Genomic DNA, 138,522 nt, shown 5'->3' on the forward strand with positions numbered 1-138,522 from the left:
GGAGTCTTCCCGGGCTTTCCCCATTGAGACTAAGTCAAAACAGGTTCCCACGAGACTGGCACACACACCGTGTAAGGCTAGTGTCTTTGAAAAAGCCACCTGAGCTGATCTCTCCTGTTCTAAACGGCTGTGTCGTCAGCATGATGGGAGATCACCAGAGAGGGAACGATGTCATCCTGTTTGTCAGATATGATGACCAAGTGGGCAATTAAAAAAAAAACAAAACTGCAAGGACTTAAAAAGAAGAGCGAGGGGATTCCCAGGGCATCCAATTTTTACCTATTTTCCCTTTTTCTTATGTTCGCTTGATGCAGACTTTCTAGAGGAAAAGAGCCTTGATCTTTTCAAGTTTACAGAAGGCAGCACCCAACTGTTCAGAATCAAATGACACAGTTGCTCAGGAGAAAAAAAGCCAGCCTGACTCACTTGCACCCTGCCCAGGTCCCCGCTCTGTCATGGGGTGTCAACCACCCATTCAACAAGCGTGTCTCCATCCCCTGTTCTGTGCCAGGCTCTGGCTCTGTGCTGGGAACCCAAGCCCTGACCAGGCCCAGAGCCGGCAGTAAGTGGCCTCACAGTGCAGGAGGCAAAGGCGTCAACAAACAGAAATACCGGATAAGGCAATGGGCTTTCATTAGGCCATATCCAAGGAAGTGAGGAGGGGGCTCTGGATTGCACACCAAATGTGCACCAAGTACACGTCCGTCCTAAACCCTAGCGCAGGAGACAGGACCTGCCCTCATGAAGCTACAGTGTAGTGTGTGAATGCCAATACCGGTGTAAACGCAAATTCATACCATGGACCCACTGACCACGGACCCCAGAGGTTACTGAGGGCTGTTGCAGGCCTCTCCACCTAGACCAGGCATGCACGCCTTTCTGTCCGCCGCACAGCTCCCACCATGAGCACGGGACCACTGCCCACCCTCCCATTCTGGCTCCCGGGAATGAAGGGCTGGGCGCAGGCCGAACTCCGGGGTGGGGAAGCACTCCCACCCACCCAGGGAATCTCAGCACGAAGGATGAGCCAGCAGCATCCCGGCGGCCCTGCTCCGCGCTCCCGGCCTGGGGGCTGCAAGGCTGTGGTGGGCGGCTGCCCCGAGCGCCTGCCTGCCGGACGAACGCCAAAGGGTCCACCCTCCCGGCTCTGTACAAAGGGTGCCGCGGCGCATCCAGCTCCGGGGTTCGCCGAGGAAGCCGCCCGCGGGGAGGGGGACACGCCCAGAAGCTCGGCAGAAGGGGAAGCCTGAGTCAGGGCGGCCTGGCGCTGCGGCCCCGCGAGGTGCACCTGCCGGGCGGGGCCGCGCGCGGCCGCGGAGGTGGGGGGTCCGGGGCGGGCCGGCCAAGCAGGGTGCGGCCGAGGGGGCAGGCCGGCCGGGCGGAGGGCGGCCCGGAGCCGCGAGCCCCGGGAGCAAGTGAGCGCGCGCGGCGGGTCCCGGCGGCACTCACCGACCCTCGGCGCCAGGGCGGCGGCGGCCGGCGCGCTGCCCTCTTGCGGGGTCCCCTGCCTCGGGCCCGGCTGCGCTCGGCCTTGCGGCGGCGGCGACAGCGACGGCCGGTGCTGACAGCGGCTGGGACGCCCGGCGGGGAGGGGGCGCCTGCAACCTGCGGCAGGCGCTGACCGGGAGACTCGGGCTCCTGCAGGGGGCGCGCCGGCCGGCTCGCGCGTGCGCAATGGGGCAGCCCTGCGGGTGCCCGGCCAGCCCGACGCCCCGCCCCGCCCGCGCCTGCGCGCTGCCCGCCGAACTCGGGGCGGGACGTGGTGGCATCCACATGCGCTTGGGAGCGGCTGGAGCAGTCGCCTTCTGAACCTCCTCGACCTTCGCTGGCGGTCCAGCCATTCCCCCCAGCACTGTCCTTCTTCGGGCGCGGGTCCCTGTGTTGCGGAGGGAGGGCGACTGGCCCCCTTGGGCCTGGTGCAGACTGCCGGGGGGGCGGGGGCCCCAGGGGGTGCTGGATGGAGGATGAGGAACCTTCTAGAAAACGGCTAGGCGTGTTGGAAAGCCCAGCAGCCTGGTGTGTCCAGGGCCATGGGGCAGAGTTGAGAAGGGCGGGGAGACCTGGGGGTCATGAGGCCAGGTTGGGGTCACCTTAGCTGGAAGGTCGTGGCTTAGGGTTGTTAAAGTCAGAAACAAACGGAGACGAGCCTGGCGGGGGGCCCTGAGCAGAGAGAGCCAGTTTAGTCCTGGGGGCAGAGCTTAGTGTCGCCCCTTTTTGGCAGGGCGAACTTGACCCCGGGTCATTTCTTGCTTGTGCCTATGGAAATGATAAGCAAAACGTGAACCATTTGCCAAGGTTGTTGGGAGACGAGCCCTGAAAAGTGCAATATTGTCACCACGCACTGGGAAGAACAGTCCGCTGCCCTGCAGTGTGAGCGACTTTAACAACACCGCTCCCCCACAGCCCCCTTCCATGTTTCTGCTCGGCAAACTGTCGTTTGGTGTGTGCACAATCAATGTTTACTGATTACGACTTCAGGGACTCATTGGTTTTACTTTGGCTATTTTGAAACTTTGACAGGGTCGGGGCCACCTCAGACAGGAGGAACACAGGTCAGGCTGGGGGCACCTGGAGCTGAGAGGGTCCTGAGGCTGGGTTGGGGCCACCGTGGAGGGGCAGAGTCACCTGGTACAGAGAGGTCACGAGGCCAGGCAGGCATCACCTGGGACCGCAGGGTCCCAAGGCCGGGTTGGGGTTACCTGGGGGGTGGTGAGGTCGCGTGGCCGGGGCGGGGGGGGGGGCGGGGATTGGGTCAGGGGCCTGGGCCGGAGTCTCGTGAGCGGCGGTGGCGTGGGGCCAACAGTCGTCGCAGGCCGGCCCACTCGGGTCCCCACGCCCGGACTGAGCGCCGCCCGGGGCCTACGACTCAGGATCCTCCGCGGCACAGGCGCACCTGCCGCTCGGCTGCGTCAGCGCTTCCCGGCATTGGTCCCAGGGGCGCACCTGGGGCGGCCGCACCTGGGGCGCCGCCTGCTGCCGGCCTGGCCCCGGCCGCGCCCAGCGCACCTCCGCGACCCGGAAGCGGCCGATCAAACCATAAAGTAATGACCCGAGTTGGGAAGCTTCTGTCCCCTCCATCCCAAGGCTCCTCTGGATTAGCGATAGAGGATTTCCCTGTCTTTCACTGTCTGAAGTGGTGCTGTTGACTTACGCGTTTGTTGGCTTCTCTTCTGTCTGTCTCTCTCGCCAGAAGGTGGGCTCCATGGGAAAGGGACTTAGTCTAGTTCGTGGCTACATCTCAGGGTCCTGGACTGCCTGGCAGAGGGGAGGCACCCGGTAAATGTTGGTTGAATGAAGGAGTCAGAAGACCTGGCTTCGCATCTGGACCCGGACCTTGGAGGTGCAGGCATGTCATTTGACCCCTCTGAGCCTCAATCTCCTGTCCCTAAAATCAGAATGATAATAGGACTAGTAATAACACCAAACTCAGAAGTATTTTGTTTTCGGGTCAAATGGGAAAACACATAAACACCAAAGAAGTGGTAGTCCTGTGTGAGCATAGCGGGACTTACTAGCCCAGTCTCTATAGCGAGCAGACAACAATGAAACAAACAAAACACCCAAAGAGAAAAACAGAAAAACCAGAAAAACCAACTGAACACAATTACAATTCAGGTGGAGGAGTGGGTTATTAATGTGTTGCGAGCATCTTAAAAACTGTCTCTCCCCATCCTTGCTCAAAGCCTGCATCCCCTCCCTCCCAGCCCAGGTGTCTGCCCCGAGACTCTAGAAACCTGGCTGACCAGCGTTTTCCTCAATCTTTCTTCTTTCAAGAACAAATCCTTGCCATTTCCAACTTATATTGGTTACACCTTGCAATTTTCCCCCAGCCCTTCCTAAACTTGAAAGGGTTCTGCATAACCCAATCCAGGAACAGAGCAGGCTGAGTCGGACTTCTCTCAGATGGAAGGTGAAGGTGGGGGGGGGCGGTGGTGGACAGGAGGAAGGACCATGCAGACCAAGAGAGACACCTGCAGATTACTGATTGATACCTTTGTTCTTGATCCTGTTAGGGTGCCTGTGTGGTAATTACGATTAGGCACCACAGTCATGAACTGAAGAGGGTATAAGGCCACTGTCTAAGGAGGACGTTCTGTGGGAAGATTCCAGGCTCCAGACACCTGTTCACAAACAACTGCCCACGGGGTGGGCCCTTTTAATGGATCCTCAACAATCACTTTTATGCTCAGGGCTCACTAAACCTGGATGCTCCACCTGGTATTTTTCCAAGTGGAGGCCCAGATAAGGGTCATAATTTGTTCAAAATCACAAAGTAGAGGTGATACTGGAGCCCAGGTGTTCCGGTGTTCAGGCTCCTGGACTCCTTGACAGTCTCTGGTAGGTAAATTACTCACACTCATGTAGTGTGAAAACATGCCAGGTCATTAATTTACAGGGGATACTCCTTGGGGTTCCCGTGGCTCAGACATTTCTCAAGATTGATAGCAAAAACTAAGGTGCATGGTGACACTCAGAAACAAAACTTATGGCTTTATAGAAGGCAGTAAACCTTGTCATTGCAAAAGTTGGCTGACATATCTAGATATATACTTACCCACACTCTATGCATTTTAAAAATGGAACCAATATGTCAGCTCCTATTTCTTTTTGCAGGGACACAAATACTACCTCCCTATCCATCTGTATCTATCTTTGTTTATATATGTACTTTCTTGTACAGCAGTGCCCACATTGGTGGTATTCAATGCAGAATTTTAGAGTACAGTTTCTCTGATTGTTCCCATAGGAACAATGTTATAATTGGAGGCTTCGTTCCAGACCAAGGGCTGCACAATATACTCCTTCGTTCAGCGGTTGAAAGGCATTAATATGGTAGTGGTTAAAACTGGTTATGGACTCTGGCCATGCAGCCTCGAATTGAATCCCAGCTCTTAATGCCTTACGTAACCTCTTTGTGCCTTGATTCCCTTGCATGAAATAGGGAGCACATAGTACTCACTTCATAGGATTGCTGTGAGGATTCGAAGCAACAAGACATATGCAACACTTCAGAAATGCTTGGCACTTAGCAAGGGCTCAGTTCCTAGTTTGGGGGAGATTTTGAGTAAAGCCTTCTATAATAATGTGTATATAGGTTCTTGTGTAAAAATTTTTGGTGTGTGTTTGAAAACAAAAATTCTCATTTTGCTTGGGTAAAAACTTAGGAATAGGATCGTTGAATTGTATGGAAGTGTATGTTTAGCTTTATAAGAAAACATAAGAGACTGCCAAAATATTTCCCCACATGGCTGTACCATTTTGCATTGCCCTGTTGGTATATAAGAGTTCCAGGCACTCTATAACTTTGCCATCACTTAAAAAACTTTTTTTCCAGCCATTCTAGTAGTTGGTAGTGGTATTTTATTGTGGTTTGAATTTGCTTTTCCTAATGACATAATGCTGAGCATCTTTTCATGGGCTTATTTGCCATACATATATCCTCTTTGGTGCAATTTAAAAATTGGGTGTTAATTTTCTTACTGTTGAGTTTTGAGAGTCTTATATATTCTGGATATAGCTCCTTTGTCAGATAAGCAATTTGCAAATATTTTTTCCTAGTCTGTGCCTTGTTTTCTCACCCTGTTAATCTTTTGCCGAGAAAAAGATTTTAATTTTAATGAAGCCCAACTTATCAATTTTTCTTTTATGCTTTTCGTGTCATATCTCAGGAAACTTTGCTTAATCCAAGGTCACAGGGATGTTCTCCTGTAGAGTTTTTTTTATTCCTAGAAGTTTTAGAGTTTTAGGTTTTGCACTTAGGTCTATGCTGTATTTTGAACTGATTTTGTATAATGGATTGAGGTATCGATCAAAGTGGATTTTTCCCCATCCATGATTCCATTTGTCCCACCAACCTCTGATAAAAAGATAATTCTTTTTTCCATTGAATTGCACCTTTGTCGAAAATTGACCATATTTGTGAAGGTCTATTTTTTAACTCTTCTGTTCCATCGGTCCGTATGTGTATCTTTGATCTTTTAGTCTGGGCTTTGGCACGCTTTTTCCATAAAGGGCTGGATAGCAAATGTTTTAGGCTTTGCACGCCAAGAGGCAAAATTCAGGGTATCATACACATACTTGTTATATGAGACGCATTTCCAAAAAAAATTTTATTAGCAACATTCAATATAATAATTGAATGTAATTTTTTTTTGCAATATATATCTACTCATGAGAACAATGGAGTTCTTTTTTTTATGGGATAACATATTGCTTTGCCAGGGTTCAAAGACAGTGTTCCAGGGGCACCCGGGTGGCTCAGATCGTCGGGCGTCTGCCTTCGGCTCAGGTTGTGATCCCAGTTTGGGAGAACTGATGTCTTAATACAGACTTCTCCAGTCCATGAGTATGGTATATCTTTCCACTTATTTCATTTTTTAAAAAGAAAACTTTCATTTTTCATTAGTGTTCTTTTGTCTAGATTCTGCACATATTTTGTTGGATTTATTTCTAAGTATTTCATTTTATCGGGATTATCACAAATGCTACCTTGAAAAAACTTTGGGTTTCCACGTGTTCCTTACTAGTATATAGAAATACAACTGATTTGTGTATATTGACCTCAACTTCTGGGACCCTGCTAAACTCACTTATCAACTGTAGAATTATTTTTTTAGGATTATTATTTCTTGGGGAAATCATGACATCTGAGAGTAGAAACACTTTTCTTCTTGCCTTATTATTATTTTTTATATGTCTTCCTTGAAATGTTTTTGTCTAGCTTTGATATCAAGGTAACCCTGACCTCATAATATGGGAGTTGGGAAAGTAGCCCACCTCTTCTATTTTGTGGAAGAGATTGTGTAGAATTAGTATTATTTCTTCCTTAAACGTTTGTTAGAATTTGCCAATAAAACCATCTGAGTCATGGTTTTCTGTCTTGGAATGTTTTTGACTATGAATATAATTTCTTTAGTAGGTATAGGACTATTCAGGTTATTTCTTCTTGAGTGAGTTTTGGTAGCTTATGTCTTTCAAAGAATTGGTTTCACCCAGGTTTTTGAACATACAGACATCAGTACTGTTACTGATAATATTCAGTTAATTTGAAATGTTTTCTTTATCCCGTACTAAATTCCCATGTATACTTTGGTATATATATAAATTCTTTTTTTATTGAGCTGTGACTGTCCTAGTATGATATTTTTTTAATTAATGAAGTTATACAACAACAAATTTAAAAATTTGTATAGTTTCTGGGGCGCCTAGGTGGCTCAGTCGTTGGGCTACTGCCTTCAGCTCAGATCATGATCCCAGGGTCCTGGGATCGAGCCCCGCATCAGGCTCCCCGCTCCACGGGAAGCCTGCTTCTCCCTCTCCCACTCCCCCTGCTTGTGTTCCCTCTCTCTCAAATAAATAAATAAAATCTTTAAAAAAAATTTGGATAGTTTCTGGTTGTTATCTCTTTCAGAATTTTCTTGCCTTATTTCACACCGTTGTGCTTCATGTGGACTTCTGAATCAGTTTTTTAAAAATCTTGTTGAAATCTTTATTGGTGCTATGTAAAATTTGTAGATTTATTTAGGAGAATTAAAATCTTTGTATTGACTCTTCCTATGCAAAGATATGTCTCCCCAGGGACACTTTGATGGCTCAGTCGGTAAGTGTCTGACTCTTGATTTTGGCTCAGGTCATGATCTCAGGGTTGTGAGATCAAGCCCCATGTTGGGCTGGGCGTGGAGCCTGCTTTAAGATTCTCCCTCTGCCTCTGCCCCTCCACCCCTCCACCCCTCCACTGCTTGCTTTCTCTTTTTTAAGATTTATTTATTTATTTGAAAGGGAGAGAGAGAGAGAGAGTGTGTGTGTGTGCAGGTGAATGGGGGGAGGGACAGAGGGAGTGAGAGAATCTCAAGCAGACTCCCTGCTGAGCACAGAGCCCTACATGGTAATACACACACACACACACACACACACACATACATACATACATACATACATACATACATACATACATATATATATACAGTTTTAGTATGTTATAGGCAAGTCTTTTTCTAAGGTTAAAAAAAAGAGATCTGAGAATACATGGTGGATTTTATCAAATGCCTTTTGGGAATTTATTGACACAATAATATGTTTTGAATCTTTCAATCAATAAATATGGTGAATTACAACAACAGATCTTATGATAGTGAAAACAATGAATCATTCCTATACTTCTGGGGTGGATTTCCTGTTTGTTCATGGTGTGTTATTCCTTTCGTGTACCTCTGGATTCATCAAGGGCTGATCTGTCTTTTCAGTGAGAATGAGTTGTTTTTTTGTTTGGTTGGTGGGTTGGTTGGTTTTAAATGCTAGCCTTCTCAGAGTTTGGGATCATTGTTATGCTAATAGGTTTTTAAATACTGGACATTTTCTGTCTTTACGTTTATGGATCAGTTCAAATAGCATCAGAAAGATCTGTTCCTTGCAGTTGAAAACAATTCACCCATTTGCATTATTTGCGCTTGTCCTGCTTTGTAGGCTCTTGGACAACTTTCTGGATTTCTTCACAGTTTATTTGCAGAAACATTTAGGTTTTTAAAAATCTCTTCCTGGGGGTGCCTGGGTGGCTGTCAGTTAAGCATCTGCCTTTGGCTCAGGTCATGATCTCAGGGTCCTGGGATCGAGCCCTGTGTCAGGCTCCCTGCTTAGCGGGGAGTCTGCTTCTCCCGCTTCCTCTGCCGCTCACCCCCCCGCCTCACTCGTGTTCTCTCACTCTGTCTTACTCTATCTCAAATAAATAAAAAAAATAAAATTTTAAAAAATAAAAATAAAAATCTCTTCCTGTATTGGATTGATTTGGTGATTTCTATTTTCCTAGGTAATCAATCCACCCCAGGCAGGTGTACAATTGATTAGCAAAGAGTTATTTGTAGAAAACAGCTAAATTTCGGTGCATGATTGGTTACTTTCCTTTTTAATTCTTGATTAATGCATCTGTATGTTGGCTCCCCTTTTGTGTTGGCTCAGTGTGCTAGTGGGTTATGTGTTTTCAGTGTTTTATTTGCTTACCTATTAGTACTTCGCTCTTTTCTAATCCAAACTCTCTGCTAAAAAACAGTATCTGTGTTTCTGAGAAATTCAGAGTTCAGAAAACACATTACAGAATCTGTTCTTTCAGTGGAAAAGGCTCTCTACCAATCATCCTTCTCTGGCCAGAACCTCAGCTGTAGCATTTTAAAAAAATACCTGTAATTGCATCAGTGCATAGACCAAGCATATGACAACATCTGGCTTTCCTGTATAGGATGGATTTGGTGATTTCTATTTTCCTAGGTAATCAGGAAAGGAGGTCCTGCCTCTCCTCCCTTTGTCAACAGCAGGGCCATTAAGCTAAGAGCCTCACACATGCCCTTGACATCCCTAACATGGGTGACAAAGATGCTAATGTCCTATAAGAAGCTTGCCCAACCGCATCACTGCACACACCTCGTTCTGTGAACAAGTTTAACCCATCGTGTTCTGTGTAATTAAAAAAAAATTACACAGGGGCACCTGGGTGGCTCAGTTGGCTAAGAATCTGGCTCTGGATTTCAGCTCGGATCATGATTTCAGGGTCGTGAGATGGACCCCGGATTCAGGCTCTGTGCTCAGTGGGGAGTCTGCTTGAGATTCTCTCCCCCTCTGCCCCTCCTCCCTGCTCATGTGCTCTCTCTCAAATAAATAAATCTTTTTTATAAATCACACATATTCCTAATGGATTTTTTAATTTTTGTGGGCTTTAAAATTTCTGATTTAATAATGCAGGGAGGCTTAGGGTTATGGATTTTCCTGTTGATGCAGTTTTGTCAAAACAGTTTTTTTTAAAATAGATTTTAGGGGCACCTGGCCAGCTCAGTCGGTAGAGCATGTGACTCTTGATCTCAGGGTTGTGGGTTTGAGCCCCACGTGGGGTATAGAGATTACTTAAAAATAAAATCCTTTAAAAATTATTTAAAAAATAGATTTTATTTTTTAAGAGCAGTTTAGGCTCACAGCAAAACTGAGAAGGTACAGAGATTTCCCACACTCCCCCTGCCCCCTTACACACACAGCCCTGTGCAGACTGACATACCATTCTCTATTTCAGCTCAGGCTGCATAACAAGTACCACAGATTGAGTGGTCCAAACAACAGGAATTTATTGTCTCACATTCATCCTACAGATTCCAGAAGGCAGTCAGGACATAGAGCTCTTCCTTTTTTTTTCTATGATGCATATTACTTCGTTGTCTAGATATGTAATGGTTTATATAACGAATCCCCTGTGGTGGGTACCAGGCTGCTTACACTCCTTTGCTATTATAAACAGTGATGTGCTGCATTAACTTGCAGTGTGTCAGCTCATGCTTGCACAGGTGCACCTGAGGATCAGACTCCTAGAAGTGGGGGCGTCGGCTCAAAGGGCCAGCAGTGACACTCTCATAGAAATTCTGAAGAGTTGCTGGGTTGCTTATGTTCAGGCCCCCCCCCCCTTTTTTTCCTCTCTTTTTCTATCCTGGTCATTTGTTTTCCCAAATACAGCATAAATGGAGTGTCCTGCTTACCTGGGACCTGTCTGCCTGCTGTCCTCATGCCTGAGCTTGAGGTGGACGGTTTGTAGTCTGCCTGTTGTGCCTGTGGGAACGGCCAGGGTGTCCACCCCTTCAGCCTGCTGGCCTCCTCCGCTCTGCAGAAGGTGTGGAGACTGCCCTCCAGTGACCGTCCTGTGCAGAAATCTCTGTCTCAGTGTGACGGTGAGGCATTACAATGCATTTCCCCAACAACCATTTAGGTCGAGCACTTTGTCATGTGTTATCAGCGATTTGGGAAACTGAGAGTCTCTTCCTATTTTTCTTTTGGGAAGTCTGTCTTTTTCTTAGTGACTTATAGATAGCTTTGCTCATTCTGGGTTGCATTTGCTCTCTTACTGGGCCTTTTGCGGAACAGATTTCCTTAATTTTGACCTAGTTCAGTTTACCCAAGTTTTCTTTATGTTTAGCGGTTTGGAGTCGTGTTTAAGAAATCTCTGCCTAGGGCATCTAGGTGGCTCGGTCAGCTGGGCGTCTGCCTTTGACTCAGGTCATGATCCCGGAATCCCAGGATCGAGCCCCGCATTGGGCTCCCTGCTCAATGGGGAGCCTGCTTCTCCCTCTCCCTCTGCCACTTCCTCTGCTTGTGCTCTCTGCCTGTCAAATAAATAAATAAAATCTTAAAAAAAAAAAAAAGAAAGCTTTGCCTAGTTCAAGGTCACGGGTAAAGGAAATAGGAAAAATATGTTTTCCTATTTCCTTTACCCTTCACATTCAGATCAATCATCTGAAGTTGGAATTTTGTATGTGGTGGGAGGCAGGAGTCAGGACACGTGGTCTCGCATAGTGACGGCCAGCTGGCCCCCGAGCCATCCACCCCTTGGGAAGACCCTGCTTCCCTGTCCTGCCTGTCGGCTTTGTTGTAAATCAGGTGATCGTGTACCTGTGGTCTCTTCCTGGACTTGTGTTTCATCAGTCAGTTTGGCCACCCTTAAGTGTAGTGCTTCTTTTTTTTTTTAAGATTTTATTTATTTATTTGACAGAGAGATAGAGAGCAAGGGTAGGCAGAGGGGCAGGTGGAGGGAGAGGGAGAAGCAGGCTCCCCGCCAAGCAGGGAGCCCGATGCAGGACTCGATTCCAGGACCCTGGGATCATGACCTGAGCTGAAGGCAGATGCTTAACTGACTGAGCCACCCAGGCACCCCTTTTTAAAGATTTTATTTATTTATTTGAGAGAGAGAGAGAAAGCACAGAGGGAGAGTGTGAGGGAGAAGCAGGCTCCCCGCTGAGCAGAGAGCCCAATGTGGGACTTGATCCCAGGACCCTGGGATCATGACCTGAGCTGAAGGCAGCCGCTTAACCGACTGAGGCACCCAGCCTCCCCAAGTGTACTGCTGCTGATTCATGCTTTCTACCTGATACTATCCTGTTTTCTTCGTACATCTTATTTCCCTTACTAGGCTTGTTTGAAGCCACTGAATTCCAAGAAGACAAGCTCTATGACTGACTGGTCTTTAAAAAAAATTTTTTTTATGAAGTAATCTCCATACCCAACATGGGACTTGAACTCACGACCCCGAGACCAAGAGTTGCACGCTCCACCGATGGACCCAGCCAGGTGCCCCTATTACGGACGGATCTTTTGATGATGGCATTGTGGCTGGACACAGTGCCTTTTTTTTTTTTAAAGATTTTATTTATTTATTTGAGAGAGAGAATGAGATAGAGAGAGAGCATGAGAGGGGGGAGGGTCCGAGGGAGAAGCAGACTCCCTGCTGAGCAGGGAGTCCGATGCAGGACTCAATCCCGGGACTCCAGGATCATGACCCGAGCCGAAGGCAGTCGCTTAACCAACTGAGCCACTCAGGTGCCCTGGACACAGTGCCTTCAACGCATAGTTGCTGGTTGTCGTACATCACAAACACTGAAATAAACTTTCTTTTAAGAGAAACAGCCTACCTGTGTTATCACAAATTCTAAAAGATGCTCAGTATGAAAACCTCCATCTCCTCTGTTTTCCTGTCCCATTCCACTGAACCATAAGTGTGGTTGGAGAAAACCATTGTGTTCTCATGGTCTGGGCGCTTTTTCTTTTAATCTGTGGTGGGCCAGTAAGGAGCCAAAATACCTCCTCATCTGCATGGCGTGGGTTAAGGCTGGAAGATTCTAACACCGGCTTCTGAAGAACTCACTGTTGGGTGTTTTGGCACATGGGTATTGTTTCTCCCCCTGTATTAAATGTTATGCCCACACTCCTTGCCATGTGAGTCAGCAGTGCCCCCCATTAGAGCACGCAGAGTTTTCTTCCCTGTTGTATTCATATTGGAATGGTTAGCAAGCGTGTGTGGGAAGATGCTTGAAATGCGTTTGTGTGGTTTGGCTTGGCCACTTGCTGTGAGAACAGCATGTTCCTGCTGGGAGGAGACATGCAGAACAGGCCTGTATGCGTCCAAGCCAGCTGCGCTAACAAAATACCACGGACTGGGCGCCCGGAACAACAGAAATTTATTTCTGGAGGCTGGAAGTCCAAGATCCAGGTGCCGGCAAGGTTGGTTTTTCCTGCCATTTCAATTCCTCCCCTGGGTTTGCAGGTGGCTGCCCCTGGCTCGTCCTCACCTGGTCTTTCCTCTGTGCCCGGCACCCCTGCTGCCTCTGGGCACCCACATCTCTAACAATAAGGGCACAGTCAGGCCACCCTCACGGGCTCGTTTTGCCTTCACTGCCTCTGGAAAGGCCCTGCCTGTAAAAGCAGTCCCAGGCTGAGGTCCTGGGCATTAGGACTTCACCACAGCAGTTGGGGAGGAGGGGCACAATTCAGCCCATAACTAGACCTAAAGACCAGTCCAGCCAATCCCAGGAGGCAGCAGAGCCGTGAGCAGGAAATAAACGTCCGTGGTTGGGGTGGTTTGTCGGGTAAGGAGCCTACAGCAAAGGCTGACTAATATAAACGTGTCTTGTATTCACTCTTCTTTTTTTTATGGAGGTGAAATTCACATCACACAAGAGGCACTTTAAAGTGTACCTTCAGGGGCGCCTGGGTGGCTCCGTCCATCCGTTAAGATCCCACTCTTGGTTTTCGCTCAGGTCACGGGCCCAGAGGCCTTGGATCGAGCCCCGCGGGTAGTCGGCTTCTCCCTCCACCCCGCCCCCCCCCTCTCTCCCGCTCTCTCTCAAATTAATAAATCTTAAAAAAAATAATGACATGTACCTTCAGTGTGCTCACAACACTGTTCCTTTAGTTCCTAATGGGCAATGTCAGAGAGGCTTTCGCCAGAGGAAAATGCATCCATCCATTCTTTCACTGACGGGAAAACGTCTTTGTGGAAGTGCAAATCTTATGGTGGTGGGAGCTAAAAGCCGAAGCCTGTGATACCGGGAAGCGTGTCCTTCCTCACAGGTGCGACCCGACACTTGCTGCGGGCCCCGTAAATGCCTTGATTTATGGGGCCCACATTTACAGAGTGGTCAGCACCTGCTGGTCCTGCTCTTGAGTCCAGGGTCTTGGTGGTGAAACAAAAACAAAAAACAGGCAAAAAAAAAAAAATCTGCTTTCATGGGGCATGCATTCTAGAGGAAATCAGATTCAATGAGTAAGTAATCAATAGCATGTTCAGTGGTTTAAAAGGGCTAAGAAGGAAAATGAACAGGGAAGATTGCAAGAAAGGCCTCACTGCAACAGGTGTTCTCCGTGGGGATGATGCTCCAGGGAGGTGAGCACGGCTGTGAGCAGAAGCCAGTTCTGTCCCCTGCGGGTCACAACCAGGCCTGTCCCAGCAGAGGTGGGAGCCAGGAGGAGCCGGGGAGGGCTTCTTTGCACGTGCTCACCCTCCTGAGGCTGGGCCCCTGCTCCCAGCACCAGCCCTGCCGCCGCTGCAGACCCGGCAGGTGCACCAGGCAGTTGCAGGCTGTAGACAGAGATGCAGAAGTCATCCGCGTGTCCGTGCATTTCAACCCAGCGAGGTCACCTGCAGGGGAGGGTCAGCGCTGCTGTGGCACAGGGGTGTGTAGAGGTGGGCAGGTGAGGCGGAGTCAGCCACAAGGAAGGAAGAGTGCTCTGAAAGTTCCCGGAGGACCCAGGAGCAGTTTTGTGCGACATGTGACATTCGCCCCATTTGCTTCCCAGCCAGGGCTGGTAACGCCTTCCTCAGTGGGAAACATGACGATGGGTGGGAATCTGAAACTTCTTCTGTGGAAGAATTCCATCTTGAAGGTGGGTAAGGCGCTCAGGGGCGGGGGGGGGCGGTGGCGTCTCGTGGGGAGGGACTGGATGTTGAAGTTAGGTTGGGTTCTAGTAACAAATTAAAGAAAAAATCAACTTTACTTGGAATGGGGCCCCTCTCTGCAAATACGGCCAGTTCCCATTGGAACTCTGCAGACTGTCATCACTGAAGCCTGCACCGTTGTTACTGGTTTCTCGCCGCTTATGCGTGGAAAAGTCGGACAGGGTGGCATCTAGCTCATTCTCTATTGCGCAGGGAGGCTGCGGGAGGGAAAGGGCTTTTCACAAGGAAGACTTGCCACCTGGCAACTCAACACGAGGGATCTACTTTGGATTACCACCCGCTTTCCTTTCCATTGCAGAAGCGGAAGACCCTGGCCACCGTGCTGGAGATCCTGGCGCCACTGCTGTTCTCCACGATCGTCATGTATCTTCGCCTGAACAGTCTGCCCAAAAAAAGGCCTCCTTTGAATTACCTTGTGATCAACATCAGTTTGCTGCCAGACTTCTTCTATTTCCCCATGCAGACTAGATACCAGCTAGTGTACATCCCTTCCAAGAGCAGGACATTAAAGGCTATCATGGAAATGGTGGAGAAATCCTTTGACGTTGAGTTTGAAGGTGGGACACAGAGATGGGGTACGGGTATGGAGGGAGGGCATTTCTCCAAAGTTGGAGGCCTTTGCCAGAGGGTGCTTATGGTTGTGATTCCAAATGTGGGGTCTCCAAATCCTAAAAAGTCTGCAGAGGTGGTCGCTGGGGGAGAGCAGCCCATTCTGATCCTGCAGCCACACCCCCCGGAGACGAGAGATTCTGAATTAGCGCTCCGACTGGTCTCGCTTTTCTTCTTGACCCCTTCTAGTCCAGTCTCTGTGTGGATCCAGGAAGATCTCTCAAAGGTCAGTGGGGTCTGGCCAGCTAGTGCCTCAGCCCCTCCTGGGCTTCCACTGCATGGGGAGCCAGGCAGGCCCTTCTCTGGGCTCCCCTGCACCCCATGAGCCAGGCAGGCCCCTCTCTGGGCTCCCCTGCACCCCACATGCCTCCCGAGGGCTGTGCCTTCCTAGCCCTGCAATGGTGCTGAGCAGAGCAGGCAGCTTGGGTTTAGGTCTCTCACCTGTGCCTCTGTATCTCGTGGAGCCCTGCTGGCTCCGCTCACAGCATTTTGATTCACGTTTCATCACATGGCCACAAACAGCTCTCTGTGCCGCACCTGCTGGGCACAGAGGGCGGAGGCCCGTGTCTGTCTCTTCTGGGCCTACTCTGTACCTGGCACACACTCGCTGTTCAATACGTATTTATTGGATGGAGTAATGCACTTAGGGAGATACAGCTTTTCAAGACATGGAGTCCACAAAATGTGGAGTGATTTTCCAAAGTTATACTATGTGTTTTTGTAAAAGTATTCCAGTAACACAGAAGGTACAAAGTGGAAAGAAAGGGCAGTCCTCTCCTAGCTCAGAGTGCTACTCAGTGCAGACAATTCTTTCAAAGGCCCTCTGTGGCCACGTGTGTGGGGACCGCTGTTTTGCGCTTCATGCTTGCCTAGCGCCCTGAAATACCATTCCAATTCAGTTGTATCTTTCACAAATGTGAGGTTATGAAACAAACAACGGAGAAATCTTCTCTGGGGAGGTGATATGGTAGTAAAGCTGTGAGGGTGAGGGACAAGCCATGCGGGGTGGGAGGGTGACCTCAGGACTCGAGGCGGCCAGCAGGGGGGTCGCCGAAGGGTCGGGGAGCTGGCAGCCGTGGGCGAGGAGGAAGGAAGTGGGGAGAGTGGTCCCAGTGAGGTCGGAGTGTCTGCGGGAGCCTCGAAGGCCTTGTCCAAGTCCTGGATTTCCTTCTCCCGCCCAAGCCCGCCCGCCGTGGGAGGGTTTTTAAGAAGAGAAGTTACATGATTTGTTTTAGAAGAGCCGTCTCTGGCTGTTCTCTGGAAGAGAGACTGGAGCCCCTGGTATTCGCAGACATTTAGGAGAAAGTGGATGGGCAGAGGGGAGACACGCAGGCAGACGGAGCTGCGTGGATGAATTCAAGATCAGTCTGCACCGGGAGGAGCGCCTGGGTGGCTCAGTCGTTAAGCGTCTGCCTTTGGCTCAGGTCACGATCCCAGGGTCCTGGGATCGAGCCCCGCGTCGGGCTCCCTGCTCGCTGGGGAGTCTGCTTCTCCCTCTGCTTGTGCTTTCTCTCTCTCTAAAACAAAATATATTTTTTTAAAAAGCTGCAGCAGGACATCGCGGGTCAGAAGCCCTCCTGCCTGCTTTGGGCCTTTCTTGGTAGGTTGCCCTCCTACTCCCGAAACATTTTCTTTGCATCTGGGCTGAGTTTCCACCCCATTTCCAGGGACCCCTCAGTGGCCTCCGCAGAAAAGAAAACATTTCTATTCTGTCTTCCCTTAAGATCCCACCTCAGGCAGTTTATCTTTTCTTTGGGATCGAGGTCTTGAACGTTTATTTCTTTTTTTTTTAAAGATTTTATTTATTTATTTGACAGAAAGACACAGCGAGAGAGGGAACACAAGCGGGGGGAGAGGGAGAGGGAGAAGCAGACTCCCCGCTGAGAAGGGGCCCGATGCGGGGCTCGATCCCAGGACCCTGGGATCATGATGTGAGCCGAAGGCAGACGCTTAACGACCTAGCCACTCAAGCGCCCCTTGAACGTTTATTTCCGCCTTATTGCTTCCGACTCACGTCTTGCCTCGTCACAGTGTGTGTTCTGCCCTCGGGCCCATGATGACTCCTGCTAAGAGGAGTGTGGCGCTGACTGTGGGTTCCAGTGCTTTCCTTCCTCGCGTGGCTTGCGGCCACCCGCCATGTGCTCGCATGTTTGCAAAACGGCCGAGGGAGTGAGTGAGGCTTGTGGCCCCTCAGCCGAGAAGCGGGCGCCCCTGCACCTGCTCAGGGAGGATGGCGATGGGTGGGCAGCGGAGGCCTTCCCGCCAGCCCCTGGCCGACTGGATTTTCTCTCTGCAGTTCTAGGCTATTCTTCGGTGCTTGTCTTTGAAAGTTACATAATCCAGGACCCCAAAGCCTTCTACATGTGGGCCGGAATTGTCTTGGATCACCACTTCAATGACAGCAAGCAGCCCCTGCCGCTGGAGGTAAGGACGGCCCTTCTGGAACAGCCTGATGGCGCTGCCCAGCCCCAGGGGCGAGTCCGCGAGGGAGTCTTTTCACCTGAGCTGCCCCTCTGTTGTCCTGTGTTACTGCCCTGTCTTACTTCCGGAGGAGGTAAGCAAACGCTCCGGGCTTCACCTCTTACAACCTGGCCCCGGGGGCCCCTTCCAGTTCTCCAATTCCTTACAAGGGAAGCCTTGTGCAGGGGAGCCTCCTGCCGAGGGCAGAGGGCTACGTGAGCAAGCTGCTTGATTACGGACTGGGTGCCCGCTCCACAGCCACTGGCTGTCTAGCCGTGGGAAGGGCGCTAGCCTTTCTGGGCCTCAGTTTCTTGACCAGTGTAATGGGACTAATAGTAGTTCCTAACTTGGAGCATTAAATGAGTCTGTGCCCAGGAGAGAGCCGGGAAGAGAGGCGTTTTCCAGAAGGACTGGTCCTAGTTGCCACCATGACTAGCATGGACTCAAACGTGGTAGGGCTTTCTGGCAGTGGTTCCCGTCTGGGGGTGGGAAAGCTTTGGTGTGGTGCTGTACCATCGCGTAAAGATTAATTGTCAGAACTTGCTTGGGGCGTTAGAAGCCGGAGGCAGACTTGTTTATAAACAACCAGCAACACTTGGCAAGCACGTAGGAATGCCAGGCACACCCAGGGATCATCCGACTGGATCCTGCAGTATGTCTGGGATGGGCGCTGTTAACATTCTCCCCACTTTACTGACGAGGAAACCAAGACAAGAAGGTCAAGTGACTTGCCCAAACGCTGCCTTCCTCGAGGGGGCTCTCCCAGGATGGTGGTGGCAGACCAGCGTGTGCTCCCCAGAGGGGACAGCCATCCCTGCCGTCCCAGCTGGCCTCGGGCGCGGGTCTGCTCTGTCCTGGGTCCTCTCTGAGCGTTAGGATCTTATGACCGAGGTTGTCCTCCCTTTATCCTCCACAGATCAAATACCACCTGCGCTTGAGCTGCATTCAGAGGAACTCCTTAACCTTGAAGGTGACGACATACCATGATAAGCTGGAAGGCTGGGGCACATCCTTCCTTTATCCTCCAAACCCGAGCCAAGTGCCCCTGGCCTTTGGACATTTCGACGGGGGACTCCCTGGTGAGGAAGCCCGTGTGCGTGGCCCTGTGTGCGCCCACCTGGTCCCGAACTTTTCAGAAGAGGTTGAGGGAGTTACGTTTAGAAATGTGTCACTGGGTAAAATGCTTTCCTTCTAGAGGAAGTTAAAGCAGCAATTAAGCGTTTGATTTGTACTGATACTGAACTGCTTGAAGGAAGGATGGAAGTATTTTACAGGAACCAGGAGGGTATGTTCCTTTTCATGCGCCTGTGTGTACTAACGTTTGCTTTAGCTTCCCGCAGGCTGGGGGAGCAGCCGCGGGACAGCAGGGGCACCCGTTCTCCTCTCCTGAAGGACGCACGCTCCCTACATCCCTATAGAGTTTGGGGCTCCTTCTTTGTCGGGGGTTCAGGGAGGCCTCCCTGCAGGGAACGAGCTGCTCGTAGGAAACTGAGCTGCCAAGCTGCACCTCACTGTGGGATGAGTGCACAGCTGACGTGGAGCCTTGGGCCTGCAAGTCCAGCGAGGGGGAATGTAAACCGAGGGCTCATAGATACGTGTGATTTTAGAAAGGGTACCAGCCGCTCTGCAGAGGAAACTCTCTTACCCGCAGTCAACACCACATGACAGTTCCCGGGATTTTAGTGTCAACGTGTTCCTCTCGTGTTCATCCTCACGGATCTGGGGGTCCGTATAGGGGTGGGCCATTGGGAGACCTTGGTCACCTCCACTTCACTGCTGCGTGCCCCACCCTGGCTCTGCCCACAAGGAGGGCCAGGAACCCGCGCTTGAAGGTGGGGCCATTATCTCTCTCTCTTTTTTTAAAATTTTTACAATTTATTTGTTTGACCGAGAGAGACACAGCGAGAGAGGGAACACCAGCAGGGGGAGCAGGAGAGGGAGAAGCAGGCTCCCTGCGGAGCAGGGAGACCGATGCGGGGGCTCCATCCCAGGACCCTGGGACCATGACCTGAGCCGAAGGCAGACGCTTAACGACTGAGCCACCCAGGCGCTCCTGGGGCCATTATCTCTTAAAAGATCCCGGGGCCTGGCGTCTTTGCCCTTCAACCTATTTTTCCCAAAAGCTGACCTCAGCCCACCGGCTATGCTGTATCAAAACAAGGGCTGCTTAGGGTCAAGATGGTTTTTGAGGTTTGGCAGCAAAATCTGATGCCCATAACCCTTGGGTCACAGCGGTGACAGTTCAGAGACAGTCACAGTCAGGGAGGGGGGCTGTGGTCTCCCAAGTGCTTTGAATTTAACCATCTCATATGTCCTGGATAATTAGAAGTGCAGAGCGGGCACCCTTTCCCTGGAGCCTGAGTGCTTAGTGGAGGAGATGTGGCCCCACCACGCAAGAGTGTTGTATGGGACATCCCTTGTTTTGTGCGTTCAGGACACCTTTGCCCTGTTCTCTGATAAAAGACGCCATCACAGCCACGGGGGGCCCGTGGCGACTCTGCTCCTTATTCCACATGGCAACAGGTGGACTCGAGAGAGCCCGTCCTACTACTGTTGGTGCGTCTTCACAAATCGCTAGCCACAAGCATCTGATTCATCAGGTGTCCTGCTGTGTCAGTCTTTCTGGGTCTCTCACACCTGGTGTCCGCTGTGTTCTCATGCAGGATACAGCAAGGCAGGCTTCCTGACCTTACAGCATGCTCTGGACAAGGCCATCGTGCAGCATTGCGTCCACAATGTGATGACCCAACTGTTCGAGGACCTCGCTGTGCTTGTGAAGAGGTTCCCGCATGGAGCCCACATCCAGGACACGTTCTTGCTGATCCTTCAGAACGAGTTCCCTCTTCTGTTCATGCTCAGCTTCATCTGCATCCAGCTCATCATCATCAATTCTGTTGTCCTGGAGAAAGAGAAAAAGCTGAAGGTAGCCCCACTGGCATGGGATGCATGCCTCTCCCGGGACCCGGGATGTGCGGGAGCACTAATGAAAAATGACCAGAGTGGGAGTGAGGCGAAGGCAGGGGAGAGGTGCGTAGTTGTCAGAGGGACATCCAAGGTGAGTTGGAAGGTGGATGTTCTTCCATCATTTGACCTGCTTGCCACTCAGGCAACCCCATCTGTTGTGATGACATGAGTCCTTGCTTTGGGGCTCGCCCATGGTGGCTGTTCAGGAGATGCTTGTGGAATGACTCCCTGAGAAACGCACAAGGAGGGGAATGACCCCCAGGAGTAGCTCGCTGTCTTGCTGCTGCAGCCGGGAGCACTGTCCAGGGAGCCCCAGCAGAACATAAGGCTGATCCCACGAGTTTCTCTGCCTTCTGTGCTCCGGGGCCCTGCCCGCTCTCTCTCGTGACTTCTCTCTTCACCTTTTGCTAATTTCTTCCCTTTTGATTGATTGTTATGACTGTGTCTAGAAAATAGCCTGCCGGTGGCTCCTTGGCCTTGCTTGGCCTCACCCACCGTGTCCGGTTTGCTCCGTGGTCTTGCACGCACAACGTGCTCCGCCGGAGGCAGTCTGCGAGGCTGCCACGGGTGTCTGCACCCAACGTGGTAAGACAGCTGGCTCTTCTGCTTTCCCTAGGAGTATGTGCATGATGGGAGTGAACAACTGGCAACACTCGGCTGCCTGGTTCACCATGTTCTTCATCTCCACCCTCATGGTCGTCTCTTTCATGACTGTCCTCTTCACGCAGGTACGTGTCTCGGGCCCTCAAGATGTGCTTGGCTGTGCAGAGGAGTGGGTGGCGGTGCTGAGATTCGGCAGCTGGGGGGAGCACAGCTAGTGATGAGCACCTGGGAACCCTCAGGTGGATGCGGGGTGGTGCTTACTGAAACTCTGTGGGGATCTGGCGTGGAACGCGCACCATCAGGGAGATTGCCCTCCCGCCGTTCCCAGCTCTGCGAGGACTGGACGCAGGCGTAGTTAACTTCATTAGGGAAGTGGAATTCCAAGAGATGTATTTCATAAACTTTAAAACATTGCAAATTTTACACTCTACAGATAGTTGAAAACTGTTTTTGTAAGAGATGAGGACATTCTCTCAGGCCCGTGCTACCTTGTTAAATTTTCCTTCTACGCTGCTGTTGAAATTCGCTGTTTCGATTTGCTAACTTTCATTTAATGACTAAATTATAATCCACCATGTGGATGTATGAAAATTTGCCTTCTAAATTACCAAAGTTGGGGCACTTTGGAGAAGGGAAGGGAAGAAAACCCAGACCACACAGCAAAACACATAAAACAAAGAAAATGGCCAGAAAGCATTAAAAAGAGGAGATGTCAGCTTCCCAAAGGAATACCATAGTCTTCTGTAATAGTGACGATGACAAATGGGATAAACTCTCTCATTAAAGCCAAAAAGATTCACACTGGGTCAAAAACTGAATTCGGACTTACACTTTCTTTAAAAAAGGTACACGGACTGAGCATCATTTGTAAATGGTCGTGGACACTGGATCAACGTCTGCCTTAAAAAAAATCTGTCTCTGTTGTTTAATTAGGATCATCTTGTAAAGTTTTTTTTTTTTAATTTCTGCATTGTTAACGGGTATTTCATGCCTTCTCTTCATTCTCTCCATGTAAAAACGGTAAAAACGACGTGTGTCTATGACTGCAACACAGGTGCACGGTGTGACGGTGTTCAGGAACAGCGACCCTAGCTTGATATTCATTTTTCTCCTGTGTTTTGCCACTGCCACAATTTTCTTTGCATTCATGATCAGCACATTCTTCCAGAGAGGTGAGTCCTGATACAATTTTCGGTCAGGGAGGGCGTTATTGCTTCTGTTTCTGGTAGCACTGCTACTCAAGTTACCTACAGCATGAATTATTATTCCTCCAAAGCCGAATTTTCACCTCTATGGTTACTTTAGCAGTAGACTGATTCCATTCCCTGTCCAAGGCTTAGGGAACCATCTCATGTACGTCTTTTTCTGCTTTGTTTGGCTGCTAAATGTCACTTCAAACAGATGCAAATGGTTAAGTCCCAACTTGGAAGGAAATGAGGGATAAAGCATCAGTGCAGATAGTTTTCCAGGTCTTGATTGTGAACTTGGGCACAATGATAGGATGGCTTCTGAGACACCATAGTAAGACCGGAATTCCTGGGACTTTGGTCCTATCAGGAGGGGTGTTCCCTCTAAAATTATTGGTAGAATCAATGAACTACTAGGGACAAAAATAACAGGAAATGGGGTCAAAGTCAGAGCGTGGGAGAATGGACTGCTGATTCAAATAGAGAGGCAGAGGTAAAAACATTCATGGAGGGCGGGTCTAGTAGTTGGTGACAAACAGAGGGCTTACAAGAACTTGGGGAAAAATCAAAATGTGCTATAAATGAAGCCAGGCAGTTTACTCTATACATTTGTGAATATTTTACATTAAGTATCATGTTCTAATGTTCTAATATGTGGGCCTTGGCAAATACCGACTCTACCAGTGTGGGAGTGGGTTCTTTGGGAGGTTGACTGGGCCTGGACACCATCTCCTGATTTGAACTCTATACCGAGTTCTCCACTATCCTCAATACAAGCATGGCGGTGGGGGGGGGTGCTGTCAAGTAAGAGAATTATGTGGGGACCTGGGAGCATGACTATCAGAGGATGCTTGAAAGCTAAGGCTAATGTAGTGCTAAAGGTTGAAGCCAAAAAAAATTGACTTTGCAGTCAAGCATAAGAAATAAGCAGAGGGCTGGAAAGAAAAAACAAAACCAACGAGGTCAGAAGCACAATAAAGCAAGAACAGAGTGGAAAGCAGATAGCAGGCAAGAGTCCCAAGTGAAAGCAAAAATATACCACATAACGTCAGAGTTTATGATCACTTGATTTTTGATGAAGGGGCCAAGAGAATTCAACAGGTAAGGAATAATTTTTTCAACAAAGAATGCTGGAATAGCTGGATATCTATGTACACAAGAATGAAGTTGGACCTCTATATCACATCATACATAAAAATTAACTCAAAGTGGATTATAAACCCAAAGGTAAGCACTAAAACTACAAAACCTTTAAAAGAAAATCCAGGCATAAATCTTTGTGATCTTGGGTTAGATGGTGTTTTCTTAGACATGACACCAAAAGCATAAGTCATAAAAAAGAGGATTGATGAATTGGACTAAATCAATATTAAAAACTTATGTGCTTCAAATGATACCATCAAGAGAGTGAGAAGACAACCCACAGACTTGGAGAAAACATCTGCAAGTAATGTATATCATGAGAGACTTATATCCAGAATAAATAAAAGAAAACTTACAACTAAAAAATAAAAACACAAATATTCCAAACTCATTCTATAGGCCAGCATTACCTTGATACCCAAATTGGAAAAGACATGAGACCAATAAAACTACAGATCAGTATTCCTTATGAATAGAGGTGTAAAAATCTTCAACAAAATACTAGCAAACTAAGTCCAACAGCATATTTAAAGGATTACACACCATGCCAAGTGGGATTTATACCAAGAATACAAGAATAATTCAGCATATGAAAAACAGTAAATATAATACACCACTTGAATTGAATGAAGGAAAAAATAAACACAATTTTATTCACTTTTATTTGTCTCAATTGATATTGAAAAAGCATGTGACAAAATCCAGTACTTTTCATGATAAAAACATTTAACAAACTAGAATATAAAGGAATTATCTTGACCAAGAGTGAGCATTTACAAAAACCCCACAGCTAACTTCATATTCAATGGTGAACAATTGAAAGTGTTCCCCCTAAGATCAGGAAAAAGATAAGGATGACCACTTTCCCCTCTGTTACTCAACATTGTACTGTAAGTTCTAGGCAGAGCAATTAAGAATGAAAAAGGACTAAAACGCATGCAACTGGACAGGAAGAAGCAAACTCTCTCTATTCAAACATGACATGATCTTATATAGAGAAAATCCTAAAGAATCCACAATGGGAACTTTTAGAGCAATTAAATGAATTCAGCAAATATTCAGGCTAGAGATCAACACCCAAAAATCAGTTGTGTTTCTATACACTAGCAGTGAACATTCCAAAAAAGAAATACAGAAAACAATTCCACTTAAAATACCCCCCAAAATAAAATACCCAAGAATAAATCCTCCCAGGGGTGCCTGGGTGGCTCAGTTGGTTAAGCGACAGCCTTCAGCTCAGGTCATGATCTCAGAATCCTGGGATCGAGCCCCGCATCGGGCTCCCTGCTCAGCAGGAAGCCTGCTTCTCCCTCTCCCTCTCCCCCTGCTTGTGTTCCCTCTCTCTCTGTCTGCCAATTAAATAAATAAATAAAATCTTTTTTAAAAAAAAAAGAATAAATCCTCCCAAAGAGATAAAAGACTTGTTGAAAGAAATCAAAGACAACTTAATGCAATGGAAAGACATCCCATGTTCATGGATTGGAAGACTTAATATTGTTAAGATGTTCATATTCCCCCAGATTGATCTAGAGATTCAATTGAAATCCTATTAAAATCCCAGATGCCTTTTTCTCAGAAATGGACACGCTAACCCTAAAATCCATATAGATTTGCAAGGGGCTGCAAAAAGCCAAAACAATTTTGAAAAAGAACAAAGTTGAAGCCTCACACTTCCTGGTTTCAAACTTACTACAAAGACAAAGCAACAGGGATCAAAATAGTGTGGTACTGGCATGAGGATGGATATACAGACTGATGGAATAGAATTGAGAGTCTAGAAACAAGTCCAAATAGCCAATTGATTTTTGACAAGGGTGCCAAGACCATTTAATGAGGAAAGAATAGTTTCTTTAAGGAATGGTGTTGGGACAGCTGGATAGCCACTTGGGACTCCTACCTCACTTCATTCCTTAGCTGAATAATATCCCATCATATGGATAGACCACATTTGGTTATCCATTCATCTGCTGATGGACACCGGGTTGTTTCCACCTTTTGGCTACTGTGAATCATGCATCTGTGACCATTCGTGTACAAGTGCCCGTCTGAGTCTGCTTTCAATTCCTTCGGGCATATACCTAGGAGTATAAATGTTGGGTCATATGGTGATTCTATTTAACTTTTTGAGGAACCAACGAACTGTTTTCTACAAGAAGCTACAACATTTTTACATTTCCAGAGTGTAGTACATGAGGGTTCCAATTTTTTTTTTTTTTGAGAAATGTCTGTTCAAGTCTTTTGCCCATTTTTCACTTGCATCGTTTGTTTTGTTGATGCTGAGTTGTAGGAGTTATTTATGTATTTTGGATATTAATCCCTCATCAGATAGGATTTGCAAACATTCTCGCCCCTTCTGTGGGTTGTCTTTTTACTTTCTTGATGGTGTCTTTTGATGCAAAGAATTTTTTTTTAAAGATTCCATTTATTTATTTGACAGAGAGAGACACAGCGAGAGAGGGAACACAAGCAGGGGGAGTGGGAGAGGGAGAAGCAGGCCTCCTGCAGAGCAGGGAGCCCGACGTGGGGCTCGATTCCGGGACCCCGGGATCATGACCTGAGCCGAAGGCAGACGCTTAGCGACTGAGCCACCCAGGTGCCCCTGATGCACAGAAGTTTTTAATTTGGTTAAAGTACAATCTCTCTTTTCTTTTGTTGCCTGTGCTTTCAGCCTTTTCTATCTTGGGGCGCCTGGGTGGCTCAGTCGTTAAGCGTCTGCCTTCGGCTCGGGTCATGATCCCAAGGTCCTGGGATCGAGCTGGGCATCGGGCTCCCTGCTCGGCGGGAAGCCTGCTTCTCCCTCTCCCACTCCCCCTGTTTGTGTTCCCTCTCTTGCTTTCTCTCTCTGTCAAATAGATAAATAAAATCTTAAAAAAAGAATCCGTGATTTATAACGGTGCCCCAGGAAATGCCTCACTGGTGATCCCTAAAGGGTGTGAGAGCTGCCACCCAGGACACCCATCCCAGCATGCGGCTGTGGTGGAAAGGTGGCATCCTCACTCCTGGTTGTTGCCTCCAGATCACACTTCTCCCCTCCCTGCTCAGAGCATCAGCCCCTTTGAGGAGGAGGGTGTCATCTGACTAAACCACACTCTACTTCTTACTGAAGCCTCTCTGCTGCTTCCTGTTCCCTCCTGCATTCACTGGAGCGCTTCATCCTCTAAACTTCAGCATTGCCAACAACTGTGGTGGCCAGAATCTCAGCCCCAAACACCTCACTCTTGACCCCCACATCTCTCTGTTTAGCTCCTTCCCTCTTGCACCCACCTCCCCCAGTAATTCTTTGACCCCCATCTAGATGCCTGATCCATTGGCCCTAAGGCTCTTTCACTACCCATCACCCCATCGTGAGCCTCGCTGGCTTCCTCAGCCTGCTCAGAGCCCATGGCCCTTCACTGCTTTGACTCCTTTAACTTACTTGCATTGCAAATCCTCAGCCCTGGTCCCACCAAGCTCCCTGCCTACCCTGCACCTACACCTGAGCAGGAGAACCTGGCTGGAGAAAAACTCTCCCTTGGGTGGACCGGTCTTCGATTCTCAGTGAGGTCCCCTGGCCACCGCCTTGCCATCCACCCACATTCCCGTGTCAGTTTGTCCCACACCTCTCTGGGACAGCACTTTAAAACCTGTTCCCGACCCTGCAATGGACAGCGGCCTTTCTCCCTTCCTCACCGAGGCTCGCAACTCCTGCTCTGGTCTCCCTGGGCCGCTCCGTGCACACCCTGACCTTGAACAAGTCCACAGACTGACTGGGCATCCGTTTCCCCTTCTGGGAAACAGGAACATCACAGGCCTTATAACTTTGCTATGAGGATTAAATGGGGTGTTACAAGTAAAGTGCTGAGAACAGTACTTGGTATATAGCAAGAGCTTAGTCAACGTTAGCAGTTCTCAGCGCCTGTTACAGGGGAAGAACCTGACACTCAGAGAAGTCATACCAGGTTCAAGCCAGGTTTGGGGCAGGGCCGCCGGACGCCTCAATGGGGCTCTTTCTATCATGGATGCAATCCTCACGGCCCCAGCCCTACTCTCTCGACTTCCTGGAAGTCGAACGTCAGCATTCCACCTGAGCTCATCTCCCAATCCGGAGCCACCAGGCTCACAGCCTGGAAAACCCGAGTCCCTGACCGTAATTTACTCTCTCCATGACGCGGGGCAAACGTCTTTACTGTGGCTGGGCCTCAGGTTCCTCTGGAAACAGGGAGGGCAGGAAGGCTCAGTAAGCGGCTGTGGGTGATGTGCTGGCTTCGGGGCTGCAGCACGTGCCACGTCGGTGAAGGAGAGGGTTCGGACCGCAGGAGGCACTGTCTGTGCCCTTACAGATGCCCTCAGTCTTTCCATAGTCCAAGTGCAAAATTCTGAAAAAGGCTGCCTCCCTTCTGAGATGCTGAGGCACCTGCAGACACCGCCAGCCAACTTCCGTGGCAGGAAGGGGCTTGTGTCACCTCGTGCGTGGCTGATGGCCCTGTCGTGTCTTCCCACAGCCCAGGTAGCACCTGCCGCCGGAGGCATCCTCTGCTCCTTCACCTACCTCCCATCCCTCTATCTCACGTTCAGCTACCCCCAGAGGACCCACTTCCAAAAGATGGCCTTCTGTCTGCTCTCGAACGTCGCCATGGCGCTGGGAGTCCGATTAATCTCTGCATTTGAGATAAAAGGTGAGCCATCCCTCTCCCCAGGGAAGCGGCCTTGAAGTTCGGCCACCGTGGCGGACGGGCCAGGCTGACCTGTGTTTCCGGGCGGCCCTCGCTGGTGGCTTCCTTTGGCCTTGGGAGCGTTTGCAATACCCTGGCAACTGCGGGGGGTCGTAGGTCGGGGTCCACACCACACAGCTCATGGTGTGGTTTGGGAGCAAAACTAAAGCATATTAATGACTTAGGAAATTATACGCCGATGTAGTTGCTTAGATAGAAAAGACACGGATTCACAGTTGGATTCAGTGAACGCACTTAGAACTTTACAGATAACAGAGAGCCATTCACATTCGCCGTATGCCACGCGCACGGACTTGGGGTCGGCCTGAGGGCCTGCCCAGTGGTGCTGGTCTGCTTTCCTCACAAGTACTCCCCCACATGCTCATTTGTCTTACGTTCCTGAGGTGGAAGGATTGCTCCGAATGCCGACGGTCACCGCAGAAGATGGCGGCTAACACATCCAAACCGAGGGCCCGCCGGGCTCCGTAGGCTTCCTGGGGGAAACCGTCCCCCATCTCAGCGGCACTAAGACTAAGATGGCCGCCTGTGGACACTGTAGCAAGCGTCTCTGCAGCATCCTTGCAGCTCTGGCACTAGATGCTACGGCTTGGTTTAGCAGCAGAAAGCAGGAACAGGGGTTCTAAGTTGGATCTAGTTTGTGCGTCCTCTTACTGCAACTGGGATAATTTCCAATGATCTGGTCAGAGGCATCTATCTACCAATTAACTTTGGTTAAATTGGGATGGTCTCAATGGGTTAAGGGTGCTTAAGATATAATAAAGGGTGTGAAGCTGACCAGAATTTATTGCAGGTGAGGGGTTTTCCTTAACAAAGCATTGATGAGACCACACTTTACATATAAGCACAGGGGAAAAGTAGAATTAAAAAGGTATTTCTGATTCCTCATATATTAGGGAATGAATAGGGGAACTTTATGGAGCCTACCTGTTGAAAGCTGAGGAGCTTCGGTTCATTCCCCCGCTGAGATTCTCTCAGGGAGAGAATGAAACAAGACTAGGGCTACAATGCAGTCCTGACTTGGGAGTTATGAGTTATGGGTTAAAGCGGCCCACCCGAGCAGGGGGCTGACAGCCCCGGCCTTCGTGCCTCTGCCTCCTGCCATCACTGGGTGTGGACCCCCAAGAATGGGCATGACCAAGCTGACTGATGGCTGGAAGCCCTTGACCATGGCCCTGGCCAGCAACTGAGAGCCGGCTTTCTTGAAGGGCATCAGGGAGTCTGTCCCCACGTCCATATCCCAACCCCTCATAAAGGAGAGGGCCTTGGGGAAGATGCTGTGGTGCTGACCACATCGTGGAAGAAACCCCAAGGGGAAAATTGCCCCTGAGAACCTGTCAGAGGCTGGTTCTCTGGCGGAGCTGCAGCCCAGGGTCACCCTGAGAGGGCTGTCCAGGGACCCTGGAGCGGGGACGTGATTTCGGGTGGTCCTGGGACAACAGAGCCTCCACTCAGGTGCCTGGCAGAAGCACTTTCATCCCCGTCATGGTGAATCCTCCCAGACGGGTTCTCAAGAGCAAAACACAACACGGTAAAAAGCAATTAAAAACATAAGGAAATAAACCGCCATGGATGAGAACCAACAGAAACAGATTCACAAAGTCCTCACGTTTTTGGAATTACCAAAGCTCAGATTATAAGACAATAATGCTCAGTATATGTTTTTTTATGAAGACATTGTTTGAATGTAATGTCCAGGTTAACGGTGGCTCTGAAACCACCGAGGGAGGGTTATGGCCTGGAAGTAGGTTAGAAGAAGAAACCATGGGGGGGGCAGCAAAGAGGATCAAAAAGATGTTAAAATGTGCAAGAAAGTTGAGAAAGCATTCAGAGAAGAGTGAGGAGGGCTTACCCCCATTTAAGCAGAGGTCCCACAGGAAAAGAGAGAAGAGGGCAGAAGAAACCTTCTGAAGAGACAGAGACCAGATCTGTCACCAAACTGGATTTCAGGAAGCCCAGCAAAACCCAGACAAGAGTAAGAAGAAGAAATCTACACTGGACACATCAGCGTAAGAGTGAGCACAGCAGATGGCAAGAGGAAAATCTTGCAAGAAGCCTGAGGCACAGAAAAACAAACTGCTTTTCAACAGGAGCCTGAAGACAGTGGTTCATACTAAGAGAGATACCTTTAGTTTTTTTGTTTTTTTTTTAACAGGTGGAATTAAAATGCATAAGAGGGTTTTTTTTTGGGGGGGGTAATGTCAGAACCCAAAGGGCATAAATACTTTCTGGAAGGAGAGGAAAGATAATTAACTTTAGACTTTGCTACGTGAAGCAGACCTGGTAATTCAGTACTGAGCCCTCCGGAAGGCTAGAAGCAGTGTGTAACTTTCAAACTTAATAAAGAGAGAAAGGAGTAAGTGCAAAATATTGCTGAGTCCAAAAGCGGCAGAAAGGAGAGAGAACTTCGGTCCTATGCCTGCCTCCACTGCAGGGAGGCTGAGAAGTCGGGGAGCAGGATGGGCACAGCTGGCTCAGGACAATCTCAAGGGAATGGATGGGGGGCAGGGCCAGCCCGCCAGACTCCTCCTGCAGCACCGTGCTCCCCAACATAATTAGATAAGCTGTGGGAGGAAGTGACAGCTAACCCCTACCCCATCCAAACTCCAGCAAGTTTTTGTTTTTGATGGAACCTGATGAGCTGGTTCTCAAATTTAACGGCATGTACAGAGGACCAAGAGCAGCAAAAACCCCTTGAGGAAGAACAAGATGGAAAGACTTATTTTCCTGGATATGATGATCTACCATAAAACAGTAGTCGTTAAGATTGACAAAAAGACAGAATAGAAAAGAAAGGCCACAGGCACAGTCGAAGGCCTGAGGTGATGCTGCAGAGCCGTGGGGCCAGTGAATGGTGCCTGCGCAGATGAAGAACCTTCTGGGGAAGGTGAAATCTGACTCCAATTCACAGCACACACCAAAACTCTATCTAAAGCTTTTGGAGATGATACAGAAGAGTGCACGGCTGTCCGCGAAGTTGGAAAGATTTCTTATTAAGCAAGACGCAAAAATAACCAGCCACAAAGACAGATACATTTGACATTAAGACGGCCACAGAACGAAGGGAAGCTGCCGAGGGAGACACATTGAGCCCACAAAAGGCTTGCATCCAGAATATTTGAAGAAGTCACACACATCAATTAAACATTAGAATTTGTGGTAAAGCGTGGGGGAGGGAAGACTCGAACAGGCACTTTGCAGACAGGAGCCGATGAGAGCATACAAGCCAGGAGACAATGAAGGGACACGGGTTACGGGATAGGGGCTCAGGAAGAACCCCACCAGGCCAGAGGAAACTCAGCGAGACACAGACTCTCTCAAAGAAACAGAAGCTGACAGACTTGATGGGAAGGACACATTACAAGAAATGTTGAGGTCTTTAGGCAAAAAAGAATACCAGACCGAAGCTTGGGTCTACATGAGGCAATGAAGAGCACCAGAAATGGAAAATACTTTGTTTCTCATGGGGTTTTTTTGTTTGTTTGGTTTTTGGGTTTTTTTTTTTTGTTCTGAAAGAGGACTGAGTGTCTAAAGCAAACATGGGAGGAGCCTTATAGCCTTTAGAGCTCCTGCAGAAGTGAGATGTAGGACCATAGCAGGGGTGGGGAAGGACTGGGAAGACGTGTGAACGGTCCTCACACAACATCGTTTGATGACGTACTCTGGTGAAAGACAAATAATGTAAACCATACAACAACACTGAAAAAAATTTTTAGAGGTATAAATAAATCAACAGTGGAAATAAAATGGAATCATGAAAACATTCTCCATGAATGCAAGAAAAGGGAGAAAAGGGGAAGAAAAAGAAAAGTTTGGAACAAATAGTCATGAGCTGGTAGATATTAATCCCGAGCGGCAGTAAGTTGCACGAAATGTGAACGGTGTAGACAGACCAGTTAGAGAGAGGCTGTCAGAATGGATAAGAGGCAAAAGCCAGCCAGATGCTGCCTGTAAACATCCAGCCAGGGGTGGGGTGAGGAGGGGGCGTGCCCTCTGGGGACTTCTGGGGCAACTGACCCCCCGGGGGGCTGATCACGTGGATATTTCCCTTGGATTGCCTGTTAAAGCTCCATTTTATAGATTCTTCAGCACGCGCATTCGCAGTAAATACCTAAGTTAACCGGCAATCACGTGTCTGTCGAGGGCGGAAAGGAGACTTGCCCCTCTGCCATCTGCTCCCTGCAGATCCGCACTGAGTGAGGATGGACCTGACTCTGGGGAACCAAGTGTGCCCCGCGTCCACCGCAGCCTCAGGACCCGTCCTGAGTCATGCAAGATCTGTTAGCTGTGGCGAACGGCGACGCTCTAGGCTGGCACGTAGACACCTGTCACGGGAATGGGATCCCTGCGGGTCTCCTGGCCCCTGGCCCCCCACAGCAGCATCAACTGCCCCCTCCAGCCAGAGGGTGTTGGAAACGCAGGCTCCCTCGGCATCCCACACACACTCACGTAATCGGAACAAAATCCCCAGGCGCTCCGCAAGCACATTCAAGTTTAAGGAGCAGCAATCTAGCCCATTGGGGTGCTCGCCCACACCTGAAACTCACCTGTGGTGTTGCTGGTTCCTGCCACCGCGAGCCTGCCGGGTAGAAGCAGACGCTCAGTATCTCGGATGCGAGATGAGAAGCTTCCTCAAACTGGCACTGAGATTCGACACTTGGCATCACACAGACTACTTACCTCCCTTGGTGTCCTGGAGCCGGTCCCAAGTCCCTCCTCTGCACCTTCCCAGATTCTGGCTGGAGGTGCACGTGACGCCCTAGGGCGGATGGTGAATGAACAATACTGGGACGCTTGCTAGCTTGCGGCCCCAGAACCCACACAGGGGGAGTGTGAATGCGAGCTTGCAGGCTAAGGAAGCGCTGACCTCACTTGGAAGGAGAATTAACTCAGCGAGAAGGGGGGCATCAGGTGCGGAAGCGTCGAGAAGGGTCTTGGTGACCAGACTCCTCCTTCTTGGCGCCAAGGCAATCACTAGCACCTTTGGCAATCCTGAAAATGGCTTATCTCATGGCAGAGACTCACAACTCTCGCTTTCCCCTTCCCTGTGCGTTGCGTTCGTCCCCTGACGCCCCGGACACCAACAGTCCAGTCTGGCCAGGGGTCTGGTCACCAGCGGTTTGAGGGGGGCGTTGTGCCTTCCGTGTGGTGACCTCATCCTTCCTTTGGCTCAGGCACAGGCATGCGGTGGAAGAATATCGGCAGCGTGAGGGGGGAGTTAACTTCTCCCAGGTGCTGCTGCTGCTGCTGCTGGACTCCGTCCTGTACGGCGTGGTGGCCTGGTGCGTGGAGGCCGTGCTCCCGGGGGAGTGCGGCGTACCCAAGCCTTGGTAGTTCTTTGTCATGGTGAGTGCCGGCGCTAGTGTTCTATAGACCACGTCAGACCTCTTACAACCCCCCAACCCCAGTACCCTCACCTGTCTTGGTGGCATCCTGATGGAAATCTCAAACCCCAGGAAACCTAAGCCGGGTTCTCTAACCGGGATTCACCCCAAACCTATCAGCTTGTGGTCACCAAGGGAGCACGACGAATGAGTCTCAGTGTCTCTGACTCTTGCCCCCGGCTGGTGCCCCGTGCAGAGTCCCCACAAGCGTGTCTGCGATGTCCCGGTGTGTCCACTCCGGTGTCAGGCCCCGCGAGTCCACACAGGACACTCTTTCCCCTCTGGGCTGTCGGCGAGGCCCTGATGCTGAGACCTCTGGGGCGCTGGCAGGGCGCGGCCTTCCTTGGCCACCCCAGCAAGTTCTCAGAGTTGCTGTCTCCTTCATAGTGGAGTCATCTGCGGATGCAATTCTCCCGCAGCCCCACCAGGGGCCCTCTGCCACAGTCTTCGAAGGGGGTGACCCCGTCTGAGGTGCACAGGCACGCACTTGGGGCTCCACATGGCTTCCGGCTGGCCCCCTTCCCGGAGGTCCACCCCAGCATTTCTCCAGGCTCAGCCAGGGAGGCTGTCTGCCGACATGACAGCTTCCCGAGCTCGCCAGGAGCGTGGGTGCGACGCGTCCCCTGTCGCTTGCTCCGTCCTCAGGACCATGAGTTGTAGGCTAAAATGCAGCTTACTGGTAGTGAGTCCATGAGCAAGTTGCTTGACTTCTCTGGGCACCATTAAATGTTTGATAACAGGAAACAGGGTGGGGGGGGTGGGGGTGTGTGAAGAATTTAATTTACCAAACTATTCATCTCCCTGAAGATGACAGTCGATTCACCCGAACACGTTAATGTCAGTTGGCTTTCTGTCTAGCCATCCCACTAGTGTGGGCAGTCTACGCCCCTCACATGGTCAGTGCTGGATGTGGGGGATCCTGACAAAGCTCCGAGAAGCAAGTTCTTTCAGGAAGAGCCTACCAATTTGGTGAAAGGGATTGAAATCCAACATCTGTACAAGGTATTAGCTCACGAACCTCCTTCCAAGAATTTATGAAATAGCATGTAGAGGCTTCTGTTTTATTCTGACCGTGGTTACAAGGTGCATTCCCTGATAGAGGTTTCATTTCCTCCTGTAATGGTATCCTCAAAATAGGAACCTAACATAAAATGTTTCCTGTTTCCTGTCATGCAGTGAAGTGGGGTTGGATGGAGGGTCTGGATGATGTCTCTTGAACCAATCCCCCCAACCCCACCATGCCAACACGGCTGCCTGGGGACACCCTGGAACTCAGCCTCTTGGCAGCTAATGTGGATCCTCCATGGTTTACACACCCGATCACTCAGTGCTCCGGCTTTCAGGGCTGGCTTCCAGATGGGGCATGTTTGTCTGTCACCAGCGTTCGCCAAGCCTTTCCTGCACGCAGGGCCCCGCGGGACTAGGCACTCCCAGGACAGGATGCCTGGATGTCAGCCCTGGGCCTGGCCCGGCCCACAGAGCATCATTTTCTCCTCCTTCGGCACCTTCTGTTCTTCAGATGCGATGAGCCCAAGGAGAGGCGGTGTCCTTGCCACACTCCGTGCCACCTTCCTCTGCCTGTGGGAACCCAGGGGGCGGGGGTGTCACATCCTAGCCCAGGGGACTCACGATGGGGGGATGTCTCCAGCTCCCTCACGCGCTCTGGTCACGGTAGCAGCCAGGCACGCTTGCGGCTTCCACAGGCAGGGATCTCCTTTCTGTTTGCAGAACAGGCTGTCTACACACACGTGGTTCTGGCACGATTTCTCAGCGGCTTGGCCACGTCATGCAGGGCAAGGTGTGGCTCTAGAAGCAGGAAGATTTCCTGCCAAGCTCTGAGCCCTGCATCCTCGAGCCCTGGCCTCTGTGGCCCCGGTGCCAGGCAGAAACCCCTGGGGCTGCACCCCCGTCAGACTCCTGGGCAGCCCCAGGCAGCTAAACCCTGAAAGAAGGGCTCCCTGCCGCATTTCCACTTGGATATCCACCAATGGACTGAGTTTCATGGGGAACTTATTGTGGGTCGTAGATGTTTCAGGAACGCCACATGCCCGTTAAGGAGTCGGTCACATGTTGAATCTTCCACAGGTGTATTACATGGGAAAGAATAAACACAGAGCAGTCAAAGATCTGACGATGAATCTATACCAGGGGCAGATCACCATCCTCCTGGGACACAATGGAGCCGGCAAAACCACCACGTGCTGCATGCTCACAGGTACCCGCGCGGGGCCAGCCCCCTCGAGGAACAGAGCCTTCAACACACCCGGAATGTGTTTCCATCTCCCCTCCTTAGAGCTCACTGACGTTTAATATGAAGCACTTGCTGTTTGCTTTTTTACCATCTGTAGAGTGTCTGGTTGTTCACATGACCCTGTGCCAGGAAGAGGGAATCTTTGGCTCTTCCAGTCTGTGGAAGGAGATCTCACACACCATTGAGGAGCTTGCACACAGCTCTGTGTGTCTCTTCCCACACGGAGTGCCACAGAGAGAGGGAGACTCTCAGACAGACTTCCCGCTGAGCATGGAGCCCGCCGTGGGGCTCAATCCCACGACTCTGAGATCACGACCAGAGCCCAAACCAAAAGCTGAACCCACTGAGCCCCCCAGGCGCCCCGAATCTACTTATGTTGATTTAGAGTAAGGAGATGTGTGGGAAAGAAGGCAAAGTCATATCACATGTTCGTACTTCAAAAACCTGCAAACCACCTACTTAGCTACTAGTGTGCGTTGAATTAATAAAGAGCATATATTCATAACAATGAAATCTTATTAGCCTTCCCAAATTATATAAATTTTGTGGATGTGGAGAAATGGCCTCAATAGACCATTTAGTGAAAAAGCCAGTTAAAAAACCAGAATTTATATTTTCCCGTTTTTGCTAAAAACTTTAACACGTGAGGGGTGCCTGGGTGGCTCAGTTGGTTAAGCGGCTGCCTTCGACTCAGGTTGTGATCCCAGGGTCCTGGGATCGAGCTCCACATCAGGCTCCTTGTTCAACAGAGAGCCTGCTTCTCCCTCTGCCTGCTGCTCCCCCTGCTTGTGCTCTCTCTCTGATAAATAAATAAAATCTTAAAAAAAGAATACACAAAGGTACACCAAAACAATGTTACCAGTGGTCATATTTACACAATCGGACCTGCATCCTTTGTGTGCTTTGCTATAGTTCCCATAGGCACCTGGCACTGGGTGGAGTCATGTGTGCATTCCCAGGGCCTGACTGGGAATCAGAGGTGAATCAGTCATGGGTCTCAATTCAGAACAGTTAGATGCCCCAAATACCGTTCTGAAACCCATTTCCATAGTATCACTTACTGCTTATCGCAGTGCAATTTGTTTCCACGCGCCTGTGTGTGTTTTGTTCACCTAGTCAGACGGGCCCTCCTCAGAGGCAGGAAGGACATCTCTTGTCTCTGCTCCCCCCACACCTCCTCATTCCCCGGATGTTACTGATCGTGGCAAGGAATGAGGCAGTCTGCATGCGAACAAACACAGGGCATCCGTAAGCCTCCAGCTGCGGTGTGCTCGGGCTGAAGATAACCTTAGCATATGTCTTGCACTTGCTCCTAGGTCTTATTCCTCCTTCAGGTGGATGGGCCTATGTCAACGGATGTGAAATTTCACGCGATATGGCTGAGATCCGGAGGAGCCTGGGCTGGTGCCCCCAGCACAACATCTTGTTTGAAAACCTCACAGTAGCAGAGCATCTTTATTTCTATGCTCAGGTGTGTCTGTGGGTGGCACATTGTGTTTCCTCTGCATCCATTCTTGGAGAGGGTCAGGAAGCCCGCAGCTCCCTGACCCAACCTCAGAAGGCCTTGAAACCCCTTCTGGATGCTATTCCCTAAACATTCAGGAAGGGGGCCAGGGCATGGGTTACAGTTTGACTACAAAGGATACAAATCAGGACCAGTGAAAAGAAGAGACATGCAGGGTGAGGTCTGGGAGGCTCCCAAACTGGAGGCTTCCATGTCCTCCAGACGCCTCACTCTGTTGGGATGTGGATGTGTACACAGTAGCTTATTTAACCTGCAAGTGTCCAGTTTTCCTTGGGGTTTCATCACATAGACCCGAATGGTTGAATCCTGGGCCTCGGGACTGAATTCAAGGTGCAGCTTCTGCATGTCTCCCTGCCCCCATCAGGTCCTGAGTCAACACATTAGTATAAACTCAGGTGTGGCCCCAGGGTACCAGGTGAATAACCAGGACACCCCATCACTCCAAGGATTTAGAGGTCCCTCGCAGTAACTGGGGGCAGAGGCTAGCCAGACTTTTCATTATGCAACACTTAAACAGACTTTTCATCCATTGAACTTCCCTGGGATAACTCCCACTCGGTCATGATGTGTGATCCTTTAATACGCTGTACTAAATGCAAAAGCCTTTTGTCTATCCCTTTCCATGAGGGTAATGAGTTTCTTGTATCAAGTTTATGTATATACTAGCAAAATGCTGGCTGGACAGGTGGGCTTCTACCGGGGATGCGGGGAGGGACGTCAGGGCACCAGGAGCAGCTCACAGAGAGAAGGGGATGACACCGAGGCCAGGCTCCTCGAGGACTGGACGGGCCAGCCTCCCAGCGGGAGCCCCTGCCGGACCTCTCCATCCCCTGCTGTTGCAGCTGAAGGGCTTGTCCCGTCAGAAGTGCCCTGAAGAAGTCCAGCGGATGCTGCACGTCCTCGGTCTGGAGGACAAGCAGGACTCCCTGAGCCGGTTCCTGAGTGGGGGCATGAAGCGCAAGCTCTCCATCGGCATCGCCCTCATAGCGGGCTCCAAGGTAGGCGGGCGGGAGGCCCCAGGGCAGGGCCCCGTGCACGCAGATGGCCGCTCGGGATGGCGGCACGGAGGCGTCGGGCTCCAGGCCCCACGCGGCACGGGGTGGCTGTGGCCCCTAGACGCCTGCAGAGCAGCCTGGCCAGGGCGGGACAGCCACGTCTTCACAAACTGGAGCCTCACGGGGCCTCCCGACAGCCATCCCGGGCCCGCCACGCGGCTCTGCCACCACCTCCAGCAGCCACTGCTCTGCCTGCAGGTGCTGATGCTGGACGAGCCCACCTCGGGCATGGACGCCATCTCCAGGAGGGCCATCTGGGACCTCCTGCAGCAGCACAAGAGTGACCGCACCGTGCTGCTGACCATGCACTTCGTGGACGAGGCTGACCTGCTGGGGGACCGCGTGGCCATCATGGCCAAGGAGGAGCTGCAGTGCTGCGGGTCCTCGCTGTTCCTCAAGCAGAAGTATGGTGAGTGGCGCGGGCGGGTGGGTGGGCGGGCGGCGGGGCAGTCCTGCCTCCCTTCCCCACGGCCCCATCCCTGGCCTGGAGGGTCCCTGAGGCTAGGAGAGGGGCAGTGATAGGAGCAGGGAGCGAAGGAGCACAGTTTGAGACCTGGAGTCGGGAGATCGAGGTCTGAGCTCCACTCTGCTGGTTTATAGCCTCCATCCACGCGGCCATTGACCTTTAGCCTTCTGCTTCCAATCTAGAAAATGGATACTCACTAACTGTGTTCCTCAAGGAGTGAGCAGTATGTGCAGAGTGCCCGTACGGGTGTGGGCTGTTTCCACGGTGGCTCCCCTTGTTCTCCCGGACCCCACACCCTCCTGTGTCTCCGCTGCTCATGGCGTGGGCGTGCCTCCATGGCCTCACTCTATCCTCTGCCCATGCACTGGGTGACCTTATTCCAGCCTCCTGTGCTGGAAAATGTGTGTCTCTCCAGCCCGGACCCCTTCCTGAACTCCACATGCGCGTACCTGGAGCCTACTCCGCACCGGCATGGACACTGACTGGCTCTGTGGGACTTGTCCAAACCCTAGGCAGACCGGGGGCCCCCTGCTCTCTGCCACCACACCCACTGCCCTCAGCACAGACAGCTCCTTTCTTCTAGGAGCTTGGCCCAAACCTTGGAGGCTCCCTGACCCCTCTGTCTCTCAGAGCCCAGATCCCATCGGTCTGCAAACTCTGGGGGCCTTCCCTTCCCCTCAACCTCCACACCCGGCTGGCGCCCTGGCCCCAGCCTCTGCCCACTTGTCCGAATGACTGTGTCACCCTTCTGCTGGGCCCCGCAGTGACCTCCCCTCCCACCGAGAGTAAAAGCCAGAGTCCAAGAATGGCCCACAGGGCCTTGCTTTGCCTGGTCCCATCACCCAGTGGCATTGCCCGATGCTCTTCCACTCCCCTGCTCTGCTCCTGCCACTCGGGCCACTAGCTGATGCAGGATGCCATGCCCTCCCTGGCCAGCACCTGGCCACGCTTCTTAGGCCTCCTGACCCTGTTTAGAATCACACTCCTCGACCCTCCATATCCCCTCCCATGTTTATCTTTCTCCTCAGCACATGTCGCTGAAAATACATAGATTATCCCCATTTTTCTTATTGTCTGCCTCTCGCCCCTTTAATGAAAGCCTGTGAGAGCCCTCGAGAACACGGACCCTCAGAGGCGAATTCCTTGGGGTTTCCATCCTTCCCCACAGGGCCCCCCCCAGCTTCACTTCCCCATGGAGCTGCCCATTCTGAGTGGCAGAACAAGAGTAAGAGTGTTTCATGGTCTTCAAAATGTTGTTTCAGGTGCCGGATACTATATGACTTTAGTGAAGAAACTTCAGTGCAACACAGAGATTTCTCATCTGGTTTATCAACACATACCAAATGCGGTTTTGCAGTCCAGCACTGGAGAAGAATTAACATGTATTCTTCCTAAAAGGAGCATGCACAGGTGCGGACCCCAGAGGATGCGAGTAGCTGTTTGCATGGACAGAGTTCACAGCTGGCTCTCTGCCCCTCTCCTCAGCAAGGGCTCTCTGTTCTGCTAGGGTCTGGACCCCCAGGCCTTTGGCATCTCCTGGAAAGACAGCACACTCCAGCCAGAGCACACTCGAAAACACGGGGCTGTGATCATGTCACCTCCCTCCTTTAAAACCCTCAGTGGCTCCCAGTAGCCTTCAGGTCAAAGTCAGAAGCCCTTTATTGGGTGGCGGAGCTGAGATGAAAGTTTGACCTGATTTTAATTATTTCAGACTTCAGAGTAGTTCCTGGCACTCCCCAACGCCTCCTCTCCCTTGTGTTGTTCTCAAGCATGAATCTGAGTTCATACTTCACTAGGAAGATGAGAGCCACCAAACAAGAAGTCCACTTCACTCCCATCACAAGTTTCTTTCTTCCTTCCATCTTGATAGCCAATGACACAGCCTCTTTTTCCATCCTGACTTCTCAAAAACCCACCTGCTTGACTTGCCCCGCTCATCCACACCATCAGTTTCTCTCTCTACTGGGTCTCTTACTTCTGGGAGCACACTAACCCCCCACCACCCTCCCCCAGCCCCTAGCACCCACCCCTGTTCTTTTGTGATTGGCTTAGACCACTTAGTATAATGTCCTCAAGTTTCAGTGCTGTGGCATACTACAGAATTTCCTTCCTTTTTAAGGCTGCATAATATTCCATCTTACACACAGACACACACACAGACACACACACAGACACACACACACACCCCCCACATTGTGTTTATCCTTTCATCTGTCAGTGGACACTTGGAGTGCTGCCACACTAGCTACAGTGAATAATGCCACTATGAAGATGGTGTACAAGTATCCCTTCCAGACTCTGCTTTGGATTCTTTGAGGCATATTTACTCAGAAGTAGAAGTGCTGGATCATATGGCAATTTTATTTTTAAATTTTTGGAAGAACTGCCATGCTGTTTTCCACAGAAGCTGCACCATTTTACATTCCCTCCCATAGTACACAGGAATTCCAGTTTCTCCACAGCTCACAATACCTGCTGTTTTCTGCTTTTTTTTTTTTCTTAGTAACCAACCTAAATGGGTGTGAGGTGGTACCTCACTGTCGTTTCATTTTGCATTTCCCTAATGATGAGTGATGTTGAGCATCTTTTCATGTGCCTATTGGCCATTCGTGTATCTTCTTTGGAGCAATGTCTATTGCCCATTTTTTAAAAATACTTTTATTTATTAAGTCATCTCTACCCCCAACGAGGGGGGGCTCAAATTCAGGACCCTGAGATCAAGAGTTGCATTCTCCTCTGACTGAGCCAGCCAGGCGCCCCTCAAGTCCTGTGCCCATTTTTGAATCAAACTGTTTTCTCTTGTTCTGGAGTTGTAGGATTTCTCTGTATATTATGGATATTAATCCTTTATCAGATACAGGATTTGCAAAAATTGTCTCCCATTCAGTGGGTTGCCTTTTTAGTCCAATGATAGTGTTTCCTGATGCACAACATTTTTAAATTTAATGAAGTCCAACTTGTTTATTTTTTCTTTTGTTACTGTACCCTGGGTGTCACGTCCAAGAAATCATTGCCAGATCCCATGTTGTGAAGTTTTTGTGTGATTTTTGTGTGATTCTCTAGTTTTGTTCTTTTGCAAGATTGTTTTGGTTATTAAGGGTCCCTTAAGATTCCATATGAATTTTAGGATGGGTTTTTCTATTTCTGCAAAAAAAAAAAAAAAAAAAGTCATTGCTCTTCTGGTAGGGCCTGTACTGACTCTGTGGAATGCTCTGGCTAGCATTGACATTTGAACAATATTACATCCTCCAGTCAATGAATGTGGGATGTGTTTCCATGGATTTCTGTCGTCTTTACTTTCCTTCAGCAGTGTTTGAAAGTTTTCATTCTACAAGTCTTTCACTTCCTTGATTAAGTTAATCCCTAAGTATTTTATTGTTCGATGCAATGGTAAATGGGGTTGTTTTTGTAATTTCCTTTTCAGATTTGTTCATTGTACTTAGAAATGCAACTAATTTCTGTGTGTTGACTTTATATCCTGCTACTTTGCTGAATTTGCCTATTAGTTCTCACAGCTTCTTTGCAGCATCTTTAGAGTTTTCTACATATAAGATCATGTCGTCTGCAAACAGATAATTTTACTTCTTCCTCTCCAATTTGGATGCCTTTTGCTTCTTTTTCTTGCCTAATGACTCTGACTACAACTTCCAGTGCCAGGCACCTCAGACAGATTTTGCCAGTGAGAATGCTGTGTCAGTGAGGAGGCAGATTCCAGGTCCTTCCCACGCTGCCGCCTTCCTGGCATCCCTGTCTCACATGTAGGCTCTCAGCCATGAGCCAGGCTCCTCAACACACAGCAGAAGAGTTAAATTAGCACTTGATTACAAAAAGATACCTAGAAAACCCACAAATATTTGGAAATTCAACACTACACTTCTGAACAGCTTATGGGTCAAAGAGGAATTAGAAATGGTTTTGAACTGGATGGTGATGAAAACACAACAGATCCGAAATGTTTAGGTGCTGCTAGAGCGGTGCCTGGAGGGAAACACACAGCTTTGAAACACTCAGGTTAGGAAAGAAGAAAGCCTTAAAACCAATGACCTGTGCTTCCAGCTGAGTGAGGGAGAAAAAGCAGAGAGAAAGTGAAGTATAGAGTACAGAGAAGAAAAGAATAAATTTGAAGAAAGCAAATGATGGAATAAGAAACAAAAAAAAATTGAGAAGACTAAAATAGCCAGACGTTGTTTATTACAAGTATTAATAAAAGTGATAAGCCTCTGCCAAAGCCATTAAAGAAAAGAATACGAGAACCAGCATCAGGAATGAGTGGCCATTGAGCACTCCGAGCACAGAGTTATGACAAAGTCATGAGAAAATACCACAAATAAATTGGACACAAATAAATTGGACACAAATAAAATGGGCTGACTCCTTAAAAAGCACAGCCTACTCAAACTGACACAAAGTGAAAGAGAAGAATCCGAATAACCACGTATCTATTGATGAAATCGAATCTGCAATGACAAAGGTTACCGAAAATTCCAGGCCCTATCAGTAGTGGAGGAAATAAATCACCTCAATCTTTCAGAAAATAAAGAAGGGAGCAGCACCCCACTCACGGTAAGGGCAGCACACCTCTGACACCAACATCTGGAACGTGGACATAAACACAAAGTCTTTAGCAAAATAAGAGCCATCGAGTGGACTTACGGGGGTTCCAGGACGGCGGGGCTCCCAGGTCTGGGAGCCTCAGTGGGATTCCTGGAAGGCTGGGCCCAGCTGGAACCATTGATCAGAGCATCTACCAAGTCCTCCAGGGCATGGCGGCTTCACAGTGGCTCAGGGCTCCTGGAGAAGCTGCCCAGAGCCTGCGGGCTTCCTCTGACCCAACCCCTATCACTTCAGTCCAAATGTCAATCAACAGGGGAACCAATAATCAAACAGTGGTATATTCCTTTTGTTAAAAACCCCTCCACAATGAACAAGAAGAAACTTAATACGTGCACCAGTATGGGTGAACCTCAGGAACGTGTTGCCCAGATGAAACTAGATACAAGGAGACCAGATGATTCCCCTTACATGAAGATAAAGAACAGGTACAAGGCACCTCTGGTGGTAGGAGTCCAGACACTGGTTGTCTGCAGGCAGGAGAAGGATCATCTGAAGGGGGCAGAAAGCACTTTGCAGGGTGGTGGAAAGGTCCACCTCTTGGCTGGGGTGAGAACAAGGCATTTCACTATAGGTAAACCTTGTTGCAAAAGACCAGCCATCGAGGAGCACGATTTCCGTAACGGGAGACTGAAGAGCAAGATACTGAGCACTGTGAAGACCTGACTGGTGAACACACAACACAGGCTGGGGCTCTGCCACCTGTCCTTACGTTTAGCCCCCTCGGTGCACGAGGTAGTGTCCATCACACCGATGAGGAGAGACTGGGAGAGATCAAAGAACTAGCCCAGAGTCACACGACCCCTAAGTGGCAGAGTCTGGACTCAAACCCAGCCTCCCGACAGTGTGCCACCCACACTCTTACCCACCATGCCGTACATGGTGCAGTCTCTCCGGGATGTCCTGAGTGCCAACAGGTTTCTTAAAGGCACGTTGTTGGTCTGGACACCAGGCTGTTAAAGAGCAGAAGCCTGCAGAATAGGAGATTGCAGATTTCTCAATATCACACAAAAAGCCAGATTCATTCAGCTCAAAAAGAAAGGAAGGCATTGAGATTAGCAGGCGATTAAAAATTAGCTCCTGGGCCCCTGGGTGGCTCAGTTGGTTAAGCGACTGCCTTCAGCTCAGGTCATGATCCCAGATTCCTGGGATTGAGTCCCACATCGGGCTCCCTGCTTGCTTCTCCCTCTGACCCTCTTCCCTCTCGTGCTCTCTGTCTCTCATTCTCTCTTTCTCAAATAAATAAATAAAATCTTTTTAAAAAATTAGCTCCTTTCCTCATTTAGCATAACAGTAGGGGGAACAAAAAAGAGCACTCACTGTCTTTGGAGAAAGCCGCTGAGTTTGCCAACCCCCCCCCCCTCTTGCTACATCCAGCTGTGTGATCTTGGGGAAGTTACTTAACCCCTCAGCATGGTCTTCAAAGAGCTGTGGAGAAAATTGACTGAGTTCATGCGTGGAAAAGGGCTTGGAATGGCCCCTGGCACTTAGTAAGCACTCCAAAAATAGTATGAAAGAGATGAATTATTTATGAGGTGTGTGTGAGATTTATCATTACCAAAATGTTTTGGAGTAAATGCTGTGACCCTCGCCGTCCACGTTCAGAGTCCTGAAGCTTGGGAGTGAGGAGGCTGAGATCTGAACAAAGACGGTCTCGACTCCCTACTGTTTGCCCTGTGGGAAGCCAGGGTGACGGCGACGGGGTCACCTTCCCCCTGTGAGGAACAAAACCGCTCTTCCCTTGCAGGTTTGCATCTCTATTTACCGAGCTGGAACTAAGGCAGACGGAGCTGGGGATTGCCAGCTTCGGGGCTACGGTCTCCACCATGGAGGAGGTCTTCATTCAGTAAGCAGGGGTGAAACTGCAGACCCCAAGGGTCCTTACAGTTGGAGGGGTGCTGAGGGTCATGCATCTGAGCCCTATCCGGTGCTTGGCTCCGACTCAGGGCACCCGCACCCTCGCAGGACGGCCTGCCAGCCTCTGACCAGGACTTCCAGTAATAAGGACACTGCTCAACAGAGAAAGTGGTGAATACAGTATCCCTTTCCAGGAGGCACAACAAACCAAACAGGCATTGTATCACCTGGGATGCTGGTGACTGTGAGTAACAGATGACCCGGGACTCAGCTGGTTTAAACAATGGGGAAGGCTTATCACCTCCAGCTCCGGGATGGGCTATGTGAGTGTCCAGAAGCAGGGAGGCCGCAATGGGGAGCTCTAGATGAGCCACCCCGAAGGCCAAACAAGGCCAGAGAGTGACGATCCAGTCTGGCAATATCTGTTACCTGCAATATGCAGGCTGTTTACAAGTGTTATTAATGATACATTAAAATGCATATTTTATTTTATATTTTCTAGTAGTCTATTTGGCTTTTTCTCTCCTTTTTTGGGTTATTTTTCCTCATTCTATATTTTCCTCCCCCACGCTAGTGGGAAATTCTACGTTCCTACTGTATTACATTAGTGGTCGGCTTGGATATTGAGACACACCTATGTAATTTGTCAAAGTGCCGAGTGAAGGAATATCTTTACTCTGCTCCTGGAAAAATGCTGAGACCTTGGGACACACACACATCACACCATCACCAACGTGTATGTAATGTATATTTTAATTCTCTCTTTTTTCAACTCCACAAAACCGTCTTATTGTTGTTTGAGAACTCCAGTGGTCGCTTAAACTCCTGTGCATATACACCTGTCTCTGGGCTCACTCCTCTTCTCCGATGACTGTCCTCCTGCCCACAGGATGTTCTTCACAGCCCCCGTTTGTGTTCTTATGCAGGAGCCAAACACATTTGTGGTTTTTTTTGTTTTGGGGGTTTTGTTTTGTTTTTGGTCTGGAAATGATTTTAGTTCCCTAATTTTTGAAGGATATTGTCACCAGATTGAAAGTTGTTTTCCATCAATGTGCTGAAGATTCGATTTCCCAGTCCCCACTCTTGTTTTGCTGAAAGTGAGCTGTAGGTTTACTGCTTGTTCCTATGAAAGAAATCTGGCCACTCTTTGCTTCGGATGTTACACACCTTAACCATGGTGTGTTTCGGTTCGGTTTTCTTTTTAATTATGCTGCTTCACATCTGATGGACTTCCGGCCCCCGATGGAATGCCCTGCCTGAGTCCGGCCGCTGCGCACTCCCACAGTTTCTGCTGCTCAGTGCTCTCTCACCCTAGGGCGGGTATTAGATCTTCTCGTTTTCTGTGCTGAGTCTTCTCTGCTTTTTCACCTTTTCCAGCCCTCTGCCTCCCAGAGCCACATGCTGGATAATATCCTCTGATACATCATCCAGGTCTCTTCTCTCTTCAGCTGGGTCCTCAGTTCAACACTGCCACTGACTTCTCTTTAACAATTACGTTTTCATCGAAGTATAAAAGACGTACCAAAAAGCGCACAAATATCGGGCCTACAGCTCGGTTTTATTACTGAGTTCTTATCTATTCTGGATACAAGTCCTTTGTCAGGTACATGTTCTGCCCAGCCTGCAGCTTCCCTCTTCCTATTCTCAGAGCCCACCCTTAGGTCACAAAGTCCTTCTGCTACGTTTTCTTCAGGAACTTGACCATTTTAGTTTCTGCATTAGATCTGTGACCCACCTGGTATTAACTTTTGTGTACAGTGTAATAAGAGGCTGAGGTTCATTTCGTTGCACGTGCGTATCCAGTCATGATGGGACTATTTGGGGGAGAGACTTCCTTCCACACCGAATTGTTTGGATGCCTTCACCAAAAATCAACCGACTGTGTATGTCAATTTCTACATCCCCTACTCTGCTCCACGGAACTAGCTGTCTGTCCCACGCCAGTCCCACGCCACCGTAATTGCTGGCGGTTTGTGGGACGTCTTGAAGTCAGGGAGTAGATGGTTCCTCCAGGTCTATTTTTTGAAGATTGTTTTGGCCTTCCCAGATCGTTTGTGTTAACATGTAAATTTAAATATAAGCTCATCAGTCTCTGTTTTGAAAAAAAGACCTTGCTGGAACACTGGTTCATGGATTACAACAGGGAACCCCAGACGAATGCAAGCTCTTCACAATAGGGAAAACGGGGTGAGCAGGGATAGAATAAATACAAGGGAACTCTGGGCTTTCTGCTCAGTTTTTCTATAAACCTAAAACTGTCTAAACTTATAGTCTGTTTTTTTAACCTGCTGGGAATATGACTGGTACTAAGTTGAGTCTACAGATTAATTTGGGGAGAATGGACATCTTTCAAATATTCATCCTCCCAACCCATAGGTATTACACATAGCTTCGTTTTTTTGGGAGGTCATTTCTAATTTTTATCAGCTGTGTTTTGCAGCTTCCAGAAGTTCTGCATATCTTTTGTGTAACTGACTCTTAAGTATTTCATAGTTTTTGAAGGTAGGGAAATGGATTCCTAAATTTCGTTTCCAATCACTTGTTGCAGGTCTAGAAATCATTTTTGTATTATTTATATCTAGAGATATTATTTGACTCACTTATTAGTTCAAACAGTTTGGGGTTGATTTTCTTTGTGTGTAAATATCACATCGTGTAAAGACAGTTCTACTTCTTATTTTCCAGTCTCTATGCTTATCTCATTAGTAGGGTCTTGAGCATAATGCCGGCTGGAAGTAGAGAGGAGGGATGTCCTCCCCTGGTGAGGGGAATATATAGCGATACAAATTTCCCTCTGAGCTTCGCTTGCCTGCATCTCAGTTTTTTTGGTATATAGTATTTTCATCACCATTCAGTTAGAAAAATGCTTATTTTTCCACAGGGTTTCTGCTCTGACCTGTGGCTTACTTAGAACTGTGTTTCTTAATTTCCAAATTCATGGAGATTTTTTAAAAAACTCTTTTCTTGTTTTATTTTACCTTGTTTGTTTTGTTAATGCACTTGATTTCTGACCTAATTCCACTCTGGTCCTAGTATATACTCTGTATAGCTTCCTTCTTTCAAAATACTTATGTCTGGGGGCGCCTGGGTGGCTCAGTCAGTTAAGCGTCTGCCTTCAGCTCAGGTCATGGTCCCAGGGTCCTGGGATCGAGCCCCGCATTGGGCTCCCTGCTCCACGGGGAGCCTGCTTCTCCCTCTCCCTCTCCCTGCCGCTCTGCATACTTGTGATCCCTCTCTTTCTCTCAAATAAATAAGATCTTTAACCCCCCCCCAAAAAAATACTTATATCTGTGGCTCAGCTTACATTCCAACTTTATAAAAGAATGCATTCTTCAGTTGCTGGGCGCAGTCTTTTGCTTACAACAAAAGGTCCAGTTTGCTAATTGTGGCATACAAATCTTTGGTGTCTTTTAAAAAAAAATTATCGGGGGTGCCTGGGTGGCTCAGTTGGTGAAGCATCCGACTCTAGGTTTCAGCTCAGGTCATGATCTCGGGGTCATGAGACTGAGCCCCGCATTGGGCTCCACGCTCAGCATGGAGTCCTCTCGTCCCTCTCCCTCTGCTCTTCACCCCACTCTCTCTCTCAAATAAATAAATAAAATCTTAAAAAAAAATAAAAGTGAGGCATTAGGTCCAGCTTACAATCAAGGGGAGGAGATTAGAACAAACAACAAAAGCAAAAACAAGTAGGACTGTATGGAACTAAAATGGTTCTACATAGTGTAGACACCATCCCCCACAACAGAATACTATTCAGCCATTAAAAAGAAGGAAACTCCTAGTATTTGCAACAACACAGATGGACCCTGAGGGCATCATGGTCAATGAAATAAATCAGACAGAGAAAAACAAATACTGTATGATCTCACTTACATGTGGAATCTAAAAATCAAACAGACAAACTCCTAGGAGCAGAGAACAGCTATGTGGTTGCTGGAGGCAGAGGGTGGGGCTGGGGTGGGGGAATTCGGTGCAGGGGGTCAAAAGGCACAAACTTCCATATATGGCAAGTAAGTTCTGGGGACGTCACATACAGCATGGTGACTGTGGTCAACAATACTGTATGGTATGTTTGACAGTTTTTAAGAGGGTAAATCTGAAAAGCTTTCACCACAAGGGAAAGCTATTGTAACTCTATGAGGTGGTGGATAGTAGCTGAACTTACTGTGGTGATCATTCCCCAGTATATACATATACCTGAAGTTTACACAGTGGTATATGTCAATTATATCTCAGTAAAACTGGGAGATTAGGACAGACTGTGAACACCAGGAGGTAGAGATTTGGGGGGCCAATTAGATCCCGTCTACCGCATGTGGAACTCTACTCTGCAGAAGCAGACCAACCTCCTGCTGTAGAAAACTCCACTCCCCCGAAATTCAGTCTTAATAAAAAACACTCTTATTTTTTTAAATAGAAAATAAAATTCTACTAGCAGAAACCAAATGAGCAAGAAAAATGAAAAAAAATACAACCTTATGCCATGAAATTTCACGGGGCCAAAGAAAATGATGTGCCCCATGATGCCCGACTCTCCCTACACACCCACCTCAGGTACCAGATGTCAGGTACCTCCTGACGAGAGGCACCACAAATCCTGGTAATTGTCACTAATATCCCCCAATGTGTAGAAAAGCTAAAGAAAGGACAAGTAGAAAGCCTGGAAAAGTCAAGGAGAAACCGTCGAGAGCAGAAGCAGAGCCTCAGCAAAGGCAGGGAGGGCCTCCCGGGCGCACCATCTGTGGGAACCAGACCCAGGGCGCTCACTCCGGCCTCGCTCCTCTCACTGTAAATACAGCTGACCCGTATAAGCAGCAAGATTCTACAGAATTGACTGTGTGATTCATAAGGCTAGGTCACAAAAGATACGGTAGCCCTGTACTCGGCGCGCACGCTCTCTCTCTCTCTCTCAGACCGCTCAGTCTGGGAGGAGCCAGCTACCATCTTGTGTGGATACTCAGGCAGCTCTAGGGAGGAATTGGGGCTCCTTCCAGAGGTATGCTGGAGCTGGCTCATATTGGCTCACGAGAGCCAATTATTAAATTATCAAGAATTGTGTGAGCCAGTTAAACACAGCAATTATTAAAAATTAAATTGCATAAGCTTATAAATAAATCACGGCAAAAACAGTGGTATAATTGTGATATCCAATCCAGAATGTAGATTTTTTCCCACATCACCAAGCAGTTAACTCCATCCTGACACTATCTGGAAGATTAGCATCAGATCCCACAGGTTAAGGGCTCAGGCCCGCAAGACTGCCCCCCGACTCTAGACCCCAGTCCCAAGTCCAGGTAGTCACTGTGCTCTTGAGCCACCGGTTATAAACTGGACATTCCCACAACTCCCTCTTCAATTCATTTGCTAGAACGGCTCACGGAGCTCAGAGAAACACTCTCACAGTTACCAGTTTATTATAAAGGATATGATAGCGGATCCAGATGAACATGTACACAGGGAAAGGGTCCAAAGCGTCCATGCACTCCGAGGGTGCCACGGTCCCCATATCTCCATGTGCTCACCAACCTGGAAACCCTCTGAATCCTGCCCATTTGGGTTTTTATGGAGGCTTCACTGCATACACACAGTTGATGGATTAAATCACTGGTCACCGGTGCTTAAAACTCAATCTCTAGCCCCTGTCGCCTCCCAGGAGGCTGGGAGGTGGGCCTGAAAGTTCCAACTTTGCCATGAAATGGATGGTTCTCCTGGCAACCAGCCCCCATCCTCAGGTGCTTTCCCAAAGTCACATCATTCGCACAACAAAACACACCTTAACCACGGTTACCGCTTAGGAAGTTAGAAGTGTTTGAGGAGCTTGGTGCCAGGACCGGAATGAAGACCAAATATATATTTCTTATTATAAATCACAGTGTCACAAATGGTAACACACAAGACTTCATCTCCTCCTGATCTGGCTACATCCTACAATTATCAGTGCTCTTGAGGTTACTTACATCGACTTACGTCTGTGTGATGGGTGTGTTGTGTCCATAGTTTGAAATCAACCATGGTGAGACTATCTACACTATAGAACTTGGTACACACTATAAATTAGGGTTTAACTTATCATTTTGTTGATTGTCTAGACTTAGAAAGTCATGGAGAAAATGTGGGGTTTTTTTTAAATGTTAGTAATGCAAAGTAAGCTTAAAAGTGTCTCATATCTGGAGCCATTTCATTAAGAAGAGCACAAAAACCTGAAGAAATATCTTTCCAGTATTAAAAAAAAAAAAGTAGCATTCAACTCAACAACATCGTTGCTCCCCCCAGGGATGAATGAGTGAAGTTCTGACGTTTACCCTGATCATTAATGTTAATTAGAACCAACATTCTTGTCAGAACCACACTCGGAGAGCCAGCTGGTAAACATGCCATGGGAGGGCACCACCTTGGAAGGGGATCCTCCTGCCCCGGTTGCGCCTTCAGACCACCGCAGCCCCGGCCTGTCGCCCGCCGGCAGCCTCCACACACACCCTGAGAGAGTGCCACCCAGCTGAGCTACTCCCGGATTCCTGACCCACAGAACTGTGGGAGAGAATAAACCCTTCGGGTTTTATCGAGCTGCTAAATTTGGGAGTAATCTGTGCTACAGCCATAGATCCCAACAAACACACCGTCTTGTACTGAACTGTACTAGAGGGAAAATGAGCCATGATTCACTGGACTATTTTGTTGTGACAAATTCCCAGGAGTGGAATAACTGACCCAAAGACTATGAATAAAAATATGTTTCTTGACTTCTTAACAGTTTGTTGCCAGCAATGAAAGCGTCTTTTTGCCTAGAGCAGGGGTTTGACCCACTTTTTCTTGGAAGGCTGGAGAGCATACATTCTAGGCTATGTAGACGCAAGGGTATAATCAAGGAGGGTGTGTAGTTGATTAGATAACCATCTGATACATAACCATTTAAAAATGTAAAATCCATTCTGAGCTCAGAACCAAACAGAAAACAAGGCCTTGGGCTAGATTTGGCCGGGGCTGTACTTTACCCAGCCCTGGCCCAGAGGGTCAGCAACGCTACCTGTTATAATTGATGATTTTGTTCATAAGATAGGTATTAAGTGATATTTCATTTTTCCTCTTAATTTGCATATGGCATCTTTCAAGGAAAATAATGGAATCTATTCATGCTAACGTTGCCTCCATTTTTTGGAAAAGCCATTGGTCGGCTAATTCAATATTCAGTTAATTCAGTATTTACTCAGGGCCTGCTTAAGACTCTTTAAATCCAAACAAACTGAAGTGAGTTGTGATTTTTGTGAATTTGCATTTCTCTTTGTTTTGGCCTGGTATAGGGTTAACAAGTTGTCAGACACCAGCACAGATATCTAAGCCCTCAAGATCCCCTCGATGCAGTCCCAACAAAGAGTCCCTATCAGCAGGATTAAACGCATTCACTCCAGGATCTTCTCAATACAGTCAGGCCTGCCAATCCAGAGGAACACTGGGGTGAACAAGTATTTCAAATGCATGCAAGAGGGCAGATTTGGGTTCAATTCTTACAATCACGCTATTCTTCTGCCAAAAAGTGCAGGTCAACCTTTCACAGGGGCTTGAGAAAAAAAAATGTGCAGATTTTCAGCATAAAAGACAGGCCCCGCTAGGTTTCAGCAATGCCAGGCTCTCAGCTCTAGTTCAAAGGCAACATCCCAGTGTTTCCTGACCAGGATTAACCCAAAGGAGGAAAGTATCAGAAAAGGTCATGGTAAAGGTCACAGGAAAGGTTTTGGCCCTTCCTCTCACCAATAAGAAGAAAGAATAAAAGTCTACTGGCCACAAAAGCATGTTTAATCCTCCTTTTTCATCTTTCACTGTGAAACAGATCACATATTGGATCACCAGAAGTTTAAGATTTTTTTAAACATGCTTATGAAATATATGGATAACCTATCATGTTCTTTTATTTTTATTTTTTTTTTGAAGATTTTTATTTATTTGACAGAGAGAGAGACAGGGAGAAAGGGAACACAAGCAGGGGGAGTGGGAGAGGGAGAAGCAGGCTTCCCGCGGAGCAGGGAGCCCGATGCGGGGCTATCATGTTCTTTTATTGTTAAAAAGAAAAAAATACTGACGTGCATCTTACAAAATGGTCTCGAGTTGGCCATCCACAGGGTGTGACCGTCAAACAGTGAGGCTGGATTTTATGGGTTAGGGAAGAGACTGAGTCCAGTGTTTCATAATCTCGAATCACATAGGAAAGGAGAAGCTGTCATCCATGGGGCCTCTGAGTTGGAAAGGGTCCCCGGGTCATCAAGGCCAGCCACCTGCCCTGTACGGGAGGCTCTTCTCCAGACTCTGGCAAGAGGTTCATGTGGGCTCCGCTTGGCCAAGCTTTGCTTCTGGAGACCTCCCGGGAAGTATTTCTTGGGGTACCACTTCAGACAAGTTGAGAGCAGTGCCTTTTGAGGAATGCTTCGTGGCCTTTGTCACATCCAACGTGGGAAATGTTGCTTGCTAGAGACTTTCAGGGATTTGTCGGTATCTGGGGCCAGGAATGTAGGAATGACTGACTCACACCTGACCACCAAGCCTCTTCCCACAAAGGCTCTAGGTGGGCGAGTCTTGGCCCCTCTCCCTGCCTTGGCTCCTGCAGCACCGGCAAGAAGTGGTGTGGGAGCCCTGGGTGCTGACCGCCAGCATCTCCCACCCCAGGCCCACCTACATGTCCTGGTCCTCAGCACCCGTGACCACACCCTTCATGGTTACTGTCCAGGCCGCACAGGACATGTGTGTGCACACCTGCAGGATGCACCACCAGAAGTGGGATTTCTAAGTTAAAAGATTATATGAATATTAAATTAGATTGTATTCCTCCAGCTAATCTGTTTTCTAAGGAAGTTGTACCAAATTAAAACTCCAACAGTGGCATTTTCCCCACATCCTCACCAACTTAAAATTTCTGATAATCTGGTAGGTTAAAAAAAAAGAAAATGGCATCATACTTACATTTGGTATCTGTTTAGACTACTTTTCCAGATCTTTCCAATCTATGGCTTCTTTTTCTGCCATTAAATGTCAGTCAAATCACTAGGTCAAAGAATTTTTACTTGCAGCAAATTCTGAACATCATCAAAATGTTAGGCCCAGTGTGAGAAAGCGCAGCTGGGCGTGAGCTGGGGGCCACGCAGCCCTCTGGTGGCTCCTCTCCATGGCCATGCTAACGGGGTGCCCTGTTTCTATTGCAGGTCAGCCGTATATGCCAACAGTTCTATGCCATGTTCCAGAAAAGGGCCACATACTCTTGGCACAACTGGATGCTGATGCTAACAATATAGGTCCTGGCACCTCTGGCGATCACCATCTTCAGCCTTGTCTTCTTCAACTTGGAAACGTGTATGGACAAGGTCCCACTGGAACTGACCCTAAAAACATACGGTCAAACCATTGTCCCATTCTATATTTCTCCCAATTCCAGGCTGGGTCCTCGGCTTTCGGAACATTTTACAAACATGCTTGTGACTGAGGAGCAGATCCCTCTGGAGACTCTGAGTAAGTCTGAGGCTCCGGGGATAGGGTGTGCTGCAGGCATGCTGCTCCCCGGGGGACGCCCCATCCTTTGGGGCCATGCGGTGCTCCCTAAAATCAGACAGCCAGAAGTCTCAGAAAGACATCTTTAACCCCCCCCCCAGATGACAGGAAAGGGAGGATGCCCAGAAATGAAACCAGGCTGTGTCTTTCTGGGGACTGCAGCATGTGCAAAAATGAAATTAATGAATTATCTGATGTGTTGGGCATGCCCTGAGAGGAGATTTACACGTCTATTGAGGGGGTTTGGTGATAGACACAGAGAACACTAAGCAAATGTGAGAAGGAAGGACATGGGGGCACCTGGGTAGCTCAGGTCGAGCGTCTGACTCTTGGTTTTGGCTCAGGTCATGATCTCAGGGTCATGAGACTGAGCCCCACGTTGGGCTCTGTGCTGGGTGTGGAGTCTGTTGGAGATTCTCCCTCTCCCTCTGCGCTCCCCCACTCACATGCACACACACTCGCGCTCTCTCTCTGTCTCTAAAAAGAAATAAATCTCTAAAAGAAAGAAAGAGAAGGAAGGACACTAACTCTGGCAGGGAGGTTGTACAAAAAAGGAAACACATCATAACACACCACTTGGTTCAGCTGTGAACTGATTTAACCACCCTTACGATGTGCTCCAGGGGAGGGCTGAGGAAGGGAGACTATAGGGGTTGCGGGTAAGAGAAGAAAGTCCTTGCTTCCCTAAGAGGACATCAATAGGTAAACATGCGATTTAGCAGTCTGGAGAAATGCCAGCTGACCAGTGTGAGAGTGGGTGCCCCCGGGGAGCAGGCACTGGGGTCGGCAGAGGGCAGGCCAGGGCATGGCCATTTGTCATTGCGAGTCTTGCATAATTATCCAGTTTTAAAAGTTATACTGCATGAGTTATTTGGATGAGAAATAAAATTGTACTCGCTTTTTTAAATAAAGTAAAGAGATCAAATGCAGAACATGGTGTGGCAAACGGGGAGAAGGAGAAACCTCGCCTCCTCTGTGAGCGAGGGCCTGCTGAGTGCCCCGCCAGCAGGGTGGTTACCATTGTTGCTGGGATGGGCGGTCCCTTCTAGTGCTAAAGACCGCCAAGTTCCAGGGAGTTCCAGGGAGTTCTAGGTGGGTCCCATGTTTATGTGGTGCTGTGTGCTGAGAGCACAGTGACGAATGGTGTCGCTCCCAGCCTGTAGTGAACCCCTCACCCAGAGGTCAGAGGGGAAGTGAAGAAAGTTGCAGGGACAATGGCAGTGCTGCGGGATTGCAGGGTGTAGCTTGGCCTCGGAAGGGGTCAGAGTGGCTGCAGGGTCAGAGCATGAGCTGTGAGCCTGAGCTGACTGGCAGAAGGGGAAGAGAACTGGAGAACGTTCCAGAGCACGAGGACAGCATTTGTAAGCACCGGGAAGAGCGGGTCCTCAGGCGTGGCAAGAACCTGGTTTTGAGAGCTGGGTTTGGACGATGACTGAGTGCTACAGACCACATGGGCAGTGAGGGCCACCGGCAGTGGTTCGGTGAGGTGCAGTGCAGCCACACGTGGCCTTCCACGCACACGGGAGGGGCCTGGCAAAGGCACTGGGGCCCGGGGCCGAGTCAAGGCCCTGGGGAGGGCAGGGCATAGACAGCCGGAAAGATGACTAGACTTTTCTCCTTTTTTCCCCACTGCTTCCATCAACGAAAGGGAGGTTTTAGAGCAGCCCCGGAGCTGTGGGGCCCAGGCAGGAGGCGGCCCTGCAGGGACAGGGGTCACTGGAAGTGAGGGCGCAGCCACGTCTGGAGTAGCCCCCTTTCAGATGGGGCTGGGGTCCAGGGGTGAGGCGCGCAGCTCCGGGGCACTCCGCTCTCCCGCAGGCTCGGTGGAGGACCTCCTCCGGCGAAAGGCACAGGAGGAGCCCGAGGGCTTTGATTACAAATACGTCCTGGCGGCTTCCTTTGAAGACTCGGGGAACCACACCATGGTGATGGCGCTCTTCAACGAGGCGTACCACTCCCCTGCCGTGGCGCTGGCGCTCGTGGACAACTTTCTCTTCAAGCTGCTCTCCAGGGCCAGAGCCTCCATCACAGTGGTCAACCACCCTCAACCCCAGTCGGCCCTGGAGGCCTCTGAGGATATCTTGTATCAGTATGTGCGACTGCCCTCCCCCCAGTAGAGCCTCCCCGTCCACATCCACAGCGTGGCTCCTTTGACCACCCGTCGCTTCTTGCTTGCTTCTTGTTGTAACGACAAATTGTCCCTGTGGAGGACGGCTTCTGTGAGCAGCTCTGCTTAAACCGCCTCCTCCCTCCCTCCCTCTCTTCGTGTCCTGTCGCAGGGACCTGAAAGCACACTTTCTCATTATCAACTTGCTTTTTGGAATGGCTTTCCTGTCCAGTTCCTTTTCCATCTTGACAGTCAAGGAGCGATCCACGAAGGCCAAGCACGTCCAGTTTGCCAGTGGCGTTTACGTGGCTACTTTCTGGCTGTACGCACCGCTGTGGGACCTAGTCACCTCCCTCGTCCCCAGTCTGCTGCTGCTGGTGAGGGCTGCATGGGGCACGGGGGGCTTGCCGTGGGGACCCCGCGAAGGACCGGAAGCCTGGGCCGGCCACTCACCCAGGACATGACTCCGTCACTGACTCTGGGTAAAAGGTCCAGCACCATTGGGAGCAGAGGGGCCTGCTCCGGGGTCTCCAATCTGTGGCATGCCCATAACTGCTGCCACAAGCTAGTAAGAGGCTGTGCGCTGGGGATGTTTGTTCACAGCCCGGAAATAGCTCAGCAGGGCCCCGAGGGGGCAACTACTGGATCATGACACTCTGTGCGGGGTGGGTCACGTCCCCCTTTGCTCGGCCTGTGTTCTGTAACCGTTGCCAAGCCCCTGACCTCACGGTGCGGACTTACAGGGGCAGAGCCCACTGTGTGTGCGGTCAGAGATGAGGAAGTGGAGGGGGGCACCGGTGCAGCAAATAAGTTTGCTTATTGCTTAAAGTTGGGATCACCGCATCCTTTCTGTAATCCTTAGCATTAACTCTTAGTGACTCTTCCAAATTATCCCCCCTTTTTCCCAAGGTGGTGTTTCTGTACCACAAGGAAGAAGCTTTTACGCACAAGGACAACGTCCCGGCCTTTATCTTGGCGCTTATGCTCTATAGCTGGGCAACCATCCCCTTCATCTTCCTGACCAGCTTCTGCTTTCACTATGAAGGCAGTGCTTTTATCAAGCTCATCATCATACTCACCTTCTCGAGCATTGGCTCCCTATCTTAGTCACAAGCGAAAAAGGTGAGGACCGTCCTGTCTACACATATCTTTCATTCTTCCACTCACAGCCATGGAAGGCATACCCCCGAAAGTTAGGCTGTTCTCAGCAGCTGTCTCCTGAAGAGTCCCAAACCGTGTCCCAAACACACATCTCCAGGAGAGCGGAGAGACGTGGTGGTTATGATCATCCAGTGGGTTATGCTCAGCAACAGACAGGGAACAAAGCGCTTAGGGCGCACGCGCGTGCGCGCACATACACACACACACACACACACACACACACACACACACACAGCCGCATGGATGGACATCTGACCCTGCCGATAGGATGAATCCTGGTGACAGTCAGGAGAGCGGTGGCCTCTGAGTTTGGGAGAGAGGGGCTGACTAAACAGAGACCCGAGGGAACCTCCTTGAGATACTCTGCATCTTGAGCAAGGTGTTGGTTACATGGGTATAAACATTTGTCAAAATTCATCAAATGGTCCACTTACGATCGTGCATTTCATTGAAATAAATTATTCCTCTGTTTTTTAAAAAAGGTAGTGAGTCAGTCAATAAGCCAAGGTTGGGAGAGGGCTGTTTGGTGAGTGTGCAGTTAGGGTCGGAGCACCTGGGCAGCGAGCCGTCATTCATACTGTGCACATTGACATTGACGCCTTCACGTCTGGGCTGCATCTCTCTCTGCATTGGGTTGGATACACACACTCATTTCTACCTCTATAATTCTCTTCTCTATTTACTTGGATGCCAACCACCTCCTTTAAATTGGCATTTGGGTTTTTGTTGTTGTTGTCTCTACCTAAGAATATGTGAATAGCTCCCTGTCTTTGTCTTAGGAGCTATTCTGTCTCCTAGAGGACTGGCCACGCGTCGATTCTTAGCTATCTTGATTGGGCATGTTTTACTGGTCTAACGGTCTGCGTTCTTCCTAGTTCTCATGCCTACGAACTATGGAATTTCAGAGATGGAATTGTTTTCATCTGAGCAGATCAGAAAAGCAACAGCGTTTTGATTTTATGACTGGAACAGAACAAAAAGCATGCTGCAGACAGAGGAAAGGGGTTAGCAAAGGCATGTCCTAAGGGAACCCTAACCCCGCAGTCCTCAACTGCACTGTGCATCCGAGATTCATGGGTCAGCATGTCAAGACACACCCCAGGTGATCCCAATGTGGACGGACCAGGAATCACTCTGAGCAATGCTGCCCTTGTCTCCAGAAAGAACCTGAGGATTCCTCCCTTTCTCCTCTCCTCTGCCACCCAACCCCACCCCAGAGAGACAAGCACCCACAAGTACAAGGACACTGAAGGGCCCTGATATGGGGACAGAGCTCTCTCAGAGAGAATGACCAAGCCAGGGAGCATGGATCTCTGGGCCTTCTCTCTGGATCCCTCGACGTTTCTGGGATCCATTTCTTCTTAGATTGCTTCATGCCCTTTCTTCTCTCCTCTCCTACACGGCAACAACAAGGACTGAGACCCTTCTCCCGCTTTGCAGGAGGCCCCCTCCCACTTAAAAGTCACGGGGGAAGGAGGCTCGGACAAGGCACGAAGCTCTGGTCTGGGGGAAAGCATGCTGGTTCCTGTGTGCACCCCATCCCCACCTCCTGAGGAAGGACACCGTTAGGACACTTTGGCCTCTATACACTCACCCCGAGGGCCTCATTCGGATGCTGTTGTCATGGCAGCACAGAGTCAAGAATATAAAGCTAAATCAGAGCTCTCCTTTCTCTGAGACACCACTAAAATAATAGAAAAGGATATAAAGATGTATGAATTCATGATGAAGGAGCATCCAAAGTGCATTTGGAGGGGGAAATGGCTGAGCAAGGACCTAAATGAGCACCACAGAATCCTGGAGAGGCTTGGGAGCCAGAAGCTGGGGAGTGAAGGTGGGGCTGATAACAGTGTGTGCCTGTTTCTGCCCCCACGTCCCCTGCAGGAGGCAGAGAACACCCTCCTCTGGATGAACTGAAGTCGCTCGCACACAAGACCTACACATTCTGCCTGGTCTCCTGCCCGAGATGTCGCCCTCCCCCGTGCATAAAGCCAGCGATTGCCTCCCGGCGCCTCTTCTGCTTCTGTGGCTAGTCAGGCAGGGTCAGCGAACACTTGAGGAAAGATAGCAACCACAGAAGAGACAGAAAGCAAAGCGGACCACCAAAAAGGAAACACGGGGAAATGCAGGACACAAAACAACCATTTTGGAAAAGACGGCATCTATTAAACGGTAGAATTTTACAAGGGAAAAAACCCAACTCTGAGAGCAAGAAAGAGCAGACTGCCAGCACAAAACACTTAGCAGAAGGTGTGGGAGACGAAGCCTGTCGACCTCTCGGAAAGTAGAGCAGAAAGACAGGAGGACCAGGGAAGGTGGGGGCGGGCAGGTGCCGGGAGAGGGTCCAGGAGCTGCAGCCCCATCCCCTGAGAAGCGCTCCACAAACAGAAAGTTTGAGGAAATCACCAATAAGATCTCCCGGCGTCACAAACAAACCAAGATCAAGGCTGAAGGGATCCGTGAGACGTCCAAAGCTGAGGGGAGAAGGGTCCAGACCTTAAATCCAGACACTTCCTGGGGGACAAATTCTGGCACCATTCAACTGTCCAGCGAGCGGAAGCATGGAATGAAGGCAAGTCCAGCCACACCAAGGGAAATGCGACCCTCCGTGTCTCTTTCTCGGGAAGTCAACCGAGACACATGGGCCAGCAAAGTGAAGGAGCAAAGTAACAAAGAAGGCATGGGACCCAGAGAGGAGCAGGTCTGACCCCAGGTGCGGCGGAGAACAGCCACTTTCCGGTGGAGGGCGACTCAGAAGGTTTGTGACCTCACCCCGGCCTTTGAGCAGCTTTGGGGTAGGATCCAGAGAGAAAGAAGGAAGGAAGATAAGTGGGAGCCATGAACATCGGCCTCTTCAATTAGATGTGTCGCTCATGGACACCTTCTTTGATTCTGGTTACAATGACCTGGGGGGAAAGGGGTGGCCCCTCTCAGATTCCAAGCACTTCCCACTTAGGGCCCAGAGACACCACCTGGCTGACTGTTGGTTCCTAGGCCAGGCTCAGGAGCATTGTCTGTTTATGGTTAAGCCTTTCTCTGGATCCCACGCAGGAGCGGCAAGGCTGGTATCCTGGTGCTTACACCCTGCCCCCTCCACCTCAGCCTCCAGATGAGATTTCCAAATTTAGAGTTCTAAATAGAGCAAATTAGGAGGGCATGACTGGCTGTGCTTCCAACCCAGTCCTATCTGCCACCTTCCCAGCCGTCCTGCTGAGTTATGGTCTCAGGCACAGCTCAAGGCCTGGTCACCAGGGCCATGGCCCTCAGGCCTTGCAGCCCAGCTCACAGCTTATGCGTGCGGCCCCAAACTGTGCCTCATGCCCCTCAGCTAGGCCATGACTCTGTGGCCGTTTCTGCGTCCTGCCCCAGGACATGTTGGTTGGGAGACCTCATATCCCAAGTTCAACTCCGTGAGGAGTGGCTCCACTGATGAGAATTTCACAGGTTGGTACCCAAAAGCTGTACTGCTCTAAATCCAGGTCCTGAGAGTAGAGTTCCTTTCGTGTAATTGGTTCAGCCTCTCCCCACGGGATCTGTAAGTCATGTGTCCATGGGCTCCCTCCCCTGAATCACCCATGGGCATGGAGCTGGTTGTGTGAGCTGTCACAAAGTCTATTATTAGCGCTCCCGTCTCCATCCCTCAGTTTCTCCTTCCTTCCGGTGAGGATGCCCTGGGGCATGGAGGGACAGCAGGCAACGGCCGGGGCAGCGGGGGAGGGCTCAGGGATGCGGTCACGTTACTGGCCTGCGTCCCGTGCCACGCAGTATGAATTCATCCTCTTAAGAGGAGCTGATCAGTAGAATATTTCTTTTCCAGAGCATTTGTGTTTATTTGTTGTAAATAGACGTTTTTAAAATATTTTAAATATACATGTTTCAATTTCTTGCCAAACAACCCCGTTTGGCGTTTCTTCACTTTGTAATATAACATGAATCTAAAAATTGGCTTCTCTTAACCTCTAAGAGTCCCCAGTTTCTGTATATTTAGTTCATAACCAGCCAATTTACTGACCTTGCTTTTGTGTCTCACAGGACTTTGGCTGATTCTCGTGGCCTTTCCAGGTCCATGGAGGCAGAGAGCATCTGCAAATGATGGCTTTGTCCCCACAAACGATCTAGGCGGGGACTGTGTCCTCCTTAGCTCCCATACGAGGATGCTCAGACACCCCCACAGCTGGCCGCCCAGACCCTGCTGTCTGGCCCAGCTCCCTGGTAAACCTCATCCCCCTCCCGCCTCTCAGCTTGCCCCTTCCACAGATGAATCCCATGTGGCAGCCATGCTCTTGCTGGTTTTTCCCAAAAACAGCTCTTTGGGATTCATCTGCACAAGCGATTGGAATGGAAGTGAAATGGCAAGCTCGGGAAATATGGCCCAAAGGAAAGTGTGTACAGTGTGGAGGTTGAATGACCACCGAGGTCTTTGGGCCGGGGCCCGGGAGAGTGATGCGTGCCACGGGCTGTGCCCTTTTCTGCCTGCAAGTGAGTCAGTACTTTCTATCCCCTTCGCAGAGATGGGCTACACAATGGTGTCGGACTCCTTGGACCGTATGTTCCTACTGCTGCCAGGCCACTGCCTGGGAATGGCCCTCTTCAACTTATACTACAAATACGGAATCCAGAAGTTATGCAAAACCAGGAACCTGGACCACTGGGAGTGTAATCAAATTTGTGAGTACTGCACGTGGAAATTTTCCCTTTGACAGGATACAACTCAGTGGGTTTGGGTATGTTCACAAGGTTGTATGAGCATCACCACGATTCAATTCCAGCACATTTCCATCACCCCAAAAAGAAGCATGGTCCATTCACACAGTCTTTCCCCTGTTGCCCCTCCCCCAGCCCCTGGCAACCACTAAGCCTTCTCTCTCCGTTTGTGGACTTGCCTGTTCTGGTCCTTCGTGTCCGCCTTCTCTCGTTCAGCATCGTGTTTTCAAGGATCAACCATGTTGGAGAGGGTGTCACAGCCTCGTTCCCTTTTCATGGCTGAATCATATTCCATTGTCTGGATGGACCACAATTTGTTCATTGGGTGATGTTCATGCAGGTTGTTCCCACCTGTTGGTAGTTATGAATAATGCTGCTGCGAGATTCATGTACAAGTTCTTGTGTGAATGTGTTTTCAGTTCTCTCGACCACATACCTAGGAATGAATTTGTGTTTAGCTTTTCGAGGAACCACCAGACTGTTTTCCACAGCGGCTGCACCATTTTACATTTTGCCTGCGATGTATGAGGGTTCCAATTTGTCCACATTCTCTCTGACACCTTTAAAAAAAATTTTTTTTTTTGAGAGAAAGAGACAGAGCAAGCAGGGGGAGGGTCAGAGGGAGAGAACCTCAAGCAGACTCCCTGCCGAGCGTGGAGCCCGACGCGGGGCTCCATCCCACGACCCCAAGATCACGACCTGAGCCAAAACCCAAAGTCGGATGCTCAACCGCCTGAGCCACCCAGACGCCCCTAGATTATTCACTTTTTTAAGTTGTGGTAAAATGTATATGAAGTTTACCATTTTAACCATTTTTGAGTATACTGGTCAGTCGCATTAAGCACAATCATACTGTTGAACCACCATCTCCAGAACCATTTTCACCTTGCAAAACCAAAACAGTCCCTGTGAAACCCCAACTCCCCATCCACCAGCCCCTGGCACCCACCACCTCCCACGCCGTGTCTGTGAATTCTGCTCCTCTAGGGACCTCACATGAAACTGCCTAAGGCCTTTCTCATTTCCTTTTATAATCATCCATGAATTTACCTTTGCCAGAGACCTTTATTATTCTGATCTGTATGTCCCGGAACAGTCACTGTCTGTTATAGATTAAATGAAACTGGCAAATTGGAAAAAATAATGCATAGTATCACTCCGTTTATATCGTAAAAGCTCGTGTCTAGAAAGGGTAGAAGGGTTACACACAAACCCTAACAATAGTTTGGGGGAGTGGAGGGGTCCCTCTCACATGTTCCTTTTTTCTGATGAGTGTGTATTCATGGTATAATTTTCAAATACATGTATTTAAAGGTAAATTGTGAAAGCAAATGAGATTACAGAGGGGGCTAGAGGCTTCCAGATGTTTCGACAGGACTGGTCAGCTGAAGCTGCAGGTGACTGACAAATGATCAAAGAACCAAACATGTAAATATCTTTCCAACCACTGTCATAGAACAGGGTGAGGTCCTTGACCTCAATGCATTAGTTGTACAGCGTAGCAAGAGAAACAAAATACTGTTCATGTTTACCACCTGCTGGGACGTGGGAACAGCACTGATGACACTCATGTGTGGTTTCAACTGCATTTGCTAAGGGAGGAAAGACTGGGAAGCCAGCCCTCCAGCTGGTAACACGTACTTCTTCCCTGTTAGCAGAGGGATACACGGTCCAGGAGAGCGTCTACGCCTGGGAGTCTCTCGGGACGGGGAAGTATCTGACGGCCCTGGTCATCTCGGGGTTTGTGTACCTCATCCTGCTCTTCCTCATTGAAACCAACGTCTTGTGGGAGCTGAAAGCCAGGTTTTCTGACTTCAACAGGAAGCGACAAGTGGTGAGCGGGGTCAGCGTGTAACTCTGGAAGCCCGGGTCAATGGGCTGGCTCCACAGTCCATGGTCGGGAGTGGCCTTGACTGTCAGCATCTGAGGGAGCCTGGAAACCCTCTCATCCACCCCCAGGGCAGAGGGGTGACAGCCCGTGCCGGGGGAGGGGATGGGGGGTGGGCAGAGATCTGGAGGGACAGGGACGCAGAGGACTGGCCTGGCTCCTGTGACCCTGGTCAGCTGAATAGGAACAAGACCCTGGATTTCCTAAGACCACTCACCTTTCTGGAACACCTCTTCCCCCCCACCCCCACCCAGTCAGCCAGGAGGAGCCCCGAAGAAGAGTCTGTTCTGTCAGCTCTTGGGAAGATTCATCTGTTTTGCCTTAATAGCCCCAGGCTTCAGGTCTTTTAATTTTCCTCAAAAGCCAATACCAAGTGACGTTTCCAGGTCCTTGGGACCCTGGTTGCCCCTGAGAAAGGGGTGGTGGTGTGTGCGTGAGCCCCATGCACCCTCGGCCTCCTCCCCCACCCTCGCACTAGCAGGGACTCCCACCTCCCACCCTTGCCTCCGGAAAGCAGGTGTCGATGCACAGTGTAGCGTCAGTGCCCATAGATCAAGATGTGGTGCAGGAGGCAAAGGTCGTGGAGATTTACTTGGAAAAGCTGCGTGAGGAGAACCCACTGGTTCTTAGAGAAGTGTCAAAGGTAAAGTCAGACGTGCCTGAAAAAGCAAAGACCACCCTCCGGTGGCCCTTTCGTAAGGAAGCAGCCGCCAGGGGGCTCCCAGCGCTGCCTGCTGGCTCTCCGGGCCCCACTCAACTGGGTTGAGCTACCGTGGAGACGCACAGGCGGGGAGCTTTCCTCTGTGAACGAATCACATCCAGGGCTGTTTGCTCCCAAAGTGCCCGAGGGTAGGAGTTAGGGCCTGAACCCTCTGGCACCTCTCCGGGAGTCCCCTGTAAGGCAGGAGGGCCAGAGCCACAAACCCCAAGAGGCAGGAAGCCTCGGGGTTGGACACGACTGGCTGACCTTCTCCAGGATCTAGAAGGCAATTTTCCAGGGAGTTCCTGGTGGGGGGGTGGGGAGAGGCTCTGACAGCTCAAACCAAGCCTGGTTAGCCAGCTGCAGAGCTCCAGCCAGAATTTTATGGAGAGACCCTTCAAACATCCAGGACCTCTGTAACATTTTCCCCCAGTTTGTAAGTTCTTATTCTTTGTTTCCCTAGAGTCACTGGTGGTTCAAACAAACCAACTAACAGACAACTCAGGCAACATCAAGGGGGTTTGTTTGCTTGGAGGACTGAAGGGAAGAGGCTAATCCTGGAGAACCAGGCTCTCCATTTGTAGGGACAGAAGGAGGAGAGCAAACCCCCTAACCCTGCTGGGAGGGAAAGGAAACCTGGCCCCTCCAAGCCCCTGGGCCTGACGACAGCCAGCACCTGACCCAGGATGGTGTGACAGATGTGGGGCGGCTCTAGGCTGCCGGCCCCCAGCCACCTCACGGCACGCCTTCTGTCTTGGGCATCTCAGGTCTATGCAGAGACAGTGCCCCTGCTGGCTGTGAACAAGATCTCCTTCACCGTTCAAGCAGGGGAGTACTTTGGCCTTCCTGGCATCAACGGAGCCGGGAAAACGTCCATCTTCAAAATGCTGACTGGGGAAGAGCCCATCACCTCTGGGGATGCCTTTGTCAGGGGCCTCAGCATCCGCTCTCACCTGAGGGAGGTAGGCTGTGACCTGGGACGAGGGGGCAGCACTTGGGAAGGGGTAGCTGTTGGGAGGAGGGGATGTGGAAACGCACCTGGCGGTGTGATGCAGGCCTGGGGTGCGCTTGGTCTTTGGAAACCCCGCCTACCAGGTTTATACATGACTCCCAGCCCCATGGCCCTCCCCACCCACGATCTTCAGTGTCCAGTGCTCACAGCCCTGGATGTCCCTCCCACACCCTCCCAGGTCCTAGGTCCAATCTCCCAGCCGCTCCCACTGAACTCATGCCAAGGTTCCTGGGGACACCCGGCTTGCCTTCCTTGCCCTCGGCAGGGCATCTCATAATGCAGACCCACCTCCTGTGAGCTGCGGCCTTCCCCTCTCCTCCGGCTCTTCCCACCTTGACCCTTCTGTCCCAGACGCCCGCAGAGGGTGTTCTTTGCCCGCCCACTAGGCCATGGCACTCCTCAGGGCTGCAACACCAGCCCTCTGTCCCTCTCGCTCTACAGGGGCCGCCCCCGCCTGAGCTCAGTGGTTACTCTGTCCCCGTCTTCTGCTCGCTGAGGGCGCCCACCCAGCCTCGTCTGCAGCCCGGCCCCAGTCGTGTGTGTGTGTGTGTGTGTGTGTGTGTGTGTGTGTGTGTGTGTGTGCGTGCGCCTCCTAGACAGCCTTGCTCAGACGTCTCCCTGTTGACACCCAAGCTTCTCATAAGCTCCTCAAACCTGACCCTCTTCATGGGGTCTCCACCTCAGCTACTGGCACCAATTCGATGAACGCCCGGTAGACGCCAATGCTTGTGCCGGCCCAGTGGCCCTTGACAGCATGGAGAGTGACAGGGCGGTCAGTGGTGTGGTGTCGGCACCTGGTGGAGCCAGTGAAAGGCGCAGGGAGAGACCAAACCACGGCAGCATAATGGAGGGTATACTCTTCACAGCACAAGCCATCTAGTCGCCAAAAGTTTATCAAACCAGCTTCAGTGTCCATGACAGAGATTGCGTTCAGAGAGAAAGCAGAAGAACCCACGCAAGCCTGTTCTGTAATCTTTAGCCCCTTTGTGTTTGGTGCCCACAGCGGGGGTGAACAGCCGTAGCCAACATAAGCCTCTCACGGCCGCGAGACACTTACGACTCATTTTAACTCTTTTCCTATTGTACCAATTACAGGGGAGGCTTCTGGTAATGGCAAATTGCGTGACTCTGACCCCCTTCCTGGCAAGAACTGTAATAACAGGACCAAATTTTAAAAACATCTCCAGAGAGCCTCCTGAGAAGATAGTGAAGACTTATGAGGCAGGAGGTAGGACAGGGAGAGGACCAGGGAGGCAACCACGTTCGGTCGGGGTGGCTGGGAGCCCAGGGTTGCTCCTGATGCTGAAGTGACAGGCACTGAGGTGAGTGCCTCCTTTCTTAGAGTGAGGACCCCGAAGGGCTGCGCCCTGGGTGCAGGGATGAGCCACATGTAGACAAGCTCATCCAAGGACCACAAAAGGACCTGGACTCATGTCAGTCCCTGAAACAGGGCTGACAGGACCCCAAGCCACCAATGCTCCCAAGCACCTGGTGGGAGCCAATGTCAACCTCTGAGGAAAAATGATACCATCCTTGGCTACAAACAATTTTGCAAATGCAATGCTTGGTACACAATAAAATTAACCAGATATATGTGCATAAAAGACAAAGCCCCCCTTCAAAAAAAGTAAGAACGAAGCCTGGAGAGTCAAAAGGGCAGAAGTTATCCAAGAGAAGGTAAGAATGTTGGGCAGACCTTCGAGAACACCCTGAGGGGTCCCTGTCCTGGCGCTCGCACCCCCTGAGCAGCCCCTCCCATGCTGGACCAGGGTTGGTCCGGGTGGCAGCAAAATTTGCAAGAGATGGTATGTCACGTCCAAGACTGGGTTACCGAAGACACTACAGCTTCTGCGTGGGGTACACCCTCTCCCGCATATCCCTCACAGTGGGGGAAGCTAACTGCACATCCTGATGGTGCTCACACAGCCCATGGTGGGGCCCACGTGGTGTAGAGCGGCACGGGAGTCCTGAGACCTGCCCACAGCTACGTGAACGAGCTCTGCAGCAGATCCTCCAGGCTCCCAGGGACGCGGGCTTGGCGGGGAGGCCAAGGGCCACCTCATGATGGAGCCTGCCCAGGACCGCCCAGCCAAGCTGTCCCCAGATCCATGAGCTGAGCTTCAGAAGCCATGAAATAATGAGCAAACCATGGCTAAGTTTTGGAGTAACTCGTTATGTGGCAATATATGACAAGCTGATACAAAGGATCTGGTGAAAAGTTTTCACAGACACATAATTGAAGTCCCAGAAGGAAAGGATGCAAATAGGATGCAAAGTGGAATTTGAAAAATTAATGTCTATGACTTATCCAAAATTTATGAAAGACATCGAATTACAAATAAATAAATCCCTATCAGCCCTAAGCAGGAGAAATTACTAGAAATAAATCCCTAAGAACATTATAATAAATCTGCTGGAAAATAAACACAGGAAGAAAATCTTGCAGGGACCCACTTTCAGAAGAGCAACAATCAGACTGGCAGGTGACGTCTTAACAGAAATGACAGTGCCCAGAAGACAACAGGACGACACCCCAGAAATGATGGAGGCGCTAACAACCAGCCTACAATAATACACTCAGTAAAGTCATGCTGTAAAATGAAGGTATGAAAAGAAGACATTTTTGGGGCACCTGGGTGGCTCAGTCGGTTAAGTGACTGCCTTCAGCTCAGGTCATGATCCTGGAGTCCCGGAATCGAGTCCCGCATTGGGCTCCCTGCTCAGCAGGGAACCTGCTTCTCCCTCTGACCCTCCCCTCTCTCGTGCACTCACTCTCTCTCTCACTCTGTCAAATAAATAAATAAAATCTTAAAAAAAAAAGACATTTTCACATAAACACTGACAGAACTGATCACCAGCACACGTGTGCCAAAAAAAATTAAAAATCACAGAGCCATCTTTAGGCAGAGGGAAAATGATCCCTAAAGGAAGTTCAAAGACGCAGAAAAGATTGAAAAGTGATTAAAAAAAAGGGGGGGGAAATGTATGAGTTTTGATTAAACGAAGCTATAAGAATAATAATGTCTTCTGAAGTTCAAAATATGTACACAGTGACGGTAGATGACAGTGATGGCTGTGGGGGGGGACGATAAGCCACTACGGGGCACAGGAGGAAAACGAGAATGATCACATGATTGGGGACAAGCAGGCACACGCAGGAGGAGCCCAGAGCACACGGGACAAGCAACCCTGAAGAAGCTGGTGCATGGAATCCTGATACATCAGCGAGTTCATTCAGCAGAAACGGACTGAAGACCCCAGTGGAAAGACTGTCGGGGAGATACTCATCAGCTGAAACATCCAGTTAGCACACGGCCCAGCAAGTCCACTCACTGGTATGTGCCCAAGAGAAATGAAAACCTACGTCCACACAGCAGCTTGTACACGGACGTTCACAGCAACGGGATTCACAACTCCAGTGTCAGTCAGTGGGTGAGTGGATACGCAAAACGTGATCTATCCATACAGTGGAGTAACATTCAGCCACATAAAGGAATGAAGCACGGACGCCTGCTGCAACACTTGATGCTCAGTGACAGAAGCCACTTACGGAAGGCCATGTATCAGGGGCACCTGGCTGGCTCAGTGGGAGGGGCATGTGCTCCTGATCTCGGGGTCGGGAGTTCAAGCCCCAGGTTGCATGTAGACATTACTTAAATAAGTTTCTTAAAAAGACTTTATTTATTTATTTGAGAGAGAAAAAGAGAGAGTGCAAATGGGGAGGGGCAGAGGGGGAGGGAGAAGCAGACTCCCCACTGAGCGTGGAGCCTGACGTGGGACTCGATCCCACAACCCTGAGATGACGACCTGAGCCGAAACCAAGAGTCAGATGCTCAACTGAGTCACCCATGCACCCCTTTTAAATTTTTTAAAATATTTATTTAAGGTATGCCTGGGTGGCTCAGCCGGTGAAGCATCTGCCTTTGGCTCAGGTCATGATCTCAGGGTCCTAGGATCGAGCCCCACATTGGGGTCCCTGCTCCGTGGGGAGTCTGCTTGGGATTCTCTCCCTCTGCCTGCCACTTGCTCTTGCTCTACCACTCTCTCTCTCTAAAATAAATAAATCTTTAAAAACAAATTTTTTTAAAAGGCCATTATATGATTTGCCTTATGTCAAATGTCAGACCAAGCAAATGTATAGACAGTAGGTAGATTAGTGGTTGCCAGGGGCTGAGGGTATTAGAAGCAATGGGGAGTGAGTGCTAATGGATATGGGGTTTCTTTGGGGGAGATGAAATGCTCTAAACCTGATTGTGATGATAAACGCACCACTCTGAATATGCTAAAAACCACCCAACTGTACACATTCAATGGGTGAATGTGGTGAACAGGTGAATTCCATGGTATGTGAATTGTGTGTCTCAATAAAGCTGCTATAAAAGGCAAGGAACAGGGGCACCTGAGTGGCTCAGTTAAGCGTCCAACTCTTGGTTTTGGCTCCAGTCATGATCTCAACATTGAGGGATCAAGCCCCATGTCAGGCTCTGCACTCAGCACCAAGTCAGCTTGGGATTCTCTCCCTCTCCCGACTCATGCACACATTCTCTCTTTCTTGCTCTCAAATAAATAAAATCTTTTTAAAAAGGAGGGGGGTGAGAAACAAAGAAACAAACAAAGAAAGGAAGGGAGAAGAGAAAGGGCAGCGGCTGGTCCTTGGCAGATCCCAAACCCGGTCTTACTGTCACCAGCCCTCCAGCCCATAGACCTTTCCTGAAGCTCATGCAGAAGGAAGAACGAACGTGTTCCATAAACTCAGGTGACTAGAAATGTTATATCTCTTTGTGTTAATTAAAATCAAGTGACATCTGCCAGGAAATCGGATTTCAGTCTCCACACAACCCTTCTGCACATCACCTCCTGGCAGTGTGTGACCTTGCCATTAGAAATGTGGGCTTTAAGTCTAGTTAAGCCTGCCCCTCCAACCCTCCACTTCCTCCTGGGAATCTTGCACGGATTCATCTCGTCAGCAAACTCCTTGCTCTCCCCGCCGTGTGAGCCTGCTGCTCACCGCCCTTTAGATGGACAAGTCCTTTCAAGCATTCTTAATATATCTAAGATATATTCTTAGCCGGATGCACTGGTGTTCTAAGCCACGGCTGTGACACATGTTTCCATGAGCCCCACTCACCGCCCCAGAATTATGTGGCTCCACTGAGGGGTTGTCCTAGGCCCACGGCACCACCGAGTGCTGAACAGGGCTCTGTGGCCGCCCCAGCCAAGCCCCAGTGTACTGTGGGCTCACATGTGCAAGAACATCACATTCCTTCATTTTCTTTAAATCACATTACGTTTTCAAGCCTTCTACCCCAAAACTGTTTCAAGAGATAGAAAACCTGTATAGACCCAAACCAGAGGTAAACTGAAATAAAGGTCAAAGATCTGTGCCTTCTTGGGACGCCTGGATGGCTCGGTTGATTAAGCATTTGCCTTCGGCTCAGGTTGTGATCTCAGGGTCCTGGGTAGAACCCCACGTCGGGCTCTCTGCTCGGGGGGAACCCGCAGTGCTCGCTTCGGCAGCACATATACTAAAATCAGGGGGGAACCCGCTTCTCCCTCTCCCTCTGCTCCTCCTCTCCCCTTTTCACAAATAAAATCTTTAAAAATAAAAAAAAGCAAAAAAACAAAAGCAACCCTCCATCCTGCTCATGACTCTAAAACAATTTTCAGCGAACTAGAAATAGGAATAAAACCAGGTTAAAATCACCCAATGAAGGTGACCTACCAGAAATCTTCGTATCTCATAGTGAGACGCTTGACACGTCTTGGTTCAAGTCTGCTTTTCCTGCCGACACGTTGCTCCTGGTGGCAGGTGTCTTTGGGGGAAGCCCCACCCTCCGCTGTGTGATGTTCCAGGTGCATTCCCCCCTCGTTCACTCCATCCAGGCGGTTTTCCTGTCTGCGTCCATCAGAGCAGCGCACCCCACCCCTGACAGGGGCACCCAGAGCAGCCCTTCGCTTCAGTGGGGAGACGGATGGGAAGAAGAGCATTGATTATTTCTCAAGAATGGCGTCCTACCACTTTCATCATCTACTCCAGGAGAGCCCCTGATCAGGGGCACAAACCAGGGCAGTTCACTGCAAGTTTATAAAGGCAAAAACTTGAAAATAACTCACGTGTGCCTGGGTGTTTTATAAGCAGCTAAATAAAATCTAGAAGCCTTTCCCGAACGACTAAGTAGCAGTTAAACTGAGTCGGAGTAGACCTGTATTTTTTGACCGAGAAAAATCTTTAAGATATAATGTTGAGGGGTGCCTGGGTGGCTCGGTTGGGTGGGCTCGGTTGGGCAGGGAGTTGCTGGGCACTGAGGTTTCATGCCAGGCAGGCGGAAGGAAGGGGCCTGCGTGTCTGCGCATAGACAGCGGCAGCAAGCACTGCATCCGGGCTCCCTAACGCCACTGTCGTCCCACTCCCCCCTCCCCCCACGTGGCACACGTCCGTCCACGTGGCAAACACACAAGGCAGAGCAGGAGCCTGGGCAGGGGCCATGCCAGGGCAGGGGTGCAGGCCTGGACGCAGCTGGCGGCTTTCCTTCTGACGTGCCTCCCTCTTGGACTGCCTTCCAACCCCAGGTGCGGCAGTGGGTGGGCTACTGCCCCCAGTTTGACACCCTGTTCAACCACATGACAGGCCGGGAGATGCTGGTGGTATACGCCCGGATCCGGGGCATCCCTGAGAGCCACATCAGCGCCTGCGTGGAGCAGATTCTTGACAGCTTACTCATGTACGCGTACGTGGACAAGCTGGTGAAGACCTACAGGTGAGACTTTCCACCTTCACTGATGAGAAGTGCCCTGGCACTCCTCAGTGCAGGCGGCGGCCATCAGCTCTGGGTTTGGGGTCACTGCGTGGATTTGTGGGAGGTGGCCCCATCCTGTGGACGACGGGTCCATGGCCCGTGCTGCCCAGAGGCACTGCTTCCGCTAGGCCCCGGGCAGGTAGGGGACTAAGGACAAGCAGGTAGCATCACAGGTGTTATTGTCCTGCGCGTCACAAAGGGCGGATTTTTGGTAGGCTCGTGTTTCAAGTGCGTTACCTTATCTCGCTGCGTCTGGGGCATCTGAACTGATGTCTGGCTGCGAAGCTGGGCGTCTTCCTCTGTCCTCTGCGCTGCTGATAAGGGCCAGTCTCTTTAGCTTACACAGCAGGGCCAGTCCCAGGACTCCCTCGGGGGTGTGTGCAGCGCCCCCTGGAGGATGCTGGCACTATCCCACTCCTAGGACCAAGGAGTCAGAGATGCCCAGGCGGTAGGTGACTGCTGACGTTGGCTCTTCCCTCCCTGTTGACTTTGGTTTCAGGTAGGTTTTTGTACTTCCTCGCATCCTTTCAAGATTAAATGAGTTAACACTTGCAAAGTTTAGAACAGCCCCGCGCACATTGTAAATGCTATGTGTTCGGGGCGCCTGGGTGGCTCAGTTGGTTGAGCGGCTGCCTTCGGCTCAGGTCATGATCCTGGAGTTCCGGGATCGAGTCCCGCATCGGGCTCCCTGCTCAGCGGGGAGTCTGCTTCTCCCTCTAACCCTCTCTCCTCTCATGTGCGCTCTCTCTCTCTCATTCTCTCTCTCAAATAAATAAATAAATAAAACTAAAAAAAAAAAATGCTATGTGTTCATTCAAGAAAAGTTAGCTAAAATGGCTCTCTGTCCTTACAGCCCTAGAGACCGTAGAGACCCTCAAAGAAGACTCATAGACCACGTTCCCACCCTGGACTGACCCCTCTGTCCAGAGCCATGATCTATACACTGAGTGGACAGTCAAATCACAATGCAACCTCATAGGAGGGTGGTGGGCATATTACTAGAGCCCCACTCAGGGGCTGTGGGACACTTCCTCAACAGAGAACAGAAAGCCTTCGTGTGTGTGTGTGTGTGTGTGTGTGTGTGTGTGTGTGTGTGTGTGTGTGTGTAGGGGGATTGGGCTACTGCTGATTATTAATTGCCTTTCACCCCAACCTTTCCCTCCCTGCTCCCAGTGGTGGCAACAAGCGGAAGCTGAGCACAGGGATCGCCCTGCTTGGAGAGCCTTCGGTCATCTCCCTGGATGAGCCATCCACTGGCATGGACCCCGTGGCCCCGCACCTGCTCTGGGACACTGTGGCACGGGCCCGAGAGTCCGGCAAGGCCATCATCATCACCTCCCACGGGTAGAGCCGGGGTCTTGGGGGGTCAGTGGAAGAGCCAGGACGAGGGCTGGCCGGGTGGGGCCGGGTGGACAGAAGACCTGTCAGCAGCTAGCTCAGACTCTGTGAGGAAAGTCACCAGCTAGCCATGTGGGCCACCCTCTGAACATGGGAATCAGGAACAGTGCTATCCGGCCGTCGACACCGGCCCCTCTGCCTGAGCCTTTGACACGGAAGGCAGGCGTCGGCATCCCCCGGCCCCGTGTCAGGCCTCTGCCCCTCTCCCCAGCATGGAGGAATGCGAGGCCTTGTGCACCCGGCTGGCCATCATGGTGCAGCGTCAGTTCAAGTGCCTGGGCAGCCCACAGCACCTCAAGAGCAAGTTTGGCAGCGGCTACTCCCTGCGGGCCAAGGTCCGGAGCGACGGGCAGCAGGGGGCGCTGGAGGAGTTCAAGGCGTTTGTGAACCTGATCTTCCCAGGTGAGGGCCACTGCACAGAGGGCATCTGTGCCTCACCCCTGCCGAGTCCCCCATCCCTGGCCCCTGGGAAGAGGGCCGTGATTCCATGGTCCCAGGCCCTCCAGCCTGGCCTTCATGGGGACATGGTGTCTTCTTCATGCAGGCAGCATCCTGGAAAATGAGCACCAAGGGATGGTCCATTACCACCTGCCCGGGGATGACCTCAGCTGGGCCAAGGTGAGTGTACCTGCCCATCAGAGGGAGCAAACCTGTGATGTCACCGGCTTTCTGGGGTGACTTGTTTTCTTTTCTGCGTGAAAGATGCATTAAAAGCATCTCCTCTCTGCCAACCCCATGACAACATTCACGTGGATTTCATAAAACATAAGGATGTGTGCATGGGAAGGGGTCTCTGAGATCAGCTCCTCTTGCCCCCTCATTTCATAGAGAGGGAAGAGGGTCCAGAGAGGGGACACCACATGCCCAGGGTCCCACAGCAAGCCAGAGATCCAGCTGGGGCTTCTGCCTGCTGGCACCATTCCCAGCCAGAGCCTTTCCCTAAGATCACAGACAGCTAACTTCCCTAGGACTGACTTCTTGGGAGGTGCTCTGGGCGCAACTGAAAAAGAGATGGGTCTTTTGGGGGCTTCATCACACCCAAGACCCTCCCTCTTTCCACTCTCTGCTGCCTCCTCTCCCCTCCCTTGTGCCCCCTGTCCACAGTGCCCTCCTCCTTCCCAACAGGTATTTGACATTCTGGAGCAAGCCAAGATGAAGTTCATGCTGGACGACTACTCTCTCAACCAAGTCTCCCTGGAGGACATTTTCCTGAACTTTACCTGCTCTGTGCACCCAACCAAAGAGGAACACAAACAAGGGCAAGCAGAGCCAGCAGACTATTCATCAACCTCTCCACCTCCCTCCCAGCCTCCCTCTCCACTTTTCTCCCAGCCCCTCTCTCCACCTCCCTCCCAGCGTCCCTCTCTACTTTCCTCCCAGTCTCCGTCTCCTCTTCCCTCCCAGCCTCCTGCCCAGCCTCCCTCTCCACCTCCCTCCCAACCTCCCTCTCTACTTTCCTCCCAGTTTCCCTCTCCTCTTCCCTCCTAGCCTCCCTCTCCACCTGCCTCCTGGCCTCCCTCTCCAGCTGGCTCTCCTCCTCCCTCCCAGCCTCCCTCACCACTTCCCTCAGACATTTACTTGCTGTAATAAAGAGTGCAAAACCTGCCATAGGCTGCAAGGAGTACAAAGGCAGCCTGTAGACCCAGTGAACTCAGTTCAGAGACTGGGTGGCTCTCTGCCAGATTGGGCCCTCTCAACTTAGAGGCCTGGTGGAGAACCTAGTTCCATTTCAGTGGAAAAGGATCCCCTTGAGTCCCGCCTGGGTGGCTTCATGGCCTCATTGAGACCTGGCTGTGGAAGCAGCCTCAGAGAAACACCTACCATGTCCTCTCAAGGTGTAGTGGCTTGGGGGTGACCATGGTTCTCATGATACTGTCCTTCTGAAGGCAAGAAAAAAGAGATTGATGAGTTTGCTAACCTGAGTCTCAATTTTTCAGTGTTTTAGTATTTCAGTATTTGGATTTGTGAGTCTCCATTTGTTCTCTGCCCACCCCCCCCGCCCCCACCCCAGTCCTTACAAATCTTAGGAGTGAGCCTGCATGTGACAGTACATCAACCCATGAAGTATTATTCAGATGAGTAACCTGAAACTTAAGAGACATTCATCAACTTTCACAGTCAACAGGGAGTGGAGCCAAGATTCAACTCACGTAGAGGCTCTCAAAGTGGGGTTCCTAAGCAGCAGCCAGAAACATGCTAGAAATTCAGATTCTTGGGCCCCACCCCAGACCTCCTGAACTGGAAATATTTGGGGTGAGACCCAGCAATCTGTGTTGTAAGGACCCCACATGAACAAGTACTTCTGATGCAGCTCAGGCATGAGAACTACAGAGGGCAGGGCTGTGTGCTCCAGGCCACAGCACGGGCCAGCCTCTGTGCACAGATGGATGTGGCTGTGCACCTTTGTCATAAGCACCCTCCTCTGGCGCATGCCCTGTCAGAGCCTTGCTCCAGCGTGCTCACGCCAGTCCCTTCTAAAAAGCCCCCTCTGCTCCTCCTTTGCAGGTAGTTCTCTCCCTCTTTTCCCAGCCAAGCTCCAGGAAAGTTGGTGTCTCCTGACCCTGACCAAACATCCTACCTGCCATCACCCCTCACCCAAAATTACAGCACTGCTCCACCCCTGGCTGCCACACGGCGGGTCTCTCCATCCTCCCTCCCTGTGCCTGCTCTGTGGCATTTCACAGAATCCTTCCCACAGCCTTTCTCCCTCACTCCCGCCTCTGTGCCCTGCTGTCCTTGAATCTTTCTCATTCACCCCCCACCCCATGTCTTCAACTGCCATCTTCTTCCAGCTGGGAACTTCCCCGACCCGACAGTCTCGAATTTTCCAGTGAGTTCTCACCCTCCTGCGTGGGTGTGTCCAGTGGGAAATGGGCTCTTCTCACCCTCTGGGAGTGGCTTGTTACCCTACGGGGCCCCCAGGGCTCTTCCTGCCAGGGCGATGGATGCAGGCAAGGGCCCACAGCATGGCCAACAGAAGAACACTGGTTTTCTGAAAAATAAGAATACTTTACCTGCGAATAAAGGAAAAACGATGAGGACACAAAGAACCGGGGAGAGGACAGCTGAGGGACTTAAGAGAGCAACATGCTATTTTGGGCTCCCCAGGGGAGTGGGTGTGGTGACAAAGGTGCTACTGGAGTCCAGGCTGGAATGGCACACCTGTGCCCTGGGGGAGATCAGCAACAAAGTCACAGTGCAGGGGAGGAGGAGGACAACACAGTAACAAAGCGGAGAACAGTAACCAAAGGTGTGAGGAAGGAGGAGAAACTGCAGAGTCCACCCTGGGTTCCTCCTCCTGCTTCTGGGTGGAACATGGGCCACCTGGGGAGCAGCCCCAAGCCCGCTGGGCTCCATCCACTCTGTTTCCTGTGCGCCCCACCTCGGCCCCTCCTTCAACCCCAAGCCCAGGGCCTGGTCCCTGGCCTCTTTAACAAGGGGCCTCTCACGCCCCGTGTGTGGCCGTCCGTGTACTTGTTTCCTGCTGCAGAATGGCAGTGTGGCTCTCGCGTGTGCGCCCGGCTGCCCAGAAGGGACCGACGACCCTGAGGACCAGGCCGGAGGGGAAGGGAGGGCTGACTGGGGGCGCGCAGGGGTGAGGAGAGCGTCTCCGGGAAAACTACCGTGTCCTCCTCCGTCCAGCGCTTCTCCCGTGAAAGACGGGCCGGAGGGCACTGCCCAGTCCCTGACGGACACCGTGCTTGGGGTGGCTGGGGGCAGCCAGTGAAGTAGGTTCCTGGCGGGGCAGTGAGGATACAGCGGGGACACACAGGGGCGACGTCCTGCCCGCGGGACGCCTGAGACACGATTCGCGGGAAGAAGGCGCCGGCCGAGTCCCTGAAGGGGCTGCGTTCCGGTCCACGCCCCTTGTGGCTCGGCCGCCCGAGCAGCGGTGTCCTCGCCTGACGCGCGGGCGGGAGGCTGGGCGCGCGGCCTCGGGGTGAGGGCCAGGGGCGCGGTGGGTGCGCAAAGGCCTCCGCGGACGCCGCTCGCCGGGACCCGCGCCGCCGGAACAGCGGGGCCCAAGCGCACACACAGACACCCCCACCAACCCGGCAGACGCCGCGCTCCCCGGGGGACCCCTCCCGCCCCGGCCGGGGGGCGGGGCAACCGCTCGGACTCCACCAATCAACGGCCGGCGTTCGAATTCGCGTCCTGGCGTGGCCAATCGCGAGCTCCCGGCGCGGGCGGGAGGGCGGGACCGGGGCCGGGGCCCGGCGGCCGGGCGGCTCGCGCCCCCCCCAGCCGGCCAATGGGAGGGCCGGGCGCATTTGAAAACTCAGGCGGGCGGTGGGGCGGATTTGCGCCTGCGCGGGGCGCGTGGGGCTGACGGCGGTCGGGTCGCGGGCGGCGGAGTCGGCGGCGGCGATGGGGAGCGGCGGTGGTGAGTGCGGGGCGCGGGCGGCGGGTGAACACCGAGCTGGGCGGCCCGGGCTCTTCGGCCCCGCGTGCGGGGCGTCCCGGCGGCGCCCGCCCGGCGCGCGGTTTAAATGCCCGGTGGCGCCGCGGGTGCGGGTGGGCTTGGCGTGAACGCCCCGCGCGGGGCCCGGCACCTGTCGCGGGCGGCGAGTACCGTGTCCGGCCTAGAGCGAGGGGACGAGCACAGTGTGGCGGTCACATCCAGGTACCCTGTGGGCCTCGGTCGCCCCGCGCGGCCCGTTAATTGGTGGTAGGCGACTCCTGTAAGGTTAGCCGGGCAGGGTAGGAAGGCCTGCGGAGGGGGTCCTGCGGCCGGGCGGCGGGGACGAGAGAGGAGGAAGCCAAGTGAGCGGCGCGAGGGGCTCCTGCTGAGTCGTTCTGGTGCGAGTAGGAGCGGAGATGGGCAGGGGTCCGAGGGCAGAACCGTCATCCGCGTTCGCCGCTCTTGCCCCAGTAGCCAAGTTCCATGATCACCTGCTATTCGCCGTAAGTATTTACTGGATCTTTGAATGAATGATGGTGTCTGCCGGAATTCCCGGACCACTACTCCCTTTATTTAATCTTTGTGTGGGACTAGAAATGCGGCCGGTTCCTTCTGTGGGGAAGGCACAGTGACTGTTCCGTCGTCTTCAGATACAACTTTGCACGTCAGCCCAGCTCCTTTCCTAACATCACCGAGACCATTCTGCTGTTCTTTTTCAGTGATCCACTGTCGGTGTGCCAAGTGTTTCTGTTACCCTACAAAGCGAAGAATAAGGAGGAGACCCCGAAACCTAACCATCTTGAGCCTCCCTGAAGATGTGCTCTTTCATATCCTGAAATGGCTTTCTGTCGGGGACATCCTGGCTGTCCGAGCTGTAAGTTGCCAGATGAAAGTGCGTCAGCCCTGTAGCTTGTTGACCTAACTTGTTGGTTTTCCCATCACTGTTTCGTGTTCTTAAATGTGAGAATAAAATTTTGGCTATGAAAGAGGGCAGAGGCTACAAGGATGATGTTGTTACTAGATGTTTGAGGTTGTTGCGATCAAAGCTGAAACATAGTGCGGTATGTTTTGAGTCTGTTGCGATGTCTGACAGAGAAAGTACCCTGTTGTGGCAGTGAAATTCTCACCTCTTAAGAAACAAGATAGTATATTAGGGAGAACAAAAACACATTCTCGAGGACAGATTGCATGTAATGTCGAGCCCTAAAAGGGACCCTGGGAGTTAGTTTGCAGATATTCAACTGCACCTTCGTTCAGAGTGACTTACTCAAGGGCATACAGCAAATTGGTGGGAAAACTCCAACAGGAACTTGTTTCTCTGACTCCCAGAGCCGCCTCCATTGTGGTCGTAATATCCATGGGTGCTGAGTTTTCAATGGCAATGGGAACTTTAGCCCTTGAAATACTCACCTGTGCTCAGGGCTCCCAGCTGGGGCACTTCCTGCCTCTGACCAGGATGGTATTGAGTTTATTGGTCTTTTTCTAGAGCCTCTGTTGACCTCCAGACTCCAGCCGTTTTCCCACTAGCAAGGACCTAGGTAGAGGAGCACAAGATAAAATTCTGTTCTACTTGCTCCTGTTAGAGTCCGTTTCCCCGATCATTATAGGGTATACACCCTTACAGGGGTGTCACCCCCTCTTTCTCAAGGTGGATGCTTATTTTGCCTTCTGGCACCACTGTCCCCACCTTTAGAGCCTCCGAGAAACTTGTTTCTTCCCTCTCTCAAAGCAGCTATTACTTTGATACACAGGGGGCCTTTCCCCCTGGCGTGGGTTGGGAGACAGGAGGCCCTCCATCCGTCTATGTCCCATGTTCAAGGGCTCCAGGTGTGGGGCTTCTGGGAGGTCCCTTGATAATGCACCCCCCCCCGCTTCCGTTGTTCTGCAGGTGCACTCCCACCTGAAGTACCTGGTGGACAACCATGCCAGCGTGTGGGCGTGTGCCAGCTTCCAGGAGCTGTGGCCTTCTCCAAGGAACCTGAAGCTCTTTGAAAGGTATCTGCACCTGACAACAGCTCCATTTTCTCCCATCTCTGGGCCTCCCTGTTATGCCAGCCTGTGTCCCCAACGCCTGACCTGGGCGTGTTTTTCCTCTTGTGGTTGCCCTCGCCCACGTCTCACCCCCCAGGGAGTGACTGAGGGCTGTCAGCGTCACCTGTGGAGTCACATGAAGCACAGTCATTGGCCGTCCATGCCACCAGCCCAGCCGGACTCATTAGTCACTGTCATGCTTCGAAGGGTCTCACGGGCTGGGACCATTCTGCCTGACTCAAACACAGGTCACCTGCCTGTGGAAATTTTACTCAGCCCTCTTTATTTTTTTGGTCAAAAGTGTGTGATTTCACTCCTGTGAAATTTTTTTTTATTTTTTTGGTCAAAAGTGTTGCGTTTCACTCCCTGGTTGATGCTGTCTTCCTGCTGGGATTGGGACGCAGAGGGGGGGTCAGAGCAGGTGTGAGCCCCTCGGCCTGGGGGCCCCAGCGTGCTGGTGACTAGACCTATCATCCACGTGTGCCGGTGGCTCCAGACAGGCCACCTGAGACCTAAGCCACATACCATACGATGCCTCTGTTTAAGGTGTGCAACTCAGTGGTTTTTCGTAGATTCACACAGTTGTGCAACCATCACCACTCCCTTGAGAACATCCTCATTACCCCACGGGCAAAGCCAGAGTGAATAGGGGTTGACGTCAGTGCTCACTCCCTATTTTCCCTGCAGTCCCCCAGCCCCTGGCAGCTCCAGATCTGCCCACTTGTACGTGGATTTGCCTGCTGTGGACATTTCATATAAGGGGAATCTTACAGCGTGTGGCCTTTTGTGGCTGAGTTCTTTTGTTTGGCACGTCTTTAAGGTTCATCCATGTTGTCATGTGTCATTGGATGAGTGGTATTTGCGTTGCCTGAAAAATCCTCAATTAAGAAACAAGAGTTCTAGCTTCAGGTGGTGTGGCGGGACAGAACCTTCATGGGACAACACAGGTGACACTGTGTGTTTTTAATGGTCTAGGGCTGCTGAAAAGGGAAATTTTGAAGCTGCCGTGAAGCTGGGTATAGCCTACCTCTACAATGAAGGCCGTAAGTCCTCACGGGGCTGGGGCTGGCCTCGCCCTGCTCGGTGCTGACCTGGTAGAACAGGCATGAGCCCTTCTCCATGGGAGCCGTTCAGCCCTTATTCTTGCCGGGTCCAGCCGTGGGCCTCTCCCCTCAGCAGTGTGTACCCACAGGGGCCCTGCTATGGGACCCACTGGTGATCTTTGGGTCCGTACGCTTTAATTATTTTAACAAACCTTGTTTTGACGAATGCTTTAATTCCATCAGCAGAGACTCAGAATGGGGGGGCTACTCAGACAAACAGGGCTCCTCCACCAGCAGCGCCCCACTCCATCCAATGAATGCCACAGCCCATGTAGGTGCTGGCCCCTCTCCATCCTTGGCCACAGTTCCTCCCTGGAACTCTGGGGCAGCAATCAAAGGGTGCCTAATTCTATGGGGTGTTAATAACACAGTAGCCACGGCTCCAGTGGGAGGCAGGTACAAGTAGGTCAAAGCTGGCCTGTGCCTGAACGCCTTCACCCCCCAAGGAACAGGTGCTCCTTGAGAGAACCCATGTGGCCTTCTCCTCTCCAGTGCCTGCCCCTTTGCTTAGCACACAGAACCAACCTGCAGGGTGTCCAGTCCCAGCCCCCAAAATGCATAAAGACTGGGGATAGCTGCTATGCTTCTGCTTCTGAAAGATCTGGCATCTTGCTGGGAAAGCCCCTGCTCATAGCTGGTTGGGATTGTTGAGACCCATAGAGACGGTGGGTGGTCCTGCACCTCGTGCGGTCCCCCTTCAGACAGCGGTTCCCAGACAGGATTCACGTACCATCCAACTCACCCATCCAAAGTGCACAAGCCAGCAGTTCGTAGTATCTTCACAGAGTGGTGTAGCCATTACCACCGGTCCAGGTTTGGAACATTAGCCCAAAAGGAAACAGTACCCACTAGCAAGGGTTCGGGCTGTAGCTCCCAGCAGGAGGGAGGGTGTGTGTGCTACCTCCACGGGGAAACCTTCCCAGACCTTCAGAACCTAGGCTACTGGCAGGGACACATGATTCACAAGGTAGGGAAGAAAGGGAGGAGCCCCCGTCTTGGAGGGTTCTGCTCTCTTTAAATACCAGCAATGTTGCGCTGCGGCAGGCATAAGATTGTAGCATTTGAAGAAAGCCCATGGAGAACTCTGTGCACCTATCTTTCGGAGACATCCCGAGTAACATTCTGTCTGTGTCCGCAGTGTCTGTGTCTGATGAAGCACGTGCGGAAGTGAATGGCCTGAAGGCTTCTCACTTCTTCAGTCTCGCTGAGCGACTGAATGTGGGTGCCACACCCTTCATCTGGCTCTTCATCCGCCCTCCGTGGTCGGTGTCTGGAAGCTGCTGCAAAGCTGTGGTTCATGAGAGCCTCAGGGCCGAGTGCCAGCTGCAGGGAGCGGGTCCTGGCGAGGGACACACGTGGGGCCGGCGTGCTGGACGGTCTGAGCCCCATAGGGTGAGTAGAGACCCTGGACCATGTAAGGCCAGGTGCCTGATGACAGTGGAGGTGCAGAAAATCGAGAATTTTGGTGTGGGGGCATCTGGAGATGAGCCAGCAGGAGAGGAGGCCTCACAGCTGGGGCTCCCAGGGAGTCCCATGGGGGGCTGGGCTGCAAATGCGTTGACAGCTGGAAACACAGGACCCAGGCTCCTCGAAGCCTGGAACCAGGGGGGTGGCCCTTGGGGTGGGATGTGGGCCAGGCAGGGGCCACGAGAACAGGTGGACAAGGAAGGATGTGCCCCCCTGGAAGTTCTCTTTCCACTCATGATCACACTTTGTCCTTCTTTTGTTCAGACTCACAGAGCATCCATACTGCACTGCTTGGGGAGAGTGCTCAGTCTCTTCGAGGTGAGTTGTCTGTCCCGCCCGGACCCTGTGCTAGGTGGTGTGGCCCTGGCCCCCCTGAGCCAGCAGATGTGGTATGCAGGGGCTTCGTGTTTCTGTGCTGCTTGCCTTCCTGGCAGCTACAAACACCAGGGACCAGGAAGTAAGCGGGAAGCAGCAGGAGGGGCCGTGTGGGGTATAAGGCCCAGGCAAGGCCCACCTGTGAGAAGCAGTTTGTAGCCCCCAGAGCATCCGAGTGCTCGCTGGGCCATGGTCTGGTTTCATGACCTGGCTCCAGACAGCCTCTCCCACTCTTCCCACAGACCTCCCTATGCTGAAGAAGCTTTGCCAAGCTCATGATTAAGGAGCCCACCCTGCAGCAAACTCAGGGAAGGTGTGGCTTCTGATGACAGGTGCAGCTGCAGGGAGGGACACAGCTCACGTGAGCGAGGCCAGGGAGGAGCCTTGAGAAAACCTCCACGTCACCATCTGGGAGGGCCAGTGTGGAGGGCTGACCCTCCGGCGAGCAGCCCAGAGCCCAGCTAGGGGCCATGGGCCAAGCAAAACGCAAACCTCCTCTGGGAGGAAGGGGGCCTGTGAGGGCAGAGCTCAGAAGCTCGCCCTCCAGCGGTTGTCAAAGCACGTATCTTAACAGAAGTGGTTTCACTCCTAGTTTACTAAACTCATTTTATTAAAAGAGAGATCCCTGAATATGCTTACTGAGAGGTCTGTGGAGAGACCATGGTGGCCCGTAGAGGCCGGCGCTCTGCGGGGAGCATGGCGGAGGAGGCCACGGGTGGGGGTTGGCGCTCCGCTGCGGGGAGCGCGGTCAAGGAGGCCTCTGTGCCGGGATTTGTTGCAGGATGAAGAGCAGAAGCAGCAAGCCCAGGACCTGTTTGAAGAGTCTGCTCATCAGGGTTGTCTGGCCAGCTCATACCTCCTCTGGGAACGTGACAGGAGGACGGACGTGAGTGGCCCGGGGGCTGGGGAGAGGAGGATTTGTGTCGGCCAAAGGTGCGGTCTCCAAATGGGCCCTCAGGCAAGGTTCTGTCCGCACTGGGGGTCCTTGGGCAGCTCCCCGAGCACCAGGAGCCGCCGGCCAGCAGCTGCTCCCATAGCTGCCCCAGCAACCACCGCCATTTGGGGGATAAGGGGCTGGGAAGGAGACCAAGCTGTGGACCCTCTAGGGGTGTTGGGAGGAACATTTAGGAATTGAAGGGTTGGTTCTGAGTTTCTCCAGAGACACAACTGTATAAATAGCACGGTGACACTCTCCCATTGACAGATGTCAGATCCTGGGCGATGCCTCCACAGCTTCCGGAAACTCAGGGACTTCGCGGCCAAAGGCTGCTGGGAAGCACAGGTGAGGCAGGAGCCGGCCTTTCTCCTTCCCGCTCCTCTCGTGGGCAGTAAGACTGGCCCAGGGCTGACGCCAGGGCTGACAGGAGTGTAGCTGGGGGTGTGCCCTTCACCTCTACGCTTCACCCCGGCGCCTCCAAGCCCCTGCCCCGCCAGCCCTCCAGCCTCTCTGTTCTCGGGTGCGGCCGTGCTAGGTCTGCTGTTAGTGCTTATGTCGCTCCCTGAGGTTGCCTGGTAGCTCGGAGCAGATGGGGGTGTGCAACGCTGCCCTGTTCCCATCATTTCACCCACTCACCGGGTCGCCCAGGGTTAGAACCAGGACATGAGGGATTTGCAGATGGCGTTCTCCAGATGCTCTCCCATTGCAGCTGTAAAGAACCGTTGTTTAGGACAAATCAAAGACAGTCCCCCTTTGCCGAGCAGGTAGAAACACTCTTGTCGCCCCGCCAGGGGGGTGTTTTAGAGTCCTCTGCCCTAAAATTGAGGGAAGAAATCACAGAGCTGTAGGCGGCCCAGCCTGACGTGTCCCAGAACATGGCGACGTTTATGTCCCAGGCAGTCAGCAGATTTGCAGCAGCGAGAATAGCGGACAGCGCGGTTCTCTCAGAAGCTCTAACTGATTGTAAGAATAGCAACGTTCCAATAAACATTCACAGGGTCCTCGTGTGCTCCCGGAAGAGGGGAAATAGAAAAAACTGGTCAAAGCCCAGGGCAGCGTCCCCCCTCAGCGCTAGTTAACGGGGCACACAGCTAAACAAGATCATGTGTACGTATGTCTCTTTTCTGTACGTGTTGAGTGGATCGCTAATAACTTCTGAGAGTACACATTTTTCATGAGAGCAGTTTTTGCTGGCAGAGATGTGACAAAACATTCACTTAGCTGGTATGAAAATCTGTGCAGCCCTTTCAGAAAATACTTAGGCACAGTCGCCCCTGCGGGTTGACCACGTATGCAGACAGGTACCAGTCCCGAAATGGCTACACCGAGATGTTCCAGTAATAAAACAAATCTAACTCTGGAGGGAAGAACAGGTAAAACACGCTTACAGGTGTTTCATATCTTAAGGAACCATGTTATTGTTAGGTGAGCTGAGAGAAGGTAAAATGTATCTGTGCTATGATCAGGAATGCATAGAAACATCTAGAAGGAAATATCTAGAAATGGTTGCTAGTTACCATCAGAGGGTCTAGAGGTGCCAGGGGGCCCATGCCAAGTGGCAGACACGGCTCTGTCAACCCACACACCCGGCTACCTAGGCAGGTGCTGTTGGGCCCTCATGGAAAGGGAAACTGAGGCACACAGCACTTCCCCCAGTTTGCCTGTGGTGTTCACATAGACCTAGGTTTTAAAGCCAGGTTATCTGAACCTCCAGCCAGTTTTGGCCCCTTTGCTTCGCTGACTCCATAATGCACATTTTGACCCTCTTGAAGTTCGTTACCGCATGACCCAGTGTTTATTTCAGAATGAGTAGTTAGAACCTGAGCCGTGCTGTTTCCAGAAGGCGGAGAAGGTGTACGCGCCCGCTGTGTGCCCACACATCTTCTCCCCTGGCAGCCTGCGGCTTCGCGCTCACGTGTGTGTCTGTCCCACAGCTGTCTTTAGCCAAAGCCTGTGCGCATGGAAGCCAGCTCGGACTCGGTGCGACAGCCTCAGCCGGGGTGGTGCGCCCCCTCTTTCAGACCTCCCGCGCCATCAGCAAGCAGCAGGTCTTCTCTGTGCAGAAGGGCCTCAGCGACACGATGAGGTGAGGACCGTGACAGCAAGAATCTGCACAGGACAGTGGGCGGAGGCAGAGCGGCAGCCGGGCTCCGGGCTCGGGAAGGGGGCTGTCGGGCCCGTTCCACCCAAGCCACCGCCACAGGGCGCCAGGGCTAGCAGCCCCACTGGAACCCCCCTTCGTGCGCGTGTTTTCCAAAACTGGGGATGCCCCCGTTCTCCAGGGCTTTGAAGAGAAGATATCCCCCATGAGTGTCCGTGCTCATTTTCCTTTTTAACCCTCAGAACGTGTTACACCATTTAAGCATCTTTCTAAAATGATGGGATTTGTATTGCCAGTTTCAGTAGCCAAAACACCACCTCTTCTTGACGCCTCCTCTTGTGAGCTTCGGTGTGGCAAACGAGGGTCCGCAGCCATCGCGCCTGCCCAGAGCGGGGAGCAGAGCCCTCTGGGGTGGCCTCCCGCCCCGCATTCCCTGCCCCTAGGGTTTTCACTCGGTCACAGGACATGTTAGAAATTAATGTAGAAAACATAAATGATTCTTTAAGCTTCCACGAGATTTCAAATATGCTTCGGAAGGGCACCTGGGTGGCTCAGTCAGCTGAGTGTCCGACTCTTGATTTCGGCTCAGGTCATGATCTCAGGGCACTGAGCTCGAGTTTCGTGTTGGGCTCTGGGCTGGGCATGGAGGTTGCTTAAGATTCTCTCTCTCTCCCTCTCCCTCAGTCCTTCCCCACTTTCTCTCTAAAAAATTAATTAAAAACATGCTTTGGGTTTTGAAGGGGCAGGAATGTGCTCAGTAGACATCTGTGTATAACAGGATCATGGCTTCCCTGGAGAGGCTTGATCTCGCACCCGGTGCAGGGACGCACTGTCCTCTGCTCCCACATCCCATGTCAGCAAGCTGGTGTGCTATGGAACCCTGGGCCAGTGCCGCCGGCTGCAGCCCCTTCTCTCCCCACTGTTCCTCCTCCTCTGAGAAGGTGTATCCTGAAAGCACCTTGTGCCCCTCTTGGGCGACCCTTTTTGGGGGACTGTCGCTGTTGTTTGGGGGGACACTTTCTCCTTTTCAAAAACAGAATTTTGTTGAAATATTAACATCGTGACAGCCTTTGAGTTGAGCTGCTTTTCCTTTACCTCTATATGAAGCAAAACAGATGCCTTTTTTTTTTAAACTGAGGTATATTTGATATGTGACATTGTGTTGGCTTAGGATTTAGCCGTTTTAAAGTATACAATTCTGTTGGTTTGTTTTTTGTTTTAAAGATTTTATTTATTAGAGCGTGTGTGTGCATGCGAGCAAAGTGAGGGGCAGAGGCAGAGGAAGAAGCAGGTTCCCTGTGGAGCAGGGAACCCACAGGACTCGATCCCAGAACCCTGGGATCATGACCTGAGCCGAAATCAAGAGTCAGACGCATAACCAACTGATCCCCCCCAAGCGCCCGGTTGGTTGATTTTTAGAAGTCCCATCGTTAGGGTCGCTAAGTCTGGGTGGGGGAGCATCCTCTTCTGTTCCCAGTGTTGGATGGTTTAAAACCTCCAACACCTGGGTGGCTCAGTTGGTTGGGCGGCTGCCTTCGGCTCAGGTCATGATCCTGGACTCCCGGGATCGAGTCCCGCATCGGGCTCCCTGTTCGGCGGGGAGTCTGCTTCTCCCTCTGACCCTCTTCCCTCTCGTGCTCTCTTGTCTCTCATTCTCTCTTAATCAAATAAATAAATAAAATCTTTAAAAAAATATTAAAATAAAACCTCCAACACCTGGCGGCACTCACGCAGTCTTCCAGCTCTGGGAGGAAGCACAGGCTGTCTGTCTCACCCCCATTCCCATCTCCCTCCTTCCCTCCACCTGTGACAGATGCTTCCACCCGGTACCTGGAACACCTGCCCAGACCCCAGCAGCTTTGTTTCTTCTCCCTCTTGCTTCTGGTCTCTCCTCTCCTTTGTTCAGAGAGCTGTTGACCATACTCGGGCACCCTTGCTGTGGCACCCAGCACTCCCGTGTGAGGTCTGTGTCCCTGGTCCCAGGTTGAGCCCCCTCGAGGAGGGACCGCATGTCTGTCAGCCCCGCCAGGGCTGCTGGGTGCTGAGAAGTCCGGTGCTGGGCTCAGGGCACCCTCCTTTAGCTCCATTCTGGCTCTCTGCCCCATTGCAGAGGGTCGAGATAAATGACCCCATGGATGGAGCCGCTCCACGAGGAGGATATAGGTTTGCGGGAGGGCCACAGGTCTTGCCAGCTTCGTGTGACTGTTCGCCTGTCCTGGGCCCTGTGATCTATCCTCAGCCCTCCAGGGTGGCCCCACCTTGCCCCTTACCTGTGTCTGGGCTCATCCAGTACCTGGCTGTCTGTGTGGGAGAAGGCAGGGGACACAGGTGTGTGAGCCCAGCTTCCTCCTAGGAACCCAGCAGCCTTGGGGCCTTCCCAGCCCCCTTGGACCTGGCACCTCCGGCTGGGACAAGTTCCTGGGTAAATCGACGATGCTGCAGATAACCAGCTCACTCCCTGCGGATGGACGGGCCAGGCAGGAATGGGACGCTCACCCTCATTTTCAGGGGTGGTGCTCTTCCTGCAGGTACATCTTGATTGACTGGCTGGTAGAAGTCGCCACTATGAAGGACTTCACGAGCCTGTGCCTTCACCTGACCGTGGAGTGCGTGGACCGGTACCTGCGGAGGAGGCTGGTGCCCCGGTACAGGCTTCAGCTGCTGGGCATTGCCTGCATGGTCATCTGCACCCGGTAAGCTCCCCCCCCACCCCGGGCAGGATCTGCGAGATGACCCTCAGCATGCTGGGCCTGCCCAGCCTCCCGGCCTGGCTTGTCAATGAAAGGAGCCTTCAGTGTCCCACCTCATCAGATGTGGGTCTGAACTTCAGGGAGAGCGCAAGCAGAGTAGTTCTCCTCAGATGGGGGACTGACCCTTGGTGCGTGGGTGGCCGCTCATCCCGGCCTGCGGGGACCCCAGAACATGGCCTTGCTCAGGCGGGTTCAGGCTGGGCCCCTCCTCCCCTGGCCCCTGAGGGTGATGTGGCGACCTGCCCCCCCCGCGTCCTCCTTCCGAGGTCACGGAAAGACCCCTTCTCAGCGGTCGAGCTCTCTAGCCTGTGTCATCAGAGACCTGCAGTTAGAGGGTCTCATGCCCCCAACCAGCTCCCAGAACACCCCAGTCCCACTGCAAACACCGGGTACCTCCTCGTACAGCTGCCTGCACCCTTGGCAACTCTGACTTTTCGTGCAGAACCAGCTTACGTTTTACCTAAATCTACTGTCTTTTATCAATACTTGTCTGTCCCAGTTTTGCCTTGGAAACATCTTGAGTGTTCTTGTCTTCCTAAGGCAGACATGCCCGTGTGGTCTGCCCTTCCCCCTGCAGACTTGCCATCCTTGTCCGAGAGCCTTGGGGCGTGAGGGACAGGCTCGCCATGCACAGCAGGGTGCACTCAGACACTCGGACTTCCTTTGTGTGTAGCCCTGAGGCAGGGGGTCCAGGCTTACGTTGTTGGGGTGGTTTTTCTATGTCATGAGGTCACAAAAAGCCCTAGCTCCTGTCTTACTCTCTGCCACCCCTGGTGACCCCTGAGGCAACCGTGTCCAATGCTGTGAGCTCGGTCATGTGGTCGTGCTGGGAACTGGTATGTGTGGTCTGTAGGGGACCAGCGTGGGCTTGGGGCTGCAGGCAAGGCGGCCACCTGCCGCCCAGCCCCTCAGGCATGCTCATGGGACCCTGCATTCAGACCTTCTCAGTAGAGGTGGCAGAACAGACGGGCCCCACTTCCTCATGCCCGAGCAGCGTAACTACACCCTTGTAATCAGAAACCAAATTACTGGACCACCAACTGGCTAGCAGTGAGATGCTTTATAAAGATCCTAGAGGCAGAGATGCCCCACCTCTGCTCAGAGCAGTGCCTGCCATGGCCCTCTGCCCGGGAGCTCCAACACCCGGCCCCACTGGGCCCACTCCCACCTCATGCCCTCTGCACCTGTACTCCCCACATCTCCCATCTTCTCTCTCGGTCAAGCCCATAGCAAACGGGGCAGCTACAGCGTCCCCAGGACAGAGCAGCCACGGCTTGGTTCTGCTCCCTTGCCAGCAGGCTACTGAACCAGCGTGTTCCCTGCTAGTTGGGGCCACCGGAGATTCGAGAACAGATGGCCAGACCCGTGCTGAGCACCTACCTTCAAACAACCTCCAGCCCTCCTTCTGCTGGCTCACCCACCTCCCAGATTTAAGCTCTTGTTTACATGTGCTCTGTAGAAGCTGGTTTAATCCTCAGGTCATTAAGAGGATCAACCAGTCACGTCGATTGTGGGTGCCTTTTGCAGACACCTCTGCGTGCCTGGAGCTGGCCACTCCCACGGCCAGCACCAGTCCCACTTCCTTTGCAGACCCTTCAGACAGGGTCACCCGAGTTCATCTGTTCCTCTCGGGGGCTGCAGGCAGCTCAGTCCACTCTTTGACCTCCCCCCCCGCCCCATCAATGGGGCTGAAGCAATCGCTGCCTCCAGGGAGAGCAGACTCCTTGCTCAGGCCCGTTTGACATTCTAGGTTCATCAGCAAAGAGATCCTGACAATCCGCGAGGCTGTGTGGCTCACAGACAACACGTACAAGTATGAGGACCTGGTGCGGATGATGGGAGAGATCATCTCTGCCCTGGAAGGGAAGATTCGGGTAAGTGGCTATTTGCTGTTTACTTTCACATCAGAGCTGAAGCCATGGGAGGGGACAGGAGGAATCGGGCTCCTGCATGGTGGTGAGCTTTCCTGCTCTGGAAAGTCTTCCTGGACCCAGAGGGCACGAGGCTGGAGCTGCAGCTGGTCACTGCAACACCCTGGTGCCGGTGTGAACATGGGCAGGGCCAGCCTCCCTGCTGAGTGGGTGGGTGAGCCCTCTGCGTGCCAGGACCCCACGTCACCTCCCTGCCCCATGTAGGTCCCCACTGTGGTTGATTACAAGGACGTCCTCCTGACGCTGGTCCCTGTGGCGCCGAGAACCCAGCACCTGTGCAGCTTCCTGTGCGAGCTCTCCCTGCTGCACACCAGCCTGGCAGCCTATGCTCCAGCCCGTCTGGCCGCAGCCGCCCTACTGCTCGCAAGGCTAACGCACGGGCAGGGTAAGGAGCCCGCCCTTCCGCCGGCTGCTCAGCAGGGCGAGCCGGGGACTGGGGACTCCCCAAGTCAGGACACAGGAGACAACTCTCAGATGCGAGGGGGGGTGGGGGAGAAAAAAGAGCATGTGCGTCTCCGCTCAAGGAGACACCAGGACAGACTAAAGCCGTTCTGTGGGGGCGAAGTTAAGAGATGGTTGTAGCGTTAAGTATCTCCCGTACCTTGACAGCGAGCGTGGGGCGTTTGTCACCCCGAGCTCTAGGAAACTGCACAGCAGAACCATGGGGGCCGTGGGACGCGGGGGGGGGTGTCAGCACCGCCCCAGCACCCCTGCATTCCTCCCCAGCACAGCCCTGGACCACGCGGTTGTGGGACCTGACTGGGTTCTCCTGTGAAGACCTCATACCCTGTGTCCTGAGCCTTCATCAGAAGTGGTGAGTCTGTAGAAGGAAGTGAGCCCCCACCCAGCTGCCACAGAGGCTGCGTCCTTGTGTCCCACGGGGAGCTCGCTGTCAACCTTCACACATACCTGCCCCGCAGGGCACGGCGTTCTCAGAGTCGACCTGGAAAAATGCCAGGTCACGTTGCCTGTTTGGCACAGTTTTGACATTTGATGCGCATACAGCAGCTCCTCCCAACCCAGAGCTCACCCTGCAGGCGGCGGATGGTAATAGAAACATTGAAGCTGGCTGCCTGAGCAGTGGCCAGTGTGGCTTGGGACCACCTGTTCCCTCGCTCTGGAGTTGGCCAGCTGCGATTGCTTCCTGCCGTGGCCCTGCTCCTCGTCCGCTCACTCCGGTGCCCGCTCCTGACATGTGCCCGTGCCAAAGCCCAGCCGCTGCCCCCTCGGCCGGGCCACGCTCTGCGCTCTCTTGCCCTGCGTGCGGGTCTGGGGGACTCTGGCCTTCTGCCTGTCCTCGGGCACTTCCGGGACTCAGAACACATCGGAACCTCAGCCTCTGACTTGAGCCCCAGAGCCCCCTGGGCTGGGGTGCCGATGCCACCCGCCCTGGAGCCCTGCATGTGACCCCACTGTCCCTGTTTGCAGCTTCCACGATGACGCCCCCAAGGACTACCGGCAAGTGTCTCTGACTGCCGTGAAGCAGCGGTTTGAGGACAAGCGCTACGAAGAGATCAGCCAGGAAGAGGTGCCCGTGCCCCCGCCGCCCACCCCGGCCGCCGGCCCCTCCCGGCCCCGTCCCTCCCCCTGACCAGGTCTCCTCTCAGGTACTGAGCTACGGCCAGTTGTGCGCAGCTCTGGGAGTGAAGCAGAACAGCCCGGAGCCCACGTCGTTCCTCAGCACAGGGGACATCCACGCCTTCCTCACCTCTCCTTCAGGAAGGCGGACCAAGCGGTGAGTGAGTCCCGTGTCTGAAACCGTGCGTGCTGGGCCTGGTTCGCTGGGGACCCCCACGGCTGTCTGAAGGGCTCTGTTACCCGCTTTTACACAGGGGGCTTCTAAGACGTAGCAGGGAGAAGCAGCAGGTCCCACGAAAACTGAAGCTGGGGTTGGATCTAGGCCTTGGTTCCTGGGCCCAATCTCCACTGTCGGCCACCCTGTTCTCTGTCTCCAGTGCAGCTGTCTCTCTTGCTTTAACCTGGCCCCTTGGGGCAAAGGTGGTCTCAAGCACAGGCTGAGCCCAGCACAAGCACCTGCGGGCCACCCTGTTCCACTGTGTTGCTGTCACTCCCGCCCCTGTCCCTCCGCACTTCCCGGGCTATCCCGTCTCCCCCTCGTCTCCCGAGTCTATCCCACACATGTCCCCCATCTCAGTGTCCTGGCTCGACCACCTGGAATAACTTACCCTTCCCACCTTACCCACCTGCCAAGTCCAGATGCGCAGCCCCTCACTGTGCCACCGGCCCTGCCTCTAGGAGCTTTGCTGCGAGCTTCCTGAGGGCAGGCAGCTGGGTAGCTGTATCGTCCCCGCACCCAGCACAGCAGGCCAGGGCGGGCAAGTGCAGAGGGGACCAGGCTGGGTAGGAGGACCAGCCACGACCGGGCTCCTGGCCCTCCCACCCTGCAGGAAGCGGGAGAACAGCCTCCAGGAGGACAGGGGCAGCTTCGTCACCACGCCCACCGCGGAGCTGTCCAGCCAGGAGGAGATGCTGCTGGGCAGCTTTCTGGACTGGAGCCTGGACTACTGCTCTGGCTACGAGGGTGACCAGGAAAGCGAGGGTGAGAAGGACGGTGACGGTGAGTGCCACGGCCCGGAGGCCACCCAGATGCCCCCTCGGGGGCGGGGGGGGCGTCCACACCCAGGCAGGCGTGAGACAGCAGAGCCCCTAGAACACCAGAGTGGGGTCGGGAGCCAGGGTGGGCATTCTCCCAGCCCCCGGCAGGGAGAAAAGACCTGTGTCCGGCCCCAGCCAGGACTGTGGGAGGGCTTCACCAGGGCAGGGAAGCAGAAGAGACCTTGTCTGCAATTCACAAGGAGTTCTTTCTCGAACATTGTGTGAGATGTGCCACCCACTGCCCTTTTGGGCTCTGTTCCTTGTGCACCCCTCCAGAGCTGCCTGTCGGAGGCTCTGCCCCTGTGTTCTCGAGCAGCTAAACACAAAGGAAGCCCAGTTGAAGCAGTTTCTGTCAACTTTCCAATTGCTTGCTTTGTGTCCACTTGGGAATTAAGTGAATTATTGGTAACTAGTTTGTAGTCACTCCCCCAAATCACATTGAGTGCCACCCTCAATTTCTTACCCAAAGGAGAGCAGTACAGGGGACAGTCCAGTGAGAGCCACGCCTGTCCTGGCGAAGAGCTGGACCCTGGGCCACTGGGGGTCCTGACTGGGCAGCGGGGCACCCTGTTGCTCGGGCAGTGGCCGCATCTCTCTCCTCATGTCTCCCACAGTGACGGCCCCCAGCGGCATCCTCGATGTCACCGTGGTCTATCTGAGCCCCGAACAGCACTGCTGCCAGGAATCGAGTGATGAGGAGGCCTGCCCGGAGGACAGGGGACGCCAGGACCCGCGCACCTGGGTACCAGGCCCCCAGACGCCTCCAACGCCAGGGCCTGAGCCTCGGCTCTGCAGCACAAGGGAGCCAGGCAGGGACAATGTGACCTCAGGGTACTCCTCCATCAGCAGCACAAGTCCCACAAACTCAGTGGACGGCATCTCAGGGGGCCCCCCCCAATCTACCTCAGTGCTGTCCCCAGGCAGCGACTCAAACACACAGCCTTGCCACCACCATGCCAAGAAGTCGTGTTTACAGTGTCGCTCTCCAAGCCCTCCGGAGAGCAGCGTGCCCCAGGTGAAGAGGAAAAACCTATCGACCCACAGCAAGGAGGAAGGGGAGGAGGAGGAGAGGGACCTGAGCCAGGCTTGCTGAGGCTGCGAGTGTGCCCGTGCTTGCCGCAGGGAACATTGCCTAAGGGAGGGCTGCCGCTGCACTAGGGAGCCGTGGGGGCACTGGAGATGGACGCCATGTGGACCCCAGTGGCTCTCTCACAGGGAACGGAGAGAACACGGGACGCTAAGTTTCTTTCTCCAGGGTAGTCCCATGCGAGCCGTCAGAATGTCTGAATCAGAACAAAAACTCAGATTCTTCCCTTTGGGAAGCTTAGCCTCAAAGCAGTTATGCCACACCCTGTGAAGCCCGTTTCTCTGTCCCCTCTTGTGTCTGTCCTGCTCTCTCTGGGGAGCTTGAGCCCACGTCCTGATCTCCCCAGCCCCACTGAGCCCCATCCCAGGAGCCGACAGCTTTCACAGTTGAGAACGCGTGTGGCCAGGTGGCCTGGCCCAGCTCCCCTCCCAGCATCTCTCTGGTTTTGGGTTCCTGGGGGGGCTGACAGCTCTGAGCGCCCCACCGTCCTCATATCTCCGCACCTGCACCTGCCCCCCCCCCCCACCGCTCCCGTCCTCACTGGGTGGCAGGTCCCCTGCTGAGGGAGCCATGCCCCTGCACACTGCTGTGGACTGCATGGGAACACCAGGTGGGGGGCCCCAATTGCTTTCTTGGCCCTCAGCTCCCTGCCCACCACACTCTCTGCTCCCTCAGAAATCTGTCCCTCCAGAGTGATTGGTCTTTGTCCCCAGCAGGTGGTGTCCACATGAACACCTCTCTTTGCACTGAATTTCTAGGCCATTTCTTTTCCTCTCTATTTCCATCCTTTGTTCTTCTAAGATGGAAATAAAAAAAATTAAAGATAGAAGGCATTAAATTTAAAAAAGAGAGAGATTCTTAACTTTATTTAGGCTCAACTAAAGGAAAAAGGAACATCTGATTCAGATCCCTCAATGCTATCCTGACACTCTTCCCAGAGAGTTTAGATGGAAAAAAATTGTCATTTGTAACATCTGAGGTGACCACAGTGCAGAAGAGTGAGACTCAGAGGACCTGTCCCCACCTGTTGGGTGAGGGTGGATCTGCTGTGGGTTCCAGAGGCTTCCCCACACCTGCCACCTCCTGGGTACAGCAGCCAAAACACCGGCGGGATCTGCTCTAGACTGACCCCAAACACCCCCCGGTTGGGTGGACCACTGAGACACATGCCCTGAACAGATAGCTTCTGCTGCTTCTCGGAACGTCAGAAAGAACCACTGGGCCAGGAGCCATCCCCCAAATGCTCTTGAACCCAAGCTCGGTGGAAGGAAGAGATACTCCGCGGTAGCTCTTCTGGGTGCTTGTGTGTGTGCGAGCGTGGGTATGGGTGTGTGTGGGTGTTGCTGTGGGAGCTGTGTTCCTGCAACTCTAAGAGAATTCTGACCACCCCAGTGGGGCACGGTTGAGATTGCAGATGTTTCCTGTCAACTGTGCCCCTGGGCATGTGTGAGCCTCAGTATCCTCATCTGTAAGATGGGGCCATAGTACCTACCTCATAGGGGTATTGTGGGGATTAAATGTGATGAGGGTAGTGGCAGCTGAGTGATGTGCATATCTGAACTGCCCACCTCCTTGTCTGTGGCCCATTGTCAAAAGCTCAACTCTGGATGGACCCGGCTCTCTGCCTTCTCCCCGCCTGCACCTGTAGGAGACCACTCCAGTGGGGACCTAATGCCACCTGCCTGCGCTGATCGGAGCCTCTCCCTCCCTTCCTCTCTCCAGATGAGAATGGGCCACTGCCCGTGGACGGGCCCACCCTAAGCTCCCACCCTGGAACAGCCCCAAGCAGCATGGGGCCCCCAGCTCCCCCCCAGCAGCTATGAAATGGACACCTCTCCATCTTGAAGTAACCTCCCCCACCCCCAGCATGTCATCCGTGCAGCTCCTGCTGAGATTTCTCAGCTCCTGCAGGTTCACAGTCCTACTTATTAACTCCAATTACATGGGGCCCTGCTGCCTTCATCACTCCTCCCAGCTAGCACCTGTCCCCCAGCTGTCTGAGTCACTGAAGGCCCCATCCTCCAATCTGTGGAGACCCTCTTGGAACAGCCTCAGGTTGCTTCTGTGACACCTGGCTCTACTGTCCCTCCACCTCTCTGGGCTCCAGCTCCCCTTCCATCACCCATCCTTCACCAGTCCCCGTCTATACTCCTGCCCCACCTTGGACCATCTGGCCCCAGCCCATTGTTCTCAGGCCACCATCCCAGGTCTTCTGGACTTTGATGTGCCTCTGCTCAGGTGCCTACCTGATGCCACCCCCGAATGTTGTCACCTCACCAGGATGTCCACAAGCGAACGCTCCCTCCTCCCTAACTGTGCCCCCAACACACGTGTCCTCCTCATCTCTATATTGAAATACGTACTGGGCCCCGTCAAGTACCTTGCCCCGCGCTAGGTGGCCTGGGATCCGCAGAGCACCTCGACCCTGCTTTAGGGCGCCTTCAATAGGACAAAGACAAACTCAACCGTAAGCAATCACAGGTGCCTCCATCTACCCAGTCGTCCAAACCAGATGTCCGTGCACCACCAGAGGACCCTCTGAGACCCCGGGGCCCAGCTCCGAGCGGGAGTCGCGGCGGGTGCCGCAGGGCCGGAGACGTGGCAGCCCGAGCGCCGGAGGCGGGGCCCGGGCGCTGAGGGCGGGGACGCGGGAGCCGGCGCGCCAGGGGCGGTGCCGGGGGCGGGCCCTGAGCCCTGGGCTCGGGATTGGGTAGCCCGGCCGGAAGGGGGCGGTCACCGAGCCCGGAAAGGACCCGACTTCCCGGAGGCGGCAAATCCGGAGGGTCCGCGGCTGCCTTCATGCTGCCCGCGGACTGCTCGCGCCGGTGAGACCCGCGCGCTGGGAGGGAGCGGGGCGGGAGGGGGCGCGGCGCTCAGCAGGCCGGGGTGCTGAGCCGCCGGTGCGCCCCCCCAGGCTGGTGGCTGAGCTGCGGGATGCCCTGGACGCCTGCGCCGAGCGACAGCGGCAGCTGGAGCGGAGCCTCCGTGTCTCCCGCCGGCTGCTGCGGACCTGGTACGCGGACCCCGAGGCCGCCCTCGGAACCCCGCTCAGAGCTCTTCGGCTGCTAGGCCGGGCTCAGCGCCCACTTGCTTGTTGCCAGCTGTGCTCCCCTTTGTCTGCAGGCTCTGAGGGTGGGGAGCTGCCGCGAGGCCAGGCGGCTCCTTGCGGTCGGTAGGTTCTGGGCCCTGCCTCTTGGCCGTGCCACGCCTGTACTGTGTCTTGGCAGGGAACCCGAGACGCCGGCTGCGGAGCCAGCCCCAGGGCCAGAAACTAATGAAGAGGTCCCGCCTCCCGGTAAACCTCCACCACCCACTTTCTCTTGGCTCTGCCCCTGCTCTGTTTTCTGACAAGCAGTGGTGAGTGACCACTGCAAGAGTTTTTGGGTTTTGCAGCATGCACACCCAGCCGTCAAGAACTCAAGGAGCTGGAGCTTCTGACCCAGGCACTGGAGAAGGCTGTACGGGTGAGAAAAAGCATGTCTAAGGCTGGAGAAAGACACAAGGCCCTCAGCCTCAAGTCTGGGGATGCTGCCACTTCTGCCAGCACAGCCTCTGCCCCGTCCCGGGCCTCAAGCCAGGCTGGCAGTCAAGCCTCAGAGACAAAACCACCCAGGGGCGCCCACCAAACCACGGTGCCTGCCAGAGGCCTCCCTGAGGGCAGGCTTCCATCAGTGGGGGATCGCACCTGTATGGCGAGAGGAGCCCGAGCCACCAAGCCTGGACCAGGCCTGAGGGACCAACAGATAACCGCATCGGCTGCTCCTCAGGCCCCAGAAGCTTTCACACTGAAGGAGAAGGGGTAGGTTTCGCAGACCCTTCCTGGAGGAACTGTTGTGTCTGCCTGATCAGATCCTGGCCAGCAGCAGGAAGCTGGGATGACAGGGAGGGCAGGGCATTGAGCTGGATGTGGGTCAGGGAAGCCCCCAGGGTGCCATCCCATGAGATCCATGCCCCAAAGCTGGCAGAATGGACCATTGCTGGGGTCTGTCCCCTTCTCCCTGGCTGTCCAGTGCCCCATCCTCTTACCCACTCAGCCCAGGGGCTCCAGATGGGCTGTGGAGGGCCTGGGCTCTGCTCCTGGTGTCCTCTCTTCTCTCAGTCAGGGCAGACCTGGACTGTGCTGGCTCCCACAAACAAGCTGGAAGCCCTATTGCTTGTTTGCGGCGGGGAGCCCCCAGAGTGAGGCTACTCTGAGCACTGGCTTCCCTGACAGCATCCTGCTGAAGCTACCTATGGCCTACAGGAAAGCAGCTTCCCAGAACTCCCGGTAACGCTGGATCTCAGTTGGGTGGGGGTGGAGGGGAGAGCAGGGAGGCCTAGGCTTGCCACCAGCACAGGGCCGCATTGGTAAGACTTTTCTAGCAGGCCCCTCTGCTTTGTTGGCTGGGTGGGGAGACTTTCCACGTTAAGAGAGTCTGCCTAGCTAGGACTTAGACTCAGCGGGCTTTGAGGTTGGGAGACTTTGCGTCCCCATCTGTCTTCTCTGTGGAGGTGAGGGTGAGTGTCAGCTCCGTAGAGGTGCAGTAGGGGTTAAACAAGGTGGTGCCTTTCACGGTTAGTGCTGTATCTGCTCCAGAATTCTTTCCCGGAGTCCCAGCTAGTCCCAGTGACCCGGGCTGCCAGCTCCTCTCCTCTCCTCCCTTGAATTCTCTCCTCGTACTTCCCAGAGTGGGTCCGCTCTGTCCCCTTTTCACGGACAGCGTCCTCTCCCTTCCCCACGGCCTCTGGAGGCGCCTGCTGGCATTCAGCAGAGCCAGACACCCCTCATGGGGCCCCTACCCTTGGCCTTTCCCTGCCTCCTGAGGCCCAGCTGGATGGACTAATGGCATACCCCTCTGGTTCCCGGGTGCCTGCATTCCAGCCTGTGGGCCCAGTTCAGCTCTACACAGACCAGTGACTCCAGGGATGCTGCTACCACGGCCAAAACCCAGTTTCTCCAGAAAATGAAGATGACGGTATTCTTGCTGGGCTTGTGGGACCCCCCCCAGGGTGGGGGCGGGGGGTGGTTCTGGCTCAGCCTGGTGAGTTTAAGAGGCAACTCCAGGAAGGGCCAGAGCCACTCTGGGGTCCTGTCCTTGGTGGGAGAGGAAGGAGGGAACCTGGCTACAGAGGAGTTTCCCTGATTCGTGTCCAGTCAGGTTGGCCCGGCTCTGGGCTCAGTGCTGCAGAGGTGGAGGCGGAGGTGGGGCTCCTCCGGAAGGCCTGCTCGCTGCTGAGATGGCGAATGGAGGAAGAGCTCTCGGCAGGTGAGTGGGCCCTGGTGTGTGTCTCGGGGCAGGGAGGGCTTGGGACTGGCATGGACCTGGCCTGCCCTCCCTGACTCTTGCGTAGACCCTGCTGACTGGATGCAGGAGTACCACTGCCTGCTTACCCTGGAGGGGCTGCAGGCCATCACGGGGCGGTGTCTCCACAGAGTGCAGGAGCTGCGTGCAGGTGAGAACTGGCCCCCCACCCCCACCCCACTTTGTGCTGAGGTCTGGTCAGCGGTCAAGGTCCTCTAGACAAAGGGCAGCATTAGCAGCTGCCCAGGAGCAGGGTCACCCCACTGCCTCTCCAGGCACAGCCCTGTCACTGTAAATAGATTATTTATCTCATTCCCAAGGTAGTGTCACATGAGAGTCAGAGACGTACTAGCAGATGACTTGCCTGGTATTGCAAGAGACGGTTGTTGGTGGATAGTAGGGCTTCATCCAGGAGGCAAGTGCGAAGGAGGTCCCTGGCTGTCACCCCATGAAGCCACATCCCCCTGTCCTCACAGCGGTGGCGGGACAGCAGCTGAAGCCGTGGCCTGAGGGGAGATGCCCCAGATCCTCCATGCCCTGTGAAGGAAGAACAGACTCTAGCTGGAGCCCCCAGCTTCTTCTCTACTCCAGCACCAAGGAGCTGCAGACTCTGGCGGCCCTCAGGCTGCGGGTGGCCATGCTAGAGCAGCAGATCCACCTGGAAAAGGTACAACCCAAGTAAGGGGGTGGGGACTAGGTGACTGGGTGCCAGAGGAGTGGTGGGCTTTGGTCCCATCCAGCAGATGGAGCCTCTGGACTGTGCACAGCTGACAGCACTGGCCCAGGGGCAGAGCTTTCGAAGGAAAAAAGGGCTGGCACATGGTGCCTGAAGCCCTCCCTGGAATTGCCCCACCGTGGAGACCTTCTGCAAGCCCTCAGCTAGCTGCCGGGGACAGGGCCCCCACTGAGATCCTGGCCCTGCATTACCCCCTAGGTCCTGATGGCTGAACTCTTCCCACTGGTGAGCACGCGGGACCCGCAGGGGCCATCCTGGCTGGTGCTTTGCCGAGCTGTGCATAGCCTGCTCTGTGAGGGAGGGGAGCGCTTCCTCACCATCCTTCGAGATGAACCTGCCGACTGAGCCCTTCCCGTGGCCAGCAGCCCCGCACCTTGCCCCCTTCCCAGGCCGCCTGACCCCAGCAAGAGGGTGAGCTTGTTCTGACCCAGACGACTGGGAGAGCAGCACCCTATTAGGTGAACGGGGATTGAGAGGATTTTTGATGTGGTGGGCCTGGGGGCCCAGAAATGGCTATACCCCCTGGGAAGCCAGGGTTCCCCGGCTGGGTTGGGGACAGCCCCCTGGTTCTTCCTGAGGAGCCCAGGGCCGCAAAGCTAGTGGTCAGGCCTCCACTTGGCTTGGCCTTCTGCAGGCTTGGAGACCAGAGGCCTGTCGGGCTTTTTTCTTAGCTACCTCTGTTTTTTCTTGCTTCAGACTTACAAGCCACTTGTGTGACATTAAAACTACTTTAGAAAGCATATATGTATAAGATGGAACTTGGTGTATTTGGTTTTTTCTTTGTTTTTGCTTACCAAGAACATAGCAAGCATATTTATCATATTTATTGAGAACACACAGACATTCTGTACTGAAGGGAAGGGAAGGACACTGAAGGTGAGCAGCACGGGGACTCCCCTCAAGCTTGGGCCCTAGCACACCTGAAACCCCTCCCCCCAATCGCCTGGACGGAGCTCACTGGAAGACACAAAAGCCACCAGCCCATATCAGAGTGGGCAGGCACTGTGTAGCCACAGCAGTCCTTCTAGCACCCATGCACACTACTTCTCCTGGGCTGTTGCTGTGGCCAGTGTGGGCCCCCCAACACTGACTTACCACCAGGGAACTTGCCCCTCACCTACGCCACTGTCACCTCCTCCAAGGCTCCAGCCTCCCCTGCTAAAGGAAGGCAAGAAAAATGTAGAGCTCAAGGTCATGGCCTCTGGATTTATACCAGTCACAGGTTTGGGTTTCCACTGTGACTTGATTTCTGCTGTGGGACTTTCAGCAAGATTCTTAAGGGCCCTGAGCCTCAATTCTCAGTGTCGTCCCCACTGTCATACTGGGGGTAATTGTTGGGAGAGGTTATTGAAGAGACACAACCACCCGCTGCCCCGGGAGCTGGATCTGGGCCACGGGAGGCTCCTCACGCCCTCCCCTGTCCTTGGAATATGGGTTCCACTGGCCTTTTCACTCCCAGAGGTTGCTCCCGGGACACAGCCCTGAGGTAGTGACGTGGCACTGAGAACACCCGCATGGGGACAGAGCCCAGGGAGGGCCTCTCCCGATACCACCTTTTAGGCTCTGGCAGGCAGGTGCAGGGATGTAAGTTCCTTTTGCTTAGGAACCTTGCCGCCTACCCACCTGGAGGGGCCCACCTCTTGCTTCAGTCTCCGCCTGCCCTCTGCATGTGCGGCCAGTTTCAGATGACACCTGCAAGGCTCCCGAGGGGCCCGCGTGCCAACAGTAATAGCTATTACCCCTGTGGCTGGGGCGAGGACAAATTACACAGTGGTAGGCCCTGGGGAGAGCTGGGAGGCTGTAGTGTTCGTTAAGTAAACCTTGTTTGGGCACCTGTGCCAATCAAGCACAATCCTCAGAGCTGGGTCATTGGCCCTTTGTGTAGCTAGCGATGAGCCACAGGGAATTAGCACCAGCCTCTGCCCCAAGGGGACCCAGGCCCTGGACCAGGTAGCTTCTGGAGGAGGCCAGGTTTTCTGAGAGCCAGGTGAGGTGTCACAGGAATGGGGAATGAGCTGAGTGATGTTGAAGCAGCCTTGGGGTGGCCCCAGGGCCCCCAGCAGGAAATCCTACTTGTAAAAGCCCCCACAGTCCCACAGGCCAGAAACCTTGAACATGGAATCTCCGATATTGCAGGCTGCTGGGAACCAGATGACAGACCAAAGTAGGAAACCTAAAAACAGTCCTCATTGCACTGAGGGGCCTGTAGGGAGTGAAAGAGCCCCATCCACTGCCCAGAGCAGGAACAGGGAAGGGGAAGCCAAGAGATGGGAAGCCTGGGAGACACCTACCCCGTCCTGGCCACTCCCTTGCTGCTTCCAGAGCTCATTCCCAGTTGCTCTGATCTTGAGGAGCCCTTCATTTCCAGGGTGAGTCCCACCACCACCCTGTCACTGGCCAAAATCAGTTTCCATAGCTAGTGGTCTCCACCATAATTATTTAAAATGCCAGCCCACTTGGTTTATGGTGTACCTTCCCTACTGGACCTCTGCCCGGTGAGGGCAGGGGTGCTGTCCACCTTGGTTCCTAGCAAAGCCCAGATGGGCGCCTGAAGGTTGTGGACTCAATGACCCACCTATCAGGACCAGTCCGGCTGGTGTCTTGTGGAGGGCTGCCCGCACCTGGGCAGGAAGGTGCCGCCCCGAGCCTGAGGGAGAAGGAGGGCAGAAGTCTGGGTGAGCGCCCCCCTCTAGATTCGTGCCCGCCCACCCTGATTCAGAGCCAAGTCGGGAGGCGGCGGCGAACTCCTCTCCCCAGCGTCCCGGTGGCGTCACCGCATCCCGGGCCAATCCGCTCTGACGTGGCGGTCGAGGAGGACGAGAGTGGGGGCTGCGCGGGCGCCCACACCCACCCAGAGCGCGGCCCCCCGTCGGCGGCATGAGCGCGCCCGAGCCCCCGCCCGCGGCGCCTGCCGAACCCCCTGAACCCCCCGCGCCCCCAGCACCCCCCGAGCCCCCCGGGGCCCTGCGCGCGCTGCTTTTGGCCACCGGCGGCGTGGGGGGCTCCTGGCCGCGCTGCGTCCTGCCGTTCGGCGCCGTGACCCTGCTGGCCGGCGCCGCCGCCACGGCCATCACCTTCTCGCTGCGCGGACCCCACCTGGACCTGGAGCAGGGCGTGGCGCTGACCACGCTGGGCGCGGGCCTCGGGCTCCTGGCCGCCGCCTTCCTGTGCTGGCGCGGTCGGCGGCAGCGGCGGGCTGGGCGCGCGGGGCCGCGGGAGCCGGGGACGTCCTGAGCCCACGCGCGCGCGGCCCCCTCCCCAGCGAAATCACCGGGAGCCGGACGCCTCCTCCCTCCGGACCTCGCCCCGCCGGGGCGCTCACAGCACAGCGCGCGGGACGCGGAAGCCCCCTCCCCAGACCGTTCCTTCCTAAACCCTTAGGAGGCCAAGGGGTGGGGGCTACGAGCCATTTCCCTCTGCTCTTCGGACTCTCCTCTCCCCACTCCTCCCAATGTTGCTTTTCAGCGTTCTGCTTGGCGCGCAGAGCCGGTCGCGACCACAGAGAGGGCCTGCGTGGCACGGGGGCCCTGCCAGGGGCGCAGGGTGCAGGATGGCCGCGGACTCGGCAGGGGCCACCCTCCTCAGGGTGAAGCCTGCCGTGCTCCCCTCCCTCAGCCGTCTGTCTTCCCTGCTGGGTTGGAAGCCCCTCTCCACATAATAGACGCTCAATAAATGTTTGTGTGAAATGCGTACAAGTGGTGGCTTGCAAACGTCTGGAGGGAACAGGGCTGGGCCAGGAGTGTTGGATCAGTCTGCCTTTTAAGGGAAAGACCCCAGCCGCCTGAGGCCTGGGAATGTCTGGCCCCCTGGGTCCCCTCCTCCCCAGATAGGTTCCCCCAAAGCCAGCAGCTGTCACTCTGACTGGGGGTGGGAGTGGGAGGACTGCAGTGGGCTGATGAGGTGCATGTGGGGGCAGGGAGGCGGAGTCTCTTCTAAGGTGCCAGGATGGGGCAGGACCAGCGGAGAGGTGTGAGAGGCCCCAGAGGCTGGGGACAGGTGCAATGAGCCTGGACTGGGGGCTGGGGAGAAGGCCCTCCCTCACTCTCAGCAGGCCATCTGCCAGGGCCATCCTAGGGGCCAGAAGAGAATGTGTGCAGGGGGCCATTCTGGGGGAAGAGGCCAGGCTGCCTGCAGCCTCTTCCCTGGGGAACTGGTAGTACCACCGCCCTCTGGGCCCAGAGCTCCCTGCTTGCTAAAAGGGATGAACACTCGTGCATGCAGCAGGCTGAGCCCTGAGGGCCTCCTTCCACCCACACCACAAACCACCAGATGTTCTGCAGACCTTAGCCCCAACTCCCGAGGAGGCTGGGCTGCAGACAAAGCCTGCAAGTCTGACACAGGGTTGGAAGGGAGGCTGCTCCCTGATTTCCAATTTCCTTTCTTCCCTCCCGAGTCTTGAAGTCCAGACAACCAGGGGCTCCCTGGAGGCTTGTCTCAGGTTCTGTGGAACCCTTGTGTTGGGCCTGGGCATCTCACCCCACCGTGGCCTCTTAGCTTCTAACGGTCCCAGAAGGATCTGTTGCAGCCGGTACTCTCTTGCCAGGGCTCCGCTCATCCCAGGCTGAGGCTGATGATCAGAAGGACCTTGAAGAGGGTGGTTGGGAAGATGCTGTTTTTGAACTTGACTCATGCTGGAGCATACTGGGCTCCCTGTCAGCTCCCTCATTCATGCACGGCTATCTATTGTAAGGGGCACGTTCTTTTCATCTCAAAGTTGAGATTAGGTGCCATGGCACCTGCTCTGTGGGGCAGAGGAGACCCACAGACTCCCTGCTGCTGCCAAAGTCGAAGGGAGAGAGGTCAGCAGCCCCTCTGACTCAATTCTTCCCAAGTCTCCCATGATCTCATCAGCCCCTGCACCCCACCCCCCACCCTTACATTTGTGAGGGCCTGACCAGAAGGTGCTAGTCCCTTCGGATGCCCCATCACCCTGTCTTCCTGGCTGCTCCAACCTCTTCTCCTTTGGTTTCCCCTGGGAGGCTCCAGTGTCCTCCTGTCTCTCCTCTCCTAAACAGCAAGAAGATTCTGCTTCTCTCTACTTTCTTCTTGTGGGTCCTTGCAGTATCTCTTGCCTGGGTGCAAGAGGCAGCTCTACCTACCCAGACACACCCACGTGGCATCCTCCATCAGCTGCCGGGCCTGGCCTAGTCAGCCTCCCATCTGAAACTTCAGACCTCACAACTTCTCCCAGGTCAGACATGTTCCCGTGTTCCCTGCCCCCTCTGCACGAAGCTGACCCTTCCTGGGATGCTGCCCCTGCCCCTCCATCAAGGGCTTAATGGTTGTGGGGAAGTGGTGTCTATCCGGAGCAGTTCTGGTCTCTCTTGGCTGGGTCACTCTCAGCTGCAGCTGCCTCATCCCCAGCTGGTGCCCAGACTGCCCAGGTGAGTTCCTGCCTCAGTTTCTCTACCCAAACCTGCTGGTATGTGGGCCAGGCTCAGGGGGTCTGACACTGAGCTGTCTGTGACCAGGCCCTCCCCATGGACCAAACTCCACTCCCTACCCTCCACAGGGGTCCTCGACTGCTGACCAAGACCCTGAACTCCACGGGCCTCTGTTAATTAGTAGGCTCCCCCCACCCCAGCTTCTGCTTTCTCCCTGCCAGCTCTGGGGACTGGCCCCATCTTGGTGATGCAACTAGATGGAGACCCAGAGATGCTTTGGGACAAGGGTTTGGCCTGATCTGGGTCGGATATGCCAATTTCATTACTTAGGCGAGTTCCAGGCAGACCCAGAGGACACATCCTTCCTGAACATAAAGCAAGAGGGACTCAAGTCGGTGGAGCCCCTGGCTGTGTCCAATACCTTTGCAGCTCATCGACCGTCCCCCCCCCCCAATGGCTCAGCAAAGTTGAGTAACAGTCCAATGAAAAAAATAAATCTCAGGTTAAGGAGCCTGAACCACAGAGCCAGAAATTGGAGCAGCTTGGATTCAAAATCAGACCTGGTCCCAATTGTGGGGATTTTTTTTTCTACTAGAGCAGACCACTGCTTGGGGACATCCCATAACCACCAGCCCTGCTTGGCTGCTACAGCCCTGAGTGTTCCCTGTAGAGACCCAGGGGATCATCAGGGCACCAGCCTTCAGATGCAGGGCTTAGCCTGCCAGATGGGCCTGAGGGAGGAGGCGGCCAGACCCCCGCCCAGCACGTGGCACAGCCCCAGGAGCAGTCAGGGCCTAGATGCAGGCCGGGGACCCTGCTGGGTGGTCCCCCACGGGCTGCGTGGCTGAGCCGCCCCTTCCAGACCCCTCCCGCCAGCGCATTCCTGGCTCCCCGGCCCCTCCCCCGGCTCCCGGGCCTCCCAGCCCCCTCCCCCGCTGGCCCAGCCAGTGTCTGAATCTGCTTCTGATTCCGGCTCTGCCGACGAGGCCCCCTCCCCTCCCCTCCCTCCTTCCCGGCCCGAGCAGCCCCGCCCCCGGCTGGGCCCAGGCTTGCGCCTACTGCGCCCCCCACCCCCTCCTGGCACAGCTCGCCCGCCTTCGCTACAGCCGGGAGGAGGCGGCGGCCGGGGCGCCCCAGGCCCCGCCCGCCCTCGGCCCTTCCCGGGAGGCCGGGAGACCTGCTCGACCCGGCCCTCGGTGGGTGAGTGCAGCGGCGGACGACGGGTGGGGCCTCCGCGGGCGGAGGCGCCGGGAGCGGGGGCGACTCCTGTCATCGCTCCAGGCCCAGCGGGACGACGCGCCAGCATCCCCGCTATTGCGTTTGGCCCGGGGCGTGCCCGCGGCTGCTCCCACCTCTTGGCCCCGGCTGGGGCCTCCCGGGATTGCTCGGCATTGCGGGCCAGCGGGCAGAGCCCCGAATCCGGGCTCTCTCTCCCCGAGGGCAGCGGCGTGGGGCCCGGCGGGCTGGCTGATCCACCGCGGCTCCGGCCATGCCCGGCTGGCCCTGGGGGCTGCTGCTGACCGCGGGCACGCTTTCAACCGTGCTGAGCCTGGGGCCGCCAGCGCCTGCCGACCCCTGCCATGACGACGGGGGCGCGCCCCGCGGCTGCGTGCCCGGCCTGGTGAACGCCGCCTTGGGCCGTGAGGTTCTGGCGTCCAGCACGTGCGGCCGGCCGGCCACGCGGGCCTGTGATGCCTCGGACCCGAGGCGGGCACACCCCGCCGCCCTCCTGACCTCCGCAGGGAGCACCACCAGCCCCGTGTGCTGGCGTTCGGACTCACTGACACAGGCGCCCCACAACGTGACCCTCACAGTGCCCCTGGGCAAGGCTTTTGAGCTGGTGTTCGTGAGCTTGCGCTTCTGCTCGGCGCCCCCGACCTCGGTGGCCCTGCTCAAGTCACAGGATCACGGCCGCAGCTGGGCCCCACTGGGCTTCTTCTCCTCCCGCTGTGGCCTGGACTATGGCCGCTTGCCTGCCCCTGCGGATGGCCCACCTGGCCCAGGGCCTGAAGCTCTGTGCTTCCCTGAGCCCCAGGTCCAGCCTGATGGTGGTGGCCTTCTGGCCTTCAGCGTGCAGGACGGAAGCCCACCAGGCCTGGATCTGGACAGCAGCCCAGTGCTCCAAGACTGGGTGACTGCCACAGACATTCGAGTAGTGCTCACAAGGCCTGCCATGCTGGGGGACACCAGGGACTCCATGGCCATGGTCCCTTACTCTTACTCGGCTACTGAGCTGCAGGTGGGCGGGCGCTGCAAGTGCAATGGGCATGCCTCAAGGTGCCTGCTGGACACCCAGGGCCACCTCATCTGTGACTGTCAGCATGGCACCGAGGGCCCCGACTGCGGCCGCTGCAAGCCCTTCTACTGCGACAGGCCATGGCAGCGGGCCACGGCCCGGGAAGCCCACGCCTGCCTTGGTGAGGCCTTGGAGGGTGGCCTGGGGATCTTGGACTGGGCCAGCCTGCCCCTGACCCATCCCTTCCTGCAGCTTGCTCCTGCAATGGCCATGCCCGCCGCTGCCGCTTCAACATGGAGCTGTACCGACTGTCCGGCCGTCGTAGTGGTGGCGTCTGTCTCAACTGCCGGCACAATACCGCCGGCCGCCACTGCCACTACTGCAGGGAGGGCTTCTATCGCGATCCAGGGCGTGCCCTGAGTGACCGCCGCGCTTGCAGGGGTGAGCCTGCCACCAGCTCCCTGCACATCCTCACCTTCTGGCTCCCCGCATCCCCACATGGGCTTCTAACCATCCCGACTCTGTCCTCAGCATGTGACTGTCACCCTGTTGGTGCCGCTGGCAAGACCTGCAACCAGACCACAGGCCAGTGTCCCTGCAAGGATGGCGTCACCGGCCTCACCTGCAATCGCTGTGCCCCTGGCTTCCAGCAGAGCCGCTCTCCGGTGGCCCCCTGCGTTAGTGAGTGACCCTGCCCTCCTTCGGCCACCTCAGCGGAGGCCACACCAGCTCCCTGCTGCTACCTGCTCATCCCCTGAGCCCTGCAAATCCTCCCCCTCCAATGCAGGCCGTTCTCTCGTCCTGTCTGCAGAGATTCCTGTCCCTGGACCCACTGAGGAGAGCAGCCCTGTGGAGCCCCAGGGTGAGTGGACACAGAACGGGATCCCAGACTGGCATGACTGTCGGGGGAAGGCTATGGGTTCAAGGAGGGGAGGTGGAAAGGGTGGGGTGGGGAGGTGGGGATTGTTCTGTGCCAGCCTCCACACGCCCTCCAGACTGCGACGCGCACTGCAAACCAGCCCGGGGCAGTTACCGCATCAGCTTGAAGAAGTTCTGCAGGAAGGACTACGGTAGGCCTCCTGCCCTCACCTTCTCACCTTGCCCTTTCCCTCCCTGGGCCTCCCACTGTCGCTGGCCCCGCCCTGTCAGCGCCCGGTGGCCTCTCGGTGCCCACCCCAACCCCAGCGTTGAGTGTCCCCTCTGTGCCCCCCTTCCCACACCGCCGGCGCGCAGCGTTCCTCAGCGCCGCCCGCCCCCTGACGGCTCCGCCCCTCTTGATCCCGCCCCCTCTCGCCCTCCCCGCAGCGGTGCAGGTGGCGGTGGGCGCGCGCGGCGAGGCGCGCGGCTCGTGGACGCGCTTCCCGGTGGCCGTGCTTGCAGTGTTCCGGAGCGGCGAGGAGCGCGCGAGGCGAGGGAGCAGCGCGCTGTGGGTGCCGGCGCGGGACGCGGCCTGCGGCTGCCCGCGCCTACTGCCGGGCCGCCGCTACCTGCTGCTTGGGGACGGGCCAGGGACCGCGGTCGGGGGCCGGGGGCCCGGGCTCAGCGCCGCCCGCGGGAGCCTTGTGCTGCCCTGGCGCGATGCGTGGACGCGGCGCCTGCGGAGGCTGCAGCGGCGTGAGCGGCGGGGGCGCTGCGGAACAGCCTGAGCCCGAAGCGCGGGCGGGGCGCTGCTTCCACATTGAGGCGCACGTTCATCCAGTGCATCCGCCTGCAGAGGAGTCTTTGCTGGCGTCGCGCGCGTCGCCATCTGGGCCCTCCCCCGACCCTGCCCGGCGACTCCCTCGATGCCACGCGCCCATGCCTGGAAGGGTTGTGACGGACGCAGCGGACACCCCGCCCCAACACAGGGATGTGATAGCCCCTGAGCTGCGTCCAGGCTCCCTTGGGCAGCTGTCAACCCACCTTCGCATTATCTTCCCCCTCCAAGGGACACTGTGATAGTCCCACAAGGCTGGGAGCCCCCTGTGGGGCCGAACAACACTTCGGGGCTCTGCGAACACCCTAAGGGCCGCTGTGCCTCCCCCACCTGTGATGTCGTGATCCCTCAGAGAGCGTTCTCACCTTCCTAAAAGGCACTGTGACCCTCTCCCAACAGATATGAACACCCTTGTGATGCCAGGACCCATCTAAGGTCTGAAAACACCCCAGGGGCTGCGATGGCTTCATCACGGACTCTGATCTCCAGAGAGTGTTCTAACTCCCCACGAGGCACTGTGGCCACCACAGACGCCTGTAGACCCCCGGGGGCTCGGCGGCGCTGGCTCCCCCGCCCCCTGCCAGGACCCGCAGAGGGCGCTGTGTCTCCAACCCCAGCGCGGACGGCAGCCTCTGTTCCCCTTCTGTCCCGCCTGTCACCTCCGCCTGCCCTGTCTCTGCCGCTTGGGCGTCCGCGTCCCTGTCCCCGCTGCGTCTCTGCCTGTGTTCGGCCTCTTTCTTGGCCTGCTGAGTCCCTGTCTTGTCTCCGTCCGGCTGTTTCTCTCGGCCTCGGCCTCAGGGCTCCACCGCTCAGGTCCCGCCCGGAGGACCCCCTGCGCCCCTTCTCTGCCCGCTCGGGACCGGACGTCGTGTCCACGCAGACGCGCGTTCCCAGGTCTACGCGTGACCCGGCGGGGCGGCGACTCTGGCTGGCAGCCCTCTCGGCTCCGGACGCCCCCAGCCTTGCCTTTGGCTGGACCCAGCATCCCCCGCCCACTCGGCTCGCGCCCCCCAGGGGCCGGCGCGCGAGCCCGCGCCCCTCAGCGCAGAGACCTGACTCCGGCAGACGCAAGCTCCCGCCCCGCCGCGGCGGGGCGCCAGCGCGCATGCCCAGAACCCGCCGCGGCCGAGACCCGCGGGCGCCCGGGGTGGGCGGCCGGCGGCGCGCGCTCGGCGGGGGCGGGGCCGCGTGCGCGCGTGCGCAGAAAGGCCCGCGCTCAGTCGCACTGCCAGCTGAGAAGAAGCGGCGCGGCGCGGCGGGCGGAGGTGGGTGCGCGGCGGGCGGGGGGCGTGACGGCCCGGCGCGGGGCCGGGTCGCCGGCTGTCACCGCGGCGGGGGCGTGCTGAGGGAGGGGACGTGGGGCAGGACTGCGGGGCCTCCGTCCGAGGCGGGGCGTGGGGGCCGGCCGTGGTGCGGGCCGGGGGTCCGGAGCCTGTGCGCCCGGGGTCCGCGGCCGTCCTCCCGTCCCTGCCCAGCCTCCCCGGGCCGGGCCCCGCGGACCGAGAGCCGGGCGGGGGGCGCCCGGGGCCGGGGCCCACCTCCGCGCCGCCCGACGCCCACCCCGGGGGCAGGGCCGGCGCCCCCCGACCCGCCGAGGTCTGCAGCCGGCCCAGGGCGAAGCGCCGGAAAGAGCTGTTCCTGTGTCACTCTTTTCTCGGGGCACTTTCCGGCTCTGCGGGGTAGGAAATCCTCTTCTGGACTCGAAATTGCAACAGATTCTCTGATAACGTTCTGCCCTTGAAGACCTGCAACTGCTTTCCTCTCGGCCCTCTGCTTGCCCCAGGATGACACGCCCGCCCACCTGCTGCCTAGGTATCTATCTACCCAGCCTCGGAGCCCTTGGCGTGGCTGCTGTGCCAGGCGGCAGCCGTCCTCCAGGCCTTGCCGGCAGAAGGAAGCATTTCCGCAGGGCCCCGGGCACTGTGATTTCCGAGCCTTGAGTAAGTAGGGCTGGAGGTCAGGGATAGGCTACACCCGGTCACGGTTTTCTTTGGGCAGGGGTGCTGGTGGCCTGGCTACAGGTTTTCATTGATGACCTTACTCCGTACAGGAACGGACGCTTTGGGGCTCCTGGATTGCGACTGACATTAAAGGCCAAAGGTTGTCTAAGAGCCACCTGGGCTATGGGGAGGCACAGGTAGACTGTTAAGTTAGCGGTGTGAGCGGGAGGCACAGGCCCGGTGGCCAGTGTGGCTGTGGCTGTGGCTGTGGTTGTGATGCTGGTGTTTCGATGTTTTCCCAGTTTCTTATTCCTAGTCAGGAGTCCGTCTGCTTTTCTGGGGCCAGTAGGGGCACTTGAAGGTGGTTTTCATTATTCTGGTGTACGTCTGCTCAGGTGTCAGTGGGGCAATTGCCAAAAAAACCCCCAAAAAACAACCCCCCCAAAACAAAACAAAACAAAACAAAAAACTGTTATTCCACAGGTGTAGCTGTTCCCTCCACTTGAGGGTGAGGGCTCATAGCAGACACCTGTAACTGTTTGCTTATTAATCTTGGAGACAAGCTTGCAGGTTCTATTCATTTGAAGGGATACAGGCTCTGAGAAGCAAACCCAGATGAGAAAAGATCAAGAAATCTCAGAAAGGTTTTGCAGTTAGCCTTAGCCGGAGGTGCAAGCCCCACACGCAGTTCTTTTGTTCTGAAGATTGGTCCTCAAGTAATCTTCTCAGCCCTGAGATAAAGCCTTTACGTGAAGCGCTTATTGGGTAGCAAGTGCTCTGTTTAGAAGCTTGTCTCTCCCTGTGAACAGGGCGAGAGCCATGTCACATTCATCTTTGCTCCCCTATTGTCTGGCATGGAGTGAGCAGGGTGGTTCTCTCTGAACGGCTGTTGAAATGCACCAAGGTGCTAAAGCTAGTGCGGTAGTTTTCATCTGGGTTAAGGGTGACCTTCGGGGAACGTAGACGTCATCTGGACAGGCTTTTCATAACAGTAATAAAATTCACCCCCTGAGTCTGCAAGTTCACCTGCAGGTGGGCCTCAGCACACCTGCCAGGACTGTCCAACAGGCCAAGTGACCTTGGGTACACCGTGTTGCTCCTAATTCCAGTTACGATCTGAGCCAACTCCGAAAACATATTTAAGTGTTTGCTTTTAGATGGTTTCTGGTTTAAAGTACATAAGAACAATGAAGCAGGTTATAAAAAAGCACTTAACGTTTACCCTGTTCAATGTTTTACCTGTTGAAGCATACCTTTCCTGTTATGACAACTCTGTCCATGGAGGAAAGAAGCCCTTTTCAACTCAAAGCAGCAATTTCAGTGGCTGTTACGAGTGTCACTTTCCAAAGGGAGATAATATCAAAGGGGGAAAAAAAACTCAGGCATTTTATTAAGAATCCACTTGAATTCTTTATTCAGTGGTTTTCATTATGCTTTCAACACAAATTTATCAAAATCCTACTTCCCTTCGCATCAGGAGGCCCCGTGCTGTTATGTGGCTGCAAAGCTGTGGGAGCCTCTGTGCTGGAGGTTACGGTGGCAGGGAGGAGGTGGGCTGCTGCGTGCCTGCAGATGTGGACAGAGTTTGCTGGGGAGAGAGGGCAGTAGCCTCCGGCTGGCCTTCAGTAGGGATTTCTGAGAAGGACTTGAGCTAAATTTTAAAGAAGGAATAGATGTGGCGAGATCGTGTGAGGGAAAGAGCCTTCCAGGCAAAGGGACGGTCTGTGTTATGTTTGCAGGGAGAAGGGCACGGCTACCTCACACCCTGCTATTGCAGGAAGGGCCTTGGGAAATTTCGGTGGTCAGGGAAAGCAAGGCTGGTCAGGGAAAGTGGCAGATTGGGAAGAGGGTTTGAGTTCCAGGCTCAGGTTTGAATTTTACCCTGAGAGCAGTGGGAAGCCCCCAAGGGACCTTGGGTTTGTGAGTGACTGACCAGATTGTCTTCTCTGTGGGTGAGGGGCCAGCGGTAGCCGTGTTGGGTGGTGAAGGCCTGCGCTGAGTTGGAAGCCCTTAAGGGGCCACAGAAGCCTCCCTGGCCAGACATAGGCCCAGCACAGAAGAAGGGTGTTGGGGGACAGGTGGCTGCAGGGAGGGGAAGGGCCAGGGAGAACGGAGGAGTAGGGAACACTCCAAGAGCAGGTGACAGCAGTTGGCAGTGCCATGCCACACACACGGGGTGCCGGAAGGAAGCTGGCTTGGGGGCAGGTGACGACTTTCAGTGTGGAGATGCTAAGCTGAAGGTCAGTAAGGCTTCCCAGTGGTAGGTGGATGTACATTAGTCTAGAGCCAAGGAGAACGTCCTGGGCTTGAGAACGTGTGCGGGACTCCTTCTGGTCATGCTGAAACCACAGGGACTGGGGTCGGCCTCCCCAGGGGAGCGTATGGAGTAAGCAAGAAAAGCCTGGAGGTACCTGATGTTTTATGTCCATACAGCAGAGGGTGGGTGAGGTAAAGGAAATCTGATTCATAAGCCCTTGCCTTTGGGGCCTGGGGGCAGGATCATGGGTTTCTTCGTTCTCACAGGGCCCCAGTTTGTTGGTTAGAGTAAAAAGCGAAATGTAAAATCAGAGGATTGATGCCAGGGGCCTTCCTGTCTTGTGGCTTTATGTGCCTTTTGGGAAACCCAGATAGTCACTCATCTCAAAGGATCCAATTGCCCTCTAGACCAAGGGTTGGTCCCCTCAGAGCATTCTTATAGTTAGATCTCTGAAAAAAGTGTTTTCCAGACCCAGAGACTGATTCAAAGTTGTGGAATTCTCGAGGTCCCCTTGCTGTACTTCTAGGACCCCAATCTCTGTGTGGTACATCAGCATTAGCAGCAAGCAGGACTTTGGAAAGACTCTCGATGCAGGGGAGCAAGTGTGTGGTGCCCACTCCTGTCTTCCTCCCACACCTGGGGGCTGAGGGGGAGAGGGTGGGGAAAGGCCCATGTTGCAAAAGGAGGCTCTCTCTGCCCTCAGGTGGCACAGGGCCCCACAGGGCTGGTCTGGCCTTCAGATAAGTGCACAGTGGGCTGTTAGAAGTTATCTTTGCCTCTGAAGGAACATGCTCCTCACTTAGGGCACCCGAGACAAGATCTCATTCTGTCCTGTGGCGGTTATGTCCCCCCCCACCTGGCTGGGTGACCTTATCAGTCTATCTGGGTATTGCACAAGGACCTGTCGGCAGGGGTCACATGTGAGCAGTCCTGGTTTCTCCCTCCAGCCTACCCAAGCTCCTCTCTCCTTTTACAGGTGATTGAGACATGGCTTGGCCTGTTTCCCATAATCTGAAACTGTGTCTGCCTAATTGTTACACAGTTTTAATTGAGTACCACACACAGTGAGGGGTGTTGCTTACTGATGGGCTATTCTGTTACCAATAAAAGCCTTACTGTGTAGTATTCTAAATGTAGCTCCTTACCTGTTCCCACTGAAAGCTTCTCTCTACATTCTGTCCCTTCAGCATTTCCTTGTATCATTTTGCAGGGGGTCTCTATCTTCAGTAATTTCTTTTCCAGCAAAGATAGTGCTAGCCTTCAAATCTTGGTAAAGCTGCTGGCCTTAGAAAGATCCAGGCGTATGCATTAATTCCTCCTGCCTCAAACATCCTTCCCTGCCCTTTGGGGCTGTCCCTCCCCACCGCCCGGCACAGGCCAGGCCTCGGTCTCATGCCCTTTGGCTTCCGGGAGCCTGTGTGGATGGACTGTAGGACTGTTCTGTCATCTGCGCCGTGGATGATGATCACTGGCCTGCCCTCTTAGAGCCTGAAGGGCTCGCTGCCCCGAGAGGCTCTGCCCTCTGCAGCCCTGTCCTGGGCCCATGCGGTCGCTTCTGCTTCCTGGGCCAGGGCCTCCTCGTCCCTCAGGACCCAGCTGAGGCTCCTGACGCCCTTTGCTTTCCTCTCTCGCGCATCTGTGCCAGGGTTGGCACGGTCCGTCTATTCGTGCCCCCGTAGGCAGCGGCTCATTGAGAGCTTGCGTCTCTGTATCCGGCACTTGGTACACAGGCGCCCAGGAAGTATTTTGAATGCCTATTAAAATGATTATACCAGCAAGACTCTCTCTCGCCCCAGCTTTGTTGTCAGGTCTAAAAATACTTGCTAAGAACCAGCTCTGTGCCCAGCCTTCTGAGGCACACCTGTGACAGGCACCTTGCTTGGAATTCAGACAGGTCAGGATTCCAATACTGCTGACAGGCAGGTTCTCTTCTGCTTCTCATTCTGCTCAGCAGGCAGATGGGTCACGTGCCCTGGGGGTGTTTTCCAGACCTGCTATTGGGAGGACCCTTTCTTGCTCGAAAGATATAGATCCTGCATTAGAGCCCCATTCCAACCTTAGCCCCTGCCTGTGGACAGACCAGGCCAGGCTGGGGCAAAGGTGTTTGAGGCGACAGAGGGACATAGGGAACTGTTTGGAGTGGCCAACAGGGACCTGTTTCAGGTCCTGTGCCCTAGGCTCAGGTGCCGTTGGTAAGACCTGCATTTGAACCTCTGCCTGGAGACAGGCAGACGGGCCAGCCAGCTGTGCTGTGATTAATGCCTCGTTAATGGTTACACCCCTTGTCCCTGGCACGCGCCCTCCATCGTGTGCCACCAGCAAAGGGCCACTATCCAGTTCCCCAGAACCGGCTGCCTGGTAGTCATTGTGGAGTTGCCAGTTGCCATTAATATTTGAAAAATCCCTGTGTTCTGCTTCAGGGATGAGGCAGAGCTCACACAGCCTGCCCTCCTGTTATGTAGAGATGCCTACTGGGAAGGTCACATGCATAGAACCAGTTGGCAAATGCTCTGTTATTATTAAGAATTAAAATTTGCCTCTTGGGCTAAAGTGGTTTGGGATTTTTCTGCATCTCCATGTTTCTTTCTCTTGTTTCCTCCTTCCCGGGTGCACTGGGTATGGCGGGAGGCCCCTGGACTCAAAAATCATCATGTGGTAGAAGAGCTGGACTCATAAGCAGGTCATCGCAGCAGCGTGCCCACAGTTAAAACCGTTTTTGCACAAAGAGGGGTCGAGTGCAGTGAGGGCACCCCCAGCCCTGCCTGGGAGGTCAGGAAAGGCAGGTGAAGGAGACTGGTATCTCCTGCCTTGCCTCCTCCTCCGCAGGGAGTAGGAGGAGTGCACCCCCAGTGCACCCGCACCAGGGGACAGACCCCGAAGGGAGGGCGGGGCCAGGGAAGGGTTTCAGGTGCAGCCCAGAGCTCTGTTGGTCGTGTGGAGTGTGCCGTGCTGGGGAGATGCTGAGGAAAGCAGCTGGAGGTACAGGGCCTGAGTTCACAAGAGGATCTCAGGCTGAGAAGAACGTGGACCCCTGTGAAAGCCACATTTAAGAGACTCGTGGGGGGATGGGAGCAGGAGTGGCATGGCGGCTGAGGAGTCAGGAGGGCAGGAAGGGGGAGGCCTCTGCAGAGGAGAGCTGAGAGCAGCGGGGTCATGTGTGCTTCAGGGACATAAGGGCCCAAGGGTGTCCCTGCAAGGTGGGCACACCCCACTCTCTCCAGAAACGTGACTGGCAAGGAAAGGAGGAGTGACAGAGCTGAAACAGTGCATGGGTTCTTAAGGCAGAGTGGGAACACTAAGGAGGCAGGAAAGGGGGGTGCCAGGGAGCTGAGATCCAGGCCCCGGGGGAGTGCAGACTGAGGGGCAGATGGAGAGGAGGGGCAGAGTGGGAGGGCCACAGGTGGGTGTGGGGCTGTCAGCTCGTGTGCAGAATGCGAGAGGATGCTGGCCGGCAGCTCTGAGGGCCCTGACTAGGGCAGCATGAGTTTTCTCCTCTACAGCTGGTGTGCAGGCACAGAGAAGTGCGCTCTCGGGCTGGCTTCCCCAGGGTGTGCCTGGTGGCTGAGACAGGAAGACAGGAGGGCTTGGCAGGCAGGTCTAGGCTGAGTGGGTGAGGAAGTAAAGCCAAGAGGGGCTGCTGGGTAAGGAGAGATGGAGTCACGATGTGTGGGAGGAGGGGCGAGGACCGTGAAGAGCTCCTGGACGGGGTCATGAGAGAGTGGGCTGTTTGTGACACACCATCTCTGGCAGTTTCAGACCTGACCAGGATGTGGATGAAGGGATAGAGATATAAAGCTTCTAAAGTTGGGGAGCATCAAGCCACGGTGGCCTCCTCTACCCTCTAATGCTCTGCAGCCTTTGAGCTGGGATGAGAGCGGGCAGGAAACAAGGACCCTGGTTGGGCAGGGTCCAGGGAGAACCCAGACGGGGGAGACGGGGTCCTGGGAGAGTTTAGAGGGGGGCAGGGTCTGGGGAGAGCTCAGATAGAGGGGGGCAGTTCTAGGGAGAGCTTAGAGGGGGATGGGATCTGGGGAGGGCCGAGGTAGAGGGGGGCAGGGTCCAGGGAGAGCCCAGACTGAGGGGAATGGGGTCCAGGGAGAGCCCAGACGGGGGGATGGGGTCCTGGGAGAGCTTAGAGGGGGGCAGGGTCTGGGGAGGGCTCAGATAGAGGAGGACCGGGTCTGGGGAGAGCCAAGGTAGAGGGGGACAGGGTCTGGGGAGAGCCCAGACCAAGGGGGACGGGGTCCAGGGAGAGCCCAGACCAAGGGGGACAGGGTCCGGGGAGAGCCCAGACCGAGGGGAACGGGGTCCAGGGAGAGCCCAGACTGAGGGGGATGGGGTCCGGGGAGAGCCCAGATGGGGGGAATGGGGTCTTGGAAGAGCTTAGACTGAGGGGGTTGGGGTCTGGGGAAAGTTTAGACAGAGGGGGATGGGGTCTGGGGAGAGCCGAGGTAGAGGGGAACAGGGTCCAGGGAGAGCCCAGACAGAGGGGTATGGGGTCCTGGGAGAGCTTAGAGGGGGGCAGGGTCTGGGAAGAGCTCAGATAGAGGGGGGCAGGGTCCAGGGAGAGTTCAAATAGAGGGGGGCGGGGTCTAGGGAGAACTCAGATAAAGGGGGATGGGGTCTGGGAGAGCTCAGATAGAGGGGGGCAGGGTCCAGGGAGAGCTCAGATAGAGGGGGGTGGGGTCTATGGAGAGCCCAGATAAAGGGGGATGGGTTCCAGGGAGAGCCCAGATAGAGGGAGATGGGTCCAGGGAGAGCCCAGATAGAGGGGGGCAGGGTCCAGGGAGAGCCCAGATAGAAGGGGATGGGGTCCAGGGGAGCCCCTACTGTCTGGCCAGAGGGACAAAAGGCATTTTTGGAGAGAGGATGAGGAGGTGGGTGCTGCGTGTCACAGGTAGAAGAGAGGAGCCAGAAGAGAGGTGGGAGTGGGGGAGGTGGGTGAAAGGACAGCCCAGGAAGGCAATGTGGCACCATCACCACCAGCCATCTGCAGAATCGGGGAGTCATCCTACAGCCGAGGGTTCAGATGGGGAGATGAACATCCGCACCTGCCCCCCAGGTTCCATACAGTGACCTGCAGCTTTTCCCCATGGCCTCCAGCAGATTTCCGGGAGTGGAATGGGGCATTTTCCTGGCCTCCCCACAGACAGGTGGGAAGACTGGGCCTCGTGAGGAAGTCCGATTTGACTCAGACTTAAGAAGAAGGTTCCGGAGTAGTGAGAGAAGGTGGTCATCACCTGCCTTGGAATGTGCCCTGCCCCAGGCCGGCTCTCATGGCCGGGCCTATCCCTGCTCCTTCTGGTCCTGTAAGCCAGATGGCCTCAGGGACCTCTCCCGACCCTGCACCTCCTTCCACCTTCCTCCCCTGAAGCTGCACCTGCCATGTCTACCATTCCTGACTTGCTGGTGCCCTTTCAGGCTGCCCCACTCCCACCCCCCGCCGGTCCTGTCTCGTACCCAAATGCCCCGTGAGCTGAGCTCTCCCTTCCCACATGGGTTGTCTTCCCCGCCTGGCCCACTGCCTGGTGGCCTCAGCGCTCCAAGCATCTCCGCGTCAGGCAGCAAACATGTCTTTCTCATGCACACACCCGAGGGAGGGCTGGAGCAGGGCTGTGTCACCTCTACATGCCCATCTCTGGTTCCAAGTGGGTGTTGAGGGGCTCCTCATCCCTGGCCTTTCTGTAGGCTCTGCTGTGAGAGAGTTTGATGGCCTAAAGATTGACAAAACTGTGAATTCCACCGCCTAAGAGGGGGAGCGGTCCTCTGTCCCATGGAAGTCCACAGACCCAGAGCCAGGCACGCCCCTGCCCTCCTTCCCTGTCCTGCGGGCCTGCCACACGCGCACAGGACTGAGGCCGCTGTCGCTTTCCTCTCCGTTGTTTGCTGGTCCTGCTCCCTGAACAGATGTAGGGTTGCTCAGGACACAGTGGAAATGCTGAGCCACAGCTGCCGACGCCGGCGGTGCAGCCTCCCTGTCCTGTGCTCGGTGACTAAGGCCCAGCAGGCCCGGCTTTGGACCGCACGCTGTCAGTGCTGGGGGCAGGGGGGAGCAGAATCCCTCTGCACGCGGCTGCTCTGCCTTCGGTGGCATCCAGGGCTGGGTGTGCACCCTCCATGAGGCTGACTAGGTGGCCGAGGAGTCCAGGAGCCAGCTTTGGCGTCCGGGCGGGGCCTTGCCTCCTGCCTGAGCTGCTTGGGTGTTTGCCCGAGACGCGTCTGTGCCATGACAAGCACCGCACATTCCCCCCCGCCCCCCCCAGCACTCCCTCCATTCTGCTGACCCTGCCCCTGCCTTGGGCCAGATTCTCTGTCCCCTGCTTGGGTGTCTGCCCCCACCCCTGGGTCACCCCGTCTGGTGGAATCCACCCCTGGGTGGTGTGTTGGGTCCGCCCCGTCTTCTCCACCCTCCCCAGCTGGCCTTATCCCCCCCTCCTCGAGCCTCCTCTCTGGACTCAGCCCTCCTTCCTGGGCCACCAGGGGGGTTTTCTCACCTGCCACCTTCTGCTTAGGCTCTCCTACTGCTCCCACTTGTGTGGGGCTGATGTCCAGTCAGCTGGTACACACGGCCATCGACCCTACCTGTCCCAGCTCTGTCCACGCAACACCACCCGCCTCAGCCTCCCCTCCTTGCCGGGCCCTGCTCTCTGTGCCCTGCCCCTGCGGCCAACTGCCCGTCTTTGTACATTCAGGATCCCCACCATTGCCCCTTCTGCTGTGCTCCAGTGGAGTCCGTGCCTTGCCTTGCTAGCTTTCATGGCACAGAGGAGGTATCTCAACAGAAGCCTGTCAAGTGAATAAAAGTCAGGGGCAAGGGGAGGCCTGGCGTGGAAGGGAGGCGCAGAGCCCAGTGTTGGTGGTTAAGATGGAATCACCCAGGCTTCATGTGTGTGCCTCTGCTTGTCACAGGAAAGTGAGGTTTAGGGGCACCTGGGTGGCTCAGTTGGTTGAGCGTCTGCCTTCAGCTCAGGTCATGATCCCAGGGTTCTGGGATTGAGTCCCGCAACAGGCTCCCTGCTCAGCGGGGAGTCTGCTTCTCCCTCTGCCCCTCCCCCTGCTTGTTGCACTTGCTCGCGCTCTCTCTCTCAAATAAATAAATACAATCTTTAAAAAAAAAAGTGAGGTTCACAGCCAAGAGTTTGGGGAAATCATGTTCCCCACTTAAGAGGTGAGAAATGCACAGGTCTTGTGACTCCTCAGACCCCGGGCAGTGTTTGGGGACAGCAGAGGGGCCCAGGGAAGCCAGCCCTGCACACGCTGAGGAGAGCACGTGGGTGGGGCTGACCGTCCAAGTGGTCTGTGCTGCCGAAGTTGGGGCGGGGGGGCTAAACGGGTCATGTGAGCGCTGGAGGCTGACAGACCGGGGTGCTTCTCCCTGTGCTGGGGGGCTCGTGGGTCCTCTCTGTACTTGGTTTCCTCATCTATAAAGTGGAGCCAGTTCCCATGCCCTTGACTTGTCCTCACGATTAGGGGAGGTAGGAATGCAAGGCAAAGTCAGTTGGCAGCCAGCCGCTGTGGGCTCTGTGCTCCACGGCCCCTGTGGTTTGGGGTGGGAAGGGTCCGGCTTGACCAGGTGCTGCCAGCTCCTTGTTCCTGGGCATCTCCTGCCCCACAAGGAGGTCTCGTCCGTCCCGCCGCATCTGCTCTTTCCTCTCACCCTGCTCCTGTCAGCAGGGGCACTGTGCACCTGACGGAGCAGAGCCAGCAGGTTTGGGGCTCCAGGGCTCCTGCACCCTGGCCAATACCTTCTCTTGCTGTTGCCCTGAAGGACAGAGTTGGGGTTGATTTGAACTCCCATGGGGTGCATCCAGCGGAAGTGTCTTCTCATAGGAACTCCCTCCTCAGAAGCAGCCGCCCTGGCTGGGGCCTGTGGGGAGGGTCCCCCCATGCATCGGAGCTCACCACAGCCTGATGTAAATTTGCCTTTGGCATACCCGGGACAGTGTACGTGGCCAGAGGGCACAGCGGTCATCACAACGGGAAGGGGAGCCGGACCGAGCTGTCGCCAGCATAGCAACATAACATTTAGGGGAAATAGGAGTCACTCATTTCCACTTAAAAGTTCTGTTTTTTGTTTTAGGGTTTATTTAGAGAGAACACACACGGGAGGGGCAGAGGGAGAGAGAAACTCCAGCAGACTCCTTGCTGAGCTTAGAGCCCGAAGCAGGGCTTGATCTCAAGACCCTGAGATCATGACCTGAGCCGAAACCAAGAGTCCAACTGACTGCACCACCCAGGGGCCCCTAGAGTTCTATTTTATTTTTGATCAAGAGTAACTTGCTTCCTGTCTGTAGGTAGCCTGAACCCTCAAAACAGTCATGGCGTTTGTGAGGGTCACTGGAAGGGGCTTACAGGGGTACGGGAAGCAGGTCTGTCAAAGAGGCCTTCTGCAGGGACTGTCCCTGGAGTGAGCCAGGCACTTGGATGGGCCCGTGGGAGAACCTCCCCCACCAGAAGGGGCCATACTCGGGCCCCTCTGCAGGACTCATCAAGTGATGTCCAACTGGGTCCCTGTCCGTCCCCAGATATCCCTGAGCCTGTACCAGGCCAGGGGATCCCGTACAGGCCAGGGCATCCTGTGGAGCAGTAACAAGAGGCCCTAGGGACATCTGAGCTGCCACGTGGGCCAGGCTAGGCTGAGTGTTTTCTATAAACAGTCCTCGTTAATCCTCATAACAATTGGCTTTTAAGTACGTTGGTTGGATCACATCCCTTCCCTGCTTCCGGCTGTACCTAGAAGAAAATCCAGACTCTTCCCCGTGCGGGATCCGGCCCCTGATGTCTCTGCTGCTCTTTGCCTTGCTTGCTGTGCTCTGGCCATTCTGAATGCCCTTCTCTTCCTGGAGCTCACCAGCCTGTTCCTGCCTCAGGGCCTTTGCACTTGTTCTTCTCATTGTCCACAGTGACCTTTCCTCAGCTCTCTTGGCTGCTGCTTCTCGTCACTTGAACTCAAATTAAGAGAGGTCCGCCCTCATTACCCTAGTTTTGGAATTTTTTGGATATCAAATGGAATTTTTTCCATTTTCCCAGAATTGCAAACTAGGCCCAGAGCGGATGACAGAGCACACAAAGTACTTCACTGCATTCCAAATGCAGAGAGCCACAGATGGCTGGTGGAGCCTCCTCCCACAGGGCTGGTGGAGAGGGGTCCCCTGAAAACCAGCCCGGCCCCCACCCCGTTGCTCTGCAGCGACCCTGAGACTGGTGGGCGGTGGCCTTTAGGGGAGTGCAGCATTTGTGATCAAAAGTCATTCCCTCCAGGGGCGCCTGGGTGGCTCGGTTAAGCGTCTGCCTTCGGCTCAGGTCATGATCCCAGAGTCCTGGGATCGAGCCCCGCATCGGGCTCCCTGCTCAGCGGGAAGCCTGCTTCTCCCTCTCTCACTCTCCCTGCTTGTGTTCCCTCTCTCGCTGTGTCTTTCTCTGTCAAATAAATAAATAAAATCTTAAAAAAAAAAAGTCATTCCCTCCATCTGCATTGGAGGCCCAAGGAAGGTGGTTTTCCAGGGCACCTGGCGGCAGGGCCTGGCTGGTGGGGTGTCCGGATTGGCCAGAGCACAGCAGGCTGGGAAAAGTGCAGTGGAGCCGTGGCAGGGAGCACGGATGAGGGGAAGTGAGAGAGATAGTGGGGTGTGCTTGTCTGCAGGGTGTCATGCACACCCCAGCCGGTGAGCCCAGAGCATGAGCTCACCCTGCCGGTGTTGCGTGAGGACCCATGCCAGTGAGGTGGGTTGTATTTATCAGCTCCGTTTCATATGCAGGTACCTGCCCTTTGGGGAAGAGGCATGGCTCATGCGAGGTTCAGGCAAACGGAGCTGGACTTGGAAGCCCGGCCTGCCGGACTTAACACTGGATCACCTCCTGCATTAGCTCCTGACTCCCTTCTCCAGTCCTGACCCCTGACTGTGGATGTGGAAGCATGGCCTGCTTCCCCCTTCCTGGCCCCTTGGGCAGCCGCCAGGGCGGGGGGCCATGGGGAGCAGGTGAGGCCTGTTTCCTGCATCCCGACAGTGTCCTATGGTAGCTACGAGCTGCAGGAGGAGGGTCTGAGGGGACAGGCACGTCAGCTCCAAAACTGACCTCCAGGGCACGAGTGTTCAACTGAGAGTAGTTCATATGTTCTTACATGTTTGGTGTGTTTCCTGCCCCCCGACTTCTTCCCAGGAGCCAGCTTGCACTATCTAACATGGTTGTGAATGAGTGTGCGTGTGTCAGTCTAAGGAAAAGGCTTTGCAGGATACGCCCTAAAATGTGAGTCATGTTTACCTTTAGGAGGAAGAGGGGGTAGGGTTGGGGTGGGCAACTGAAACAGGACTTCACATTTTTGTTCCACAATTTTGTATTATTGGCCCTTTTTGTGATGATGCTTTCCTGTTTAAAAACGACAACAACCGAGAAAACCACCCTGGATCTGGTTTTATAGATGCCTAAAGCAGTCGCTGCAAGCCTCGCTGGCCCCGGAAATGCCATGCTGTCTCTCGGGGTGGGGCTTGAGGAGGACACCTCTGGGAGCTCAGGGAGTTCCTCCAGGGTCTTCTAAGCACGCCCCAGCCTCGGACTCCCTCTGAATCCGGCATGTCCCTGAGCTCCTTGCTGCAGCAAACGAAACCGTTTGTCTGCTTCTCCCTGAAGGTCCTTCTGAAGGAACTTTGCAAGGTGCGATAATTGTCTTTGGAGTTGCCAGTTTAATATTCCACCAGAATGGGAGGCCAGTTGAGTGAGGATTGGTGCTGTCCTGCCCAGCTCTTGTTCTGCTTATAAACATGTTTACTGCCCTGAGAAGGAGCTGCTGCTTTTCTCACACACAGGATGGGCCTGGGGTCCCCTTCAGAGGTTAGTGGGCCCAGAGCCTAGTATGAAGGATCTAAACCCTATAGGTGGGGCTCCTGGCTGGCTCAGTCCGAAAAGCGTGTGACTCTTTATCATGGGATTGTGAGTTTGAGTCCCATGTTGGGGGTAGAGAGGACTTAAAGAAATAAAAACTAAAAAAACAAAACAAAACCCGGAAACCTATAGGTAATTTGCACATGGGGACTGTGGGGTGCAGCCTGGGTGTGGCTCTTCAGGGCCTGGGCAGGGGGGCTCCTTTCCCACCCAGGACAGAGCAAACTTACTAGCTCCATGAAGGCTTCTTTTTTCTGAAAAGGAAGGAAAGGCTCCAGCCCAGCCGCAGGCAGGGTTCCGCTGTGGGTGAGGCACTGCTTGGTGGGACTTGTGAAATGGGTGTTGTTACAAAACCTTATTTTAGTTCATCTTCTCTATGGGGAAGCTCCTATAAGAGCAGCATCGACTGATACGTATCCAGGAGAGCTGGAAGCTAGACTCCGACAGACCCTGGCATGCCCACATTCACAGCAGCATTGCTCACGGGAGCCAGGAGCTGGCAGCGACCCAAGCCCACCTGCAGATGAGGGGGTGAACGCAACGTGTTCTGTCCACACGGTGGAATAGTCTTTAACCATGAAAAGGAATGACATTCTGATTAGGGGAGGGCAGGATGGACAGGTGGAACACAGCAGTATTCTAGGGCAGTGAAAATACCCTGTATGGGCCTGTCATAAGGATACATGTCATCATACATTTGTGCAAACTCCTAGAAGGTACCCTTGTTACCCTGCAGATTTCAGGTGACGATGACGAGTTCATGCAGGCTCCTCACTGGGGAGCAGTGCCGATGATGGGGCATTCTATGTATGTGTGGGGCAGGCAGGGGGTGAGAAATCTCTGTGCCTTTCTCTGCATTTCCTTCCTCTCCATTTTCCTGTGAACTTGAAACTGCTGTAAAAAACAGTCTTAGGGGTGCCCGGCTGGCTCAGTCAGTAGAGCAACTCTTGACTTGGGGTCAGGAGTTCCAGGCCGACGTTGGGTATAGACGTGACTTAAAAATTAAAATCCTAAAAAAGTAAAATAAAGAATAAAAAGTAGTCTTAAGTTAAAAAAAAATTCTCGGGGCACCTGGGTGGCTTAGTTGGTTAAGCGTCTGCCTTTGGCTCAGGTCATGATCCCAGGGTCCTGGGATTGAGCCCCCCATCAGGCTCCCTGCTCCACAGGAAGCCTACTTCTCCCTCTCCCACTCCCTCTGCTTGTGTTCCCTCTCTCGCTGTGTTTCTGTCAAATAAAATCTTTAAAAAAATTTTTTTAATTAAAAATTCTGATACACGCTATAAATCTAAATGAACCTTGAGGACATGATGCTCAGGTAAGGCAGACACAAAATGACGAATGTGTATGATTCCACCTCTGTGAGGCTTCTGTGAGTTGTCCCATTCACAGAGACAGTAGAAGGGTGGGCACCAGGGGCTGGGGAGGGGGCGTCCGTGTTTAATGGGGGCAGAGTTTCAACTGAGGAAGAGGAACGTGATCTGGTTTTATACTGTAATTCTTTAATTTCCACTCAGCGTTGTTAAGGCGTGACTTCCTTTTTATATTTTCAGGTGAACGTGATCTGGGGATGGATGGTGGTGAGGGCTGCACAACCGTGTGAATGCGCTTAATGTGTGCACTCAAAAATGGCTAAAATGGTAAATCTTCTGTATATTTTGCCACAGTGAAAAATACTGTATCAAGTTTGCTTCTTCCTCTGCCCCTCCCCCAAGCTCATGCTCGCACCTGCATGCTCGCTCGCTCTCTCTCTCAAATAATAAATAAATCTTGAAAAAACAAAATAAATGTGAACCTTCAAATGCATTTAAGTCTGACTTTTAAACCAACAGGGTATGGGATGGCAAACAGGTTAGCAGAAAAGCCTCTGAGAGGGAGCTGGGGATTTGGCTGCTCCGTGCCCTGCCTGGCAGCCTAGGACTCCCTTCCTGGGCCCCCTACACCATGGACCCCCCGGGGTACAACTGCTTTGTGGACAGAGACAAGATGGACGCTGCCGTGCAGGACCTGGGCCCCAAGGAGCTGAGCTGCACCGAGCTGCAGGAGCTGAAGCAGCTAGCTCGCCAGGGCTACTGGGCCCGCAGCTATGCCCTGCGGGGCAAGGTGTACCAGCGCCTGATCCGGGACATTCCCTGCCGCACTGTCACGCCGGACGCCAGCGTGTATAGCGACATCGTGGGCAAGATCGTGGGCAAGCACAGCACCAGCAGCCTGCCCTTGCCCGAGTTCGTGGACAACACGCAGGTGCCCAGCTACTGCCTGAACCCGCGCGGCGAGGGTGCTGTGCGCAAGATCCTGCTGTGCATTGCCAACCAGTTCCCGGACGTGTCCTTCTGCCCTGCCCTGCCAGCCGTTGTGGCCCTGCTGCTCCATTACAGCACAGACGAAGCCCAGTGCTTCGAGAACGCCTGCCGCATCCTGGCCTGCAATGACCCCAGCAGGAAGCTCATGGACCAGAGCTTCCTGGCCTTTGAGTCTTCCTGCATGACCTTTGGGGACCTGGTGAACAAGTATTGCCAGGCGGCCCACAAGCTGATGGTGGCCGTGTCCGAGGACGTCCTGCAGGTCTACGCGGACTGGCAGCGCTGGCTGTTCGGGGAGCTGCCCCTCAACTACTTCGCCCGCGTCTTCGATGTCTTCCTGGTGGAGGGGTACAAGGTGCTGTACCGTGTGGCGCTGGCCATCCTCAAGTTCTTCCACAAGGTGAGAGCTGGGCAGCCGCTGGAGTCGGACAGCGTGAAGCAGGACATCCGCGCCTTCGTCAGGGACATCGCCAAGACTGTGTCTCCGGAGAAGCTGCTGGAGAAGGCGTTCGCCATCCGCCTCTTCTCCCGGAAGGAGATCCAGCTCCTGCAGATGGCCAACGAGAAAGCTCTGAAGCAGAAGGGCATCACCGTCAAGCAGAAGAGGTAGGCGGGCCTCTTGGGGCCTCAGGCGTGGCCCCCGGCAGCTCTGAGGGGCCCACGTGGGCAAGGGCTGGGGCACGTCCTGGGGGGTGGGGCTGGAACCCATCTTGTCAGCCTCTTGGTCGGCCACCAGGCTGCCCTGCGTGGTTAGAAATGCACGGGAGGGAGATGGGGCCTCGCGGGTGCAGAAGGTGCAGGGTCCTGCCCTCAGGGACAAGGCCCATGGCTGTGACAGAAGCCAGACATTGACCGTGGAGTCAGAGGTCTGCAGGGGGCCGGGCTGACCGCTGAGCATCATTTCAGAGCTGCCCCTGCTCTGCCCCTCCTGCTCTGGGCTCCCTTGCTTGCTGTCCTCGTGGCTGCTGGGTATGCCCGCCGCCCTGAGCACAGCACCTGGGAGCTGGGCTGGGAAGGGTGCATGGCAACCGCACACCGTCTCGGCCTGACCAGGCCGTCGGTACGGAGGCCTTTCTCCTAGGCCACAGGCAGGTGCGTCCTGGCCGTCGGTACTTGCCACTAACCTGTCCTTGTCTGTTTTATTTTTCTTCCTCTTCTCTGTGTCCGTTGCTTCCTCCTGTTTTTCAGTGTTTCACTCTCTAAAAGGTAGGTCTGTTAACCACGTGTCCGTGCCTGGCCTCTCTCCATCTCTGGCTTGGCTGTCCCAGGGCCTGGCTGCTTGCTCCGCTCTCAGGGCTGGCTTTGGCAATGCTACCTTGAAGCCTGGCTGATGTTCAGGTCCTGTCTGCTCAGCTGCCTCGGATGGGCTGTCTGTCAGTGCTTGGCTGGCTCTCTCTCTGTCCCCATTTATTAGGGAAAAGGTGCTTTTGTCCTGGCCCAGGCTGGGTGCTCTCCCCTCTGTAACCTCTGGGAGTGGGGCTCCAGGGGTCAGTGCCATCCCGTTTCTCCCTCAATGGGTGAGAAGCCCCCTGCAGGCTTAGCTTCCACGAGAGGTTCTGCATCCCTCCAGGGTGGGGGGCATGGTCAGGGCTGGGGTCCCGACTGTGCTCTAAGCCCTCACTGCTCTCCCCAGGCAGTTTGTGCACCTGGCCGTGCATGCAGAGAACTTCCACTCCGAGATTGTCAGCGTGAAGGAGATGAGAGACATCTGGTCGTGGGTCCCCGAGCGCTTCGCCCTCTGCCAGCCCCTTCTGCTCTTCTCGTCCCTGCAGCATGGGTACAGCCTGACCAGGTAACCCCCAGGAGACCAGCACACACTGGGCCTGCCCTCCCGAGGCCCGCCGGTGCAGGGGGACAGAGCGAGCTGTGGGACCACTCCAGAATGTTGTGGTGGTGGCTGGAGATGGGCCCCTGGATATTCCCAGGGGGCCCCGGAATCGGGAGCCCCTCTTCCTGGACTTCTCTTACTCCCAGGCCACCCACACTTGAGGGCTCAGTGCCCTGAATACACAGCATGGCTCCAGGCTTCTGTGTGGGTGGTGGGACAACATGGGAAGCAGAATCCCCACCCAGGAGTGTAAAGAATCCTAGCACAGGATGACCCGTGTCACTACTTCCCAACCCCCACTTGGCTGGTCCACAGGTGGGTCCAAGGAACTCCCCCTCAGGGCATACCGCCTCTCAAGGCAGCTCTGCCAGGTGTAGCCCCAGGTGGCCTCAGAAGTTTCTGGCTTGGGTCACAGGTGACCCCACAGAGGTGGCATAGCTAGAGATCGATTCGCCTGCTCCCCCCCGCTGCCCCTCCCCCGTGCTCTGTGGGAGGCCCGGCAGGAGTGTGGGACAGCCCGGCAGGGCCACCAGGGACGCTGGGCAAGCCCTGGGCGCTTGGTGCCACCACAATGCAATGTCAGGCCTCCTCAGGCACTTCTCAGTGTTGCCTCTCAGGCTCAGGCTCCTGGGCACGTGCCGAGCTTTCCTAGAACAGGGACCTGTTCCTCTGGTCTTGCCTCCCTGAAGCACCTGGCACATGGCTGCTGCAGTTGGTCTGCCGTGCACCTTCCCCCCACATACAAGGACACACAGTCTGGCGTAGCTGACTGCTTGGCCTCCAGGCTGCCTGGCCTGGGCTCTGTCTTGGCTGAGAAGTATCCAGGCCAAGGTGCTGCCAGGTCCTTGGCCATCGGGCCTGCTCCCCAGGACACAGGGAAACACAGTTCCCAGGCCCACCTACCCCAGACAGCCTGGGCTTCTCAGGTACAGTGGGCACCAGATGCTGTGGCTGAAGGTCGCACTGGGCAGGATGCCAGCCTGGACATGTGCTCTTTGCTGCCAGGTTCTATTTCCAGTGTGAAGGACATGAGCCCACCCTCCTGCTCATCAAGACCACGCATAAAGAGGTGAGGAGGGATCCGTGCCTCTGATGAGCTTCGGGGAGGGTGGGTGCTGCCTTGAAACCTCTACCCAGGCTTCCTGCACTCAGGGGTACAGAGTGGAAGAGGGGTGAGCCCAGCCTCCCCGAGTGACCACCAAGGACCCAGGGCCTCCTGTCTCCCCTGGGCCTCTCGGCTCCTGCTGAAGCAGCCTGATCCCCCAGGGCCTGGCTTCAGGGAGCACTGCAGAAATAACCTAGTGAGCAAGACCCTGCCTCCCCTCCACTTGCTGTCTTCACCCGCCCCCCCACCACACCCCGACAGGTAGTCGTCAGGGCCTGTCCACTGCAGTCACCTGGATGTGCCCTGAAGCATCTAGGAAAGTCAGAACTCACGGGCCTCCATTCTGGGGGCATGTGCTCCCGGTAGAGGCTCCTTGTTCCTTGGCTCCCAAACCTGCACCCATGGGAGTTTTAGGTTACTCACCCCGTTCCCGATCCTGTCTGTGTTCTAACAGGTGGCTCACTGTCAGACACGGGGGGCAAAGCCCGCAGCCACTCAGAGGACTGAGTCTGTTGGTGAAATCTAGCACTTTGCTAGCTGGCAGGGTTGGGAAACTTTCTAGAGCGGGGTCCTCTCTGGGAAGCTTCTGTGTGAGGGGCATCCCTGGGGTTGACAGCCGAAGTTCGAGTGCAGACGTGGGCTACTCTCCATGCTTGAGGGCCAAGGAGGGAAACAAAAGTATCTTCAAGGCCGGCCGAGGTGGCCGCCCACCCACCGTCACTGCCTGCCCCATGTCCTCCAGACTCTGACCTCCCCACCCCGTGGGCCACCTCTGGCTCTCACCCTTGGGTTGGTGCGGGGGTGTAGCTGTGCCAACAGTGCCCCCCAGCAGCGAGTGAGGGATGCTCCTTGCAGGCAGGCGGGGTGCAGCCTCACGCCCCGGGCCTTTCTCCCCAGGTGTGTGGGGCTTACCTGTCAACAGACTGGAGTGAGAGAAACAAGTTTGGAGGCAAAGTGGCCTTCTTTGGGACCGGAGAGTGCTTCGTGTTTCGGGTGAGTGAGTCTGCCAGCTGCCCACCCCACAGGGTGCCCCCGTGCTGGCTTCTCGTTGGTGATGGTCAGACCACACTGCATGAGCTCAGGTGGGCCTTGGCCGTATGCAGCGTCTCCCCAGCCCCGGGCGCGGGGCCTGGCACTGACGGGGACTGGTAGGGGGCATGGGCAGGAGGGCCGGTGGGGGACCATGTGCTGGGACTCATACTGCCCTTTGCCCTCAGCTGCAGCCTGAGGTCCAGCGCTATGAGTGGGTGGTCATCAAACACCCAGAGCTGACCAAGCCCGTGTCCTTGGAGGTCCCTGCCACCCCGTCCCCACCCTGCCGCCCTGTGTCCTCTGACCCTGCTGACCGCCTCTCGCCCTTCCTGGCTGCACGTCACTTCAACCTTCCCTCCAAGACGGAGTCCATGTTCATGGCCGGGGGCAACGACTGCCTCATCATAGGTGGGTACCTCCCTGCACCCCAGGCTGGACTTCCGCCCGCCCTTGGTCACTGAGCCTGGGAGATGGGTGCGGGCTCGTGGGGCACAAAGCTCTTGCATAGTAGGTGCCTCCCCTGAGGGACGGGCAGAGGAAGAGAACTGGGACTGTGGGCTGGAGCAGGGGTGGGAATGGGGACAGCAGGGTGTGCGGTGGGGGACCCGGGCCCGCCCTGTGGTCTTGGAGAAGTCTCTGGCAGGGCCGGGGCAGGGACAGCTAGGAGGCTTGCCCCAGCCAAGTGGAGAGGCTCAGGAGCAGGGGGAGAGTGTTTCGGGGGTGGTGCTGGACAGAGGGGCAGCCACTGACCGGAGCATCCCACAGGTGGAGGGGGCGGCCAGGCACTCTACATCGATGGGGACCTGAATCGGGGCCGCACCGGCCACTGCGACACTTTCAACAACCAGCCCCTCTGCTCTGAGAACTTCCTCATCGCGGCTGTGGAGGCCTGGGGCTTCCAAGACCCTGACACCCAGTGACAGGCCCGCAGAGACGGTGACTGAGCCGTCACTGTGGGGTGGGGGTGGGGCAGGGGCCAGGCCCCCCCTTCAGGGGGAGGCAGTAAGTGAGGACCCCTGTGCCGTGGGCAGCGTCAAGGTGCAGCAGGGGCTCTGGATCTGGGCGGGCCAGGGGATGCCGGGACCTCAGATGGCTGGGCCTGTCCCTGCTCAGACCTGCTCACACCTGCTGCCTCGAGCTTGGGCTCAGGCCCCAGTTGTCCTCTGTGGAGGCATCTGGTGCTGGGGCCTAGAGGGGCCACGTCTTGCAGGCCTGAGTCTCAGACCCTTGGTGCAGGGGTGGGGACAAGAAAGGCAGAAGGAACCTTCCACGAAGTGTGGGGCCATGGTGCCCCCTGCTGGTGCCTCACCGCCGCTCCCTAGCAGAGGCGTCTCCCCAGAAGAGACAGGCATCCTGGGGCCTGCTCCTTGGCCTTGTCCCCCCTCCCCCCCCCCCACAGCAGGAGTACCTGCCGGGGGCTTCTAACCCCATGCCCTCCTCCCCGCGCTGGCCTCCAGTGGCTGCCTCTCCTACAGAAACCGCAGGGAGAAAGGGGAGGGCGGGATGTGTGCTGAGCTCTGGGCCCCTCCTGAGAGAGGGCCGCGCACCAGTATAATGGGGGGCTGGAGGGGACATCACGGCTTCCTGTGTTTCAGAGCCTGAGGTTTCTGCTGGGCCCCACTGTGGGTCCATACCCGAAGAGTCCACCCAGGTTGGCCCAGGATGGCCCAGGGGAGGGGTCCCTCTGCAGCTGACCCCAAACCAGCCAGCTCCATGTCCAGGAGAAGCCCGGACCTGTGGGGGCTTCTTCAGCCCTCCTCTCTGTGCTGGGCCACCTCCACTCCCCGACAGTCTCTGCAGTGGCCCCAGGCTCCTGTCCAGACTGCTCAGCGTGGCATGCTCATCTTTGTCCATCCCCACGCGCCCCAGGTTGCTAGGGTTGCCCCCTGCCCAGATCCCTGCCACGTGCTCCTTCATACACCCCTCTGCATCCCTCACACAGCCCTGTAGTTGGCCATATAACATGGTTTTCTTGTGCCGCCTCTGCCCCTTTCCCTGCCTGGCCTGGCCCCACACAAACCCTGCAGACCGTAGGTGCCACATGAAGACTTGTCAGGGAGTGACCTCCCACCTCGTGACCTCCCTCAGCTGGTCCTGAGGGCCTGGGCACCTGGGGGAGGAGGGGAAGCCGACAGACACCCAAGCAGCCACGTGGGGCTGTGGCAGCCTGGGCCACAGGTGCCAGGGGTCCCGCCCCCCAGCCTGGTCCCCACATGGCTGCAGCCAGCCCCTCAGCGTCCCCATGTGCCATGCCTCTGCTGTCTCTGTCTCGCTTCTCCTGTGAGGCATTGGCTGTCCTCTGCCACCTACTCCAGTGTCCTCTGAGCCGGGCCACCATGGTGCAGGAGGAAGGACCAGAAGCCCCATGTTGTGGCATTGGGCAAGCCACGGATCTGTTTCTCCAACTGTAAAATGGGGCCGGTCATCGTGCTCTGCTGTCCCCACGGGACTGTTGAGCGGCTCTGAGGGGGACAGCATGAGTCTCTAGTGAGAGGAGAGGCACGGGGAGGCAGTGTAACTGCTCACCTCCCCCCACTGCCACCCTTGCCCCCCCCTCCTCTGAGCCCCCACAGCCCTCTGTTGTAGTGCCCACTTTGGTGTTCATTAAACACGGTCTCGTTACATGAACTCCGAGGGTCCAAGTTTGGTCTCTTCAACCAGAGGGGCCTCCAGGGGCCCCCCTGGGCGCACCACCAAACGAGGCGGGTGCGCCTCTGAACGGGGTGGGCACCGGAAGCTGCACCCTCATGATGCCGGTCAGTCCATCATCAGTGGAATGTTGCCTGCCTTGGAAAACGGTATTCCAGCACTGTTTATGCAGCTCCCTCTTGAGGGAGGCTGGGGGATTCTTTGGTGAGTCTGGAGGAGTCTCTGTGGCTGCTCCCAAGGCCCTGCCTGGCCTTCCCAGAGGTCCAGCCCAGGAGGGCAGGTGCTGCTTAGCCACCACGTCTGTCTCTAGTGTGAGGTCTCTGTGTGCGCACATGCAGCCCTCCGTTCCCTCGGCCGGCACGTCTGCTTCCCAGCTGTCCTGCTGAACAAAACGTATGTGTGATCATCCCCTTCATTTTTAATTCCTATTTATTGTCCTTGTTACGTATCAGGTGTTCCCAAATAGAACACGTTTTGTTAATACTCTCTATCATTTCTTATTACCTAAAATTTCCTAAGATGTTAAAAATAGCTAACATTTTATGGAATTGCATGACCAATTATCATTCAGTTTTCTAGAAACATTTAAAAGTTTATTTTGAGGGGCACCTGGCTGACTCATTCGGAAGAGCCTGGGACTCTTGGTCTTGGAGTCGTGAGTTCAAGCCTCATGTTGGGTGTGGAGTTTACTTAAAAAAAAAAAAGTTTATTTTAAAAATAGAATATAATTTAAACCAGTTCATTAAATAATTTGTTAAAGTGGACTTTATGTCTTTAGGGCTTCAGAACATCAGTTTTTCAAAAACAATTTATAATAGTAAGTCATTAGTATTATGAATTTTTCAGAGTTTTAATTACTGAATTAAAATTCGTATTTCAGCTTTTCCTGCTTTTATAAGCGGCATGCTTAACTTTTTGAGTTTTTCATGGCACCATGTTTTAGAAAATTCTGAAGATTTCAGGCTTTCAAATTTTTCTTGTTTCCTGAAGCCATAAGGACTTTATAGTCTCAAGTATTTTATATTTAATAGATTCAATGTTTGTAACTTTTAATTTGGAAATAATTTTAGATTTAAAAGAGATGCAAAGATGATGCAGAGTTTCCGTATTCCCTACCCAGTCTGCTGTGTGGATACGGGGCATGTATCCCAGCAGAAATGAATGTTGATATATAGTGCTGTTAACTACAGATTTAATCCAATGCCTTCGGTTTTCCCACAGTCCTTTCTCTGTTCCAGGAATAGATTTAATTTGTACACATATTTACATTTTTATTAAATCCAGAATATCCTCAAAATTCAGAAGACTAACCCTGGTCAAAAAAAAAAAAAAAAACATAACTAATTGCCACAATTAGCACAGTGAGGTGTCAGGAGCGGATGCATGTCTGGACTGTGCTGGTCCTCTGTCCCGAATGTCTCATTTGCTTGTGGAAGTTACCAACTGAAGCAGGAGTAGAGAGGTTGCCTCACCAGCACTTCACCCTACCATGTGGAAGTTAGGCGGAGAAGTGTGTGGATCTTTAAAAATAATTTGGTATAAACTAAATTATGATCCGGAGGCGTTAAGATGGCAGAGGAGTAGAGGGACCCTAAGTTTGTCTTGCCCCCGGAGCACAGCTAGTTATCAAGTCATTCTGAACACCCAGGCAATCAGTCGGAGATCTGAGAGAACAAAACTGCAAGTCTGCAAGGAAAGCAACCCCCTTTTGGAAGAAACCAATATGGCACTGTATGTTGACTAACTAAAATTTAAATTAAAAATTAGGGTCTTCATTCTGTCAGTGTCGGGTTATGGTCAAGAAGTGAGGTACGGTGTCACATGACTCATGGCTACAGACGAAACGCCTCACGTGTTTGCAGACACGCTGTCTTGACTTGACCGTATGGAATTTGTTAACTCTGTGCTTGGGGCCAAGGAAGCAAAATCAGTGGCCACTCTGTGGTGCAGACACACCAACTGTTAGAGACCTTCTGCTTCAGATTGCTGAATCTGCAGGTGTGTTCCCTAGCTGGCCAGCTGGTTCCAGCCGTTAGAGACACTTTGTCGAGAGGCGCCCCTGAGCAAGGGCGCCTGCAGGTTGGGTCTGCTCCAGGGGCGCCGGCAATGACATGGAGGTCCGGGAGTGGGCCCTTGCTCCATTTCCTACTGAGGTATGCTACCTGGCACAGGCCACGGTTTGCCAAAAGCTAGCGAGCTGGTGATTAAGGAGGAGAAAGGGTTGTGTGAATCACTTTACCTTTCCATTCTCATGTAGGGCGGTTATTGGCTGAGAAATGGATTTTTACTCGACCGACACTTTGGAGCATCTGAATGAAGAATCTGAATGAATGAAGTGAGACCAAGTGAAAATAGACTGGGGTGTGGCTTGGCAGACAAATCTAAGCTGGGAAACGTGAAAATAAATGATTTAGTGACCTGGTTGGTCAGTGTTCCTTTGAGTCCTAAATAAAATGAATGCCAACGAATGGAACCTCACTGAAGTATTGGCTGTGAGAACGTTTCGGTGGAATGGGAGGTGGTGGGTGCAGGGTGTCTGGGAATGATGCCGTGGAGGTGTGCGGGGGACCAGGAGGCACCGGCCTGAGGGAGGATCACTCTCCACCACGCTCTGCTGCACTGTGTGCGGCCCGCACAGGCCAAGTCTGTCCTAATTTTGTTTACTCCTGTTCACGGTGCCCGTCCTGCTGACCCACGGGGCCGGCATGAGGAACGAGGGGGGCAGCCACCAGGAACCTAGGTCCAAAGTCTCAGTCTAGAATCGCACAGATCCCTGTCCCACGGGAAGCCCAGTATCAACAAGTCCTCATGCGACATGAGAGTATTTTATCTGGGAGTTTGTATCAATCCACATGAATGTCTTTTCGAATAACTAGCATTTTAATTGGGTGTACCGATATCCTATAAAGAAAACTGCAAGACCCGTTTTCTCTGCAACCGGGCAGATGCCCAACCTGGAGGGGCTCCCCTCCCCCCCCAGCTGCTGGAGCCCGGCCCGCGCTGGCACCCCTCAACCCCTCCACCCCTCCTGGGGCTGCCGAGGCCCCTGCCTGTGCTGGGAAACTGCTTCTCTCTTTCTTTATCTTCCTCACACTGCAGGCAGCACCCCTGTCCCTGCCGCTCCCCATTTCTCTCTGGCTGCCCCCCACAACACTCTGGTTCCCCTCAGCCCCTTCCTGCTGCCCTGCCCTGAGGGTGGCCTGGCCCAGGTCTGTATTGGCCCCCAGGGCCGGCTCTCCAGCCCAGCCTGCTGTTTTTCAGTTCCTCGGCTGCCTCAGGGCCTTTACACAGGCCTGCGATCGGGGGTGGAGTTCCCCAGCCCTCAGTAGCTGGGGTGCTCCGGCCCCGGGATGCTTTCCCTGAGGCCCCAGGAGCCGGCCTCCCCCGCTACCCACCTTGAGCCTGGAGGCCCCTGATCAAGAATCCCTGTGCTGCTGTCCCGTGCGGGGCAATTCTTGGGGGGAGATGGGTGAGCATTTCTGAGGCCCATGGTGGGGAGAGTGCCCCCCAACCCCCAAA

At 54.0% G+C, this 138,522-nt stretch overlaps 5 protein-coding genes across 12 annotated transcripts; all 5 read left to right on the forward strand.

Moving 5' to 3' along the window:
- Positions 1–14,628: 14,628 nt before the first annotated feature.
- On the forward strand, positions 14,629–76,464 carry LOC114215658 (ATP-binding cassette sub-family A member 17-like). The gene is given in 34 exon segments (XM_088017053.1): positions 14,629–14,682; positions 15,054–15,312; positions 17,661–17,788; positions 18,741–18,903; positions 20,488–20,747; positions 21,051–21,055; positions 21,408–21,522; positions 22,446–22,563; positions 28,203–28,376; positions 33,605–33,646; positions 33,649–33,776; positions 34,673–34,816; positions 35,900–36,029; positions 37,382–37,536; positions 38,433–38,588; positions 38,844–39,054; positions 40,374–40,521; positions 45,470–45,568; positions 52,878–53,031; positions 54,768–55,071; positions 56,929–57,199; positions 57,390–57,594; positions 58,127–58,313; positions 58,316–58,339; positions 62,888–63,046; positions 64,738–64,925; positions 65,488–65,613; positions 66,438–66,632; positions 73,253–73,440; positions 74,653–74,823; positions 75,089–75,279; positions 75,422–75,495; positions 76,003–76,149; positions 76,387–76,464. Coding segments are annotated over 34 exon segments (5,151 nt in total).
- A 2,731-nt stretch (positions 76,465–79,195) lies between these two features.
- Positions 79,196–96,501, forward strand: CCNF (cyclin F). The gene is made up of 17 exons (XM_028111466.2): positions 79,196–79,261; positions 79,999–80,153; positions 81,168–81,274; positions 82,286–82,353; positions 83,552–83,805; positions 84,145–84,198; positions 85,037–85,141; positions 85,460–85,537; positions 87,127–87,278; positions 89,822–89,986; positions 91,794–91,917; positions 92,179–92,359; positions 92,701–92,788; positions 93,403–93,502; positions 93,582–93,709; positions 94,383–94,552; positions 95,205–96,501. The coding sequence occupies exons 1-17, from the start codon at positions 79,246–79,248 to the stop codon at positions 95,681–95,683; spliced, it is 2,424 nt and encodes an 807-aa protein (XP_027967267.1). The 5' UTR covers positions 79,196–79,245; the 3' UTR covers positions 95,684–96,501.
- A 1,932-nt stretch (positions 96,502–98,433) lies between these two features.
- Positions 98,434–102,446, forward strand: TEDC2 (tubulin epsilon and delta complex 2). Of its 3 annotated transcripts, none has more exons than XM_028111445.2 (10): positions 98,434–98,502; positions 98,592–98,690; positions 98,905–98,972; positions 99,071–99,476; positions 99,777–99,944; positions 100,539–100,632; positions 100,812–100,923; positions 101,009–101,110; positions 101,436–101,626; positions 101,894–102,446. In XM_028111445.2, the coding sequence occupies exons 1-10, from the start codon at positions 98,477–98,479 to the stop codon at positions 102,038–102,040; spliced, it is 1,413 nt and encodes a 470-aa protein (XP_027967246.1). In that variant the 5' UTR covers positions 98,434–98,476; the 3' UTR covers positions 102,041–102,446. The 3 variants fall into 3 exon arrangements, with proteins under 3 accessions (XP_027967246.1, XP_027967247.1, XP_027967249.1); XM_028111446.2 differs by having other exon boundaries at positions 99,891–99,944; XM_028111448.2 differs by lacking the exon at positions 99,777–99,944.
- Positions 102,447–108,568: 6,122 nt separating this feature from the next.
- NTN3 (netrin 3) lies at positions 108,569–110,961 on the forward strand. Of its 2 annotated transcripts, none has more exons than XM_088016922.1 (6): positions 108,569–109,496; positions 109,568–109,756; positions 109,847–109,996; positions 110,103–110,177; positions 110,311–110,385; positions 110,621–110,961. In XM_088016922.1, the coding sequence occupies exons 1-6, from the start codon at positions 108,569–108,571 to the stop codon at positions 110,959–110,961; spliced, it is 1,758 nt and encodes a 585-aa protein (XP_087873048.1). The 2 variants fall into 2 exon arrangements, with proteins under 2 accessions (XP_087873048.1, XP_027967283.1); XM_028111482.1 differs by having other exon boundaries at positions 110,127–110,177.
- Positions 110,962–112,194: 1,233 nt separating this feature from the next.
- TBC1D24 (TBC1 domain family member 24) lies at positions 112,195–137,481 on the forward strand. Of its 5 annotated transcripts, XM_028111665.2 has the most exons (10): positions 112,224–112,276; positions 124,967–125,188; positions 127,640–127,726; positions 127,919–128,995; positions 130,023–130,181; positions 131,223–131,286; positions 132,220–132,315; positions 132,540–132,762; positions 133,120–133,290; positions 137,261–137,481. In XM_028111665.2, exons 4-9 carry the CDS (start codon positions 128,031–128,033, stop codon positions 133,272–133,274), a joined length of 1,662 nt encoding a protein of 553 aa, XP_027967466.1. In that variant the 5' UTR covers positions 112,224–112,276; positions 124,967–125,188; positions 127,640–127,726; positions 127,919–128,030; the 3' UTR covers positions 133,275–133,290; positions 137,261–137,481. The 5 variants fall into 5 exon arrangements, with proteins under 5 accessions (XP_027967464.1, XP_027967466.1, XP_027967467.1 ...); XM_028111663.1 differs by lacking the exon at positions 124,967–125,188 and having other exon boundaries at positions 112,195–112,276; XM_028111661.2 differs by lacking the exons at positions 112,224–112,276; positions 124,967–125,188 and adding an exon at positions 112,573–112,951.
- Positions 137,482–138,522: the final 1,041 nt, after the last annotated feature.

Source organism: Eumetopias jubatus, unplaced genomic scaffold, assembly GCF_037043125.1.
Source record: "Eumetopias jubatus isolate StellerSeaLion01/CBP00866 unplaced genomic scaffold, mEumJub1_p1.0 scaffold_12, whole genome shotgun sequence".
NCBI lineage: Eukaryota > Metazoa > Chordata > Mammalia > Carnivora > Otariidae > Eumetopias > Eumetopias jubatus.

Coding starts and splice junctions, on each gene's coding strand:
- TEDC2 (XM_028111445.2), top strand. CDS start 98,477: ATGCTGCCCGCGGACTGCTCGCGCCG. Junction 99,477..99,776: donor TTCACACTGAAGGAGAAGGG/GTAGGTTTCGCA, acceptor CTCTTCTCTCAG/TCAGGGCAGACCTGGACTGT. Junction 100,924..101,008: donor GGAGGAAGAGCTCTCGGCAG/GTGAGTGGGCCC, acceptor ACTCTTGCGTAG/ACCCTGCTGACTGGATGCAG.
- NTN3 (XM_088016922.1), top strand. CDS start 108,569: ATGCCCGGCTGGCCCTGGGGGCTGCTGCTGACCGCGGGCACGCTTTCA. Junction 109,497..109,567: donor GGAAGCCCACGCCTGCCTTG/GTGAGGCCTTGG, acceptor CCCTTCCTGCAG/CTTGCTCCTGCAATGGCCAT. Junction 110,178..110,310: donor CAGCCCTGTGGAGCCCCAGG/GTGAGTGGACAC, acceptor CACGCCCTCCAG/ACTGCGACGCGCACTGCAAA.
- CCNF (XM_028111466.2), top strand. Junction 83,806..84,144: donor GACGGTCTGAGCCCCATAGG/GTGAGTAGAGAC, acceptor TCTTTTGTTCAG/ACTCACAGAGCATCCATACT. Junction 93,503..93,581: donor AAGAGATCAGCCAGGAAGAG/GTGCCCGTGCCC, acceptor GTCTCCTCTCAG/GTACTGAGCTACGGCCAGTT.
- TBC1D24 (XM_028111663.1), top strand. CDS start 128,031: ATGGACCCCCCGGGGTACAACTGCTTTGTGGACAGAGACAAGATGGAC. Junction 131,287..132,219: donor TCAAGACCACGCATAAAGAG/GTGAGGAGGGAT, acceptor CTTTCTCCCCAG/GTGTGTGGGGCTTACCTGTC. Junction 132,316..132,539: donor GAGAGTGCTTCGTGTTTCGG/GTGAGTGAGTCT, acceptor CTTTGCCCTCAG/CTGCAGCCTGAGGTCCAGCG.